The 121,985-nt window shown below is 38.6% G+C and overlaps 18 protein-coding genes and 1 pseudogene across 23 annotated transcripts; 10 read left to right on the forward strand and 9 right to left on the reverse strand.

Moving 5' to 3' along the window:
* The first annotated feature begins 8,035 nt into the window (after positions 1-8,035).
* Positions 8,036-17,692, forward strand: CPH31 (cuticular protein hypothetical 31). Its single transcript, XM_028320230.1, has 2 exons — positions 8,036-8,189; positions 16,690-17,692. The coding sequence occupies exons 1-2, from the start codon at positions 8,178-8,180 to the stop codon at positions 17,389-17,391; spliced, it is 714 nt and encodes a 237-aa protein (XP_028176031.1). The 5' UTR covers positions 8,036-8,177; the 3' UTR covers positions 17,392-17,692.
* Positions 17,693-18,153: 461 nt separating this feature from the next.
* LOC114364190 (pickpocket protein 28) lies at positions 18,154-24,882 on the forward strand. Of its 2 annotated transcripts, XM_028320211.1 has the most exons (16): positions 18,154-18,279; positions 18,615-18,856; positions 18,930-19,019; positions 19,169-19,302; positions 19,577-19,783; positions 20,411-20,531; positions 20,780-20,928; positions 21,294-21,406; positions 21,534-21,622; positions 22,072-22,256; positions 22,894-22,979; positions 23,213-23,287; positions 23,468-23,603; positions 23,678-23,769; positions 24,202-24,337; positions 24,847-24,882. In XM_028320211.1, exons 1-15 carry the CDS (start codon positions 18,228-18,230, stop codon positions 24,333-24,335), a joined length of 1,905 nt encoding a protein of 634 aa, XP_028176012.1. In that variant the 5' UTR covers positions 18,154-18,227; the 3' UTR covers positions 24,336-24,337; positions 24,847-24,882. The 2 variants fall into 2 exon arrangements, with proteins under 2 accessions (XP_028176012.1, XP_028176011.1); XM_028320210.1 differs by lacking the exon at positions 24,847-24,882 and having other exon boundaries at positions 24,202-24,424.
* A 2,015-nt stretch (positions 24,883-26,897) lies between these two features.
* MED31 (mediator complex subunit 31) lies at positions 26,898-28,141 on the reverse strand. The gene is made up of 5 exons (XM_028320214.1): positions 27,980-28,141; positions 27,769-27,858; positions 27,473-27,642; positions 26,978-27,158; positions 26,898-26,940 (listed from the first exon to the last, which is right to left on the reverse strand). Exons 1-4 carry the CDS (start codon positions 27,993-27,995, stop codon positions 27,015-27,017), a joined length of 420 nt encoding a protein of 139 aa, XP_028176015.1. The 5' UTR covers positions 27,996-28,141; the 3' UTR covers positions 26,898-26,940; positions 26,978-27,014.
* Positions 28,142-28,411: 270 nt separating this feature from the next.
* Snap29 (Synaptosomal-associated protein 29kDa) lies at positions 28,412-29,813 on the forward strand. Its single transcript, XM_028320213.1, has one exon. The coding sequence runs from the start codon at positions 28,588-28,590 to the stop codon at positions 29,410-29,412; it is 825 nt and encodes a 274-aa protein (XP_028176014.1). The 5' UTR covers positions 28,412-28,587; the 3' UTR covers positions 29,413-29,813.
* A 5-nt stretch (positions 29,814-29,818) lies between these two features.
* Positions 29,819-31,844, reverse strand: LOC114364191 (zinc finger protein 502). The gene is made up of 2 exons (XM_028320212.1): positions 31,537-31,844; positions 29,819-31,452 (listed from the first exon to the last, which is right to left on the reverse strand). Exons 1-2 carry the CDS (start codon positions 31,696-31,698, stop codon positions 30,370-30,372), a joined length of 1,245 nt encoding a protein of 414 aa, XP_028176013.1. The 5' UTR covers positions 31,699-31,844; the 3' UTR covers positions 29,819-30,369.
* Positions 31,845-32,055: 211 nt separating this feature from the next.
* Positions 32,056-37,439, forward strand: eIF3c (Eukaryotic translation initiation factor 3 subunit C). 2 transcript variants are annotated; one of them, XM_028320216.1, is made up of 8 exons: positions 32,056-32,211; positions 32,355-32,471; positions 33,093-33,510; positions 33,616-33,998; positions 34,133-35,416; positions 36,282-36,575; positions 37,030-37,230; positions 37,401-37,439. In XM_028320216.1, the coding sequence occupies exons 2-7, from the start codon at positions 32,379-32,381 to the stop codon at positions 37,204-37,206; spliced, it is 2,649 nt and encodes an 882-aa protein (XP_028176017.1). In that variant the 5' UTR covers positions 32,056-32,211; positions 32,355-32,378; the 3' UTR covers positions 37,207-37,230; positions 37,401-37,439. The 2 variants fall into 2 exon arrangements, with proteins under 2 accessions (XP_028176017.1, XP_028176016.1); XM_028320215.1 differs by lacking the exon at positions 37,401-37,439 and having other exon boundaries at positions 37,030-37,296.
* Positions 37,440-39,076: 1,637 nt separating this feature from the next.
* On the forward strand, positions 39,077-41,129 carry Ubc10 (ubiquitin conjugating enzyme 10). The gene is made up of 4 exons (XM_028320227.1): positions 39,077-39,279; positions 39,692-39,787; positions 40,018-40,204; positions 40,307-41,129. Exons 1-4 carry the CDS (start codon positions 39,253-39,255, stop codon positions 40,471-40,473), a joined length of 477 nt encoding a protein of 158 aa, XP_028176028.1. The 5' UTR covers positions 39,077-39,252; the 3' UTR covers positions 40,474-41,129.
* LOC114364201 (histone deacetylase 8) lies at positions 40,943-44,962 on the reverse strand. Of its 2 annotated transcripts, none has more exons than XM_028320224.1 (8): positions 44,866-44,962; positions 44,574-44,763; positions 44,302-44,443; positions 44,094-44,200; positions 43,678-43,870; positions 42,698-42,870; positions 41,773-41,973; positions 40,943-41,573 (listed from the first exon to the last, which is right to left on the reverse strand). In XM_028320224.1, exons 1-8 carry the CDS (start codon positions 44,929-44,931, stop codon positions 41,371-41,373), a joined length of 1,275 nt encoding a protein of 424 aa, XP_028176025.1. In that variant the 5' UTR covers positions 44,932-44,962; the 3' UTR covers positions 40,943-41,370. The 2 variants fall into 2 exon arrangements, with proteins under 2 accessions (XP_028176025.1, XP_028176024.1); XM_028320223.1 differs by having other exon boundaries at positions 44,854-44,962.
* Positions 44,963-45,285: 323 nt separating this feature from the next.
* Positions 45,286-51,030, forward strand: Set8 (SET domain containing 8). Its single transcript, XM_028320225.1, has 6 exons — positions 45,286-45,707; positions 46,167-46,269; positions 46,834-47,257; positions 47,743-47,933; positions 48,789-49,001; positions 49,880-51,030. Exons 1-5 carry the CDS (start codon positions 45,698-45,700, stop codon positions 48,994-48,996), a joined length of 936 nt encoding a protein of 311 aa, XP_028176026.1. The 5' UTR covers positions 45,286-45,697; the 3' UTR covers positions 48,997-49,001; positions 49,880-51,030.
* A 233-nt stretch (positions 51,031-51,263) lies between these two features.
* Positions 51,264-61,397, reverse strand: LOC114364199 (ATP-dependent RNA helicase Ddx1-like). The gene is made up of 13 exons (XM_028320222.1): positions 60,838-61,397; positions 60,569-60,686; positions 60,061-60,227; positions 59,737-59,868; positions 58,841-59,030; positions 58,127-58,314; positions 57,657-57,781; positions 57,073-57,210; positions 56,396-56,610; positions 55,840-55,955; positions 54,900-55,007; positions 54,400-54,534; positions 51,264-54,211 (listed from the first exon to the last, which is right to left on the reverse strand). Exons 1-13 carry the CDS (start codon positions 61,285-61,287, stop codon positions 54,107-54,109), a joined length of 2,187 nt encoding a protein of 728 aa, XP_028176023.1. The 5' UTR covers positions 61,288-61,397; the 3' UTR covers positions 51,264-54,106.
* A 459-nt stretch (positions 61,398-61,856) lies between these two features.
* LOC114364204 (protein N-lysine methyltransferase FAM173B-like) lies at positions 61,857-62,840 on the forward strand. Its single transcript, XM_028320226.1, has one exon. It carries the CDS (start codon positions 61,964-61,966, stop codon positions 62,570-62,572), a length of 609 nt encoding a protein of 202 aa, XP_028176027.1. The 5' UTR covers positions 61,857-61,963; the 3' UTR covers positions 62,573-62,840.
* On the reverse strand, positions 62,634-69,336 carry LOC114364217 (ATP-dependent RNA helicase Ddx1-like). Its single transcript, XM_028320240.1, has 7 exons — positions 69,331-69,336; positions 68,799-68,988; positions 68,061-68,248; positions 67,843-67,967; positions 66,541-66,678; positions 65,369-65,583; positions 62,634-62,824 (listed from the first exon to the last, which is right to left on the reverse strand). Exons 1-7 carry the CDS (start codon positions 69,334-69,336, stop codon positions 62,634-62,636), a joined length of 1,053 nt encoding a protein of 350 aa, XP_028176041.1.
* A 362-nt stretch (positions 69,337-69,698) lies between these two features.
* LOC114364203 (ATP-dependent RNA helicase Ddx1-like) lies at positions 69,699-71,946 on the reverse strand (annotated as a pseudogene).
* Positions 71,947-72,433: 487 nt separating this feature from the next.
* LOC114364208 (protein N-lysine methyltransferase FAM173B-like) lies at positions 72,434-73,176 on the forward strand. Its single transcript, XM_028320229.1, has one exon. The coding sequence runs from the start codon at positions 72,551-72,553 to the stop codon at positions 73,157-73,159; it is 609 nt and encodes a 202-aa protein (XP_028176030.1). The 5' UTR covers positions 72,434-72,550; the 3' UTR covers positions 73,160-73,176.
* Positions 73,157-74,570, reverse strand: LOC114364206 (probable 18S rRNA (guanine-N(7))-methyltransferase). Its single transcript, XM_028320228.1, has 6 exons — positions 74,459-74,570; positions 74,339-74,376; positions 74,071-74,249; positions 73,768-73,961; positions 73,505-73,694; positions 73,157-73,411 (listed from the first exon to the last, which is right to left on the reverse strand). Exons 1-6 carry the CDS (start codon positions 74,495-74,497, stop codon positions 73,221-73,223), a joined length of 831 nt encoding a protein of 276 aa, XP_028176029.1. The 5' UTR covers positions 74,498-74,570; the 3' UTR covers positions 73,157-73,220.
* Positions 74,571-74,896: 326 nt separating this feature from the next.
* Positions 74,897-90,907, forward strand: Dna2 (DNA replication helicase/nuclease 2). The gene is made up of 26 exons (XM_028320221.1): positions 74,897-75,056; positions 75,145-75,613; positions 75,702-75,956; positions 76,048-76,335; positions 76,483-76,634; positions 76,740-76,876; positions 77,064-77,274; positions 77,417-77,650; positions 77,791-77,923; positions 78,018-78,177; positions 78,691-78,806; positions 79,307-79,427; positions 79,873-80,061; positions 83,110-83,204; positions 83,292-83,433; positions 83,525-83,659; positions 83,918-84,084; positions 85,504-85,609; positions 85,958-86,093; positions 86,201-86,290; positions 86,392-86,495; positions 86,791-86,935; positions 88,744-88,797; positions 89,387-89,557; positions 89,696-89,884; positions 90,030-90,907. The coding sequence occupies exons 1-26, from the start codon at positions 75,030-75,032 to the stop codon at positions 90,222-90,224; spliced, it is 4,221 nt and encodes a 1,406-aa protein (XP_028176022.1). The 5' UTR covers positions 74,897-75,029; the 3' UTR covers positions 90,225-90,907.
* A 219-nt stretch (positions 90,908-91,126) lies between these two features.
* cin (Molybdenum cofactor synthesis protein cinnamon) lies at positions 91,127-99,903 on the forward strand. 3 transcript variants are annotated; one of them, XM_028320218.1, is made up of 10 exons: positions 91,129-91,314; positions 91,530-92,297; positions 93,291-93,445; positions 94,844-94,985; positions 95,054-95,133; positions 95,394-95,500; positions 95,974-96,133; positions 98,322-98,433; positions 98,959-99,164; positions 99,481-99,903. In XM_028320218.1, exons 2-10 carry the CDS (start codon positions 91,550-91,552, stop codon positions 99,619-99,621), a joined length of 1,851 nt encoding a protein of 616 aa, XP_028176019.1. In that variant the 5' UTR covers positions 91,129-91,314; positions 91,530-91,549; the 3' UTR covers positions 99,622-99,903. The 3 variants fall into 3 exon arrangements, with proteins under 3 accessions (XP_028176021.1, XP_028176020.1, XP_028176019.1); XM_028320220.1 differs by lacking the exons at positions 98,959-99,164; positions 99,481-99,903 and adding an exon at positions 96,643-97,006 and having other exon boundaries at positions 91,127-91,314; positions 95,974-96,028; positions 98,322-98,395; XM_028320219.1 differs by lacking the exons at positions 98,959-99,164; positions 99,481-99,903 and adding an exon at positions 96,748-97,006 and having other exon boundaries at positions 91,128-91,314; positions 98,322-98,395.
* A 777-nt stretch (positions 99,904-100,680) lies between these two features.
* On the reverse strand, positions 100,681-102,588 carry CHOp24 (transmembrane p24 trafficking protein CHOp24). The gene is made up of 4 exons (XM_028320233.1): positions 102,338-102,588; positions 102,034-102,215; positions 101,589-101,732; positions 100,681-101,240 (listed from the first exon to the last, which is right to left on the reverse strand). Exons 1-4 carry the CDS (start codon positions 102,477-102,479, stop codon positions 101,091-101,093), a joined length of 618 nt encoding a protein of 205 aa, XP_028176034.1. The 5' UTR covers positions 102,480-102,588; the 3' UTR covers positions 100,681-101,090.
* A 9,977-nt stretch (positions 102,589-112,565) lies between these two features.
* LOC114364213 (retinol-binding protein pinta) lies at positions 112,566-120,870 on the reverse strand. The gene is made up of 5 exons (XM_028320234.1): positions 120,654-120,870; positions 114,405-114,564; positions 113,935-114,115; positions 113,652-113,843; positions 112,566-113,371 (listed from the first exon to the last, which is right to left on the reverse strand). The coding sequence occupies exons 1-5, from the start codon at positions 120,799-120,801 to the stop codon at positions 113,129-113,131; spliced, it is 924 nt and encodes a 307-aa protein (XP_028176035.1). The 5' UTR covers positions 120,802-120,870; the 3' UTR covers positions 112,566-113,128.
* Positions 120,871-121,985: the final 1,115 nt, after the last annotated feature.

Below are 121,985 nucleotides of genomic sequence, written 5' to 3' on the forward strand. Positions count from 1 at the left end.
TGTGATGAGAACTACATATTTTGTATCAAAAATGTATAGTGTGATCTGCTGTAGACTGTATAATAATAGTTATTTTAAAGCGAGTGCGATAAAGGGCATACAAATATTAAATACGAGTATGTATTAGCAGTAAAAACAGTGACCAACTAAAGAATTAATGATTCTGTCAAAAATTGCGAGTAAATAATTATAGGAAATGAAGAATAAGCGCCACAGTAATAAAGCTCGGTATACACAAAAGTATTGCCTACCAATAATTACATTGTAATAATTGAATGTGGTAAGTTAATGCAATAAAACTAAATGAGTATTTTTAGATCAACTAAAATCAAGAAAAAATATTTTGCTTTAAACTAACTAATCCTCAACTCATCACAACCTAAGTCGAAAATTGAGCTATACTACTTACCTTAAACTATTCATAGTGAGTAAACTTATAGATAGGAATCATCATAACTTATAAATAAGCTAACCACCCATTAAACCATTAAACTGCTAAGTCACTGTGAATGCAGCTTACAAGTTGTCATTGAGAGTCCGATAAGATCTATTGGGCTTACTTTGGTACGCGCTCGCCGACGTATCAAGTTACTAACACAACTTACTTAAATGAAATTATGTGTGTACGCCTTTATCGGGCAGCAGGGTTGTCGCCTCAGTGGGGCGTCTCGTAATAATCAGTAACAGTTCCAGGGTTGACACCTTTTGACTGCTGTAAATTTTACAAAATGCCATGAATTTATTTAAAAAAATAAAACGAAATTTTATGCCTTTAAAGATATGTTTTGAGACTCCAATTTTGTTTTAAAGACCACAAAGAATGGATCATATGAATGGGAAATTATATTTTCAATTAATTTATTAATATTAAGTCATGTTTATCGTGATTTATTTTGCTATTATAGTTGAATTCAATGTATTCTGAAGTACATTTTTAAATGATGTGCTTCGAAAAGAAGGAGATATTTAACTTGAACTTCGCATAATGGGTGCATAATGTTAAGTTACTACTATAAGCATTTATACTCGTAATTTACCAAAGGTTGTGAAGACCCTGGTTGACTGTGAATTATTGCAGTTTCCGAACATCTCCTTGACAAACAATTTGTTGTCTTTTCTTTTAAACTGTCGCCAAATTACTATTATTTACCAATATAAAACCTTATTTCACTCCATTCTTTTCTTTATCGGACTCCAAAAAAATATTTCAAGGTTTGAGTCATCCTTTTCCGTGATCGATAAAGTGATCCTATTTGGGAAGCTTTATTTGTCACATTAATACAAAATAAAGTTATAAATAATTCGATTCATGATATCTCCCATTTCGTAAATTGGAATAAATAAATATTGACAGTATAATAACGAGCGAGCGATCATACGATTGAAACTCGGGACATTAAATGGCGACGAAACAATGAAAGCATAACCCAGATGAAAATATTAGGAACTTCAGGACTTTTAGAGTATTTTGAATTGAAAAATTACAACAATCAAGAAAATCCAATGTTTGTTTGATGTCAATAGATCTTGTTTATACGAGACTGCTCTCTACGTTTTACAGCATCTTCAGATGTTGCCAATCTATAGATTCAATCGAAGAAGATAGAGTAAGTAGCCTACTAGGCAAGTCACAGAATTATATGTACCTACCTTTACTTTTCCCAACATTTTGATTTGCTTTATATTGCGATGCGGTGCGGTGTGAGTGACTGTAGTGACAAATTCAATATTCATAAAATCCAACGACACTGTATAATACGTTAATAAAAAAAGATTACACTTTTAAAAAACATGCTCTTTAATGATCTTTTTAATATTATTCAGTGCTAAGGATTTAAATGCGAAATATGACACATCTGGCCAAAAACAAAGGTCAAAACGTGCACATTTACGTAGAAGATACGCCTCAGCTTAAGGTAATACACGTATTGTGTTGTAAACAAAGATCATTACGATTGTAAATGGTGATCCTGCGCAGGGCTGCGAGAGATAAGCGGTAGCGATTATGAAATTAGATCTTATCGTGTTAGTGCACAAAGATGATAAGTCTTTAAACCTCTGAGGACTTAAATTTGAGCGAAACCATTTTTGTTAAAATAGACGCTAGATAAATTGAACAATAAAACTTTTCCTGACATTCTGAACGTACATATACTATTGCTACCCGGTATTACAACTACCGTAGGTAGAGTAAGTACAATGCATGTTACTCCGTGTATTTTGAATTATTTAGTTTATTTATGAACTTGAAAATATAAACAGAACGAGCATGACAATAACTGGTTATTGTAATGTACGTATTTATACAATACCTACCTCACTATGCAAATTGTATGTTTTTGAAATACGCATTGCTATCACCATCTAATGGCATAATGGCACCATTGTTCATGAGTGTAACATGTACTCTAATAAACCATAATATGATTACTTAATTTACGTGATTCACTACTTAATTACTATCTTCCCAATTAAATTGTGTCCAACGACCAGCGGGTACTTACCAGGTTACAGGCTAACTCAAGACAGCCCTAAGAAAAATATTTATAAAAAAGATTGGCCACAGGTGTCCATGATTTTAACATTTTTATGAAACCCTGTAATGGCATTATTAATTAAAATTCAATTAAAAAAAATCGTTCATTCATTGTTTAATTATACTGTAAAAATACCTTACTTTTCTTCTGCCCTTCAATCAACACTTAAGATAATGGTCAAGGGTACTTAACGTAATTAATTTATTGCGTCATTATCAAGATCGCTTCAGCCTACAGCCAGGGCACGGCACCCGCGGTGATAGCCAAAAACGGATTAACAATAACAGTTAATTTAAAATCCCATTCAGTAATTGGAGACAATAAATTATACCACATTAAAGCTTCAAGAAAAAAATATATGTCAGAAACCGAGATAAAATGAACGAGATGGCCGATGGACAGGATTGAAATGTGTTAATAATCGAAGGTGAATTGAAGAATACAAGTTGTTTTATCGATTGTTGACCAAAAGAATACTCGTACATGACCGCATTGATTAACTGAAACACTTTTTATGAAGTATGAAGCTACTGTATCTCATCAGATTCTGTATCGAAATATCAAGTTATTATTGCGTCAGTCTTCCGAAGTCCACAAGTAATCATCAGTCCTCTACCAAAAGGTCGCCTAGCCTGGTGGTTCGCTTACCAGACTACTATGCTGGAGGTCGTGGGTGCGATTCCCGTACAATGAAAACATTTGGGTGCACAAAATATTTTTGTTTGAATGTGTCTGACTTAGTGCTGCTCTAACGTTTTCAGTGTTCCATATACACTTTTGGTATTTTTTATTCCATAAAACTATAGTGGTACAAATAAAGTATCTACTTTTCTTCTAACTGAAGTAAACTGACTAAATTGTAGCCAATAATAATAATGTGTCCAATCGGTTACGCAGAAGCTCCGAGCAAATGTAACTGAGCGTTGATGTCTTTTGTACTGCGAACGTTGATACGCATAAAAACTATCATTTTTTAAAACGTTGTTTCTTTTTATGAGCGTGATTCCATTCTCAAAACTGCAGTTACTCACCAAACAACACAAATACTAAGGCTGGGTTGCACCATCTTACTTTGACTTTAAGAAACGTCAAAAACCTGTCAAACTCCATGCAAAATACGCCGGTTATCGTTATAGTTACAGTCAAAGTTAGGTGGCGCAACTCAGCCTAATAGATATAAATTATTGATCTTACTTATGTACTAAAACAGTATTTGTAAATGTAACCACGCTTTACTTATTGATATTTTTAAACAGCAAATTGAAATAGAGTTGTTAATAATAACTCAATTTCCTTGTTAATTGTTACGTTGTTACCAAAATGATGGGTTGTGTTCATATCATTACATCAGTAACCCGATTTTAATGATGTAGCCCATAGCCCGGTGGGTCAATTTGAAAATCTATTTATGTTGTTACTCTTTTAATGAAAACTCGTTTATTTAATCATTTATTCGAATTCATTAAGCAAGAACAACTAGGTAAACTATTTTGCACAGGCAGCCTAGCGCCAGAAACAAGCTTGGACTGGGTCACTATTTATTTACTTAGTCAGGTTGTCTTCCTAAAGTAATGTGGTTTATTATATTACCACTGCTGAATCTTAAGGCACTGACTGACTGTAGATTTGCAATCGAGGGACCTAGGTTCATATTATTTAGAAATGTATAGGTAGGTACTACATGTTAGTTATTACCGATAAGGTTACTATTACGCATTATGATCACCCATTTACAAGCAACCAACTGAGTTAATTGTCAATTAGCTTCCTAATTAGAGCATTATTATTAGTTACGGCAATAAAAACGAGTCGGTTTGGTTCCGATAGCGAGCAATTTGCCCCCAGTACACGCTTTTGATTTGAGACAACGCTGTAAAAACTGGCTGGACCACTATGCACCCATGATACTAGGAATACAGACTATAGGCTAGCGTGTGATAGCAATATTACAATTAATTACGTAAACGGTAAGGGGTAGTTTATTAAATCTGTATAACTTAAAGGTGACTAACTGACTGACATATTGATCTATCAACGCACAACCCAAACCACTGGACGGATCGGGCTGAAATTTGGCATGCAGGTAGATGTTATGACGTAGGCATCCGCTAAGAAAGGATTTTACGAAACTCCACCCCTAAGAAGGTAAAACGGGATCCACGCATACGAAGTCGCGGGCGGCCGCTATTCTCTATTAGTAAAGTGTTTTGTTTTTAATCAATACATGGCAGCTACCTGCTGGTATTTCGTTCTCCTTTGTAACTTAGATGGATCAAAACTTTAGGTTATGTGTATAATCTTCAAAAGGTATGATCGCTATAAGTGTCAAACTTAGCTTTTTGCCTTGCCACATAGCTTCATAGCATTTTGTAGCTCAGTAAGGATATCTTACCAAGTAATAGAAATTGCATCTTAATACCCAGTAAAAATTTTCAATGAAGATATAGAAAAATCTGAAGAGTAGGTGAGGTTATTTGGGATATTCCCTTTTCGTCAAAATTGTTGAGATTATGTTTCTATATCCAATAGTGATCATAGCGATAGTGTTGTGATTTATCATTACAAATTATGCAGAAGGAAATCATTAAGTTGAAAATAAAACAGAGGACGTTTGTTCAATATTAATATATTTAATGAAAATATAAATCCATAAACATACAATACAAAATATAGATAAGTCATTTCATTGGTAAATTATTCAATAAATCATACCAAAAAGCAGTATTACAGTAACTGTTACAGATATTTCTGTAAAATGTCTTAGCCACTATATTAAAACAGTCAGAATAAACCATATAGGTTGCATAAATGACCAGCTGGATCTAACGCGTACTACCGATATACGAGTATCAATGGCGTGGACCCCTGCAGAGATTTGAACGCATAAACTTAGCGTACAACTGCGTTTGTATGTCGAGTCCAATATAAATACGCATAAATTAACTATACAGTATATTGAGGAAGTTATCTAGGTACTTATATTGTGATGGTATGAATGCTAAGAATAAATCTTGTGCCCTATTAATAGGCAGGAAGGTCAGTAGCAAGTGTGAAATAGGTCACAATGTCATCACTTATAATGGAATCACTTTAAAGACGACAAAAATCGATTCAGTTTTTAATATCCATAAAATCAATCCAGTGCGCAATATATTGTTTATTTTCAACAGAGTGCCTGAAAAACATGAAAGTCATGAAACCATACCATAGATTTAGAAAATAATGTATTTGTGAATATGTGTGTTGTTTGCTATAACGTCCGTATTATTTACTCCAAGATTAACGTTATACAACTCACTGTACCACCAAGTATGTATTTATATTTCTATAAAAATAATTATACATTATCATGAAAATAAACACATACAGTAATAAAATCATTATATCGAATCATTATCAAAATAATTTGCTTATTAGTTACTGGTAACTAACTAATCATTGCCAATTTAATGCACAATTGTTTCAAACAAAATATTAATTAGGAAACTATTTCAACATAATTAGTTAGTGAAAGTATTTTTATAATACTTTATAGTTAGAAATAACAGCGTAAGAATAAGTTAACAATTATTTTGACAGGGTTTTTAGACTATTTCTCAGTTGAAAATCTAAGATAGTTTTCTGAGGTAATCCCACTCTATTAACGAAACAATTTCCCTACATTATTTATTATTTATACAGCTATCCTTGAAGGGTAACATCTCCATTGTTAGATGACAAAGTGGACTGAATTAAAAAGCATGAACCCAACCCTTTGCGCATCTGGGACTTCTAGTACATCTCCATAGTGACTGACCTGACCCTTAACCCCTAGAAGCATTTTGCTGATTAGTAGATACTAAATTCTACCCCGACTTCAATCGTGATGTGATCTAACTACCATCATATTTACAACTTAAATATATACAGGATGGAATTTTGTAACGCCACCTGGAGGGAAAGTACTCTTAATACTGTAGATAGAAAATTTTACTGAAAGAAAACATTCCTTTATTTTTTAAATGAAAGAGAACTACATTCAAAGAGTTTCGAATTTTTTTCGAAAATTCACTACCATACCATACAATTTTCTGTACATAATTAAAATAATTTAAGATTTCATGGTTTTCCTTTCATTTGATTTATCAAGTTTGTTTGAGAGATTTCATCCTTATACCTAACCCTAACGATCGATGTAATAAAAATACAGAATTTTTAACAGATTTCACTTGGTTCGATACCCGGGTGTGACAAGCAAATTTTTGGAAATCTTTGAATGTAGTTCTATTTCTTTTCAAAAATAGAGGAATGTTTTCTTTGAGAAAAAATTTCTATCTACAATATTAAGAGTACTTTCCCTCCAGGTGGCTTTACAAAATTCCACCCTGTATATAACAAATACAACTTAATATAGGCTGAAGATCATTGTAACCACTTAAATTTCACCCTTTATGCAAAAAACGGATTGGTACAAAGCTATAGAGATTTTCGCAAACAGATAATATTCAGCAACTCCTCATTGTTCCCCGACCACACACATTGCACATTAAAACTACTGTAGAAAGTCAGACGTTTTCCTTCAGAACGGAACAAGTGATATTTTATTGTTTAACTCCCAAAAACTCACGTCAGCCCGGCACCGAACCCGCGACCTTTACAATCGGACCGAGGTTGATCTCAAATGAACTAAATGTGCATGCTCAATACTTATCTACGGAATTAAATGATATTATAAATAAATAAATATTAAAAACTACCTTTTCCTATGTCTACCTTCCGATTCCATCATCAGACCAGCTCCATGACATCATTATATTGCATAAATTGCATTGTCTAGATTTGCATGTGTATGCGTTTCAACTCAATCGGTTGTCAGGAAGTGGGTCTAATTCAGCTTGCAAGATATGACCCAAACATATATTACTTAACATTAATTGCAATTTAAAGCTTGTAAAATGACAATTACGTAGGAATGTAAAGTTTTCACAATTTCTCACAAATAGGTACAAATCTAAGCATACTTAGTATGTTATTAATAATTAAAATACAACTTATGTATGCTTCGAATATGAATATTAATGTACTAAATAAGTATAAGATTTATTATCATCTAAATATAATGTAGTAGTTTATAATTTAACGTAACAAAATTAATGGGATCAGCACCGGGCGATTTGCATAAATCGTGTCACTATTATCAATTTTATCGGAGTCACCGAACTCTACACTGAAACTTTACAGATATTGAAATCACTAAGACATATTTTTGTACGTTCACATCACTAAAAGCATTTACGTGTCCTTTGCGGCGAATATCTAACAAAATATTCGTTTGAACTTGAAAATGTTGAGTTATAGAATTGCACTGAACAGGTAGGTACCATGTGAAGAGAGCACGAGGCGTGCTCACCGACGATCGCCATTGAAATGTATGATATTCGGCTATTATCAATGGCGTGTCCCAACACTTTCACGCGCCGCCCCGCGCCACCGCGCGCGTATATAAGCCTGCTCCCGCCCTCATTTCGACCAGACGCAAGTTGCACCTCAACATAGCGATTCCTGGAAGATACTAGTCTTCCAGCAGCGCTATTAATCAAACACAAAAACCTTTACAACTATCCTTCTCCCTTTCTTCTGTGCTTTAACTTCTTTACAAAAATGAAATCCATGGTAAGTACACATTTTCAAATCATCATCTACTTTTCTATTTTCTTTATATTTTCTATTGTATTTAAATAATAAATTAGTAGACGAAACAGTAACATACGCAAATTAATCAAATCAGATTCCAAATATTCGATTAACTGATCAAATAGAGTGTAGTAACAGATTTAGTATTGATCTATATCGATCTAATGATATGTCGTAGATCACTTATGCAAATGTTACTGTTCCGTTTGCGTGATTAACGTTGTGCGGGTTACGATAACTTAATTTATTGTTAAATCTGATATTGGCCCCGGCTTGCCCAACCACCGAGCACCGCGGTGGCCACCAGAGGGCTACACCTCAATAATTAGTCCAATCAANTCTCCTCGTTGATTGGACTAAATGTATAACAACAACGACCTAATTCCGCTACAATAGAACAAGGTGGTTCTTTCGCAATGCGACAATATAAACATTTGATTCAAAACCATAACGCAGATCCGCTCGGTTGATATAAATGTCTCGATTGAAACAGTGTTTTGTTGTGACCTTATCATATTGATTTGTTATCTGCTGATTTTGTGTTAGACTAAATATAATTAATTACTTACTTCAATCTTACATAGCACATTTTTCAGTCTAGATAAAGTTGAACGTTAAATTATGTAATCTGCTTAAAAACATTAAATTTCATATTCAAAGTGCAATATTTAAAAAAAGTTAAACGATTACATCGATCGAAAAATTCAATTACAAATACCGGTCGATAAGTAAACATCTTTTTTAAGTCTAAATAGCAATTATAGCTATCAGAAAACATGATAAATTGGTGTGGCTAACAAGTGTATTAAGCAGAGTAGCGATCCGTGAACTTATTCGTTTCCAAATGTCCGATAATGGCCCCTGGAGCAACTCGTAATTAGCGAGGTATCTGGCATGTTAACTAGACTAGTGTTGAAAATATTATTAAGTGATGTACCGTGTAACGGCTTTTTTGCTAAAATTTTCCTTCTTTGCACACTAAATTGATTTGCTGAAAGTTTTCACATTGCTATATTTTTGTAAATTTTTTTTGCTTTCTTATTATCTATCATAAATTGTCACGCACTTATATAAAAAAACAAAGTCTAGTTCTACAAAGATTGATACTATCGCGAACTTAAAATGTGTCACTCGTTCGTAGCGAGACACGCGTAGCAAGATACTACGACGTGCTACGAACACGGCACGCGCTTACTACGTGACGCAATACGCAACTTGCGCGTGTTTTTTTAATTACAGTGTAATTTTTCGTAGATTTTTTAACTCGATATTGTACTGCCCATCGCTGACTGGAATTTACGATGCGCTCACCGCGGTCATTGTCAGCAGCGCATAGTTTTGCGCTCTATTTCGTTAATCACGTGCGAAGCCCGATTTTTTTCATTGTAATTGATTAATTTCTGAACGTTACATATTAAAAATTGCTTTAACTTTTGTAAGATTTTTTGCATAATGTGTATTTTTAATTGCTTACTTGATAAATGGTAGTATCTATATATATAAAAGAAAGTCGTGTTAGTTACACCACTTATAACTCAAGAAAGGCTGAACCGATTTAGCTGAAAATTGTCACGGAGGTAGTTTAGAGCCAGGAGAAGGACATAGGATACTTTTTATCCCGTTCGAAATTAAAAAAAAAGTCTGCTTATTTATTGCCATTAAGGCGGAACAAAATTCGCCGGGTCAGCTAGTTTTTACTAAGTAGTAGAAAGATTTTCACCTTGGCATTGTTGTTGGTAATAGAAATCTTTTCCTCCTTCCTTTTCCGTAGTTTTCCAATTACCATTTTTATGTATCCGTTGTGAGCATAATTTATACAGTTTTTTGTTTTCATGTTATTTTTGTAATCCTGCGCTTATTGGTAAATTAAAACAATAATGCATTTGCAACAATCTCGTAAACGCAATAGGCTTTGTTTATGGATGCATTTACATGAAATTTTCCCATAAACTTGTCTGTAACGTAACCGCGAACAATTAACGTTGCGTGACAATGACCTCACACGCGTGGTAATCGTCTATGTGTAAAATTAATAGAATCGTAGAAATGCGAACGCATTGTTCTGCAACGGTTGTAGACCAACGCGGTTAAGGTTCCGGCCTGCAATCAGAGCACGACCCGCGGTTCCGTACGCCAATGTCACTGAAAGTTGACCAGCGTGTGTCCTGTCCTTGACCCTCAGTTCCATTTTTAAATGATCACATTTAAATGCTGATTCATTTGTTTAAAGTGTAAGCAAACCCATCAATAAATGTCAAAAAATTAACTCCATCATCATAAAAAGAGATTATTGCGACTTCATGTTTTACTATATTCGTAGTACCTAACTCTTATTTAGTCAGTTCTTACGTTTTAAAAAATAAAATCAGATCAATGGGTTTATCAATGTCAACTTTAGTACCATCATTTAGAAAATCGTAGTTAAAGATGCAATGCTTATGATTCATTATTATCATTTAAATATCTGTACTAACTAAACCGGGCCAGGTAGCAAGGTTTGGAAACATTTCATTAGACTACTAATTGTCCCTAGTTCGTTAATGTTTGTTTGTTTAAGCGGTTAATTATCAATTTGCATTAATCACTCCAAAAAATCTATGTGCGGTCTGACGTAACGTAAACTCGTTGTAACTATGAGTAGTGTTAGTTAATTGTTTTAATTAAATTAGGTTAGGTTAGGTTAGGTTATATTGTATTTTTTTGGTATTTTGTAAGTCTTTATCGAAATTGCTAATCATATTTTATTTGTAATATTGTAACTGACCTACTACGGGGCATAGAGTTATACTCGTAGTCATCACTGCACTTGTTGAACCGCTTTAGTACTTCCTTTACAACCTTTAATCTTATAACTTTGAATTTAAATATTCTAATATAATCTGAATCAGATTTCGATAAATTTAGTTGCAAATTATTCCGAGTTGCTTCACGCTGGGCCGAGTCGAAAATCAGGACTCTCAACTGCAATTATGTGATAATAAATCTATGAATCGTAAATTGCCACGAATTTGCTACAACGTGGGAAATATCCTTATCTACCCATAAAATCTGTAATATTAAGCATTAAACTATATTTAGTATTTATCTAGACCGTTGACGCTAATTTGAAATACGCGATGATAACTAGCCTTTATCGAGCTAACGATAAAATGCTACCATAATATTGGAATATTGATCTCAATATCTGAAATTATTGACATGTTTATAAACTCTACCACGATCAGCCGATATCCAAAAAGGTGACTTCAAAATCTGTTTCAATTGATAGTTTCTTTTGTTATAATTATTACATCAGCCATCAAGCTGTCAAAACACACCGATACTCGTTCTAGTTTAATCACATGCGAGATCAATATCAAGTGTTTTGAATGCAAGTTGTAGTTACAAAGAGCCTATAAGTGCACTGAGCCTTACCAGAGCAGCTGTCACTAAACGCTGTTAATACTACACATACTATAGTTACTATATTTCTGAATGACATTATGATTGGTCCTATTCATACTCACAATGCCAACCAGCTTATGATTTTGACAAATTAATATTAGCTCTATTCCCTTGGCATAGAGTCTAAATAGGAAAAGCTCTACGGTCTCGTTACAGTTTCCCTTTTTAGTAAAGACGTCAGCGCAACCTGTCGATGCAAATAAATGTTTACACCTTCACTAATTTGCCTCAAGTATTGCTGTTTGCTAAACATAGTGATACATCATTAGTAAATAACTCATGCTTTAATAAGTATAGTGATGCCTCGTTAGCTATATCGATATCGATAGCGACGCGCCTATGTCTTTGTCACCAAGGCGCACCGTGTCCGGTGTCGCTCGCCTCGCCGCTCACTAAGGTTTTTGTCTGCATTCCTTCGCGCACCAATTTAGAAGGGCAAGCCCACGCACAGCCCGAGGCAATTTTAATCGATATCCTAATTATAATTATATAACTCCCACCACTAGCGGTCACTTGATAATTGAGATAATGCTGGGGTATTGTAGAGTGTGGCTTTTATGTCCTTGTAGTGGATATACGAGAATAATCAATCCACAGTTACGCCGTGGAAGTTTATATACCTTCAATTTCTGACTGGCTAGAACCAGTGATATTATATCTCAATAGAGGAAATAAAACACATGCGTGGGAGCTGCACTACCTGTAACTTTAATAAAACAACTTCGGCAAAGGTCAGCTGTGCAGTACTAAAAACAAGCACCATTTAAATGTCGTTCGAATGAATTTGTCACCGCATGCCATTACTTTAACAACCATCGTAATTGCGGACAAATACCCTTTGATTACTGTCGATGGTGTTTACAAAGTTAGGGTAATTTTCCGATTCGAGTAATATCTGCATTTATAGCTTTTGTTTTCAAAGCAAGGGGGATAGAAGAAACTACAACCGCCTAATTTTATAGGAGAGACTAAACACGCGTGCAAATAACACACGAAAAATACTACAAAAGACTTGACAAAATGCAATTTTTTTTTAGTTTTAAGATGCATATTCCATCGATACCCTGTACATGTTCGCTAGTAATTAATGTTATACAAAAGTAATTTATAACAAACAATATACATATTTAGGGCAAGATATGTTTTATTTAATCGCATAAATTATCGAGGTGCGGCCGCGTCAGCCATGACGGCGATTATCGCCCCGCGCGCGAAGCTTATTGATTGAAGAAATATGGAAACTCGTCCAAGAATATGCGCGTACGCATGCCGCTTTGTGTGAAAAATTTAGAGTTTTTTTTTGTATTTGGAACGTGATATTGTTGGACTTCTTAAGAACTGTTCAGCAAAAAAAGCTTCGTCGTCAAAATACGAAAAGGGATCATATTTCTGCTACTCTGTTCAATCTATGTAGTTAACTATGATTATAATCCTTGTCACAAAAAGTTACAAAAATTCTTAATCCAAATGTAATATCGTAGACTACTTCAAATTATCTCCATGACGAAGCAGTAAAATTTCAAGCGTGACGTTTGTATCTATCAATAGATCACCGGCGCAAGCGCTTGGTTCCTTTGTACAAGGGCAGACGGATTTGCTTAGACAATAAGAAAACCGTTTAGTAAGAATCAAGAGCTAGACAAGCACGTGTCTAGGCTACTAGTAAAAGCGTAAAAAAGGTGGTAAACACAAGAATGTTTGACGGGCGAGGGTAACGAGTCTGGCTCCGGAAGGCTCGCTTCCTGCTCCGCGACCTTCGGCTGGCCTTCGCGCCGCCATTCACCGCTTTGTTTGGACCAATTTATCAGCGAAAGCCTACACTGATACGGCCAATCGCATAATTAAAAAATACCTATATGGCCTAATGGCCGCATAACGGCTAGAAAAAAGCGCTACTGTAATGCAAAGCGAGCGATGATTGATTTTTACTCGATCGAACACTACTGTAACATGTGTCAATAGATAGCAAACTAAATAAAACTATGATCATCAATCTCAATTAGAAATAGTAATAAATCTTTTTCAAACGAGCTAATTGCGTTACAACTCATTTATATTCGTGACACATAAAATTACCAACCAAAAACCTGCGTTACCAATTAATTACGTTCCTAATTGATTGAGTTTTAAATAGCATTATTGTGTAGACGAAATTTGTCGCATGTAAACCAAGATAATCTGGAGTTAACAAATCTGCATACTCTACTTTCAGTTGTTTAACATAGCCCGATGCAAAAGTCACGGAAAATATTATTATTGGCCATATTGCGGTTTCAATATTTGTAAAGCGAGGCATGCAAATAAGCCCACGATTGTGTAACTCACAAGCGTTGCCCACGATACGCCTAGCAAAGCAGTTTACACCGACACTATTTCTTCTTATGACCCTTAACTATTTCAACACACTACTCGACTGTCAAGGGCGTCTAACAAAATATTTTAGCAAAAAGATTTAATCTAATCTTTTGTAATTCTATGCACAACAGGTAAGTTTATTACCGACTTTTACGAACACAAACATAATTAATCGCAGCAATTATCACGTTATAAAACGAATTTGCATGTGGTTCAATGTTAGCTTAATTGAATCATTAGGTATTTACAAAGTTGTAAAAGTAGTAGACAGACATGTTAATCAACATACTAAGTTTTTGCAGCGTTGAAGAACCTTAAAGTTAACTTGTAATTTCTATTGCAATTAAATCGCTGCGTAATTTTATGTCATCCTGTGCCACACTCTGTATAGTATCGGATTACATTAAGTGAACTAGATCTAGAGTTTCTCATAGGCCCTGACACCATTGGCCTGAACTTCGGACCACCGCAAATTCCTTTCATCTAAATTATGGATTTTACGAGCACTAAATATTATTGAGTACCCAAAACATCTGATTCTGGACTTACAACACTTGCTAATAAGTCTTCATTTTGTCAATGTTAATCTATGTTTATCTGATTTTATCTAAGGATACGATCGATATTACTTAGTCCATAAAATGTCTTTCATTTTCTCTATGCGGGTTTTCAGGAGCTAACATTGTTTTTTTTTTAATATTCTACTCTCAAGAGTTTCTTCTTCAAAGAAGAAACTATTATTAGAGTTTTTACAAATTGCTGTCCTATCAACCAACAGCAAACATTATAGCGCCAAGTATACAATTAATTTTCTTAATGCAGTGTCAAGCGGACATTAGTAATGGATTTAAAATGTAAACAATATGCTCAACGGCTATAATGCATAAAGTTAATTTAACTTACAGACATTTACGACATTGTTATGGGATCTGCGAGCTGAATTTATTCCTCGTTTATTTAGTTAAATAAAACAATTATCGGTCTTACCGCTTAGCAATTAAGCGTTCTACACAACAACACGATTAAAAACTAAATTGTAGCAAATGCACGGACAAAGTAGAATATCGAATCGACATAAATTGCCTCAAACGACTGTAAAACTGGTCGATAAACAATACCAACAGCGTCGGTTCTGTATTTACATTGATTTGAATTAACTTTTCTGGATATTCAATAGTAGTTTTATATTATTTATCAATCGTATAGCAAAACCTTTCGTTCAATCATACAGAACGAGAACGACGTCATCCAATTAAGTACATGTGCAGTAAAAAGTTGCAGTGCCAGTTTGATTGGTCGTAAGTGATAATCTCCTTCATCACCTTATTCGGTGGTGATTTTAAAATAAGGTCTCTGCTTCCGATGACAATGAATTTTAACTGGAACGCAATCGCGACGGCATTCTTCAACCGTGCTGTCATACTTGCCCCAGCGCAATTTATAATTGACCTTTACATAGGGACAGATTAATTCATAGAAAATATGCCGTAATTCCATTCGCATTAATTCTCCCATCTTTTTTTAGTATTGACAAAGTCCACTCCAATTAATATAAGCTTTGAAATGCCTGCCGTAATTAAATTACTCGAGCCGTTTAATAACTGTATCACTGATACGTGACATTTGTAACAAAGTGGAATTTTATTCATTCGCATTTTTCTACTATAACTTTATGGTATGGACTATGGATTTATCGTTTCACGTTTAAGGTTCTATAGTAATCAAATCGACCTTATTCAATTCCAAATTTAGCATGAAATCAATTTCATAGATCCGTATTTGTTGCACAGATACGAGTATTTCACACGTTCACACGCGTAAAAATACCACAATAGGGTTGGGCAAGAATTTAATCATAATCGTTTGTACCTCGTACTTATTAATACAAGGTAGAACCGATCGACTCGGTGCGTGCGCCGGCGTCAATAAACAACGCAGATATTGCCAGACAAAGCCGCCCACCGCGTCACCAAGCCTCCTCACGACTATTTTGCCCACCAAATGAGGTTACCACATTCTCAGCCCCAGTGACAAGCCCAGATTAAACCTATTGCACTTTGCCTAATCCGCTAAACATATTTTGATTACATTACACAATGACTGCAAATAAGCTGCAAATCCTTTATCTTTGTCATATCGAAGCTTAAACGAGCATGAAGGTCCTAAATATGCCTCAGATATCCATAATAGCTGACAGATTACAACCAACTCGAGGCCATTCCTCATAAATGGTATTTATCTGTGAAATGCATCGGAGCGCACGTCGAGTCGAGATGAATGATTAAACCTGAATAAGACAAAATCCGTCTCATTCGAAATGTCGGTCAATGTTTCGCGTGCGCGCGCGCCGGCGACACCTGACGAGGGCAGCAGCGACACTGGAATTATACAGATCAAGCGACATGTCCGAGCCGTAATGAGCGGCCCGGGAACGCGCCGCCGCTCTACAATTATCAGCAGGCAGTACCTGCAGCGGCAATAACTCTGAATATTATCTCGTTAATAAAGGATATTCTGAACCGAATAGCACGACCGGTAGCAATAATTTGTGATCAGATAGAAAAGCGGACAATAAGTACTAGTTAACAATCTTAGGTACGACATAAACCGATTAACCGTACGAAAACGGTTTACTTAACCAAATGACAGTGTATTAAAACTTCCCTTTCGTTCTTTTCAGATCGTTGTAGCTTGCTTGGCGTTGGCGTGCGGCGCTCACGCGTCCCAGGGCTGGGCCGGCCCTCCCGCCAACATCGCGCTGTCCCAGGACGGCCGCAACATCCTCGACACCCCCGAGGTAGCGCAGGCGCGCGCCGCCCACCTCGCCGCCCTCCAGCAGGCCGCCCAGAACAACCCCAACCCCCAGGACGACGGCTCCTACAACCCCCAGTGGGACAACGAGGAGTACTGGCAACGCGCTGAGCAGCCGAAATGGAACGCCGCCCCCGCCAACCAGTGGAACGCCGCCCCCGCCCCGTCCTGGAACGCCGCCCCCGCCAACCACTGGAACGCCGCCCCCGCCGCCCCCGCCTGGAACGCCGCTGGCCCCGCGCCCGCCCCCGTCGCCGAGACCCCTGAGGTAGCGCAGGCCCGCGCCGCTCACCTCGCCGCGCTGTCCGCCGCCAAGTCCGCCGCCCCTGCCCAGCAGCAGTGGAACGCTCCCGCCCAGCAGCAGTGGAACGCCCCCGCTCCCCAGTGGAACGGTGCCCCCTCCTGGCAGGGCGCCCCCGCTCACCAGCCCGCCAACATCAGGCTAGCCCACGACGGCTCCGGCATCCTGGACACCCCCGAGGTGGCGGCGGCGCGCGCTGCGCACTTGGCCGCCCACCAGCAGGTGGCGCACGCGGCGCCCGCGCACCACGCTCCCCAGCAGCACTGGTGAACTCCTCCTCCCCTTCCCTCTTCTCTCCTTCCCTCTTCTCTTGGGTCTGAACCCAACTCTAGCGTGTAGCTCCGGTCCTGGTGACCATTCATATGCCATTACGCCCTAGGGCTGCGTTGAGGCGTTTTCCTCCTTCGATCTCTTTACTTTTTAGAAATTTTCAAAGTGCAAGTGCGTCAGCCTGTTCTTTCTCTCTGGCTTTTTGTTACTTTTATAAGAAATTTCTATAAAACGAACATTTTGTACATAATAATTATTATATGTATGCGTAATAAACGAATTTATATGGAACGGAAAATTACTCAGTTGTTTCAATCGCTTTCAATCCTACAATATTGCTGGTACAACCTTTAGAAGTCTAATCTGACTAATGACAGTTTAAAAGTCCATAATGAAAAATTGCGAAATGGTGTTAGTGCGGCGTGTCAGCCGGTGTACATAAATTAAGTTGAACAAACACGAACACCACTGCACCGCATGGAATGGAATATTTTGCTCCGTAGGCAGTCGGTATCGGTTCCCTGATACGAGTAATTTCATAATCACCTGTGACATTAGCACCAAACTGGCAACTGTCAATTATTTCAGTCCGTGATTTCCGCATTAGTCCAATTAACAGTGTGGTGCATGTCTGATAGTTATAATAATTACAATGAATGTAGTTAAATGCATTGCGGCCGGTAGCGTGAGCGGCCCGTGATAGCCGATCTCTGCGCAGATACGCGCCTCGAACTAATTCCTACATTAACTATTTCATTTTTTAACTAACTGTTAAAGGATATTGACGAACATTCGGAGGAAATCATTAGTTTTGTCTATTTTAAATACCAGCAGTTATGGCTCCTTCTTTTATGTGGAAAGAACAACAACACACATATTTTAAAATATGTACGTATTTTAGAAATATCTAACAAACTTTTTAACTTCCCTTTTCTATCAATTTGTTACCTAAATCAATTAGTTTCACTGTAATTCATTTTGAAGTCAGGCCACCCATTAACGAAATAGATCCTTTCCAAATCGTCGTAAATTATAAATCTAGTGCCCATTGAAACAACAGGATTACTCACCAAACGTGTTATCAAAAGTCAAATACAAATTAAATTAAAGAGATTTACTTGGCCTGAAATTAGAGGTTTCGTGTCAAATTTACGATCCAAAACTGGGTTCGTAATAGATAGAAGGACAAGTTACTTGTAAATGTATAATTTTGCTATCGCAAGCTGGCAGCGGAGGCGGTGCAGGGTCGATTCGTCACTCGATGGGCGCAATCAAACGATTAGAGCGCAAACACAGCTATGGGAAATTAGTTTACAAGTACGTGCGGCGCTGCCGCGGCGAGGTCCAGCTGGCCACTCCACCGTCGGTCACCAGGAACGCCGGACCAGACCTGCTCGAGGACATGATGGTCCAACCTCGAAGGGATTTTGGAATACGACCACAAAAGTCAGATTTAGACAAAAAGGTACAATTCAAAGGTCCTACGAGTAGTTATTTATTTAAACCACAGTAAGACTAATTTATGATTTGTAATTCAGCAAAACCTGTGGATAAATGAACATAACAAAGAACTGACTCCGTGGTATGTATGGAACCACAAAATACCGATCACTAGGAGCCGAAGTGAGGTAAGATTATTACAGAAACTCGTAACATGATATGAAAATTATTTCTCCTCCTCCCCTTGAACCATCATAATGTAAAGACTTAGTACGTACCTACCATATTATAATAAACACATGGATATAAAAATTATGACTATAATAACTTCAAACAGGAGAGACCATCTGTGGCTACCTCTACTAAGGCAGCAGTCAGAGCTTTCAGCAGAGACCTCAGAGAGTACCTGCTAACTTCCACATTGCACGGTCTGCGGTACATCGGCGAGAAGAAGCTTACTTGGTTCGAAAGGTAATGAAACGAGCTTAAATTACAAAATGACATCTGAAAATGAAAATCATTTTAGGGAATATCCCAAAGAAACGCTGGACTTTAGAGAAGTAGACGTTAAGAGGCATAGACATAGAAATAGGATAAGATTTATTATATCCCTTTGCCAATCTCTTACTGAATGCTGGTGGGGTGAGAAAAAAAAAAGAAATAAAAAATGTTTAGTACCAAGTAAAATGTGCATTAGATCAAGCTTGCATCTACAGAGCCAGACATAACGCAAACATTTACGCAGGTTCTTCTGGCTAGCAGCCTTCCTATGCTCCCTTATATGCGCGGGCTTCTTCATCCTAAACGTGTACGCCAAGTGGCGCCTGTCGCCGATGATCGTGAGCATCAACCCTGAGAACCTGGTGCTCGAAGACCTGCCCTTCCCGGCCCTCACCATCTGCAACGTCAACCAGGCCAAGAAGTCTGTGGCGCAGCACTACCTGAAGTTTGGGCAAGTCTTTCTTTTAACTATCGCTAATATACCGCACCTACGCACGTTTGGTATCAGAAGACTGGCTATTTCGTGGCCGTTTCTACCACGACGCTCTTGTCTTTTTCTATTGTCATACCTAATATGAAATAGATACCTAACTGAGGATAAAGCATGAATTTGCTTCTTACAGGACTCTAATCACGCACAACCAAATAAAGACGTCATATTTATGCTATTGTCATATTTTTAGTTAAATCCTAAATGTGGTTCCAATTATAATTATTGTTTCCCTTTGCTAGTACTAGGACTGTACGACACACTATCATTACCCACAGTAAAAGTTGATTACCTATCGACATCAAGTGCTCTATTAAACTAGAACTGATTTATTAATTGATATAAAAAACTGTAAAGTATGACGTTCTCGGATTTTATTACTTTAATTTGAAGTAGGTACGAGAGTATTTATTATTTTGTGGTACGAGTAGGTATTAGTAAGGGCGCAACGTTAACTAGGATACCTAAGCTTTCACGAGTTATCCTGAAAGTTACATAATTTTTATAGTGTTCTAAGTATAAAAGTGCCATGTCATGCGCACATAGCTATGAGCATTGTAATTAATCAATCTCTTTAATTTTCCTAAGGACATCGGTGGACAAAAAGCTGTTGGAGAGTCTGTGTTCCACCCAAAACGACGCAGAAATATTTGAAGACGGAATCGCAGAAAGCGCTGACTGGGACTACACACGCTCGTTTCTTATAAATGTTCGTATCTTACTAATAGAACAAACAAAGTACCTACATATTTATTATTATGAATTTCTTGATCAATTTAATACTGTTAAACTAGATAGGTATCGCATTATTTCTTTAGCCGTCTAAACTTACCATCAGGTGAGATACAGGCCAAGAGCTTCCTCGTTTTGGTTAAAAAAAAGTCAGTTAAGTGTAAGATTTTTTTTAATGCATAACGAGGCAGATATTTGACCGCAAGTATTTATTTTATAATCAAGGTAACACAGCCATGCAGTGAAATGTTGACATCATGCACGTGGAACTCGAAGAACACGAGCTGCACGGATCTATTCAACGCACAGCTCACCGACGAGGGTCTCTGCTGCACTTTCAACGTCGTGCACCGCAAGATGATGTTCAGAAATCCGTAAGAAACATATTAGGTAGATTTGCACTAGCGTCACACTACTACACTACGTGAAGCTACTCGTATCTAGGCCTAACTAGACAAAAAAAAGCTGATTTCCACCATCATCACACATAGAGGCTTCTAACTTTATAGACACACGTCAAGTCATACTACTTGGAAAATGGGCTGGTAGCTAGGAAAAGCAACCGAGGCGACAGAAATAACCGTGAAAGTAGCCGATAGATAGGGCAGCCTGCAGAGAATTGATAACCTATGAATGAAGCCTAAGTCTAAGCCTGATAGATTTATTATTGATAACATTTCTCAATGAGATGAGGGCGAAAGAGAACCAAGGAATTTACATAAACAATTACCTTTTACAGGAAATCTTTGAATGATTTAAATTTGACGTTCCCGTCTCCTGCAGTGGACTGGACACCAGAAAAGGGATACCCGCCTGACGCACCTGTGGACGGCTTTCCGTGGAGACCCAAAGGTGAATTTTATTTTTAATTGCTTTTCAAATACTCGTGTTCTTTGAGGAAGTAAGTAGGTAATTTACTCTCGTTTAAATCTCTTTTCTAACATCAATCATAAACACTCAATAAAATAAAATGTTTTAGGTATCGGCACCAGTCATGGTCTCAGTTTGGTATTGAATGCTAACATTGCAGAGTATTACTGCGCGTCCACTAAAAGTGCTGGTTTTAAGGTAAGATTGTCAGAGATGGAGAAACAATCAATTTCTTTTTATGGTGCCAAAAACTTGTCATGGTTTGGCTGGTAGAATTATTATTAATCGCTACTAACTACAGGCGACCTTCTCTAGATGTAGCGAAGTGGGAAATAATAGCAATAATAGCGAGTCGAGTAGCAAGATTGTATTGACGTAGGTATTGGGTAAACCACTTACGGTAGGTAAGTGTATAAATCTGTGTGATTGATGATGAATGTAGGTATTTTATTGGCCGCTATGGCGGACTGATTGTTAATGTTTGTCTCGAAGCTCTGGTGAAGCCCAAAGGTAAGGGGGCATGACCTTTCTTTACATTAGGTTTATAAGTTAGCCTTTTGGCTACCTTTCGTTTGTTGACCTTCATAAGTGCCAAATTTTTGTCCAAATCGTAACGATATCTTTCATAACAAAATAACCAATTCTAGATCCTCCTCCACAACCCGACTGAGACGCCCAAGATAGCTAACCTGGGAGAGATCTACGGGCCGGGCATCGAGGCGCGGGTGACGGTGCTGCCGCGCGTCCTGGACGCTCAGCCTGACCTGCAGTACATAGATGTCTCCAAGCGCCTCTGCCTGTTCTCTGCCGAAAAAGAACTTGTGTTCTTTAGGTAAATCTGATTTTCAAATAACGCGAGCATGTATCTCAGTTTGTCAGTAATGGTACTGATGGTACGGGGTTCAAGCACCTATGCCTGTTCTCCGCCGAAAAGGAGCTTGTTTTCTTCAGGTACTAATGACAGGTTATTTTAAATCATGATAGGTTCGGGTAAGAATACGCCGGTGACTATTATCGCGGCAAGATTTACCATACGTTGAGGCAAAACGCCAATAGTGATGTCCCGCGTTCCCGACTCATATGGCTACCGAGGGCAACGTCAGGGTTTTAGTGGGTAGGCCCTGCCCTTCTGGCAGGGAGAACCCTACATAACCCACTAACTTCCCCCGCGGCTGGTGGGTATACAAATTAATGTATTTTCCTGACGCAAAAAAAAAAGATTTACCATACGTCTGGTAAAGCGAAGGGTGACTGACTAATAAAGTTTGGGAGGACTGAGAGGTTTGTGTCGTCTGAAAAAAATAGGGGAAACCTTGGTGTATCGTGGATATTCGGAGACTAAGAATGCATAGCTTCTACTTTTGTTGCTCCCGCTAATATCTTATATAGTTAGTTTTGCCAATAGTTTACATTTGATTGACAGGTGAGAATCATATTATTCATTCCTATTTTCATTTTAATTGTTTTAGAACGTACACACTAAAGAATTGCGAAATGGAATGCGAAGCTAAGGCAATGCTGGATTTGTGCAATTGTGTTTACTATTATATGCCGAGTAAGTTGTGAATAACTATTTTAGTTATCTTATAATATTATGTATTTGTGCAATTCCTAAAATAAATAATTAATAAATATCCTTGAACATTTTTACACTGCGCTTCTAGTCCCAAACTAAGCAAAGCTGGTACTATGGGTACTAGACAACGGATAAAACATACTTAAATACTTTTTTTTTTGTAAATACATACTTATTATACATAGAAAAAATGTAAATCGACTTTTTTGTAGAGAATAAAACGACACGCATTTGCGGAAAGGCTGACGCAAAATGCTACTCAAACACATCGGAATTAAAACCTACAAGTGAGTATGTATCCTTAAATAAATAAATAAATAAATAAATAAATACCTTCATACAGACGAGAGCACATAAATCTAAACACTGTGGTATCTTGTGTCTGATGTGCTACTCGTATTACTGTTGTTGTAATTTAAGTAGCAAACGTTTTTTATACCTACTAACTAATGACTCTACTGTTTTAGAAAAAGAATGCGAGGAGTGCTTGCCTGCATGCACTGAGATCGCATATTTTGAGCGCGTGAGCACAGCGCCGCTCCACAAATCGCTGGTGCGCCACCTAGCGAAGACTCACGGCAACATCACTCCGGAATATTTCACGTAAATGCGCCAACTATGTATATTATCAGCGTTATTTTATATGGTTTACCTAAGTAATAATTTGTCATTTTCAGTGAAAACATGCTGATAATACACTTTTACTTCGAAGATGACACATTCATGCGGTTTACAAAAGGAGAGATATTTGGACTCACTGAATTCCTATGTAAGTTTCGTTCATGTTTATCATCTTGTTTTTTGGAATGCGTTTTGCAAACTGAACAATATGTCCAATGCAATGATATTATAATAATGCCTAATTAGGGATCAAGTAACTAAAATGTGCTATTCCATCGCCACAAAAAAGAGGGTAGGAAGGCCTCAAACCACCTGAACAAAGACTACCATTGAATACTGGAGACACCTGGATGACGAATGTCCAAAAGGTCATTAAGTATAGGACTCCACGAACAAGACGTTCATGATAGAAATAAATGGCGGCGCATGATTGGGAAAGCCGACCCCGCGTAACGGAATAAGACGAGACAAGAAGTACCTACTTCAAAAACATTTTTTTTTTTTTTCAAAATTTACGATGTCGTCTATGATCATATTTTTTAAAATATAATATTATGTTTAAGTTTAATTCTTTCTGCAGCCAACACCGGCGGTCTACTAGGCCTGTGCATGGGCTTCAGCATGATGAGCGCGGTGGAGCTGCTCTACTACCTGACTCTTCGCGCGCTCTGCATGGCTCGCCACCGTCGCCCCCAGCACCCCTTCACTAAATAAACTACACTCAACATCAAATAAATCGCACCTTCCGTGACGATTTTCTTCTGACACAATCATGGTGCCCCAACAATATTGGTGTTATTTGAAAGCCCAAAAAATATCCTTTAAGAAAAACACATTTAATTTCTTAATAAATGATTAACATATACCATAAATGTGACTTGAAAAAAGACCTCACTTTGGGCTCACTTCTGGGATCAATAAGACCAATTTTTATGGTTATAAAACCAAATAATGATCTGACGTGTCCTCTTTAACAGATGGATAGCGATTAATCCCAACTTAACAGTTTTATAGCTACAAAAGTTAGCTCATGCGTAACTACCTATTTTTTGAAGAAGTGACTCTGGATCCTTCTAAAGACACATTTTTGGGGTAAAAACCTTTCTTTTAATGAAATGAAGTTTAGAACTAGGTTTTCAAATGGTACCAATGTTGGTGAGAAGTGGGGATGCATACGTTTGAAAGGTGCTTCTTGCGGGAGGTGCGATTTATTTGATGCCGAGTGTATATTATAGATCGTTTTATCCACGAAGACGCGCCCCAAAATTCTTCCGCTAATGTTTGAGTGTTATTGGTTTGGTACACGCTAAATTATCCATGAGTGCACACGCACACTACAATAAGGACGCTCGGATTGCTCGGATCAAACTCGCCGCACTTCCTTCGACCAAAAATTGGTGGGGCGTCTTCTTAGATTGAACCCCTTCACTAAATTCGCGGTCGCATGGGGCCGCGGTAACGATTGATTTCTATTGTATCTCGATTAGCGGGCTCTAGACTCGATTACTACGAGTATTATAAGTATTTCACTGTTCATTTCATTATATTTTTCCCTGTCGTAAGTTCTTGTAAAGAGAACGTTAGCGTTATATGCACAACCGAATTTTCTTGATAGGAAACTAGCTCATAAATAAAGCTTTTTACTCTTTAGGAATCGCATGAAAACCGATGTGTGGTATGTGGCGGATTCAGTAGTAAAATGAAAACAAAAGTACAATAAACATTAATTTAATATAAAAAAACTATCTCATCTTAACTTATAATCTACAATTTGCTTTTACAACCTCAGTCTCTTTAAAACAGATTCTACACATTGTTAACAGTCGATCAACACTAACACTTTGCAAAATGTACAATTTTACATCCACAATAGCATGCTATCTAGCACAGTTAGTTCTTGTACCGTTCATCGTACATACAAAAAAAAAATAGTTTGTGCCAGTGTTTTAATGGTCTCAGTGGGTAATCGTTGAGTTCCAGCAACNTACGTTTGAAAGGTGCTTCTTGCGGGAGGTGCGATTTATTTGATGCCGAGTGTATATTATAGATCGTTTTATCCACGAAGACGCGCCCCAAAATTCTTCCGCTAATGTTTGAGTGTTATTGGTTTGGTACACGCTAAATTATCCATGAGTGCACACGCACACTACAATAAGGACGCTCGGATTGCTCGGATCAAACTCGCCGCACTTCCTTCGACCAAAAATTGGTGGGGCGTCTTCTTAGATTGAACCCCTTCACTAAATTCGCGGTCGCATGGGGCCGCGGTAACGATTGATTTCTATTGTATCTCGATTAGCGGGCTCTAGACTCGATTACTACGAGTATTATAAGTATTTCACTGTTCATTTCATTATATTTTTCCCTGTCGTAAGTTCTTGTAAAGAGAACGTTAGCGTTATATGCACAACCGAATTTTCTTGATAGGAAACTAGCTCATAAATAAAGCTTTTTACTCTTTAGGAATCGCATGAAAACCGATGTGTGGTATGTGGCGGATTCAGTAGTAAAATGAAAACAAAAGTACAATAAACATTAATTTAATATAAAAAAACTATCTCATCTTAACTTATAATCTACAATTTGCTTTTACAACCTCAGTCTCTTTAAAACAGATTCTACACATTGTTAACAGTCGATCAACACTAACACTTTGCAAAATGTACAATTTTACATCCACAATAGCATGCTATCTAGCACAGTTAGTTCTTGTACCGTTCATCGTACATACAAAAAAAAAATAGTTTGTGCCAGTGTTTTAATGGTCTCAGTGGGTAATCGTTGAGTTCCAGCAACTGATTACATAATTCTTCTAAAATCTTATGACTGAACCTGGCATAATCATCTTCAAACATGGCCACTAACATAGATCTCTGCCCAATGTGTCTTAGTTTTGACTGTCCTGGCCTGGCATATATCAAACGTTGGCCACCAACCTCAGTACAAGGTCTAGGACTGCTGGCACCAGGGGTTGCCAGTGGGCCCAGAGAGTGGCACTGCAACCTATTAATTGTAGTATGATTATGCTCAATCGAGTGACCTATAAGTCACCATAAATAAGAGTCACCGTCCAATGTGTCTTGTTTTTTCTTGGTCTTTTGGCTAAGATCAGTGATTGCTGGCACATATCAAACGTTGGCCACCAACTACAGCGTACTAAATGTAGGACTGATCGGTCACCGAGCTCATCGTACTAGATCTAGGACTGATTGGTCACCGAGCTCATCGTTCTAGATCTAGGACTGATTGGTCACNTTGGTCATCGAGCTCATAGTTCTAGATCTAGGACTGATTGGTCACCGAGCTCATCGTACTAGATCTAGGACTGATCGGTCACCGAGCTCATGGTACTAGATCTAGGACTGATTGGTCACCGAGCTCATCGTACTAGATCTAGGACTGCTGGCGCGGGGCCCCGGAGAGGGCGGCGGGGGGCGCGGGCGGCGGCGGCGCGTCGGGCGGCTGCAGCGTGCGCGTGCGACGCCGCGTGTAGTGCTGCCACAGCAGGATCGCTTGGTCGTCCATGAACTTGCACACCTGGGAAGGTAAACGAGTTCGTATGTACCACTGATCATCTGGTGTTCTGGTCATTTAATTCTTCACTGCAGGAACACAAGCATATTATTGTTCACATAAAGTATAAATTATGTGGAAGCAGAGAAAGTTATTATTATCCTAGTGAAAAAAAGAGTTTTGATAACTCCTCAGTTATTGTGTAAGTATTAGAAAAATAAAGAATTGATTAATATTTATTTTGTAGGCAGGCACTATCTAGTTGATTAAATTACAAATGGGTCCTGTTTTAAGAAAAAATCAAATGCCTTGTCAGACTTCTGTCAATAAGTAAATACCTGCGCTGAAACACATTCTCTTCTGAATGCTTCATGCTGAAGCAGTTCCAAGAAATGAAGACACATTGGATACTTGAGGTACTTGGCGTACTCCGGCTCGCGCCAGTACTGAAGGTACCGCAGGTAGTTCACAAACGTCTGCTCTTTCAGATATCCTCGCTGAGCTAGAACTGGGAAGATAACATAAAATTGTATAGGGAGAAACATATAAAATATTTAGAATTTTTCGTAGTACATAAAAGTTGCTACAGGAAGTATTTAATGATCAATTTTGAACATAAATTCACTGCACTTACAATGAATGTAATTTGGGTTCGCCAGACACTGCACAAATTCCAGTTCTATCTGAAATCGTATTCTATTCTGTTCCTCTGTTTCTGGGAGTACTGTAATGATAAATGTTTGGACACGGTTATAGGATAAACTAATCTGCTAAAATAAAACATAAATGTTTTATTAATCTAAGCATAAATGTATATAAAATGAACGTGTTTTAAGTTTAAATACCTTTTCCAGCCATCATCTTGAAAAGTGATAATGAGTCTATTTGCAACAAGGTGCCTTTGCTGGATTTTACATCAATTTAATTCTTGAATCAACAACTAAATTGCAAATACATTTTACAATAGCAATAGGAAATCCAATCCAATACTGCAACTGCATCCAAATTTTGACGTGTTTGACCGTTTGACGTTGACAGACACTGACTGGACCAAAGACAAAACAGAAGAATAGGGCTTGCGAGATTTCTTTCTATCGTTATTTTCTTAATCATAATGTATTCTTCTTTAAGCCAACGCATAAATTATCTTCGTTTGTAACTTTTCGGCGTAAATACCTGGAGATGAATCTTCTTTTCCTTCTTTCCTTCTTATTTTCAGGAATTATGACGGGAAAATAAAGATACATTCATTGGCAACACAGATCTTATGTCAATATGACTGATGTCTTGTGTGTGTGTGTGTGTACTGTGGACTTGTCAGGGGCGTACGTAAAAAAAAACTAGGGAAAAGGAAATTGAATTAACAAAGAACATTTCTGTCTTTGTGTTTTCTACGCTGTAAAATTTAACGACTCTTTCATTGCTAGTGTTGTGTGTGAATCAGTGATAAGAAATGTCTGGACACAAATACATCGGTAATACTAACAACTTGTTCGAAGATGACGACGTCGACGACGAAACTTTTGTTAACAGTTACCGTCCAAGGATCCCAGCTTCTCAACCTAAACCAGCTCCAACATCGTATGGCGGGGGCCACATAGCAGAACTAGAACGACAAAGACAAGCTATGATGGAGAGGCAACGCGAGATTGAACAACGTACTCTAGATTCCTCGTCTCGCAGTGTAGGCCTCTTGCGTGAATCAGAGCAAATTGGGATAGCGACAGCAGAGGAACTCGCCCGTCAGCGCGAGCAACTTCAAACCACCAACAAACGACTCGACGAGATTAACACGAACCTCACATACAGTCAGAAACACCTAAATGGTATTAAATCTGTATTCTATGGCCTAAAGAACTACATTTCCGGTAAATCGGACTCGACTCCTCCCCGAAGTCAAGCCTCTCCTGATGCGAGGGTCTCTGAAACAAGAGGCTCTTCAATAAGTGGTCTAGAGAGCACTCTAAATAATTTATCTAGTACTATAACTAGTGAAGATAGGTTCAATGCACACCCGTCAGCTCGACTGCGTGGCTTGGACGAAGGTAGCTCCTCTGCTGGGCAAGTGACTGATAGTAAACGGATCAACGATATGTTGGATGCTAACTTAGATGAAATGCTCCACTCCATATCCAGGCTCAAAGGCCTCGGTGTTGCCCTCGGTGATGAAATTGAACAGCAGAATGAGCTTATAGACACTATCCAAGACAAAGTAGAGGGAGCAGATATAAAAATTGGAAGTCAAAACAAACAGATGAATAAACTGCTTGGAAAATAGCTAAGAATATATTTTATGTATTGTGCATAAACATATAGGGTGTCAGAATAGCAACATGTTGGTTTATTGTGTGGTTGTTTGCTTGTTAAGACATTCCCAAGCAATATTTTATAACATTTTCTATAATAATTGTATAATATGTATTGAAAATATTTTTATTTTAGAGAAAATTTATTTTCTGGCTATGTTTAGTTTACAAGTTATTTTGGTGGTTTTGTTATACTGTTAGTTTTTAAGAAATATAAATTTAATTGTTCTAAACTGTATTGTAATGAAATTTAGTTCTACTCAAGCACCTTAATAACTATGTTTTAAAAGTACATACTCATCATTATTGCATGCATAGTATCCCTTCAACATAATATTCTTTACATATTTTAGTATTAAATGTATAAAAGAAACAAGGGTTATTTCATTATGTTCACTTTACTAGTACCTACCACTTTGTTTATGTAAAGTTCTGAAGAGAGAGATGGTTGACCTTAATTATAGGGAATTATTATTAAAATATAGGCTACATAGTTTGATCAACATGGTTTTTAAATGTTAGTGTAACAAACAAACAACATTCAACCATACTTAAATAGTGATTTGCAGCATACTATTAATTACTCTCCCTATCTGATCCTCAACCCAATTTTAATGTTTGACTGTTTGAGCACTAAAGTTGTTACATCAGATCATTAAAACTTTACTCATTATTATCCAAATAGAGTTGGCCTTGTTAGTCTGATAACACTGTAACATTTACTAAATATTTAATTTTTGAACTAAATTCTTGTAAATGTGTATTATAAATTAAAACAACTATTGTTTATTCTAATCAATTCATTTTTAATTACATTTATTAACATGGTGGGATGGGATACTGACTGAATATTGAATAAGTTTTTCAACATAGTTGTGATTGAACAATACAAGTTGAAGATATCACACATTAATCATTGTTATGCCTACCTAATCAAAGAAAACATTATCAACTACAGTCTCTAGGATCATGTCTGTAGCTTCCACATCGTGCACCCTGGTGTGCTTTTGCAGAACCCTCTTGTTAGTGAATTTTTTATTACAAATGTTACAGCTCATTTCCTTACTGTAATGACATTCTCTGTGGACCTTCATGCCATGTGGAGTAGCAAAGCCTTTAAAGCATATATCACATTTATGAGGTCTCTCAGTGTTATGTGTGTGCGCAATATGCACCACTAAGGAATGTTTTGTGGCAAAATTTCTTTCACAGTCTGTGTAATCACATTTAAACCGTTTAGGTCTTTCATGTCCTGAATGGACCACACTGTGAGCTCTCAGATATGATGCTCTTGTGTAGGTCTTTGGACAGTTTGGGCACGCAAACCGGTTCTCTCCGTTATGACCCCTCATATGTTCCATCAGAGTAGACTTTGCTGTAAAGCTTTTCCCACAAGTCACACAGACAAACTGTTTACGGTTACTTGAATGTGCAATTCGAAAATGCTTTTTCAATGATTGACGAGCCTTATAAGTTTTATTACAAAATCCACATTTAAACTGAGCAACATCTCTATGTGAAACTGCATGTTGTGCCAGACCGCTTGCAGCGTGAAACCTTTTTCCACACTTAGGACAAAGATATTTACGGACACCTGTATGAATATTCATGTGGTATCTCAATGAAAATATTCGGGTAAACGATTTTGAGCAGACAGAGCAGGCATATCTTTTGTCTCCCTCCTTCCTAGGTGGTTGCTCAGTAGCAGTAATCTCAGTGACCGGTGGCAAAGGTGTTAATTCCTTATTATTGTTGGCAGTCATTGATTGATCATAATCCAGCACCGGAGGATTGCTGAAGAGTGGAACGTCATACTCATGGTCCTGATAAACTACATTGATATCAATAGAATCTATGTCTGACCTCTGCAAATTGTTTGGTGATTGTATAGTAAGAATTTGAGACAGTGTGGTGTTGGCTTTCAAGCAGTTAAGTTTAAAGTTATAAGCCACCAAAGCAGTGGATACACATGATGTACACATTCCCTGAGGCCAGTTGTCTTCATCATTATTCTGGAAAAGAAAGTATAATATAGAATTAACATCTGAACCATAAGGAGAAAAAACAAAGCATTCGTATAACAGACGCATTTTTACCTCCAAACAATTGAGAAATACCAGAATATCGATAAGTTTCACTTTGTGCATTTCATGTTCAATAAGATCTTGGATATTCATAAACATTGTAGCATCGGATTCTAGTAGGCACGTACGGCAAATATTTTTCGTGAGAGGTAATATCAAACTACTGAACTCCATTCCTTGTTGACTAATGGGAATTCTCACTGATAAATATCACTGTACGCATCAAATAATTAGGAAAAACCATCATAAATTAGTTTTTGCCACATTTTAGCTGAAACGCAGAAAAAGATTTTATGGATTCAATAGACAAATAGAATCTTCTTCGATGATCATGTCATCTGTCAAGAAGGTACTTAAGTCATAGACTGATAGAGTCTTCTTTAAAGATTAAATTAAATAACGCCATTGATTTCGTAAGATAGATAGGGATTAATCATTACCATTAAATTCTTATTAGGTCTTAGAATTTTCAAAATAATCTGTGGACACATTTGACATTTGGCATGTAATTTTTAGCTGTGGTCAAAACGTTAAAAAAAAACTTCTTTCACTTTTGTTGAAGTGTGGAGTGTGTCGTTGGCAAACTGGATTTTATCCAGTTTAACAGAATTTATACCTGGTTTTCATGAGTTTCAGTGATATAAACGTTTTATCAAGAATCCTTACAAGTGTTATTTTTAACTGGAGGTAATCAAACAACTTTAGCACTTGCAATTAGTACCTAACCTCAAAGGCATGAAACTATGCTTGTGATCCTGTAATTTTGCCATCAACATTGAATTTCTCTACGTGGGAATGCTTAAATGATAAGAATATTTTATTTTGTTCAGGTAAAGAAGGATTAGGAAACAACCATGAGTCGTTTTTTCGCCACCGGCACGGATTCCGAGTCCGAGAGTGTCACCGATGAGGAGCCAGTAGTCCGCGCACCAGCGCCTGTGTACACGGTAAATACTCACTGCTTTGATATCGTGTTCAACTGTAGTATATCGCCATGATGCAGATTGGGCACAGTAACTTATTTTGCTTTTTACAAAAACATTGGGTGTCTTGTATTGTCGTGTAAGATCGAACACAATTAAAATTTGTCCTACATCCCATATGCTGACAAAAACCCGAAAACCTTTGCATCAAAATTCCTCATAAACTGAATCAAAATTGATACATAAAATAAGCTATAAAGTATCAATCTATTTATTAAACATCTTTCATAAAAAGTTGTGTTTACATTATTCTACATATAAAGTAAGCTGCCATGTTCCATTTATTAAAATAATCTTGATATAGGCAAAGATCTTTTTACATGTTTCATTAACTAAGGCTTTCTTCTATTATAAAAAACATACCTAACAAACAATACAAACATGTTTTATAAATTGATTAATGGAAAATAATTATTATTATAGTGTTTTTTAAACAACTTCAACAAAAGGAGGAGGTTCTCAATGAGGTTTTGACCTTATGATATAGTAAAACATTTTGTAGTTGTGCATTATGAATGTAAAACACATAATGGCATCATGTTTGATTTTTATTGTCAATAATAATTTTGAGTCTACTACCCACAGTTCAGTGATGATGAGGAAGAAACTAAGCGTGTGGTGCGCTCCATGAAAGAGAAGAGGTATGAAGAGTTGGAAGGAATCATCCACTCGTTACGTAACCACAAAAAGATCAAGGACTTCTCGTCGGCGCTGGCCTCATTTGAAGAACTCCAGAGAGCTTACACCCGAGCAGCTCCTGTGGTACAAAAGGAAGAAAATGGAATCGCTCCACGATTCTTTATTAGAGCTTTAGTCGAACTCGATGACTGGGTCGCCGGGGCCTGGGCTGACCGTGACGCCAGGAAGGCCTTGTCTAAAGGGAACAGCAAAGCTCTGACATCATTGAGACAGAAATTGAGGAAGTACACTAAAGACTTTGAGGCTGAAATATCTAAGTTCAGGGAAGACCCTGACTTGCCTGATGATGATGATGAGAGGAAAGGTAATCCATTGAATTATTTATTATTCCATAGATACTTGAATTTCTATTTGTGCTGACTTTTCAGTTTGCCTTTTCTATTTTCTAAAATCTCTTATCCCTCCTTAGATACGTCATCATCTGACGATTCTGATGATGATGAGAAGCCGAAAGAGAAACCACGAGCCCGCCGGTCACCCGAGCCACGGCGCGCGCCTCCCGAAGACGACGACTCCTCAGACACCATGGACTGGGGCTCCAGCTCCTCCGAGTCCAGCTCCGAGTCCGACTTCGAGGACGGTGGCGCCGCCGCCATCCGCAATCGGTTCCTCAAGAAGAACACCGAGAAAGAGGAAGATGAGGAGAGAGACAAACGGAGGATTAAGCGGCGCGAGGAGAGAGTCCGAACCGGAAAAGTCAGCAAGAAGGATCAAGCTGACGATGGAGGTGAATGGGAGACTGTCAGAACTAAAGGCGCGGCTGCCTCTGACAAGCCTAAGATGTTTGCTAAGGTGAGACAAATCCACAAAAAAAAAATTGTGACATCCACAATTTTTAGCTTTGTTTTTGTTATTATCAACATCAACATTATATGTCAGTCCTGTCTTGCTTATTGTTAATCCTCGCATTATTGTTTTTGAAACAGGACAGCGACATCGACGCAGCTCTCGTGGTAAAGAAGTTGGGAGAGATCAGCGCGGCCCGCGGGCGCAAGCGCACCGACCGGCGCGCGCAGCTGGAGCTGCTGCACGAGCTGCGCACCGTGGCCGCGGCGCACAACCTGGGCGACGCGCTCCAGCTCAAGCTGCGCGCCGCCACCGTCGCCGCCCTCTTCGACTACAACCCCAAGGTCTCCGACGCCATGAAGCCCGAGTACTGGTCCCGGCTCGTCGAGAACGTCGACCACATGGTCACCCTCCTGCTCGCCCACGAGGACATGCTCCTCAGCGAGACCGTCACCGAGGAGAGCGAGCAGCTCGTCGCGCCGCCCTTCAAGGTCCGCGGCTGCCTGCTCACCGCGCTCGAGCGCCTCGACGACGAGTTCACCAAGCTGCTCAAGGAGTGCGACCCGCACTCCAACGAGTACGTCGAGCGCCTCAAGGACGAGGTCCGCGTGTCGGCGCTCATCGACCGCGTGTGCCAGGTCGTCGAGCGCGACGGCACCCCGCAGGAGATCTGCCGCGCCTACCTGCGCAAGATCGACCACCTGTACTACAAGTTCGACCCGCGCGCGGTCAAGAAGGACCCGCCGCCGGGCGAGGAGACCACCATCAAGAAGATGGAGCGCCTCTGCAAGTACATCTACGCCAACGACGACACCGACCGCCTGCGCACGCGCGCCATCCTCTCGCACATCTACCACCACGCGCTGCACGACAACTGGTTCCAGGCGCGCGACCTGCTGCTCATGTCCCACCTGCAGGAGAACGTCCAGCACTCGGACCCGAGCACTCAGATCCTGTACAACCGCACGATGGCCAACCTCGGCCTGTGCGCGTTCCGGCGGGGCAACGTGAAGGAGGCGCACGGCTGCCTGGCCGAGCTGATGATGACGGGCAAGCCGAAGGAGCTGCTCGCGCAGGGCCTGCTGCCGCAGCGGCAGCACGAGCGGTCGAAGGAGCAGGAGAAGATCGAGAAGCAGCGGCAGATGCCGTTCCACATGCACATCAACCTGGAGCTGCTGGAGTGCGTGTACCTGGTGTCGGCGATGCTGATCGAGATCCCGTACATGGCGGCGCACGAGTTCGACGCGCGGCGGCGCATGATCAGCAAGACGTTCTACCAGAACCTGCGCGCCAGCGAGCGGCAGGCGCTGGTGGGCCCGCCCGAGTCCATGCGCGAGCACGCGGTGGCGGCGGCGCGCGCCATGCGCCGCGGCGACTGGCGCGCCTGCCTCAACTTCGTCGTCAACGAGAAGATGAACGCCAAGGTATAATACACTNGATACACTTGATTATACTCGTAATACATACAGCTTTGAAAAGTTTCCAATTCTCTAGATGATTTTCGTTCGTTCGTTTCAGCCAAATGACGTCCACTGCTGGACAAAGGCCTCCCCCAAGGTTTTCCACAATGAACGGTCCTGCGCTGCCCGCATCCAGGCTCTTCCCGCGACTCAGATGATTTTCACTCAATATTTAATTCTTTACTGAAATAGCACATCCAAAAAGGCGTTGTCTCATCTCATCCGGGGATACATTACTCAATAGATTGAATAGTCGCGGATCCCTCCCTACACATTGAAGTCGCGGGCTATTTCGAAGTAAAATAGAAACAAATAGTCGACATTCACGACCATGTTATTATGTAAAATAGTGTTAAATAACTACCTTTTAAAACTCTTGTTCTCTTATTTCATTCCATATAAATATTTTAACTTGAAATGTGACAATTTCTTTTTATAAGCCGTGACTACATAATGTAACTCATTAATAGGGTATTTGACACCACCAATCAATTGACGTACTTTTTAAAACTGTCAAAACGACACTCTCCCATAGATTTTGTACGGCGATACTAGCATGTGACGTCACAATTTTATCAACTCAATGAAAATCCTTTTTTCAATTATAATGCAACCAAAAATCGTAATTTACAGGTAATTAAAAATTAATTAAGTTTTTAAGACCAGAAAGAAGTGTATTTTAAAAAAAGTTGTTCTTTAGAATTATTGGGAAATGGTGTCAAATACCCAATTAACATCGCGTTAAGACCCGTGTCTTACTATTTTAGTTGACAATTTCTTTCTTTGACAATTTTGTTTCAAATATGATAAGTTCTATCTGTCATTTCAGGTCTGGGACCTAATGGTGGGGGCAGACAACGTGCGAGCGATGCTAGGCCGCCTGATCCGCGAGGAGTCTCTGCGCACGTATCTCTTCACGTACGCACACGTTTACGCCTCTCTGTCGCTCAAGTCGCTCGCCGACATGTTCGAGATGCCGCGACAGAGAGTCCACTCGCTGGTCTCCAAGATGATCATAAATGAGGAGCTGCTGGCGTCACTGGATGATCCCAGCGAGTGCGCCATCTTGCACAGATCGGAGCCCACTCGCATGCAAGCGCTGGCGCTGCAGTTGGCCGATAAGGTGAGCGAATTTTACTACATTTGGATTAAACTTGAGCAGAACCTGGCCATGTTTATAAAAATTATTGATATTTTATTGAGTGACCTAATTACTCGGTCCAAACATCTGAAAGTCCTTTCTGCTAAGATTGTTTACTATCAATCCTAGTGCATGACTGCATGTAATTTCTGTTTACTTCTACTTATTTTCGTATTTCGGATCGATCTATTCCTCTCATACAGAGTTAGACATAGATATTAATTAGGTATCAGAAATATCTATGCTGAACAGAGTCAAGAGATGAATCAATCTTGTGAATCCAATGATTCATAGGATGTCTGATTCATTACTTCTCAAGTAATGTCTTGTTCATATCTAAACAGGTTACAGGGGCCTATGTTCAGCAGTGAACGTCCTATGGCTGAGATGATGATCATCTAAACAGGTTAACTGACATCATAACTCTATTCTTCAGGTCGGCAACCTAGTGGACTCCAACGAGCGGATATTCGAGAAGCAAGGCTCGTTCTTCCAGCGCGGCGGCGCCGGGCGCGGCGAGGGCCGGCAGCGGGAACCTCGGCGCGAGGGTGGCGGATGGAACCGGCGCACGCGCAACCGCCGCCGGGACGACGAGCGTGGACACGACGACTAAACGGACAGTCAGGCCCAGACCAGAGCCCCGATTACGGTAACTTTTAACGTCTACAATCCAGACGCGCTTCATCGATTCTGCGATACGATTGGTCAAAACAGCTGACGTACGCTGTTGAACGACCAATCGTATCGCAGAATCGAGAAGCGTGTCTGGATTGGAGACGTTAAAAGTTACCGTAATCGGGGCTCAGACGGTGAAACGCAACTGCAACGAAACTGCAACTTTCTGATAAATGAAACTGAAAATGAAAGTTTCAAACTGGTCGCGTCATGTGTGGTCTCTCAACGGATACTATGGCAGAAACTTAGATGCAACTCAAAAGTAACTAGCAGTTGCAGTTTCGTTGCAGTTGCGTTTCACCGGCTGTTCTGGGCCTCAATCTAGCTGACTTTGCCGATCAGTGTAACGTTGTCTCAAAATATAATTGCGACTTTAGTACTTTCTCGCTTTGATTTTTTATGTCAAAAAAGTTTTGTGGATAAGTCAAACGCCCGTATTCACAAACATTACTATGGGTTCTCACAGTGCCCATGAACGCACAGGGTGAACCAATCACAGAGCTCTATTCAATGCTGTGCGTTCGATTTGCTGCTTCACTTATGCAAGCATCGTTTGTGAATACGGGCGATAGATACAATGGTTATTTGAAATAAAAAATCAAAATGAGAAAAANGAGAAAAAAATTAACCTAAATTCGCAACTATATTTTGAGCTAATGTTGTTGTGATGGCCAAAGTTGCCCAGATTGACTGTACCGTTGAGATGCGTACAACTTATGCTGTATGGAAATAAAGAAAACAGTCTCATAGATTTACTTTTTGTAGTTTATGGGAATCAATAAACGCTCAGATATGTAATAACTACTGGGCAGCTCTTATTTCAATCCAGCTCGTATTACTGTCTAAAATTAGAAGGTTTACAATCTTTTAATTTTATACGTACGTCTCTTAATTGTATACATAGAAAATTAGGTTTTATTGTATTCGACTTTATACCACAAAATGTAACATCAGTTTATCTATCTTGCAGAAAACTACATCTATCAATATACTACATTCTACCCAATGTAATGCATCTATAATATTTAGTCTTGTCCTCAATAGCCCACATCCAACTAAACCTGCAGTAAACATTTAAAATTGGTCACAATATATTTTTTATTCTATCCCATTTGTCCTCTCTCCTAAATCCATCTTCTCTAAACAGTCGGTCTGCCAGTGGGGTCAGTCGCAGTCTCAAGCTTGTGTTTGTCGAAATTAGGTAAGAAAAAAACTAAATAAACTACGATAGTAGAATCGCTAAAGTATATGGATGGGGAAGGCGCATACAGATAAGCAGGGATACAGGAGCAGGTATAAGTTTTAGTATTAAGTACCTCGAAGCCAACAAAACGTTGACCTTATAACATAAGTGTCACACTAGCTTTTGCCCGCGGCTTCACCCGCGTGAAATTTATTTTGTCACAGATCGTCATAAATTATAGCCTATTATGTTATTCTGGGTTATAAACATTATTACCGTAAAGCTTCATCAAAATCCGTTCAGTAGCTTTTGCGTGAAAGATATGCGTGACGTGATAGTTTTTAGTATTTCTATCAAACGCTAGATGGCATTGAACAAATTGCGTTTTGTTTAGCGATGGTTGTTGATCATCACTATATTTATTCCCCTGAACACTAGTATTATATTATCTGTGCCTGAACCTTAAAAGTGTTATAGTATCAAGAATTAACTATCTAACTCCAAATTATTGACTGAAATGTTAAAACTCAACAAAATGTATTGCTAAAATAATTTCAATAATAAAAAAATTCAATTTTAAATCATGAGTCATGTTTTGACGTTTGTTTAAAGCACTCAGGAAACTAAACGCAGTTCTTAATGGTTGCCGATTTGCAGTGGACCTTTCCACTGACGTTTTACAACTAAATCCTATTAATTTCTTACTGTGCTGTATAATTATGTTGTTAGTTTGGACGATTAAACAACAAGTTTGATTTCCAAAGATTTAATCAGAATCCTGAAGTTTACAGTTATACAACAATGGCTGCAACAAGGAGACTACAAAAGGTGAGACATCGTTTTTGCAATTGGAAAAACCTATTCCCGTTATTAATATCCATTCTACGTAGATTTCAAGAATGGTGTAACACGGTTCCATTTAAACGAATACGTTTTGCATAAAACATAGGCATTTTTTTATGAAAAATAAAATTTGTGAAATTATCCCAATGTATTGTTACACACTGCTAAAAATTGTATGGGACAACCCCTAAAATTCTCATGAAGCTATATTTTAAACCAAACTTTAGTCAAGATAGGTATCATTTGCATTTTGAAGTAGTGATACAATAATTTAGATCATTATTTTTAGAGTAGAAAAACAGTCTCATTTTACAATTCAAATAGCACATTTTCATGGAAGTCTTACATTATTTATGATGTATTAGATTGCATTATAATTGTGTATCTGTGTTTATAGGAGTTAAATGACATCCGGCAGTCTGGTTTGAAGTCGTTCAGGGACATTCAGGTGGATGAGTCAAACATTTTAACTTGGCAAGGACTTATTGTTCCAGTAAGTGTTGATGTTTCACTTTAGTATTTTCTTGCTGTTTCTTTCTACAATCACTTGTCTGAGTTGGTGAATAAAAAGAGAAGTTTTGTAATAAAAAAGTGCTTTGCGCGCAGTCATGGTCTACTTATTACCTAATTACACAGATAAAATTACTTTAGGATGAATCAACTTTTTAAGCAATTAAGATTGTTTGGAAACTACACTCTTTAAAAATTGCAAAATGTTTTCAGGACAACCCACCTTACAATAAAGGAGCATTTAGGATCGAGATCAACTTCCCAGCAGAATACCCATTCAAACCTCCCAAGATTAGTTTCAAAACGAAAATTTATCACCCAAATATTGATGAGAAAGGGCAAGTGTGCCTGCCCATCATCAGTGCTGAGAATTGGAAGCCAGCCACCAAGACTGATCAAGGTAATCATCAAAAATTATCCTTACAGTTCAACATTACTCATATTTTCAGTGAACAGCATCATGAAAGGTATTGTGATGTTTAATTTCTCAACTTTTTTACAGTTATCCAAGCATTAGTGGCCCTTGTTAATGATCCTGAGCCCGAACACCCTCTGCGTGCGGAACTAGCTGAAGAATTCCTGAAAGACAGGAAGAAGTTCACTAAGAATGCTGAAGAATTCACTAAAAAGCACAGTGAAAAACGGCCCACAGACACTGACACTAAATAACCAATTGTATGGATCATACATAATTGCTTGGATCTACAGCAATAATGTTCAGTTTATTTAACCATAAGGCTTGACAGTTCATCTATTTAGGATTAATATAAACCTGACATTGTTATTTCACTGTGCATTTATTGTAAATTAGCTAGCTAAAAAGTATTTGCAGATTGTTTTACCAACCAACTCCAAATTAGACATTGCTGTACATCCAGGGTATTTTCGACTTCACAGATTCCTGCTATTGCTTGTTGGTCACTGTATTGCTTGCAAAAATAAGCACTGTTAAGACTAAATAAAGTTAGTGAATAGCAATTGGCAGTTTGATGAACAAGGCTTTGAATTTATTGCTTGTTTAAATTAGATTTCGGAATTGTATCAATGAGTTGGGTATAATAAACTTAATTAGGGTTTTTATTGGTCCTTATTATATTTTTCACTTAATTTTTTCTAATTTAATGTCACTACCTTACTATAGATTTTTTCTAATTGTCTTCAGAGCTATTGATAATTTTGGGTTCACATGTACTCAAAACTATGTAAATAATCATGCACATGGTAATTTTACTATCAAGCAGGTGTCAATATTTGATTTAAATTGAGCTTGTAGGAAAAGATCATAGGAAGAATACAAAGTTGATTGTTAATAACATGGCTCTACCTGCAGAGCATGAAGTTACTGATCTGATGATGCCCGAGTATTATAATTTTAATGCCCCCTTTAATAAGTCAATGTGTTACTTGGTAACTTACTGTGTGTGCTGAACAATTCAGTGAGAAAACTTTAAAATATATATTTTTTTCGAATTACTATACTGTTTTTATTTAAAAATCTAATAAGGTAATAAATGACTAATTCAATAGATAACAAATGAAACATATAATTAAATTCCTATAACTACATCAGTCTATAAAATCGTACACATCAGAGGAAACAGTTTTTGGTAATTTAGCACTATCTTTATCTTTGCTTATCGATTTACTATTCAGATTAACATTATTACAACTCTTTTTGTCATTCTGTTCATGATGAGCGCCAGTGTCGATCTTTCTCTTCAGCATCCGTTCTTGGAATTTACTTGGTTGTACATATTTTTGCAAATTATCTGTAACAAATATACATCTGATAAATACCTAGGTACTTTTATTATAAGTAGGTACCTAACCTAATGTATGTTGTTACCTATGCGCGGTTTGAAAGCTAAATAGATAAGTTTATTAGATAAAATTGCCAAAGATAACATGCGTGGGTTTAAATGCCAAATTAGGCAGTCCTAAACAATCATGTTCCATACTAATAATTACCTTTTATTTCAGCAATGCACTTATCAAGATGATTTTTTTTGTTTGTATCTCTAGCTAACATGGGTTCCACTGCCAACATATAGTCCGGTCCGTATTTGGTCCAATGGCTGTGTTCAGGAATGTTTTCATCTAACGTCTCTCCAACTACGAGGGCGGTGATCGATGTCCAGACACGCGCAGCGTTTGCATAATTGTATCCCCCTGTAACATAAAAAGTAGTAAAGTACTTCGTCATAAACTACCTTGCTTCAGATCGCGATTTCGCAGTTTATACAGGGTGTGGTGGCAGAAATGAACTACGTAAGTATGAATTATATAAGGATTTATACGTATTACCAAATAAGTATGTGTTATTAATTTACGATTTCTAGGTATCCATGGTTATGTAGCTACAATCAGGTACTTAGGCGATAAGATTACTTGGGCTTAAAGAATTAAAATAGGTGAAAACTGATTGATAACATTAAATCATTTAAATCCAACTCGCGACATAATAGTGACCAGTATAAACATGGGATGTGGCGCGAATTATTAATTATTAAAAACTGCTTATTTCACGAAGAAACATCTAAATCAATAAAATGGTTGCGCACGGCTTGCCGCATAGCGTCAGCATTCAGTAGTAATCTCTCTTATCCTCCATTATTTTCGCCCAAATAAAGTTCTCCACAATAGACCTCGAACGAAACCCTAGTGTTTGAAGTAGAATACGCGAGTACGTAAGGGCGTAGGGGCGCTTCACTTGTCCAATACAGCAGCAGCAGTCTTTATGTCAATTTCTTTCTTGCGACCACTAAATCTGCATTTTGTCTGTGAACATTTACTTACCTCCAAACAAAGTTTTCTCGTGTCCAGTAACAGCAGTGAAGCTTGGATGCTACTTCTACTACACCTGCATTTTGTAGGTACATGAAAATGTGCTTACCTCCACCTAACAATAGAGTCGGTTTTCGCTTGTCCAGCACAGCAGTGACGCACGCGCAGTACCCGCGCGCGGTCAGATTGCCGCCGCCCTGCGGGTCGCGCGCCAGTGCGTCCGCGCCGCACTGCACCACCACCGCGTCGGGCAAAAACTTGTCAAACACTGATGAGAACACACTGAAAATTTGCCAAAATTATGTAGATCAGAGCCCCGATTACGGTAATTTTTAACGTCAACAATCCAGACACGCTTCTCGATTCTGCGATACGATTGGTCGTTCAACAGCGTACGTCAGCTGTTTTGACCAATCGTATTGTAGAATCAGAAACGCGTCTGGATTGTAGACGTTAAAAGTTACCGTAATCGGGGCTCAGAAAGGTATGTGTTCCACTAAGGTGCATCTGATAAGCGCAGTAGTACCCGCGCGAAGTCAAATTGCGCGTGACCATTGTGCAGTCTTGTCCAACACTGATGAGAACACACTAAGTGCCAACATTTTAGAGGACAAGCAAAAACCACTGTTCCATCAACCTGGCAACTCATGCAACTGGATTTGGTGTGGTGATGGTGATGTTTTGCTGGTGACTGTTACAACATACTATGGTAGATCCTGCTACTCCTGCTAGGTATATTAACTTTATCAGTAGGTCAGAAAGATTCAAAGCAGCAAAAATGGTCATTTTATTAAAGGTAAATCTATATACATATATAAAAATGAAACCCGTTTTCCGTTGTCACGACATCGACATAACATGAAAACGGCTTGACCGATTTGGCTGATTTTTTTTTTGTAGTTTTCTAATACTCTGTACAAGGTTTTTACGGAAAAAAATAAAAAGAAAATCTCTACGCTAAGGCGGTACGAAGTTCGCCGGGTCAGCTATCTTATAATAAAAATAATATTTTTCACACATTACCTAATGCTCAACCCTCTGCAATGTTTAATATTATTTTGTTATGTGATATTACAATAAAAATCTTACTTTTGGAAAACATATTCAATGGTGTCATTGGAGTACCAAGCACTGAAGGGGAAATTGCATGAGTATCCCTTGCCAGTCAAAGAGCCAATGTCATTAATGTTCCCAGTCCCTGGGTAAAATCCTGGCTCCAACTTGTGGAATGAGAGAGTTAGCACATTCTTATTTAGACAATATGCATCTTGTACACCATTACCTAGAACAAAAACCAGTTTTAAATATGAAATATTATTTTCTGATATTTGTTTCAAGTGGTAAAAGCAATAGCTATTGGCAGCAGTACACATAACAAAACTTTGATTTTATGTTAGTTACAACTGTTGCAAAACAAACTTTGGAAATAGATATCGATGCCAAAATCACAAAGCATTCAGGTGATATGTAGTTATATGAAAAAGACAATGCAATAAATTAATTACCATGATGTACATCAAGATCAATATACAACACCTTAGGATATTTAGATTTCAAAGTTTCAATAGCTAATACAATATCATTGACATAACAAAAACCATCAGCAGCAGATCTGAAAAATTTACACATTGTTTTGTTACTAGGAATATTAAAAATACATACTTTAGGAATACTTTCTTTGGAATCAAGCATGCAAAGAGTTATACTTTTTACCGTTGAGCATGGTGCCATCCGCCACACCAGTTAATGGCAACCTCGGCAGCCCCAATTACTAGGCTTTTTGCTGCAGTTACAGAGCCTCCAGCAATCACTGATACTAAATCATACATATTAGACACAGGGGGACAATCATATCCTGAAAATATATCATAATGAAATTAATAAAATATTAGCACTGTGTCTGAGATACGGAGCAAATAACAAGAAATAATAATTATATTGAGAGTAAAATATGATGAATTAACAAAAAATGTTAAACTGCTTACCTATTCCATATTCCTCATCAACTGCATTAGGCATATAATCTTCATCAATATCAACGAGTGATTTTAAATAGTCAATGTACAACTCAGAGTGAAACTTTTTCAGATCTTCATAAGTGGCAGCAGATGAACGAATAACTTTCATATGCTTATTGAGATCATAAGATACAATGAGATCATGTACCATACTTGCCTGAAAAAGAAGTAAGTACTCTTCATTACGAAAACCGAAAATCTTAACAGGAGTTTTTTCCTCCCATAAAACTCAATTATTTTTACATACTCTTCCACATACAGCAGGCAAGCGATTACACTGATCAATTAAATCTTCATCCCAAATGTAACACACTTTTTCTTTCATTTTTTATTAAAATTAAAACGGTAAGGTTTTAAAAATTAATACAGCGAAGTTTGTTGACGAAGAGAGAGAAACTTTTGAATGTAATGTCATTTATGTCATAACTGTCAAACAAATAAAAAAACGTTCAGAAATAATTATAGCTTATTGTAAAAAAAAACATGTACTTACTTTGAGCTCACACTATTGTGCTCTGTGGAGCTCACAGTCATAGTTTGAAAGTAGTGGTGTACGTGTACACCAGTGTACACTGCACTTTAAAAGATAAAGATGTCTATGGCTAGAGTATTTATTATTCATTCACTCATTCGTTCATACTGGTTTTTACCATGCAGCATTTTTATTGGTTGAGGTGCATTAGAATTTAATTTTATTGGCTGAAGTTACGCGTGGGGGACCAATTAGATCAAAGTTCAAAAAGAAAAACAAGCGTCCATTTTCTAATGAAGTCTCCTTCAATCAATCTGACATTTACGGAATAATGCTAATTTAACGTCGATTTTAGGATAATTCTAGTAATTGTTAAATGTAATAGTGAATGTTGGTTCAATATTCTTAATTACTAAATTGTAATAAATACATTATGTTATGTTTGTGACATTGCGCGGGATACATCACATGATAAATTTCATGCGATCCTAATATGACAAGGTCTGTTACAAAACATTGGTAACACGAGCCCAGTCTGTCCAGTTTTGTTTGTATCAGGTTAGACCACTTCGATGGTGCTCCGTGATCATCTTTCAGCGCTTATCAAGTTCAAGTTGAAATGGTTCGAGGTTAGTAAATTTTACATAAGCATCACTACAGTGATACAGTAATAGAGCCTTTGTTTGGGATGTACCTTCATGAGTAGTTCAGTACTACACGTCTAATAGGATTTTTAAAAATGCACCAGTTCATCACATAAAATATTTTTAATGAGAGCTATAGGAAATTCCTACATCTATTTAAATTAATTATTGGAGGTATTCCTGACATCATGCCGTATTTTAAAATAATTATGTGTTATATGGTGAAGGTTATGTAGGTACNCACGTGACTGGAGCGATGCGCTTACGCTAAAATTTCTACAAAGTGGTCAGGCGGAAGAGTCCCCGATAGTACCTATTTGTATGTCTATCTCACCTTTCTTATGAGCACATGTTATTCCACATTGCATCACATAAAAAAGTTTCTAAAATTCTTGAAGCTGTTTTCTTACTATACCTGATTATTTATGCAAGGTTGGTTTTCAGCCAATACCTTGATGGCGGGCCAGGAGGGAGTGAAGACCCCGCACCGCATTGAGCTATGCGAGGAGCAGCCTGACAGACCTACGCGAAATTATAGAAAGCGCAGGTAACTGAGGCATTGCATTTCAATTACTATTTAAAATCTGCATACAATGTGCCTTAATTTGTGTCAAAGTACACCACTAGACCATCATTATTGTTTCATTTTCTTTTACTTTTATAATCCTACTACTCTTACCAAGCCTATATTTTATTTTATTCTTTTCCTTCTGTTTCATACTATACTTATTATTACTTATACTATATTAAACTTATAATTTTGTTATTATGGGATTTTGTTCCATATTTTACTATTCCACTGCTTGAAACTAATTTGCTTCTGGATGTCATTCTATCCTACTTTATTGTTTATTCAACTTTAATTTTTTTTTAGTAGCAAACTAGCCAAATGTTAAACATTTTAACACATTTAACTTTAATACCATTATCTGTAACCAGTTGTTTAATTGTTTTCTCATTAGCTAATGACCATGAGTAGTTTTTCAAGTATTTTTGTATCAACAAATACAAAGTAGTTATTACAACACCATGTAATATAATCATGGTAAAAATCACTAATAGGCACTTAACTAATGGTCATAATGTGCTAATTACATTGTATTTCATAAAGGATCATAGCTACCACACAGTCAAAGACTGAGAATGCTGTAGTGAAGACTGAGCCGCCATCGAAGAAGGTCGAGCACAAGTCCAAGCCCCTGAAGACTAGCAACGGTATTAGCAACATGACTAACGGCCACTCGGTGCGGTCAAGAGCGGCCCGCGCCGCCGCGCGCGCTGCCGAAAGCCACAAACTGACTGAATACTTCAAGGAGGAGCTCAAGAGCCCCAAAGTTGAGCCTCCACCGTCACCGCCACGCTTAGATAAGACTGTGAACATAGAACCTAAAGTTGTCAACGGCACTGCCAACCATAAGCTAACAGAATACTTCCCCGTGAGAAGAAGCGTCAGAAAGACCTCGAAATGCGTGATGGCCGAGAAAATGCGCGATCTTGAGAGGGCTGTGAGAGAACAGAGAGAAGATGGACTGCAGGTATGGTTTTGACTTGTGTTTCTCATTTAACAGTCACATCAGTTATATTAACCACTAGCTTTTGCCCGCGGCTTCACCCGCGTGAAATTTAGTTTGTCCCATAAATTATAGCCTATAGATATGTTATTCCGGGTTATAAACAATAATACTGTAGTTTCGTCAATATCTGTTCAGTAGTTTTTGCGTGAAAGAGTAACATACATACAGACATTCATACAAATTTTCGCATTTATAATATTAGTAGGATGAAGTAGAAGCTAAAAATTATAAAGATTTATTTTTTAATAAAAATACAATTTATTTTATGTTTTTATCTTTTTGTAAGTGTTATAAAAATAATTACGAAATTCATTCAACCAATACAGCATGTCAAAGTATTTCCTTGATATAGAACACCATAATGAAGCTTTTAGGGGAAATCTTAACAAACTACCACAAAATCTCATTTCAAAGTCAAAGGTTTAACCTTCATCATCGTCTTACAGGTAGCATACTTCGAAGGCAAAGGGCGCGGCGTGATCGCGACGCGAGCATTCGGCCGCGGGCAGTTCGTCGTCGAATACGCCGGCGAACTGGTGGGCGTGGCCGAGGCGCGCGAACGCGAGGCGCTGTACGCGCAGGATCCCAGCGCTGGATGCTATATGTACTACTTCAGACATGGCGACCAGCAGTACTGGTGAGTAGTCAAATTCAATTCAAATTATTTATTAGTATGTAGTGCTGCGTGTCGATAGACGAGGCGTCGTGGTGTAGTCGCGGCGCGAGCATTCGTCGTGAAGCGCGCGGGCAGAGTAAATACAAATGAGTAGGTCATCTTCATAGAAACGCACCGAGCGCGGTTTGTATGTGAGCGCGCCAATATACGTATGCGGCGCGCACGTACACACTGACAAAATTCGGCGCAACCACGACTGTCTCCCCGCTAATCCCCGCCAAATTTTGTCAGTGTGTGCGTGCGCGTTTCAACGCGAGCTCTCGGCCGCAGACAGTTGTCGTGGATTTTCGGGCGAGCTCGTGGCTCTTTTATCTTAACTAAGACGAACTAGGCTTAGGAAGTAATGATGCCACCATTTTTTGGCTTGGTAGAAGTATACGAGCGTAAAGTTCGTTCCTCAGGGAGAAGCCACACAGTGCGGTGCGGCGCCGTACTGCAAACATTTTGCCGCATCACTGTACACAGGGTTGTATGTGGCGCCGCGCCGCGACCGCACCGCACCGTGTGGCCTTTCCCTTAGGCTGTTTCCTGACTTGTCGGTGCGGTAGCGGCGCGGCATCGGTATGCTCTGTATACGCTGTACAGAAAACGATACTATATTTCAAAGGAGCGTTCCTGATTGGCGCGGCAGCGGCGCGGCACAGACTCAGGAACGCTCCATTGAAATATAGGCGCTCGGTAAGCTTTCGGTACCGCGTATGCCGCGCGTGCTGATGTCGAGCCGCTGCCGCACCGACAAGTCAGAAAACGGCATTAATTACTTTATTTGCGACTTTACAAAAAAAAAAAAAAATATAACAACACCATCCATTGCAGCATCGACGCGACAGCCGAGTCGGGCCGCCTGGGCCGGCTGCTCAACCACTCGCGCAACGGCAACCTGGTGACCAAGGCGCTGTGGGTGGACGGGCCGCGGCTGGTGCTGCTGGCGGCGCACGACATCGCGCCGGGCGAGGAGCTCACGTACGACTACGGAGACCGCTCGAAGGAGTCGCTGCAGCACCACCCCTGGCTCGCGCTCTGACCTGGGTGAGTTCGATGACCGATTGTTAGAAAAAAAATATTTTGTTGGCATTATTTATAGTTTTGAAATTCATAATTTGTGCCAAATAAACGCTTTTCTTCTTCAAAAAGTATATTGGCCACAACTTGGCAGTCGACAGGACATTAGACTACATTTTAGTTGTAAATTACATACTACTATTACAACTTCTTACGATTGTGTCTAGCTTGATGTAATGTCTTTTGTTTATGTAAAAGTGTCACGTATTTTTTTAAAGATTCCCGTCATTGAGTATAATAATTAGACTGTGTCACAATGTTTTTAATACATCCAAAAAAACCTTTCATTTTATAAATATTCAGCACTTTATCGACATCTTATATGGAACGACACTAGTCTCATTCACTTGGTAAATCAGATTTCATAAAAACATCCAAATACCTATTTCCGGCCCGGAAATTCAAATTCGTCATTGTGATGGATGACTGACACATTATTTATCGATATGGAATCCAATCATTAGTCTTTAACTAAAGCTAACAAATCTATTGCATTGGATTGTAACAAAATGTATGTTGTATAGAAATTGTTTTACACATATTATTATAATAGAAGCCCGCAGATGTCCCGCGCCTAGACAGTCGCAACCTTTTTTTTACTAGAGGATTTTGCAATTTCTACCTAACGAAGCGTAGTACCATTCATGGCGCGACCTATGTGAGGTCGTTCACCTCATTTTGTCTGGCCGCTAGACTATCTATTGCGCAAAACCCTGATGTAATGAAGCCATTGTTGACATGATCAAACAACAGTTTCAGCTATAAAATTATGTTATGTTGTTTAATTATGTAATTATTAGAGAAAAAAATGCAATATTAATTTATTGTTATTTTTTTGTCCACAGGCATGTCTCCAAAAATCTCAGTTGGACTACTAAACATTATTTATTAATTTAGTTTTAGTTATTATGAAGTTTGTTAACAAAGTTTCTGTTTAAGGTTGGACAACTGTGTATTGTTAAGTATTGAGACAAGTGGCCTAACTCTAGTTTTGATATGTGACCGGGTGTATGGTTAAATGATGGAAAATACTGCCTTATGCCACTCGTGTTAAGAGCGACAGTCGTACGTCTAAGTTGTTAGTATAAGTGAAGGAGATGTTCCAAGGTATATTCTATGGGACTGTTTTATATCAAAGATGTTTAGAGCTGTTGTAATATCTGAGGCCTTTTATGGGAAACTGTTAGATTTGATCTTTGAAAGACAGTATGAATAACGTATATGGAGGTGAAGTTGTGATGTGACACTATGTTGTCACTGCATTAGACTCGCCAAATATTGGAGCCAATTATGTGTATAAACTTGCATGGAGTCACTACGCCACGCCACGGCCAAGTTCGGCAAAGACTTGAGAGGGAAGGAATGTCTAAAGTATTATGGTATTGCTACCTGATCGCACTGAGAATGACTAGTCTCGCGAGCACCAACTAGCACAACGTCAAGCCACAAAATCGAAGGCTAAGCCAGAGACACTGATCACATGGTACAAAGGAAATCACAATCTTGCGAATGTATTACTTATTATGACAACAATAAGACGTGTTTTTGAACAACAAAACTATTGTTGATAACACAATACTGGTCGCGACACCAACTCGAATAATCTTTATAATTATTGTTAGAATACTTTTAATGTTATTTAAATGACAGATAGACGCCAGGTTGTAAGTGTTGCTCATTTGTGTATGATCCTACTCAAATTTCTCGAAATTCATTTTCTTGTTATTTGCTGTCACCAATAAAGATTGAGATAAGAAATTCGTGCCGTATATTATATTAATTCTTAGAACTGCCCACCGAAATCGAATCGGTCACCACATTTCATAAATCATTTTAGTTTAATGAGGAGGAATTGTCTTAGCTATAGCTGCCACTGAACAAAAATATTTTATAGTTATAAAAAACTAACGTAAGCCTGCGGCTTCGTTCGCGCATTGTCATGATGTAACAAGTAATAGGCAGAATAAAAAAGGAACATTAAAATTCTCAATTCAGAGCCCCGATTACGGTAATTTTTAACGTCAACAATCCAGACACGCTTCTCGATTCTGCGATACGATTGGTCGTTCAACAGCGTACGTCAGCTGTTTTGACCAATCGTATCGCAGAATCAGAAACGCGTCTGGATTGTAGACGTTAAAAGTTACCGTAATCGGGGCTCAGATCATCAGATCGTTATTAGTTTCAAAGATTGCTTCTAAAACACATTTCTTAGGTAACTTTTTCATAATATTTGCTTTCATTTATTGGTTACCAAAAACTATGATTTATTACTTGATTCTCAAATAAAATTTTCAATTAATCATAGTGGGCATGAACCGGTGACTTCGAATATAATTAACGTCCAATTTGAAACGTTATGAGAATATATTTACGAAAAATTATGGCGAGGAAGCCCTTGTTATAGATCTCCTTGCATTTCCTTATTAATGTACAAGTCCATTCAGACTTATATAGAAAATATAAGCGTATGTGTGATAGACTGTATTCCCGGATTGGAATGGAGAGGTATTGATATGTTGTAGGAGATATAATTATGTTGAATGCGTCGTCGAGTTGTGATTGGATCATCCGTAGGTGGCGACGATGTCTCATAGCAATAATAAAGTGTTCTAAAGTTGTTTTTGATTAACAATATTATGTCACAATGCAGAGACCGCGTCAAAACCAAGCATTGATCTGATTCTAAAACTAGACAATACTATAATGATCTAATATACAACCCGATAACGCACATACAAAAACTAATTTGATACATTCAAAATAGTATGAATTTAATGCTAAGAAATTTTTATATGTATCTTAGAATAATTTAAATGTAAGCAAATACAGCTGGTGGAATTAGCCGTGATCACCAAAAGATTAATTATTAATTTCCTAGAAGTTGTTACTTCTGTTAATTATGAAGGTGCAGTCATTGAAATTTTAATGAATCATCATATCGGTATTTGTAACTGATATCGTAAAACCAAACCTGACAAATAAGATATATTTTTGTTAAAATATTTTTTTTCTTTTGTCACTATTTCAACGAGCAATAATACTGTTTATTTAAGTACTTATAAGGCCACTGATTCTAATGTCTGCCGACCTTCGTAACGGATAGTGTTTAGTACCAATGTGCACTTGATTTTTATAAATATAAACTACGTAATGTGTATGTAGCTTAATGTGGCTGGATTTAGAAGTAAAAAAGAAAAGATATACTTGATCATTAACTTATTTAATATATTCTAATAAAAATAAAAAGTAATAATTATATTATAATCTTTAAAATATGTAATTTTAATGGTAGAAATGATGCGTCTTTGTGATTATTGTCGTACCTAATTTTAGAGAGCCCACGTTTAATGGGCGTAAGTTAGAGTAATGCGTTGGTTTTGAACTTGATTCTAAAGTAATAAGTAATGTGGTTCCATAATATTAGAAAAGTAACTATTTAGTTTCATTAATATTTTTGTATTTCCTGCAATTTTCTCCTTTCCTAAATAGCAATATAGTAATAATTAAATACTTAAAATATAAAAATCCAGCAACATTAGGTGATTAAAATGAATAGTATTGCTTTAGTAGTTCCTATTCCCCTTTATATGTATACTAACGCCTTGTACGGATTCCTATCCTACCTTTAACGAAACCTTTATCTATCGGCATTGCTGTTAAGAAGGCTTGTAATATTTTGTACTAAACTAACAATTAATGTCTAGGGTTACTGTAAAATTCTTATTAGTTACAATTTAAATAATATCCTACCCTACTCCATGAAATACTAGGTTAAAATAATATATTTGTGATGCATTTTGTTATGTAAACTAAATCGAACTGGAATGATATTGATAGTTATTTGTAGTTAATGGAGTTTATTTTCTACTCATTGATCTAATTATTTTGAAGCACTGCATGATTAGAAATCAACTAAAGTCGAATGGAACGAATGCTTCGTGACCTTTCATATAATGGAGTGTTGCGGAAAACTGTGCCCTTTGACTTTACTTTAATCTTATTTTCCAATACATTAAGATATATTTGTGTCTCAAATACAATATAGATAATTGACATACAAAATTGACTGCAATAATTTCCTCATAAGTTTTTATTTCTTTACGCACTGCTGATGAGATTCATATCATAGATATAGTCATAAAACTAGATTGAATTAATTTGGTACCTCGCATCTGCGCGTGGTCGTTGACTTGACTGTGTATGTATGTATGCGCATGGGCACGATACTTGCTTCTACTTGGCGTCAAATTAATACAATCAAGTGGTAGTGTCTATTGCACTATTTCTTTTGTTTAACTGATAATGTAGATCTTAGATAAGTTAATCATTTGAATTTATTCACTGCCGATGTTAAGCTTGTTAATATTGTTCGTTTATCATTAATTATCATTTTCCGATTGTCAATTTTCGCTATCGGCGTAATTAGATTAATTCTTCCAGTATCATTCACTTGTTATAACGTTCATTTACTATTAGCATTGAGTTGTATTACCATATATGGAATTTACAAGTGTGTTGTTCATTAGCTACTGTTATTGGTCGCTTATGTTCTAGCCAAGTGAGCAGCGTGGTGTTGATGCATGTTCCGTGATACGCAGCAATACGTCAACCGTTGTTGCTTCCACTCATTTTCCTAGAGGATACGCGGCGATAGTACAATAATGATTGTTTCAGTAAAACGTAGATCAAAGTACTATTTTTGTAAGTCAGCGTTAATTTCCCAACAGTTTTATAAGATTTGTACTGAGATGTTCATGTTGATAATGTTGCGGTCGAATTACAGTTGTAACTACAGTATTTTAACGGCTATTTTCCTACATAGCGGGGTGTTATGAGACTTAATAATTTATTTTGAAACGCGGGCTGCAACCCACTGCCCTAGATAATCCGTAGTGATTGAGTGAAATATAAAAATTGAACTTTGATCTGTAAGTTTTATTTAATCCTCTAATTATAATTCATAGACAAATTTCTGGCGCCAAAGTGTTAAATGAAACAAATAAACTTATTAATTTAGCATACACTCGTTTATTTACTTAATATTGATACAAGATATATTTGACCACTGTTTATGCAATAGTTACGTTGTGGTGCATCTTGAGATAGTAAAGCTGCGTCTGCGACTCTAGTTCTTGCAGAGATCGCACTACTGGCGCCATTTGGCTTACGTGATCCTGGAGACAAAATAAACATTTATTAGAAAATAGGATAAGACACAGAATACGAAACATTCTAAGCTAGAGAGAGTAACAAAAACGCTGCAACCGCATTCTGGTTTGGTTTGGAACAATTTTCTTTAGTTGAGGGTTCTTTCGTGAGCATTATTTAGTTGGTGATTGAAGACGTACGAAAAGAAACGTACCTGGTATCCTGTACCCATTTGCTTTCTCTTCTGTCCGTACACGACTTTGCCGTCGAACTCGTTGGACGGAACCTTCATGTCAGGCTCCACTTGTTGGATGGTGATGTTCAAATGGTCTTCGATGTCTGCCAAATACTAGAACAGAAGGGCGGCAATTTACTATTTTGGGCATTATGAGTTTTATAAAGATTTATTTGATAATAGCTCTTCCCTATAATATTTAAAGACGCGCCCCACCATTCTTCCGCTAATGTTTGAGTGTTATGGGTAGACGCTAAATTATCCATGAGTGCACACGCGTCACGCACACTACAATAATGATTCGCTCGGATTGCTCGGATCATACTCCCCGCACCCCGCGCTTTCCTCGACCAAATGTTGGTGGGGCTGGTTTTCTTGGATGAAACGATATAAGATGATTTTATTAAAAAAAGAAATAGTCGCTAAAGTAGTAAAGGGACTTTCTAAACAGGCAATATTTAGACTATCAAGATATTTACCTGAGGTTCGTTATACCACATACAGCAGCCCTTTGGTCGGTCGTCGATGAGATTCGTGTTCCAGCAGTTTCGGCCGCGAGACGAGCACCACTCGCCGTGGTACCACACCTGAATAAATACAAAGAATTTACTTTTCTCAATTCATTTTTAACTATAGGCATAGTATATTCCAGCGGTAGTGGAGTGGAGCAAAATTTCTGACGTTTTAGGCCCAGAACCACACACGACGCGACCAGTTTGAAATGGTTGCGTCATGTGTGGTCTCACAACGGAATCTATGGCAGAAACTTAAATGCAATTCAAAAGTAACTAGAAGTTGCAGTTTTGTTGACGCGAGGTCCAAATGCTGCATGATTGGTTATTTTTGACATGACATTGACAGATATGTCAAAATCCACCAATCATGCAGCATTTGGACCTCGCGTCTACATATTGCCATCTGGCGGATTTTTCAATCGCGAAAACCCTCATTGCGTTTCATCGTGTGTTCTGGGCCTTAGGTTTATGTATGTACCTATACCGTGACAGCTCTTTTGTAATTGATACCCCTCCCGCAATTGCAGAAACCTTTGAGTGGGTTCCACAAAGGTTCTTGCAATGAGGGCTATCGTTTTAGCGCTCACCAGTTTGCGCCACTGTAGAGTAAGGTCCTGTCACTTGCTAGTAGCGAAGACAGTGGCACCATCTGGTGAGTGCTAAAGTAGTAGGAGGACTATCGCATTTGCACTCATCAAGATGGCGCCACTGTAGAGTAAGGTCCTGTCAATCGCCAGGGGTGCCAACTGTTAAGTATAAAAACGATAGCCCTCATTGGTTAAGGTTTAGGGTTTCTCGAGTCGAAGCTGCGCAAGTGCTGGCAAGACGACGACTCGAAAACACAGTGTGAAGCACTAAGCCTGTACTTACAATGGTTCTAAAGAAAGTATACAAAGCAACTGACCTTCTCAGGAACAGTGGACACGAGGCTGATGGCGAGCCCCATGCGTTCGGCGCGCCCTACTCGCCCGATGCGGTGCACGTAGTTCGACTTCTCGTCAGGGAGAGTGATGTTGATCACTGTGCAGAAAATATGCGTTATGTAGGGCTATTGTAGTGGCGACAACAGGTAGGTTCTTTCGTTTCAGCCAAATGACGTCCACTGCTGGACAAAGGCTTTCCATAATGAGCGGTCCTGCCCTGCATCCAGGTTCCTTCCGCGACCTTTACCAGATCGTCGGTCCACCTAGTAGGAGGCCTGCCCACGCTACGTCTTTCAGTCCGTGGTCGCCACTCGAACAGGTGTAACAAACAAACTATGTTTGTGCTCATCAGTTGGCGCCACTGACATAACCACTTTCTATCTTTTACTAAACCTTCACTGATTGAGTTTTATTGGAGGCTAAGCTGTATAGACTAGCTGTAAAGGAGTTGCACTGGTGGGAAAGTGCATTTTTGCGTTGCGAAAAATTTTACCACTTGACCAGCTCGCGGTCACGATATCAGCATAAAGTACTTACTGAAAGGCAGTCCAGAGATGTCAATGCCTCTAGCGGCGACATCGGTACAGATCAGGAACTTGACCTGAGACTGTTTGAACATCTCCAGGTTCCCTTTGCGCTCGGCCGGCTTGCGGTCGCCGTGGAGACACACGCAGGAAAACTCCTTGCCGAATGTCTTGAAGTATCGCTCGAGGTTGTCGCAGTCTAGCTTGGTACGGCAGAAGATGATGGCCCTGTTTCAGGAATATTAAGTTAAGGTTGTGTATGATGCACATTGTAAGTCCTACTAATAATATTATAAATGCAAAAGTTTGGATGTCTGGATGTTTGTTACTCTTTCACGCAAAAACTACAGAACGGATTTTGATAAAACTTTACAGTTTTATTGTTTATAACCCAGAATAACATACGATCTGTGAGAAACTGAATTTCACGCGGGTGAAGCCGCGGGCAACAGCTAGTCATTACTAAATAGTGAAGTATCAGTGTCTAGTAGCTTTCTGGGCTGTGGTGTGGAAGAGAAAACTTTTAATCAGGGGCGGTAAATATTTTACCAGTTAGCGAATCTTGGGTGTTTCCTGGGTGGGGTGGGGTTTTTGTGTGGTTCACTTAAATATTTTATTTGCTACTACTTCATTGTCGAACCGATCTAGTATTCTAGTGATGGTTTTCAGGTTCAGAAAGAAAAAACTTACCTGTCCATCTTATGTTCCCTGATGGCACGGACGCAGTACTCTCCCTTGAGTAACTTGATGGCTTCGGACAGCGTTTCCGGTGTCGTGTTGCCGCTACGGATGTTGTCTTTTGCGTGAACACCGTCAGTTTGGACATGTCTGGATGAGAAAGAAAAATTATAATTAAAATAGGCTGAGCTTCATGCCAATAAAAAATGTTTTTTTTTAATATCCTAGGACATTTTTACACTGCGCTTCTAGTCCCAAACTAAGCAAAGCTTGTACTATGGGTACTAGACAACGGATATAAACATACTTAAATACTTTTTTTTGTAAATACATACAACTTATTATACACAGAAAACACCCAGTCCAATACAAACAAATATGTTCATGCACACAAATGTTTGTAATGTGCGGGAATCGAACCCGCTACCTCCGGAATAGTAGTCCGTTTCGAACCACTACACCAAACGAACGAAATATGGACTTGGTTTAGGCACTTGACCATAAATAAATAAACTAGAAACTTAATTATTCCATATTATTATGTGGGCGCTACTGCCAACAAATAATATGTTCGTGACGTAATAAGCAAAACATACTTGCGCAAGGTTTCCCACAAGCGGTCCTTTTGTGGGTCTACCATGACGACCACGTGATGCACTGTCTCGGGCACGGCGTCTTCTCCTTTCAAGTCCACCCAGGTTGGGAAGTGCATGAGTTTCTCCTGAAAAGAAACAGTAACAATTGTTTTTAGCGACTGTCTGATGACGCAACCAGTTTTACCAGTTAGCGAGTGAGCATGTAACGTTTGACTTCTTCACAGAGATTCACCTACATTCTTTGAGGTTTAGTTACAGAGGTAAATTCATATTGCGGTAGTGCATATTTTTAAAGATATTCACACTATTCTGTCGGGAGATATGCGACCGCGAACGTAGCACGAACGAGATTTGCGTATACCACTAATCAATATGTAATCACTAATCATACACAACATGCATTTTTTTGTTCCTTTTCGGAATCAAGTTCAATAATATAAATCCAATAGAATAATTCACGATCAACATACCGCCATCTTCTTAACTTCAAAGGCGTGGAGCGTCGCGGAACACACCACCATTTGCAGCCTTCGCCCGTCCGAGGTGATCTTTGGGATCTGACGATGGAGGCGCTCGATCAGTTCTCCATAACCCGCCTTGAGAAGCCCGTCCGCCTCGTCGAGCACGAAGAAACGGCAGTGAGTCAGCGCGAGGTATCCTGGTACACAAGTTGCAAGAATTAAAAACTAAAAGGGAAGATTTGTGATTTTGTAATAAATCAAATCTAGGCCCTGCTACAATAAGTGGTTCGATCCGGTAAGCGAGATAGGGCAAAGAGCTTCATGACAATGTATAGTCAGAGTCGGAAAATAAAATTGACGCGCCGAAGCGAAATTGTGTGCATGCACCTAATTTAGACAGCTCAGCATAACAAGGGGGTAATTTTATTTTTATTATGTTATCCTCATATAGTATAAAAGATTTTGGGCAATGAGGGCTATCGTTTTAGCGCTCACCAGTTAGCGCCACTGTAGAGTAAGGTCCTGTCACTTGCTAGTAGCGAAGAGAGTGGCGCCAACTTGTGAGCACTAAAGTGGTAGGAGGACTATCGCATTTGCACTCATCAAGATGGCGCCACTGTAGAGTAAGGTCCTGTCAATCGCCAGGGGTGCCAACTGTTAAGTATAAAAACGATAGCCCTCATATGTTTATGTATCTTTCATTTACTAGACAAAAATACAAACCTCCTTGAATGAGATCCTCAAGACGGCCTGGTGTGCCAACCACTATGTCCACCCCAGCATTGAGCTGGTTGATCTGGTCCTTGACGTTGATTCCGCCCACCACGAGCAATTCCCGCACTTTCGGGTTCTCGAGGTACTTCTTGAATTTGGTTATCTGTGTGCAAGTCTGTTCAGCCAGCTCACGAGATGGCTACGAGAGAAGGACTTATTGATGACTTGTTATCCCAACTAATATTATAAATGCGAAAGTAACTCTGTCTGTCTGTCTGTCTGTCTGTCTGTTACGCTTTCCCGCTTAAACCTCGCAACCGATTTTGATGAAATTTGGCATAGAGATAGTTTGAGTCCCGGGAAAGAACATAGGATAGTTTTTATCCCGGTTTTTGAAACATGGACGCGCGCGATAAAGTTTTTCTGTGACAGACAAAATTCCACGCGGGCGAAGCCGCGGGCGGAAAGCTAGTCATAAATAAAATAGTCTTATCAGGCAACTGTCTCTGCCCCTCTTCATGAAGGTCAGTGTTCTACAGGCATTAACCTGTAGCCTGTAGGCTAGGACTAAGATTCGCGCCGTGATAACTTTTATCGACGTCAAAATTTATGGGCAAAATCGATAAAATGGCGTGATAACCGCTTATCGCGGCGCGCATCTTAGGCCTACTGAACAAGGAAGCTTATCATAAGTTCTTTAATTACACAGGTTTAGAAATAATGTATAGGGCCAAAAACGCGGAAAACATCCGGCGTTCACGCGGCAATCTAACAGCATTATTATAAAACACCCTAATGGCTGCTTGCTGTTAAAAAATAATCGCCGCGAGATCGTCTTTTCGTAAAAACGCCGGATACATAGCATATTTTAACAAATAAGTCACAAATTAAAGTAATAAACATACCTCTATGATGATAGCCTGAGGAGCATTGTTCACTGGCTTGCTGTCCACAGCTGCGCCTGCCACTACGATGTTATGCTTCACACACTCCTTGGGAGCTTGGCAAATAGCAATATAGTCCTTTGGAATAGGATACTGAAACAAAAAACTGATAATGTACAGAAGCAGTTAGTTGCAAAAGGAAACCTGTGATGTTTTAAGTTACATCTAAGAGTGTTGGCCTAGCTAAGACAACAAATAAATTGCTTAAACATAATGTACAGTACATAATGTCTTATGATCTGAGTTTTATGTGCATAAAAGTTTTACATAAATTAATAATATTACCTTGAAAGGAGTAGAACCAAAGTTGAAGCTCATCTCTGCATTTTTAAGCACTACAGCAGGGAAATAACAATCTGACCGTCTGGACTGATCCAGTTTGAAAGCCACACCAAGATCTTCTCCATTCTTGGTATACCTGATTTCACCATTGGTCAAACTCAGAAGACAACCTATAAAAATGATAACAATGATCTAACTAAAAAAGAGTTTTATTTAACACATTAATTCTAATTAGAATAAGAAACAACCATAATAATGTAAATAAAACAAACAAAATACAAAAAGAGGAAGGAAAATGGAAATCTTTCAGTTCTTACTGAACTATTTTTAGCATGTGTATTCTTTCTTCTTCTATTATACTCGTGACTTTTAAGTGTAAAACAATAACTTGTTCAGATATAAGTTGAACATGCATTTTATTAATTACATTCTTTGAATAATGCATTTTAATAATACCTCTCAATGTGTGAGACTATTATGACTTTTATATTGATAAAATAATAATACATACCAATGACATCATTCTTCCCATAAGCGGTACCATAATCATCAAACTGCTTGGCATTAGACTTTTTGCCTGTGCCACCAAATCCATAGCCCAGCCTGTCAGTGCCAAGGTCCAGTTTAGCCTAGAAATTGAAATTAGAAAATTAAATGATACTTATTTTTCTGAATTTTAGAATACTAGGAAACACTAAATATTTTTTTAGTAAAATGCAATCAAATGACTGCTTTACCTCTACCATCAGACAATTTATTTGTCGTAAAATTCAAACTTACAGCTTGGGTAGACCACCCAACACGGCACAGGCCTTCATCAGTCACTGTTGCTTCATAATAATAATTCCCCTTAGTGTGGACACCCTTGGTGGCCCGGCAGCCGTGCCAGGCCTGCTGGTCTCGCGACTGGCAGCGCGTGCCCTCTGGAGTCACTGCCAAAGCATCTGTTCGATCAAAAAACGACATAGTCCATTCCGACGACGTTTGCGTCAGCACTTTACTCGTCTTCCCTTCTTGTAAATCTTTCAATGTTTCCCAAACTATCTGCAAAATAGGCAAGCAGAAGGCACCCGTCTTTCCACTGCCTGTTTCGGCTGCCATTAACACATCTCCACCTCCAAGAATGAGGGGAATAGCTTCAGCTTGAACATCTGTAGGCAGAGTCCAATCCATCTCTTCAATAGCCTTCCCCAGTTCGGGCAGGACCCCGAACTCTTCAAAAGCGGTCATAATTGAAGAATTTAGAGCCGAATAAGTTTTTTACAAGCTTTCCTTTTCAATTTCACAACAAAATCACAATTTTCACACAATCCACACAGCCGGCGATGTTTTTTGACAGGAATGAAAAAAATAATACTGTCAAATATAATGTTGCCAAGTTTTAGGTTTTACCTTGAAAATAGGGAAATAAAGTTAGAATTAAACCACAATGTGAATCTCTTTAAAAGAATAAAACAAAACAGCAATTTTTTTAATCTACTTAATCTAAACATACATATTCCTAAAAATAAAAACTACCAACTATAAATAAATCCTGCAGCCAACTGCTGCATGATTAAACTGCTATAAATAAAGCTCTTCAAACATTGATATTCTAGTTAGCGGGGAAATTATTTTTATTCTACTGGCAGCCCTCAGTTGACATTTTGTTTTTTAATAATTATTTCATTGTTTACTCAAACGTATCTAGTTTGTAATGCCAAAAAATTGACTAGTAAAATGTTTTTAAGGCTGAATAATATTGTTTCCGTGATCAGCCATAATAAAAAACATCAAACAGCTGTTTTTGACATAAATCTACATAACCTAAAAACCATATCAAAAACAACACTGAGTGAGAAGGGTTATAATGTTATTTGAAGCTATAAAATTGTATAATTAATTTGTAAACTTCTTATAAGACATAATGGAATTAGAAATACTTCAAAATTCTAAAGCCGAACCACTAAAAAAGACAACAAAGCTATCAACTGTTGGAAAGACTTTAATTTATACCACTGGGGGTCTTGCACTAGGCGTTAGTATTGTTTGTATACCCTTCGTTTCGCCAGCCTTGAGGAAGGTTTGTTTGCCTTATGTGCCAGCTACAACGGAACAGCTTGCTGGAGTAACCAAAGCATTAGCTAACAGAAGTGGAAGATTACTCGATGTGGGTTCTGGCGATGGCAGGATTGTATTCACAGCTGCGAAACTAGGATTCAAAGCTGAAGGAGTAGAACTTAACCCGTGGTTAGTGTATTATTCAAGACTAGCAGCCTTGCTAAACCCTGCCCATCGTGGCACCAAGTTTTACAGGCGGAATCTATGGACATTTGACTTAAAACCTTATAACAATATTGTGATCTTTGGTGTCGAGCAAATGATGGATGAATTTGAAAAGAAATTGTTGCAAGAAGCTAACAATGGAACAGTTATAGTCGCCTGTAGATTTCCACTTCCTAGTATGACACCAACAGAAACTATTGGACATGGAGTAGACACAGTTTGGAAATATGTAATTAAAAGCACAAAATAACGTAAGGCAATATAATTTACTTAGATAGTAATAAAAATATGTACAGTTATGTATTTTTGATTTAAAATCTACCACTTCTTTTCCTTCCAGTGTATTTTGTGTCAGGTTTGGTCTCTTTCCCTTGTTTCCTACGTCTCTCTTTCTTTTCTAATAACCATGCTCTAGTATTCTTTAGAGGTTTACCTCTAGCCCCTCTGGTAGCTTCCCGCCTTGCATATTTAACTTGTAGACTATTATCAGTTTCATCTGTACCTGAATATAAAAACATTGATAATAAGTATTTGTTATTTATGATGGAAAGTTATATTATTATTATATTAATTTTCTTATAGTTATATTATTATTATATTATTGTTATATTATTATTATAGTTATATTATTATTATTTTAATCGCCGTGTGGTGNAGCTGTCCATAATTGGGTTCTTTGTTTTGTCATAGATGGCACCAATACAAAATTACACCCCCAAACAAATGGGGAGAGCATTGGATGCTGTAAATGCTGGGGGAAAAGATAAGCACGGCTGCCCTCCAGTTTGATGTTCCTCGAATAACCTGGGTTACCTCCGCCATATCGAATAACAAATGATCGAAAGTAAAAATATCAAACACGTTTCATCGAAAACTCAAAACACCGAACGATTAAAATATAGAATTTACAAAATGATCGAAATAATCTTCAAAAGATCTAACGATTAAACTATCGAAAATCGATGTTATTGCATAGTTTAATAGGAAGATGGAGGTAAGGGTTCCTTGTTAACTATGGTACCCTAGAAATAAAAAAAAGTTTTATTTATATTCATCATAATTATGACATTTAGTTTAAACTTCTTTAATGATTTTCGATATTTTAATCATTCGATATTTTGAACATTTGATCATTTGTAAATTCGATATTTTGATCGTTCGAAGTCGAGGGATGACGTTACCGAAGAAGGCATTCAAAAGAAGAAGAAGGCAAATGGTTCGATGAAATAACGAGATACATAGAAGTTATAGGTTTAAAAGATGTTTTAGATGAACCCAGTTGGACATTTAATACCGACGGAAGCGCATTTTGTCACCAGATGGTTGATTGAAAATCTGATACTTGAAAATCGAAGACTGATCATGTTGAAAGTTCAAATAGCAATAATAAAAGTTGATTTGTGACATCATTTGTTTCATTCATGTGTTCAATACAAAAGTGTCCATTATTGGATGTTCATAATTGGGTCCATGTCCATGACTGGGTGTCCATTACTGAATTTTTGATGTCCATCAATGGTGATTTCGTAAATTTCAATTTATATATTTTTTATTAATTATCTATTAAACATACAGGATTTTTGGTTTTGTTTAAATGTTCCTCATGTATTTGAGTGCCGAAAAAAAAATCACCACTTTTGTATTGTCAAAAAACATCTCCTTTTTAAACGAAATTCGAATTTAGTCCGCTTAACATGTCCATGATTGGTTCCGTCACCCTACTTGTAAGTAATAACACCTACTCTAGACACTGGAAATATAATTGATATCCTAAATATAATGTATAATTACGTTCATTCGTTGTGCTCTACATTATTTTCGTGCATACAGGGTGACAGGTAAAGCGATACATTCCTTGAAAGGGGTTAAAGTAGAGCTTATTTGCAGTCATTTAAGTCATATGACACCATGTCCGAAACTTGTTCATTTCCAAGTTATTCAAGATTTAAGTATTTTTTAAAAAATCTCCAGTTTTTATGTTAAAATGTACCCTTGTAATGAAGAATACGGAATAATGTTAACTTTTTTGTTGTATTCGTATAGCTAAATAATAAGATTGACATTTTAAATTAAAATTTGCAAGAAAGAATCGTCATTACTCAAGTAAAAGCTAAAAAACCATGTATTATTTTGCAAAAAAAATATGTTTTAGGTAATTAAACGAAGAATTTCCAAGAAAAAATGTAAGGAATGTTGTGTACAAATTACAGAATTTAGTTCCTTGATTCATTAGCTATTCAAAAAGGTACAGCAGGGTTCGAAAATATCCGATATTTATTATAAATATCAAAATATCGGATATTTATGATATATATCCGATATATATCAACTTTGATATATATCAATTTTGTATGAAAGCCATATTATTATTTTATTGTATTATTCATGAATACTATTGCATATGTGCTACATAAACATGTTTTTAATGTTTTTAAACCTTAAAATCAGACAAATAAAGCAAAAACATAAAATATTCTTTTAAATACGGCAAAATCAACTAAAAAAATAAAAATCTTATGTCAAAAAGTACAAATACAGTAACAAATTTTAAAAGTTGATATATATCATCAAAACCGGCTTGATATATATCGGATATATATATATATCAAGGGATATATATCAAGATATATATCGGATATCCGATATATATCTTGATATAATATCCCTTGATATATATCCTCGAACCCTGCTGCTGGACAAAGGTTTTCCATAATGAGCGATCCTGCGCTGCCCGCATCCAGGTTCCTTCCGCAACCTTTACCAGATCGTCGGTCCACCTAGTAGGAGGCCTGCCCACGCTACGTCTTTCAGTCCGTGGTCGCCACTCGAACAGGTGTAACAAACAAACTATGTTTGTGCTCATCAGTTGGCGCCACTGACAAAACCACTTTCAATCTTTTACTAAACCTTCACTTTTTGGGTTTTATAGAGGCCAAGCTGTATATCCTAGCTGTAAAGGAGTTGCACTGGTGGGAAAGTGCATTTTTGCGTTGCGAAAAATTTTACCACTTGACCAGCTCGCGGTCACCATATCAGCATTACTTACTGAAGGGCAGTCCAGAGATGTCAATGCCTCTAGCGGCGACATCGGTACAGATCAGGAACTTGACCTGAGACTGTTTGAACATCTCCAGGTTTCCTTTGCGCTCGGCCGGCTTGCGGTCGCCGTGGAGACACACGCAGGAAAACTCCTTGCCGAATGTCTTGAAGTATCGCTCGAGGTTGTCGCAGTCTAGCTTGGTACGGCAGAAGATGATGGCCCTGTATCAGGAATATTAAGTTAAGGTTATGATGCACATTGTAAGTAGAATGTAAATTGAATTATCATCATCATCATCATCAACAGCCCTTTACAGTCCACTGCTGGACTATGAGCCTCCTCCACTATAGTGGAGGGTGAGTTGAAATTGAATTATAATCATGACTAAATAATAAAGTATTAGTGTCTCGTAGTAGAGTAAGAGCTAGTGAACGCCAAACCTACGTCATTTTATAAAAGCTGAAAGTTTGTCCGCGTATGCTCCCAATATAGGATATATGAAGTTTGGGTCATCGTGGCTTGGTTAACGTTATACCATTAAATCTGTTTTTTTCTGAACTGTGGTGTGGAAGAGAAAACTTTTATAATATTATATCCGGGGCGGTAAATATTTGACCAGCTAGCGAATCTTGGGTGTTTCCTGGACGGGGTTTATATGTGGTTCAGTAAATATTTTATTTGCTACTAGCTTTCCGCCCGCGGCTTCGCCCGCGTGGAATTTTGTCTGTCACAGAAAAACAATATCGCGCGCGTATTTGCTCACCGTTTAGACCTACCCTGGACTACGACAAACATTTTAAAACCAAAATCAGCTCAATCGGCCCAGCCGTTCTCGAGTTATAATCAGACTAACGAACATCAATTCATTTTTATTTATATAGATAGACTAGCTTTCCGCCCGCGGCTTCGCCCGCGTGGAATTTTGTCTGTCACAGAAAAACTTTATCGCGCGCGTCCCTGTTTCAAAAACCGGGATAAAAACCATCCTATGTTCTTTCCCGGGACTCAAACTATCTCCATGCCAAATTTCATCAAAATCGGTTGCCAGGTTTAAGCGGGAAAGCGTAACAGACAGACAGACAGACAGAGTTACTTTCGCATTTATAATATTAGTTGGGAAGTTGGGATAGACTAGGTACTTCATTGACGAACCGATAGTGATGGTTTTCAGGACTTACCTGTCCATCTTATGTTCCCTGATGGCACGGACGCAGTACTCTCCCTTGAGTAACTTGATGGCTTCGGACAGCGTCTCGGGTGTCGTGTTGCCGCTACGGATGTTGTCTTTTGCGTGAACACCGTCAGTTTGCACATGTCTGGATGAGAAAGAAATATTAGAATTAAAATTTTAGGTTTACTTCATACAACCCAGTCGAGTTAAATGCGCACCTGGCGGCCGTGACGTCACATCGACACGGGTACGAAAGGGGCGAAGGCGGAGAGATGTGCGGGTGAATTCGAGAGAGAGTCGCATTCCAGCGGGGAGCGCAGTTAACTCGGCCGGGTTGTACTAATAAAAAAAAGGCTTAGGAACTTGGCCTAGTACAAGGTGTCTCAAAATAAAGTTTATATTTAGTGGATCGATTAAAAAAAAAGTAAGCCGTGTATCGAAAAAATGTTTAGTAACTATTAATGTACACATTCTGGGAATTTATTTGTTAAAAATAATATTGTCCAAATGTAGACCGCGTTCGTAGCACTCATTTAATCGAACCGTAAAATCACTGCTGACGGCTCAGGCAGGTAAACTCAGTGATGGCTGCCATTTCTTGACGGATATTTACGCCAGGGAAGTTAGTTTAGTGGCTTAAACTTTAGATTTAAGTTAATTCCATAGGATAAAGTCCATAGTGGGTAAATTAGGACTGTGTGGAGGCCTATTGATGTCATCTCTCCTGGAGATCAATTTTCCAAAGAAAATTTCACATGACCAGCCTCTGATTGGCTTCTTGGGGCTTTAACTCTTGCATCAATTGGATTTTGTAGGAGTGTAGCTTAAGGTCATTGTGAAAAATGCGGTGCGCTTCCGAATTGAAAGATTCGGATCGTCACGAGCGGACTGATTAACACTCTCCACGTTTTCTGCCGTTTTTGATGACTATAGTCGCCCGGATTTTTACTATTCCAGCGTTGTACGGGTCTCTTAAAACTTTTTGGCCCATTTCTTAATAAGAAGAATGCTTGGGGCATCATTTAAGTGGCGAAATCTACGCGCTACAGTTGCAGAATAACCATTTTTGAAAAATTCTCGCAAGGACAACGCGCGGTCTGCTCCCGAGAAATACTCCATAGCACCTAAATTCCCAAGAGCCAGGCTACTGATTGACATAACCCCCGCACACCTCGGATTTGTTGCGTTCACGCAGTAAGCTAATCAAATGTAAACTTTCTTTTGAGACACCTTGTATTCAAACGGATTTAAACTAGAAACTCGATTATTCATTATGTATAATGAATATGTACGTAATAATAAACCATACTTGCGCAAGGTTTCCCACAAGCGGTCCTTTTGTGGGTCTACCATGACGACCACGTGATGCACTGTCTCGGGCACGGCGTCTTCTCCTTTTAAGTCCACCCAAGTCGGGAAGTGCATGAGTTTCTCCTAAAAAGGAAATATTATCGTTTTTTTAGAATCAAGTCATAGCAATACTCATCGAGTATCATACTCAATAAGAGAATTTGATGCACAACATACCGCCATCTTCTTAACTTCAAAGGCGTGGAGCGTCGCGGAACACACCACCATTTGCAGCCTTCGCCCGTCCGAGGTGATCTTTGGGATCTGACGATGGAGGCGTTCTATCAGTTCTCCGTAACCCGCCTTGAGAAGCCCGTCCGCCTCGTCGAGCACGAAGAAACGGCAGTGAGTCAGCGCGAGGTATCCTGGTACACAAGTTGCAAGAATTAAAAACTAAAAGGGAAGATTTGTGATTTTGTTATAAATCAAATCTAAGCCCTGCTACAATAAGTGGTTCGATCCGGTAAGCGAGATAGGGCAAAGAGCTTCATGACAATGTATAGTCAGAGACGGAAAATAAAATTGACGCGCCGAAGCGAAATTGTGTGCATGCACCTAATTTAGACAGCTCAGCATAACAAGGGGGTAATTTTATTTTTATTATGTTATCCTCATATAGTATAAAAGATTTTGGGCAATGAGGGCTATCGTTTTAGCGCTCACCAGTTAGCGCCACTGTAGAGTAAGGTCCTGTCACTTGCTAGTAGCGAAGACAGTGGCGCCAACTTGTGAGCGCTACAGTGGTAGGAGGACTATCGCATTTGCACTCATCAAGATGGCGCCACTGTAGAGTAAGGTCCTGTCAATCGCCAGGGGTGCCAACTGTTAAGTATAAAAACGATATCCCTCATTGGTAAATAACTCTTTGAAATGAAATGTTTATGTATCTTTCATTTACTGGAAAAAAATACAAACCTCCTTGAATGAGATCCTCGAGACGGCCTGGTGTGCCAACCACTATGTCCACTCCAGCATTGAGCTGGTTGATCTGGTCCTTCACGTTGATTCCGCCCACCACGAGCAATTCTCGCACTTTCGGGTTCTCGAGGTACTTCTTGAATTTGGTTATCTGTGTGCAAGTCTGTTCAGCTAGCTCACGAGATGGCTACGAGAGAAGGACTTATTGATGACTTGTTATCCCAACTAATATTATAAATGCGAAAGTAACTCTGTCTGTCTGTCTGTCTGTCTGTCTGTCTGTTACGCTTTCCCGCTTAAACCTCGCAACCGATTTTGATGAAATTTGGCATAGAGATAGTTTGAGTCTCGGGAAAGAACATAGGATAGTTTTTATCCTGGTTTTTGAAACATGGACGCGCGCGATAAAGTTTTTCTGTGACAGACAAAATTCCACGCGGGCGAAGCCGCGGGCGGAAAGCTAGTCATAAATAAAATAGTCTTATCAGGCAACTGTCTCTGCCCCTCTTCATGAAGGTCAGTGTTCTACAGGCATTAACCTGTAGCCTGTAGGCTAGGACTAAGATTCGCGCCGTGATAACTTTTATCGACGTCAAAATTTATGGGCAAAATCGATAAAATGGCGTGATAACCACTTATCGCGGCGCGCATCTTAGGCCTACTGAACAAGGAAGCTTATCATAAGTTCTTTAATTAGACAGGTTTAGAAATAATGTATAGGGCCAAAAACGCGGAAAACATCCGGCGTTAACGCGGCAGGCTAACAACATTATTATAAAACACCCTAATAGCTACTTGTGGTTGAAAAATAATCGCCGCGAGATCGCGTTTCCGGGAAAACGCCGGATACATAGCATTTTTGACAAACAAGTCACAAATTAAAGTAATCAACATACCTCAATGATGATAGCCTGAGGAGCATTGTTCACTGGCTTGCTGTCCACAGCTGCGCCCGCCACTACAATGTTATGCTTCACACACTCTTTGGGAGCTTGGCAAATAGCAATATAGTCCTTTGGAATAGGATACTGAAACAAAAATCTGATAATGTACAGATGCAGTCAGTTGCAAAAGGAAACCTGTGAAGTTTTAAGTTACATCTAAGAGTTTTGGCTTAGCTAGAAGAACAAACAAATTGCTTAAACATAATGTACAGTACATAATGTCTTATGATCTAAGTTTTATGTGCATAAAAGTTTTACATAAATTAATAATATTACCTTGAAAGGAGTAGAACCAAAGTTGAAGCTCATCTCGGCATTTTTGAGCACTACAGCTGGGAAATAACAATCTGATCGTCTGGACTGATCCAGTTTGAAAGCCACACCAAGATCTTCTCCATTCTTGGTATACCTGATTTCACCATTGGTCAAACTGAGGAGACAACCTATAAAAAATTTACAACATAAAACCTCCTCTTTTTGAAGTCAGTTAAATTCTAATTAGAATAAGTAGCAGCCATATAAATAAAACAAACAAAATATAAGAAGAGTTAAAAAATGGATATAAACACATTTTGAACAAAATTGATCTGAAGTCAATTAAGTTTAAGGTATTGTTATTGTCTCCCTACATTCAGTTCTTACTGAATTATTTTCAGCATGTGTATGTGCTTTGTTCTTCTGTTAAACTTCTGAATAATAAGTTATAAGTGTAAAACAATAACTTGTTCAGATGGAAGTTGGACATGCATCACATGCATGTTATTAATTACCTTCTTTGAATAACACCACTTAATATGTGAGACTATTATGTCCTATACAGGGTGTCCCGTAATGTAACGTCAAGCCGGAACTGGGTGTTGAGGCAAGTTATGCTGGTTATCAGAAAAATATAAAAAAAATCTATGTGGCATATTTTCAAAATAAAGGGCATTTAAAAAAAATCAAAATTTCTACTCCAGGTGACGGTCTTTTTACTCGTGTTGCCACAAATCTTCACTTTTTCCAAATTTTTTTTTGTTATGTAACCCTGAATAATGCTTCTCTAAATTGTTATCAAAATTACAAAACCAGCTGCTCCAACTTGGATGAAAAAAATACATTATNAGAGAAGCATTATTCAGGGTTACATAAAAAAAAAAAAATTTGGAAAAAGTGAAGATTTGTGGCAACACGAGTTAAAAGACCGTCACCTGGAGTAGAAATTTTTGATTTTTTTTAAATGCCCATTATTTTGAAAATATGCCACATAGATTTTTTTTTATATTTTTCTGATAACCAGCATAACTTGCCTCAACACCCAGTTCCGGCTTGACGTTACATTACGGGACACCCTGTATATGTATTGATAAAATAATAATACATACCAATGACATCATTTTTCCCATAAGCTGTGCCATAATCATCAAACTGCTTGGCATTAGACTTTTTGCCTGTGCCACCAAATCCATAGCCCAGCCTGTCAGTGCCAAGGTCCAGTTTAGCCTAGGAAATGAAATTAGAAAATTAAATGACACATATTTTTCTGAATTTTGAAAAACTAGGAACCACTAAATTATTTTTAGTAAAATCCAATCAAATGACTGCTTTACCTCTACCATCAGACTATTTATTTGTGAATATAGTCATAAAATTCAAACTTACAGCTTGGGTAGACCACCCAACACGGCACAGGCCTTCGTCAGTCACTGTTGCTTCATAATAATAATTTCCCTTAGTGTGGACACCCTTGGTGGCCCGGCAGCCGTGCCAGGCCTGCTGGTCTCGCGACTGGCAGCGCGTGCCCTCTGGAGTCACTGCCAAAGCATCTGTTCGATCAAAAAACGACATAGTCCATTCCGACGACGTTTGCGTCAGCACTTTACTTGTCTTCCCTTCTTGTAAATCTTTCAAAGTTTCCCAAACTATCTGCAAAATAGGCAAGCAGAAGGCACCCGTCTTTCCACTGCCTGTTTCGGCTGCCATTAACACATCTCCACCTCCAAGAATGAGAGGAATAGCTTCAGCTTGAACATCTGTAGGCAGAGTCCAATCCATCTCTTCAATAGCCTTCCCCAGTTCGGGCAGGACCCCGAACTCTTCGAAAGCGGTCATATTTGAAGAATTTAGAGCCCAATAGGTTTTTTACAAGCTTTCCTTTTCAGTTTCACAACAAAATCACAATTTTCACACAATCCCACACAGCCACACACAGCCGGCGATGTTTTTTGACAGGATCAATGAAAAAATAATACTGTCAAATATAATGTTGCCGAGTTTTAGGTTTTACCTTGAAAATAGGGAAATAAAGTTATGTTAGAATAAAACCACAAGGTGAAATCTCTTTAAAAGATTAAAAGAAAATATAGCATTTTTTTTTATCTACTTTATCTATACATACATATTCCTAAAAATAAAAACTACTAACAATAAATCCTGCAGCCAACTGCTGCATGATTAAACTGCTGTAAATAAAGCTCTTTAAACAAATTGATATTTATATTCTAGTTAGTGGGGACATTATTTTTATTCTACTGGCAGCCCTCAATTGACATTTTGTTTTTTAGTAATTATTTCATTGTTTACTCAAACGTATCTAGTTGGTAATGCCAAAAAATTTACTAGTAAAATGTGACTAATGTTTTGAAGGCTGAATAATATTGTTTCCGTGATTAGCCATAATAAAAAAAACATCAAACAGATGTTTTTGACATAAATCTACATAACCTAAAAACCATATCAAAAACATAACACTGAGTGAGAAGGGTTAAAATGTTATTTGAAGCTATAAAATTGTATAATTAATTTGTAAGCTTCTAACAAGACATAATGGAATTAGAAATACTTCAAAATTCTAAAGCCGAACCACTAAAAAAGACGACAAAGCTATCAACTGTTGGAAAGACTTTAATTTATACCACAGGAGGTCTTGCACTAGGCGTTAGTATTGTTTGTATACCCTTCGTTTCGCCAGCCTTGAGGAAGGTTTGTTTGCCTTATGTGCCAGCTACAACGGAACAGCTTGCTGGAGTAACCAAAGCATTAGCTAACAGAAGTGGAAGATTACTTGATGTGGGTTCTGGCGATGGCAGGATTGTATTCACAGCTGCGAAACTAGGATTCAAAGCTGAAGGAGTAGAACTTAACCCGTGGTTAGTGTATTATTCAAGACTAGCAGCCTTGCTAAACCCTGCCCATCGTGGCACCAAGTTTTACAGACGGAATCTATGGACATTCGACTTAAAACCTTATAACAATATTGTGATCTTTGGTGTTGAGCAAATGATGGAAGAATTTGAAAAGAAATTGCTACAAGAAGCTAATAATGAAACAGTTATAGTCGCCTGTAGATTTCCACTTCCTAATATGACACCGACAGAAACTATTGGACATGGAGTAGACACAGTTTGGAAATATGTAATTAAAAGCACAAAATAACGTAAGGCAATATAATTTACTTAGATAGTAATAAAAATATGTACAGTTATGTATTTTTGATTTAAAATCTACCGCTTCTTTTCCTCCCAGTGTATTTTGTGTCAGGTTTGGTCTCTTTTCCTTGTTTCCTACGTCTCTCTTTCTTTTCTAATAACCATGCTCTAGTGTTCTTCAGAGGTTTACCTCTAGCCCCTCTGGTAGCTTCCCTCCTTGCATATTTCACTTGTAGACTATTATCAGTTTCATCTGTACCTGAATGACAATCATTGATAATAAGTTCTTGTTATTTAAGATAGAAAGTAACATTAATTAGGTATAATTAAATATTTAAGTAAAATAAATTACCTAAAGCTGTTGGTAAAGGTGCTGAGCCACCAGTCATAAGCACTAAAAAGAATTTCTTGGCTTTTGCCGAGTTGGGATAGTCTATGACCACTCCTCCATAGAAACCTGCTTTCATTGCTTGAGATGTGAGCAATTCTAACTGGCTCTCATTCTCTGGGTAGAACTGAAACACTGCACGGGCTGATCTGGACTGAAATAATAAAATCTATTGTTATTTACAAATGTCAAATTAAATAAAAGTATTTGTATTGTGTCTTAATTACCAGAGATGCGTATAGAGAACTGAAGAATGTATAAAGCCTTTTGACAGGTTTGTGGGACTTTTTGTCTGCATTAAAGAGCCACTGTAAGGCTGACACAGATATGGCGCCATCAAAGCAACCAGCTCTGAAAGGCACACCTTCACCCATGTCTGCTAGAACTAGATCACCTTCTGTCTCTCTTTCAATGGCAACATCTGGAAAAACAGATTAAATAAAGTTGTCTTCAGATACTACAGATTATGTATGGAGTTTTTATCATTAAAAATGAGTTTTCACCACAAAGTGAACTTTATAGTGCCTTACCTAACATGTCAGGGGAGATATCCATACCAACCCACATGTGGCCATTTTCTTCAAGCACAGACCCTGATAGCCCGGACCCACAGCCAATGTCCAGTAACAAACAAGGCGAGTCCTCAGGGAGAAGGAGAAGCTCCAGGCATCTTTCTGTCATTTGAGCCTGAATATCAATAATACGGGAGCTGCAAACAATAACAAAACAGATTTCATAAAAAATACTAGTTAGTCAGCTGTACACAGTATCGGCTAATCGTAGGTAGTTACCACATACTTTTGTGTGTATTTTCTTGCCTCATCAGCATTGTAAAACTAAAACAAAAATTAATAAATTAAAGTTATTGTAAAGTTAATAATAACAGTAATGTTATGTATATAATAAACGGTATCTTACGACTTCAGGTGGGGCTAAATGTTCTGGTCGTTTAGACATTTTTATGCGTTAGCAAAAGCAATGTATTAGAATTAAATAAAATCTTTGTTTATTTTGAACAAACACCACGAGACATAACCTAACTTATAACTGTCATCATTGACAGATACGGTCAAAACTTTTTTTATAAGCTTGCTTGAGCATAGTTATTTGGCCATGAAAGAAAAAATCCGATTATCTAGGATTTCCTGCGTCGTTTTTGATATAGATCGCTCAAAGCCAGTTGAGGCGAACGACCTAATATTTGAATACAGAATACAAACAACACAATCTGCCAGCTGCGCCACACGTCGCGCTCTTGATAAGTCTGCAAGCCTGCTTATTCCAAGACCGTGAAAAATGCAAAAAAAAGAAGTTGGATGACAGCTGTAAGCTGTCATTAATGTCATGTGTCAGGGTTACGCGAGCGGGAATTTTTGTTGTGTTTTGCATTTTTTGTAGTTAGTATTTAAAATCTATTTTATTAATCCAAGATAAAATGCGTTAATTTTAATCGATAATTATTAATCCTTGGTTCACACCCGATATTAAAATGCCCAAAGCTCTAAGTCTTAAAAAGGTAATGATAAGTTAAACCACTACATTGGAATTATCTAAGGAATGATTCCTTGATTAATTTATATTACTATTCCAATGCAATTTTTCAGACAAAACAAGGCAACTTACCAAAAAATCAAAACTGTATTACTCAGTTTTTTAAAAATACTTCTAATGGTTCAAGTCAAGCTAATGGAAATCATGAAGTTTTATCGCAAAAGGCTCTTCCACAACAGGAGGACAATAGTAAGAATTTACCGAAAAAACGAAAAGCTCCATCACCTGTGCAAATAGATCTATGTGACACAGAAGATAAATTATCTGATATACCTGTTCATTATGAAAACAATGATGATGATAAAATACATAAAAAGGCTAAGATCCAGGTATCTCATATACAGAAAACTCCACCAAAGAGGCACACAGGTAAGATTTCCTCACCTGAGAAGGAAAATAGTGTTAAAATACAAAGGTCTTTTAACATTGAAGAGGCTAAACAACAATCCATAGATTTTGGCAAAAACAATGTTACAAGACAAGCTGCTAGAAATGATATACTAAAGGAGAGTCCTTTATCAGGTAAGATTTAACATTTATTAACTAATTTGTGTTTCAGTCAAACACACTTTAGTCTTCAGTTTACTAACTTTCCATGTAAACTTTTCAGATTTTGAATGCTCACCGAAAAAGACATTGTCTCTTGTGAGTTCAAGAGAAAATACACCTAACTCACCAATTGTAGATAGTTCAACAAATAATATAGAAAGAAAAGTTGTTAAATCAATTTTTAAGAATCATGGAGAAAATGTATTTGATAAATCCCCAGGAAAAAATGGTACCCCACCAGATAATAATATTTGTTGTGGTGCAAAAAATGATGCTAAATTGAATATTACACCCAAGAAGAGTCCTATTACAACAGGTATAATTTTGAAGTAATTTTTCATATTACCAACTTAAGATTGGATTTTTTTCTTACCTCTGTTTTAAACATATTTTTAATATGCTTCTAGAACTTCGAAGATCACCCAGAATAGCTAAACTGCTTACCCCCGAAAAGATATTGAAGGAAGCATCTCCTATCAAAAAAGCACTAGACTTTGGTTACCAAGATGATTTTGGTAACTTACCAAGTTTAGATAGTTCAACAAATAATATAGCAAGAAAAGATGTCAAATCAATTTTTAAGAATCATGAAGAAACTGTATTTGATAAATCACCAGTAAAAAATGGTACCCCACCAGCTAATAATATTTGTACCAAAAGGAATATTACACCTAAGAAGAGTCCAATCACAACAGGTATGGTTTGGAAACCTTATTTGTATATTGTTTTTCATACTAGGTTTAATTTATTACAATTCAATTTGAATATCAAATTACCAGTTCCACATTTTGAATTCATCAGGTCCTGATAATAATTTTAATCATACTTTATTTTTCTCATAGAACTTCGAAGATCACCCAAAATAGCCAAACTGCTTACCCCTGAGAAGATATTGAAGGAAGCATCTCCTATCAAAAAGGCACTAGACTTTGGTCACCATGATGATTTTGGTGATGATTTTATGGATGAATGGGACTTAAATGAAATTGAAGAGGTGAGAATAGCTACTTTATTGTTATGACACTTTTATTTTAAAGGGACAAGGTAATTGCTGACTATATCAGTTTCTGCTTACTACAGACAATATTGTATGTTTCAGGAAACAGTTGAAGATCTTGATTTGACATCAATGCAAAGATGTGAGGTCATAAGTGTGACCCGACAGCCAACATCACTGAAACTTTTACTAAAGAATGACAGAAATAACAAGGGCACTTGTTACATTGAAGGATTCTGGTTAGTCTTATTTAGCTTAATTTGGGACTAGAGGCGCCGTGTAAAATGTCCAAGGATTATTATTTAGCAGAACAGTGCATGCTCACAGACAAATGTATGATGGCCACTATTAAATCTTCGGTGCAGATAGACTTATTTTACAAGTTTATTGGTTAACCAAATTACACTTTTATTGGTTATATTTCAGGCTAGACACACCAATATCGGAGGGCGAGATCCTAAGCATCCTAGCTTCCCGTGATTCTTCTGGAAAGTTCTCTGTAACCAATACTTCTGGGCTGATGGTGTTACGGCCAGACCACCTGGTTTCCTCCACGAGTGTCGTCGCCGGCGTGTTTTGTAAGCGCAAGGCAGTGTTGCAGGAACGATGGAGGGGCATAGATTCGGCTAATAGTGCTGTAAGTACCTATAGCACTTAAAATGTCATATTTTATTCCTTATTGTCTATTACCTGTACTGTATCTCATTCATCTCATACCTGTAAATTTGCTTATTATTATTTATTCTATTCTACTCTATAACTTGAAATTTGCTTTTCAGATGACTATAGGAACACTAATACATGAACTGGTACAGAAAGCTCTAACAAAAAATATTTATGATGTAAAACAGTTGAATATTGAAGTAGATAAAATTATAAAGGAATCTATCCAGTTACTTTACGATGCAGGGTTGTCGGAAAATGAGTGTCGGACTGATATGCAGGCATATGTTTTACCACTTGCGGAGTTTATGCAGACTTACTTAGCTAAAAACCCGCAACCATCAGTAACGGTGGGTATATTAATAATGTGTGTTTTAAAACATGAGTCAGTTAAGAATTAATTCGCGCCACTAAATGTGTCCGGCTCGAAGGACCAAAATTAATTATTTTTTTCGTTACTGTATATAAGTAATATTTCATTTGGTTATAGCAAAATAAAAAGGGCAAATGGAATGGACATGTAAACAAAGTTTTGGACATTGAAGAAAACTTGTGTTGCCCAGAACTTGGCTTGAAGGGGAAAATTGATGCCACTCTAGAAGTTGCCATACATGAGAGAAAAGGTTTATATTTATTAATAAGTGACATAATGAATGTGTTGATTGATTAAAACTAATTATCTGGATGGTAATACTACGGTGAATGTAATATTTTTAGGAAATAAGCTGGAGACAGTGCCATTAGAGCTGAAAAGTGGTAAGGCGAGCGAGTCGGCAGAGCACAGAGGGCAACTGGTGCTTTATGGCATGATGCTGGCGCTGCAGCGAGGCGACAGCCCGGCGGTGGCGGAGCAGCGAGGATTACTGCTGTATTTGAAGTAAGTTGAAACAAATAAATAAGTGTAATTTTCATTATCATCGCTTAACTGGCTTCATCAATACTTGCATCAAACTTGCTTTACTCACTGCTGCCTGTTGCCACTGAATACATTATTTAATAATACAAAAAGAAAGCATGAAAATAAGTTTTCATATCAATAACTTGAGATAGAATGGGTTCGCCATTACTGACACTTTTAAGATTTATTTTGATCGCCAAGAAATCCACAGCACAATCCTAGCTAGAGACTAAACCTATGTCTATAGTCTGGTCTGCGAGCACGTAGAATTTTGTCCAATGACCCCAAGCTACCCATCCTTATCGCTCGCGCGTAATTATGTTATCGCACACTCACTGCGGGCGCCGCACAGCAATTTAATTATGCGCGAGCGATAAGGATGGGTAGCTTGGGGTAATTGCACAAAATTCTACGTGCTCACAGACCAGGCTTTATCACCAAAACTCATCAAAATCAGTTCAGCTGGTTAATATATTTTTATATTGATCGTAGGAACAGCGTGGAACTCCGCGAGGTGTCGTGTGGGTACCCCGAGCGACGCGATCTGATTCTGCTGAGGAATAATCTTGTCAAGAACCTCGCAGCCGGGCCGGAGGACGTTGACCCTGGTAAGGATTCGTAATAATAATAATCAAATTGGGGAAACCCTTTTTCATGCAATACTGAAAAAGGTGTGAATAGACTGTCACCCGTATTCAAAATCAAAAATCAAAATCAAAAATATTTATTCAGTTTAGACCACAAGTGGCACTTATGAACGTCAATAGAAAATAATAAAAAAAGAAAAAGGTAGCCCTTATGGGGCACTTTACATGTCTCCTTATCTTTTGGGCCCTACCAGCGATGCTTACTTGAGTCACAGCTTGAGTGAAGCATTAACGCTATACGAAGTCGAACGCACAGCGTTGAAAGCTCTGTGATTGGTTCGTGTGTGTCACTTCGTCACTCAAGTGTTATCTATGAATAGGTTTTTGGGACCCTGTGCGTCCATGCGCACTGTAAAGTTTGTGAATACGGGTATTTGTTTCCATAATACCTTACCATATTTAATCTTGCTGTGAGATGTTGTTATTAAATAAAAGAGGTATTGTTATCAATAATTTTACAGAACAGCTTGTGGACATAGAAGACGCGTCAGTGCTACTTCAGCAGAAGCTCCCAGGTCCTATACACCGCGAGAGCGTATGCTCCAAGTGCCCGTATCTTACGTTATGTTCTTTACACTTATGGTAAGTGTTATCATCGAGCGACGAAACCAAACATTTTTTAAACAAAAATTGACTACACCTGCATTTGTTTTATGATGTCGATTCTTTCAAAAAAAGTCCGACACTCCAATCTCAATGAAGCTAAACATCTGTCGAGTTTTTTCTTTTGAATGTATTGAAGAATACCTAATCTAATTCCAAATACCCGTACCCGAGGTAGATCTTTTCTTTCAATCATATCTATATAAATAAAAATGAATTGATGTTCGTTAGTCTGATTAAAACTCGAGAACGGCTGGGCCGATTGAGCTGATTTTGGTTTTAAAATGTTTGTCGTAGTCCAGGGTAGGTCTAAACGGTGAGCAAATACGCGCGCGATATTGTTTTTTGTGACAGACAAAATTCCACGCGGGCGAAGCCGCGGGCGGAAAGCTAGTTATAAATGAAAATATTTCTATATTTATAGGCACACAGACTGTCGATCCGTATCCGAGAGCCACCCGTTAAGCAAACTGCGCGAGTCAGCACTAGGCCACCTCACACCCGAGCACATCAAATACTTCTTACACTGGACAGCCCTACTGAAGATAGAAGAGAGAGGGCAGCTGGCTACCGCGCCCTTGCACGCGCTGTGGACTGACAGTGTGGAGAAGAGGTATGTGTTTGTATTAAAATACTTGACTCTACTTTTCAAATTGAGTACTCGCTAAGCAGCCTCAAAGGATCCGCGAGTCGGCTTTGGGCCACCTCACTCTTGCGCACATCAAGTACTTCTTACATTGATCAGTGCTACTGAAGACAGAAGCCCTTGCACGCGTTGTGGACTGACAGTGTCGAGAAGAGGCATGTGGTAATGTTATTAGTATAGTTGGAACTAATCCAAGAATTAGACATACTTGGGTCTAATTTAAGTAAGTTTAAAAAACAAATCCGGGATTTGTCTTGTGGCAACTAAATTGCGAGCGTCAGGTGATGTTTGCAGTTCGCTCCTTTATTAATTAGGTAGTTGATAATTTTTCTTTTGTCACTTTGTTTACTTTTTTTTATTTAAGTTTATATTTTTTACAACAAAATTTTATTCATAATGGTTTGCCCAACTTTATGTGTATAACGGGTGTAAAAAAACCTATCCCGAAGCCGAAGACTACTTATTCTCCACATCATGGGGATCATTTTTTTCTTTGTGACCATACCTGGGAAACTTGTGGTTTAGGAGATATTGAGGGTCAAAGTCAGAATATTTTTTTCAAGATTTTTACATTATCAATTTCAATTCGTTGTTTAAAATTTTTTTTTCTAAGAAACCTTATTAAAATTTTGAGTATTTTCGTCACAATAAGGCTTTTTTCTTTACAATAAGAAATGGACNTTAACATTAACCGTAGTTCGAGCTTTTACAGTAACATCAATAACTTGAGATAGAATGGGTTCGCCATTACTGACACTTTTAAGATTTATTTTGATCGCCAAGAAATCCACAGCACAATTCTAGCTAGAGACTAAACCTATGTCTATAGTCTGATCTGCGAGCACGTAGAATTTTGTCCAATGACCCCAAGCTACCCATCCTTATCGCTCGCGCGTAATTATGTTATCGCACACTCACTGCGGGCGCCGCACAGCAATTTAATTACGCGCGAGCGATAAGGATGGGTAGCTTGGGGTCATTGGACAAAATTCTACGTGCTCACAGACCAGGCTTTATCACCAAAACTCATCAAAATCAGTTCAGCTGGTTAATATATTTTTATATTGATCGTAGGAACAGCGTGGAACTCCGCGAGGTGTCGTGTGGGTACCCCGAGCGACGCGATCTAATTCTGCTGAGGAATAATCTTGTTAAAAACCTCGCAGCCGGGCCGGAGGACGTTGACCCTGGTAAGGATTCGTAATAATAATAATCAAATTGGGGAAACCCTTTTTCATGCAATACTGAAAAAGGTGTGAATAGACTGTCACCCGTATTTACAAACGATGCTTACTTGAGTGAAGCATTAACGCTATACGAAGTCGAACGCACAGCGTTGAATAGAGCTCTGTGATTGGTTGGATAGGTTTTGGGACCCTGTGCATCCACGCGCACTGTGAGACCTCATAGTAATGTTTGTGAATTCGTGTTTGTGTTTCATTCATAATCCTTACCTTACCATATTAATTTAGTCTAAAGGAAATGATTTCAATAATCTTACAGAACAGCTTGTGGATATAGAAGACGCGTCGGTTCTCCTTCAGCAGAAGCTCCCCGGTCCGATACATCGCGAGAGCGTATGCTCCAAGTGCCCGTATCTTACGTTATGTTCGTTACACTTATGGTAAGTTTTACAAAAGCAGACGTCGATTTTGAGAATCCCACATTCCTGTATTAGCACGGCTAATAGACTTCTGTCACAGAACAACGAAACCAAACATTTTAGAAACAAAAAATATGTTTATAAAGAAGCATCTCATTCCGTTGATCGTACAGTCTACCCAAAAAAGTCCGACGCTCCAATCTCAATTAAGCCAAGCATCAGTCGAGTTTTTTCTTTGAAATGTGTTAAAGATAGCTAATCTACCTACTTCCATATATGTATGTATACCTACTACACTCCACTATAGTGGAGGAGGCTCACAGTCCAGCAGTGGACTGTAAAGATCTGTTGATGATCATAATGGTATTTGTAGATCTTTTCTTTCAATCGTAATTAAATTAATAGGTATACTTTCATTTTTAAAGGCACACAGACTGCCGGTCCGTATCTGAGAGCCACCCGTTAAGCAAACTGCGCGAGTCAGCACTAGGCCACCTCACACCCGAGCACATCAAATACTTCTTACACTGGACAGCCCTACTGAAGATAGAAGAGAGAGGGCAGCTAGCTACCGCGCCCTTGCACGTGCTGTGGACTGACAGTGTGGAGAAGAGGTATGTGTTTGTATTAAAATACTTGACTCTACTTTTCAAATTGAGTACTCGGTAAGCAGCCTCAAAGGATCCGCGAGTCTGCTTTGGGCCACCTCACTCTTGCGCACATCAAGTATTTCTTACATTGGTCAGTGCTACTGAAGATAGAGGCCCTTGCACGCGCTGTGGACTGACAGTGTCGAGAAGAGGCATGTGGTAATGTTATTAGTATAGTTGGAACTAATCCAAGAATTAGACATACTTGGGTCTAATTTAAGTAAGTTTAAAAAACAAATCCGGGATTTGTCTTGTGGCAACTAAATTGCGAGCGTCAGGTGATGTTTGCAGTTCGCTCCTTTATTAATTAGGTAGTTGATAATTTTTCTTTTGTCACTTTGTTTACTTTTTTTTATTTAAGTTTATATTTTTTACAACAAAATTTTATTCATAATGGTTTGCCCAACTTTATGTGTATATTTAACTGTGGAAACTTAATTGGTTTATGTGTTTTCTTACTGCACCTAAGTTAAATTATATTGTAACTGTATGTTTCCCAAAAATAAATAAATAATTCTTTGACATAATACTACAACCCGGTAGAGTTAACTGCGCAACTGGCGGCCGTGACGTCATATCGACGCTCTGGTACGAACGCGAATGGGGCGAACGCGGGGGTGTGCGGGTAAGTGGGAGGGAGAGTCGCATTCCAACGAGGTGTGCAGTAAGCTCGATCGGATTGTATTTATAAACCTTTAAGAACCAAATTCCCTCGTAGAACTTATGTCGTCATTGTTTGCCAATCACATTGACTATTTTTAGGGAAAAACGAGGTACCTGTACATCCAATTTGTTTCTGAAGTCTGTACAAGAATCTGGCGATAGATATCTCCATGTGTTCCTAAGGAAAATGGAAAGTAAGTGTTTGAAATAAAACGTAATAATGCCTGTCTGTTTAATAAATTATGTGTCATATTTTTTACTTTTTTTATAAAATGTTGTAGATTCACAAAGTGTAAAAAGTATAGAATCCAAAGGACCCCAAGAAGGTGAATTTTCCATAGTGAGCATAGAAAAAAGACCGTGGATTGCTGCTGGAGTAATCTCGCTCTTAAAAGACAACGAAATCCACATGCTTCTAGAAAGGTAATCACGAATAATTCCTATACTTTTTGTGTGGGGAACTTAGGTTTGTGTTTACGTAACTGTTACCATATAATAAGGATGTTTTTTCCAGAGACCTAAGCCGTAGAATGCCTAAAAGCACTAAATTCCACATAGACACATACGAATCGTACGCAACTACTGTACAGAATTTGACCAACTTAGGTGTTTTAATGGATGACAGCGAAAGAGCACAAAGGCTAAGGAGGTGAGAGGTTTTATATCATCTTTTTTAACTTTATGTTGAATGAGTCAAGATTTTCAGTACAGCACCTTGCGTCAAGTTGTAAGCGTGACTGTAACATATTCTGTCGCATTAAAACCCTAACTGCATCGAAGTCAGAGATAAAATAAGGCGGGACTAGCCACTCGGTTACAAATCCGTCAATATAACTTTTTCAGAAGGTTTTCTGACGTGGCCTTAAGGCGCACAAGACATCCTTTGATGTATTTAATTTGTTTTCAGTTTGATAATAGACAAGGACGTCCCGTTATACGAGACCAAACAGCCTCGCGAGGTGGGCCGGCTGGGCAGCAAACTAATGCGCGGCCTCAACATCGAGCAGCAGCGCGCCGTGCTGCGGGCGCTGGCGGCGCGCCACTACGCGCTGCTGCGGGGCCTGCCGGGCACCGGTGAGTGTGTAGCGACGCGGGCGCGGGCTGGGACGCGAGGAGCCGCGAGTGGGCCGGCTGGCAGCCAGCTGATGCGCGGCCTCAACATCGAGCAGCAGCGCGCCGTGCTGCGGGCGCTGGCGGCGCGCCACTACGCGCTGCTGCGGGGCCTGCCGGGCACCGGTGAGTGTGTAGCGACGCGGGCGCGGGCTGGGACGCGAGGAGCCGCGAGTGGGCCGGCTGGCAGCCAGCTGATGCGCGGCCTCAACATCGAGCAGCAGCGCGCCGTGCTGCGGGCGCTGGCGGCGCGCCACTACGCGCTGCTGCGGGGCCTGCCGGGCACCGGTGAGTGTGTAGCGACGCGGGCGCGGGCTGGGACGCGAGGAGCCGCGAGTGGGCCGGCTGGCAGCCAGCTGATGCGCGGCCTCAACATCGAGCAGCAGCGCGCCGTGCTGCGGGCGCTGGCGGCGCGCCACTACGCGCTGCTGCGGGGCCTGCCGGGCACCGGTGAGTGGTGCACTGTTCTATGACATAGGTGAAGTCAAATCTCTCAGTCAATTGTTTTCTTTTTTTTGTAATTTAATTATGTTGGTTGGAGAGTCAACCGCTGAAAACCAGCGTCGGGGCACGCGTGGCTCGATTAATGCTGAGCGGGCGCCTTTTTGGCACAAAATATACGTGTATAGTTTTAAGTCCCTTTGTTCTGTTTTTTGTTTTCTTTTTGTGACAAATAAAGTTTTTCTTATTCTAAATCTTACAAATCAAAACTTGTGCGAGTACAAGGAGCAGATGCCCGACCGACGCGAGTCTGCTCCAGCGACGACCACCCGCCTTTTAATGTAGTTTCAGGACCGTGGCTTACGCATGCCGAGTGCATCGTGGAATTCCGTTGCACGCGTCCGCGCCACACTGCTCATACTATTCCGATGGGCGCATGCGCAAGTTTTAGCATACACCCTAAGGCCCGGTTTCCAATGAGGCGGAGCGGAACAGAGAAGTGTTTTGAATAACCAATCAGATTCCTTGGTTTTCTAAATAATGAAATCTGATTGGTTATTCAAAACACTTATCCGCTCTGCCTTGGTGGAAACCGGGCCTTAATCTGCATTTTTTCAAAGAACTGTAGATTTTTTGTAGATCCACACGTGCTATCAATAATGGCACCACAAGCTTTATGTCTATTATGATGTAGCGTCAGCGTATACTGCATTTGTTTATTAGACAAAACACAGTAGGTCGCGCGTCACGACTGACGCACATCTTATTAGTATATAAGCAGTTAATAATTAATAAACTACGCTCTTGATTATCGCACACGCATCCAGCTGTTTCATTTGTCGTCTCCCTGCTCAGGAGCCAAATTGGTGACCCCGACGTGATGTGTTTTGTCTAATAAACAAATGCAGTATACGCTGACGCTACAATGTTGTGTGGTCGTAGGTAAAACGCAGACGTTGAGCGTGCTGATACAAATGGCGGTGGCGCTGAAGATGCGGGTGCTTGTGACGGCGCACACGCACTCGGCCGTCGACAACTTGCTTGCCAGGTAGTTAATCAAAGATGAGGCAAATATTACAGCACCTTATGTAGTTGAAATTAGGTTCTATTTTGCATTAAAAATGTAGTCTGATTTGCTAGCGACTGTACTTCATAAAACAAAAGTGTAATGCCCGTTTCACATCAATCCTTAATTTTTAAGTGACCCCTATGAAAACAAAATGCCTGTTATGTCTTACCATAGGGGTCACTTAAAAATTATTAAATTGATGGTGTAAACGGACATAAATCGATTAAATAACTAAATTGCATCGTATATCAACTGCATTTGGACATTATTCGCTCGAAATTCTTTGGTGTTGCGTCACCTGAAGCATAAAGTTGTATAATTTTGCAGGCTGCCGAAAACCATCCGTATAATGAGACTGGGCCCCAAGTCACGAGTGGCGGCGAACTTATCGCACTGCTGCGAGCAGGAACTAGCCGTCAAGTGTGAGACGCCCGAAGACCTTGAGAAACTCTACGACTCTATGGTAAGCAAATTATTTTCTTTATTTTTTTGTTTTATTCTGCATTTTGCAATCGGTTTTAAAATGCAATTTTTTTTTCTGATGCTGCCACTAATCTATTTTTATTACAGGAGGTAGTTGGAGTGACGTGCTTAGGAGCATCTCACACCATGCTGTCGCGAACGACCTTCGATATGTGCATTGTTGATGAAGCGACTCAGGTGATAATGAGAGCTAACTTCTTGTTTTATAAAATAAATGATATTGGACCTTATTTCTATCTCTATAAGAGCCAATGTGTGTTAATCTGTATTATTTTCAGGTCCTCCAAAGTACAGTTCTGAGGCCCTTGTTTGCTGCGAAGCGTTTCGTTCTGGTGGGAGACCCGGACCAACTGCCCCCAGTCGTACGGAGCAGAGCTGCCAGGTATTATATTTTCACTAAGTCTTATACTTAGCTCAAAGCTTAATAGTATAGCAGACCTCAAATATTCATTTTTAGTATTTTTCTGATTCAACGATTGTGGTAGCAATATTTCTTTGCAAAACTGGTTTTTTGGCGGTCTCTAGGTCTACTGCAGTGGATTAATCAAAATAGGCATGCTTTTCAATTTGTCGACCATATATTTACATCAATAGGATTATGCATGGTCAGCAACATGTCATTAAAGCTTATTGATAAGCATTTAGTTTTTATTTATGGTGGAAATTGGTTGTTTTAGGCGACTGGGCATGGAAGAGAGTTTATTCCACCGTCTCATGAGCGATGCAGCCACGTCGACTTTGGCATTACAGTACCGCATGAACGCGCCGCTGGCCGCGCTCGCCAACACCGTCGCTTATGGCGGCAAGCTGCTCTGNTGCACTGTTGTATGACATAGGTGAAGTCAATTGGTTTCTCTTTTTTGTAATTTAAAATGTTGGTTGGAGAGTCAACCGCTGAAAACCAGCGTCGGGGCACGCGTGCATGCACGCGTGGCTCGATTAATGCTGAGCGGGCCCCTTTTTGGCACAAAATATACGTGTATACTTTTAAGTCCCTTTGTTCTGTTTTTTGTTTTATTTTTGTGGCAAATAAAGTTTTTCTTATTCTTATTCTAAATCTTACAAATCAAAACTTGTGCGAGTACAAGGAGCAGATGCCCGTCCGATGCGAATCTGCTCCAGCGACGACCACCCGCCTTTTAATGTAGTTTCAGGACCGTGGCTCACGCATGCCGAGTACATCGTGGAATTCCGTTGCACGCGTCCGCGCCACACTGCTCATACTATTTTTCGATCCGCGTCCGGGCGCACGCGCAATTTTTAGCGTACACCCTAAGGCCCGGTTTCCAATGAGGCGGAGCGGAACAGAGAAGTGTATTGAATAACCAATCAGATTCATTGGTTTCCTGAATAATGGAATCTGATTGGTTATGCAAAACACTTATCCGCTCTGCCTTAGTGGAAACCGGACCTTAATCTCCTTTCAAAGAACTGTAGATTTTTTTGTAGATCCACACGTGCTATCAATAATAGCACCACAAGCTTTATGTTTATTATGTTGTGTGGTCGTAGGTAAAACGCAGACTTTGAGCGTGCTGATACAAATGGCGGTGGCGCTGAAAATGCGGGTCCTTGTGACGGCACACACGCACTCGGCCGTCGACAACTTGCTGGCCAGGTAGTTAATGAAACTCAAAGTTCTTTTATTTGCATGGACTATTACTGTAAATGACTCTTAAGTGTTTATAAAACATATATTTTGTCTTATTTTCATAGATAAATAGCAATAACATAATATAAATTAAATAGGTACCTACTTAAATACAAGATAAAATTTTACCGATTACGTCACCTATTAAGTTACAAGATTCTACGCAATTGGTTTTAAGGGTGATACTGGTGGCATTCTGAAATGCTAAAGAAGCAAAAAACGGATTATCAGTACCTCAATAAAAAGAACTCTAACTGATTATCAGTCCCTCAACAAAAATATTCTTTTTTTATTTTGGCCAGAGGACCTCGTATTTTTGTTGTACAATTTTTAACTCAAACTTCAGATTAAATTTATCTTACAAACAGATACACAGTCACATATACAGACATACATACAGTCATACAGACAGATAACAAAAATACCCTTATTTATTTATTGATGTACTGATCTCTACTTACCACGTATAATTTATTAGTTATTAGGGTGGTTTCATGCGAATTTGAAGAAAATATTTCACCCCCAAGGGTGGAAAATTGGGGATGAACTTTTTTATATGCAATATCTCCGCCGATTATGAACCAATTTTTTTTGGTCTCAGTGTACTGCCTACCTTCAGTGGTAACATCAAGGTAATAATTAGTTAACTAAAAAGCAAGAAATAAGTAAAATTTTATAAAAAAAAATAAAACCGACTCCAAAAAACCTATACTAAAACGTAGAAAAATAATTACTAATTACCTACTTATTTATTAGGACGAATTATTAATATTTATGTAGGTATACCATGATTGATACTTCGCCAACGACGCGGTCGCTCGAGCCCGCCTGGACGTCGACTTGCAGGCAAGTATATGACGTCACACCTGCAGGCGATAGAAGAGAGTCTATAGCGACTGGTTACGTCACGCTAGCGCTGCAGTACCGAATGAACGCGCCACTAGCCGCGCTTGCTAACACCGTCGCGTATGACGGCAAGCTGCTCTGCGCCAACGACGCGGTCGCTCGAGCCCGCCTGGACGTCGACTTGCAGGCAAGTATATGACGTCACACCTGCAGGCGATAGAAGAGAGTCTATAGCGACTGGTTACGTCACGCTAGCGCTGCAGTACCGAATGAACGCGCCACTAGCCGCGCTTGCTAACACCGTCGCGTATGACGGCAAGCTGCTCTGTGCCAACGACGCGGTCGCTCGAGCCCGTCTGGACGTCGACTTGCAGGCAAGTAGGTATATGACGTCACACCTGCAGGCGATAGGAGAGAGCCAATAACGACCCGGCCTGCAGTACCGCATGAACGTACTACTGGCCGCGCACACACCTGTTATTTAAATAAAATAGTTTTTATAGACTACTAGCTGACCCGGCGAACTTTGTTCCGCCTTAATGGCAATAAATAAGCAGACTTTTTTTTTTAATTTCGAACGGGATAAAAAGTATCCTATGTCCTTCTCCTGGCTCTAAACTACCTCCCTGACAATTTTCAGCTAAATCGGTTCAGCCGTTCTTGAGTTATAAGCGAAGTAACTAACACGACTTTCTTTTATATATATAGATACCAAGCCACACAATGGAATAAAATTACTCTGCTTTGTTTATACCTATTTTTAATTTTGTTTGCAGAAAATATCCGAGGTAGCCACTTATCCCTGGCTATCGCAAGCTTGCAGTCCAGAGGCGGATGACGCGGCTGTCTTCTTAGACATACAAGTCAACGCGCCCACGCATTCAAGGAGCTGCGCGAATGGCGACGAGGCGAGCGTGGTGCTGGCTTTGGTCAATGCACTTGTCAAGGTATTTTGATTCTTTTGTGTACTTTATTTATGAAACCGGGACTTAAAATCTCGGAGGTGGCCACTTGACCCTGGCTATGAGTCTTCTATAGCTTGTAGCCCAGTGTCATTGTTTTCTTTAATTATTTTTAACCCCTAGGGCGGCGTGAAACCGACTAACATCGGCGTAATAGCACCGTACAGAGACCAAGTGTCCCTTCTCCGGCGAACTGTGGGACCTCTCGGCGTGGAAGCCAGCACTGTGGACCAGTTCCAAGGACGGGACAAGGACGTCATCGTGTACTCGTGCACGAGGCAATACCAGCCGGACGGCGATAGGGAGGTTAAGGTTAGTAAGTAATTAGGTAATCAGTAATATGCATTATCTATACTAAGGATTGTATTTTGAAAAGACGGTAAAACCAGATTTTGATTCAAACAAAAATTCAAATCTGTGATTGGTTTCATAGGGTTCAATTTCCTTTGTCCTCCAGGAAGGCGAGGTCCTGAACGACAAGCGGCGCCTAGCCGTGAGCGTGACGCGCGCGCGACACAAGTTCATCGTCGTGGGCGACTCCCGCGCACTTCGCCGCTACGAGTCTCTACACCGCATGCTTCAAGCCTGTAAACCTGTGTGCATACCACCCGCTGACCTGAGACAAGTCGTAGATCGATACAGGACGGTGTGAGAAAAGAAAGGCGAGGTCAAATGACAAGCGGCGCTTAGCCGTGAGCGTGACGCGCGCGACACAAGTTCATCGTCGTGGGTGACTCCCGCGCGCTTCGCCGCTACGAATCTCTACACCACATGCTCCAGGCCTGCAAGCCCATGTCCATACCGCCCGCTGACCTCAAGCTTGTCATAGATCAATACAGGGTGGTTTCGTGAGGTTAAGAAGATGAGGTCTAATGACAAGCGGCGCGTAGCCGTGGGCGGGACAAGCTAAGATCATGGGCGAGTCTATCAACGTCAATAAGACTGAAACTGGTTGTATTCGAATTTAAACTCGCTTGAACCTATCCTCGAGTATCCTGAAATATTAAGAACTTTCAATTATGTATCTCCTACACGTTGTCAATTATATTATTATGTAGTTCATTTTTTAATATTTTGTTGATCATGATTTTGGAGTAGACTATGTTTATTTAATTTTTAATAATAGCATAATGTATATTTTATGTAAGTAGCTATAATCATTTCAAGTACAATTTACACGTGCCTTATACATATACATGTGTTTTAGTATGAAGTGTATGTATATTTGCTAAGTATGTGTTCTTGAGTCAATTGATATGCTCTTAAGTTTCAGACTGTTATTGTAAATGAAATGTATGGTATGGAAAAGTAAATTGTATCAATAAGTAGGTGTTTTCTTTATTCTAGCGACGATAATCCATATTGTACCGTATATCGAAGATAATAAGTACATTTTACATGTATCTTCTAGTGTTGACCTAGAGGAAATAACTTTCAAACTGCACGCGGTATTCAAAACCTTGAGATTCTTTGGCACATGTGGCCGCATTGCTATACCATTTAATTTTGTTAGGTTGCCTTTCTGAGATCTGTCAGGCAATTTTGACAGTTCACAGATAATAAATATTTACATACGACCCCGAACTGCGGGTGTTTATTTTCATTATCTAAAAAATATTTTATTCTCCTAACGAATGTTATCAGTGTGATGTAATTAAGTTCTCGCGTAATTAACGATTCAAGAAGTAAATTGTTTATCGTGTTTGTCACATTTTTCCGGCCTTAGCGGCATTGCGACGTCGGTAAGTGGTGCCAGAACTATTTTAGTTGCTAAAACTTTTACTTTTGTGTTCTAAATTAAAACAATTGAATTAAAAAACTATCTATTGCTTACCCTACTTATTTATTTAAAGTACTGGCCTCGTGGCATTGTGTAGAACCAAGAAAACCAATCTTGTTTTAACCTATTTTTATAATTTAAAGATTATGTTTTAATTATTTGTTTAAATACTTTCAGGGTTTGTAGAATATTCAAAAATGGTTAAAGCGGTGGCAGTGATAACTGTCAGTGATACTTGCTTTAAAGATCACTCAAAAGATACCTCGGGGCCCACCCTCGCAAATCTTGCAAGAAAATCATTTCCTGAAGCGAACATACACACACTCATCATCCCTGATGAGAAGGAGCTTATTGAACGGGAGCTAAAGTACTACTGTGATTCAAATGTTGAGCTAGTACTGACCACCGGAGGCACCGGCCTTGCCCACAGAGATGTCACCCCAGAAGCTACGAAGGCTGTCATTCAAAAAGATGTCCCAGCGATTACTGCAGCCATTACAATCGAAAGTCTTAAAAAAACACCAATGGCAATGCTATCTCGGTCCGTAGCAGGGATAAGAGACAAGACCCTCATAATAAATTTTCCGGGCAGTAAGAAAGCTGTAACAGAATGTTTCGAAGTGGTACATCCTGTATTATCTCATGCTATATCGCTGCTCCAAAATGATCTGAGTGAAGTGAGGACTATTCACGATTCCATGCAATTTGGCAACACCTGTCCCCATCACAGTAATGTGGATATTAGTAAAGTGGCATTAAGACCCCGGGAGTCACCGTTCCCCATGTTGGAAATGTCCGAAGCATGGGAACTAGTAAACAGCATAATGGAGCAGTGGCCTGAACACTTTGAAATGGTTTCTCTAGAGGAGGGACTGGGAAGAGTGGTAGCACAACCATTACGTGCTATGGAACCTATGCCGCCTTTTGAAGCTTCAGTAAAAGATGGTATGTAAATATGGCATTTTGTTTACAACAACAAACATTTCGTAACTTTTAAGTAATGTAGCTGTGGTAATACCTATTTATCAACAGCAAACAGTAATTTGTTCCGCTAGCTAAGCAATTTTAGTTTACACATGTGACAATAGCACACTCATTTGTATTGTATGACTGTGAATCTAGTAGGTAGTTAGTTAGGCTTATTTTCCTTTTATTTGTTTTTTATGAATACACTGTTAGCAAGATAAAAAAATTCTCATACTGATAGTAAAAATAATTGTGCATTTACTTCATTTGTAGCTGTACTATACTAAAAAATTAATATTCTCTTAATTAAGTATACAAATAGGTAATGCTTAAATACTGATAGGATGTTGTTAATCGTTTTCTTATATTCACCTACCAAACCTATCATCACAAACTACCTACGCTTATTACTGTAGGTAGATTATAGCTAGTTCATACAGGGCATTACCAAATGAATAGTTCATTTGGTAGGCTAATATTGAATTTTTTTATGAGGATTAGAGGAATAGTTATTCTCTCTTAAGACATACACTTTTTTTTCATGTCGCTAATGATACTGAACTGCCACTACTACCTACACAAATCTATTCTACAATATTATAAATGTGTAAGTAACTCGGTCTGTCTTACTTTCACGCGTATAACGCTGAACCGATTTTGATGAAATTTGGCATAGAAATAGTTTGACTCCCGGAAAAGGACATAGGATAGATTTTATCCCGGTTTTTGAATCAGGGACGCGCGCGAGAAAGTTTTTCTGTGACAAACAAAAACTACAACTACTACTAAAACGTTTGTTTTTATTTGTAAGAGAACAATAGTGTCTAGACAAACCTAAAGAGGATTTAGGACGCTATTTGGATAAAATATGTAATTTGCTCATTAATGAATAATAAATAAATAAATAAATAAAAATCTACGCGGGCGAAGCCGCGGGCGGAAAGCTAGTGTTAAATAGTTTTTTCACTGCAGGCTACGCATGTATCAGCTCAGACGGGGCGGGCGTGCGGCGCGTGCGCGCGGCGCTGACGGCGGGCGAGGCGCCGACGACGCCGCTGCTGGCCGGCGAGTGCGCGCGGATCAACACCGGCGCCGCGCTGCCCTCGGGCGCCGACTGCGTGGTTCAGGTCCGATCATCATCATCATCATCATCATTTCAGCCATAGGACGTCCACTGCTGAACATAGGCCTCCCCCAATGCTTTCCACGTTAATCGTTTGGTAGCGGCCTGCGTCCAGCGCTTCCCTGCTACCTTTATGATGTCGTCGGTCCACCTTGTAGGTGGACGTCTCACGCTGCGTTTTCCGGTACGCGGCCCCATTACAAAACCTTGCTGCCCCATCGGCCGTCAGTTCGGCGTACTATGTGCCCTGCCCATGCCCATCAGGTTCGATACTTGGATTTCTTTTTTTTTCATTCTTTCTCTGAATTAAAATAAATTACTAAAATGTCACCTAAAATTAAAACTTGCGGTGGATGCTTTAGGAAGATATAGAATAAGCGGAGGTCTTTGATGTGTACGTGTCAAAAACACTATGACTTGAATAATGCCGGTCTCATTGAACAGCGGTTCCGTAGCACATTGTTTCGCAAGCTTAGGGACAGGTGATGCGTCGCCTGGAGCACGTTAGCTCAAGCGACACACCAACAAGGGGCGCCTCTGCCGCGAGCTCCTTCAGCCTGGACGCTTCGATTCTGGAGCAGCTTAGACACTTGGCGCTGTCCAGTACTCCTGACGCTGGATCTGTCGGCCTTCCAGATCCCTATCATCGGGCTGCGGAAGCTTCGCAACGAGATGCGGCAGTTCCGCATTGAGATGCGGGAGAGTATGAGGACTATATGCGCTGAGCTCGATGCTATGCGGCGCGAGATGCGGAAGCCGACGGGACGAGTGGCGTGCTGCGAGGACAAGGTCTGATCCTTTGAGAAGCGTCTGCATAATGTCGACCAGGCATTGATACGGGTCGTGTCTGACCCTGAGCTCAACGAGTGGGACCTGGAGGCACTGCTTGCGGTCCTAGAGATCGGTCATCTCCCGGAGAATAAGCGGGATAGCGTCCCAGCAGGGCATGGCGCTAGACTAGCAGGACTTCGTATTAGCCAAGCGTGTGGACGTTCATCGCGTTGCGCACGCGTCTTCATAATGAGAGGCTGACTGGTCTTAACTGTCAGCTCTTCCACCGTATGCACGAAGGGTGCCGCAGGTTGCAGTAGCGGTACCTCTTGGACGAGGAGGGGTAGAATATTCGCTCCATACGATGGCATATTAGCTCTGATCGATGGGGGATCTTGAAAGAGTGTCTTCCGCCGAGTTGATTGTCGATCTGCAATGCATCATTACTCTTTATTTATTTTATACTTTACTAATTTTATCAATGCTGCAATATCACGCTATTTCACCTGCAGCTAGTCATAAAATCTAACGACTGTTTCTCAATGGCAGGGTGACATTTCAGGTCCGGCTCGAAGGATCACACAAATCGTGTAATCTGCCGTTACCGATTGTTTTTTCTACTTTTCTCCAGGTGGAAGATACAAAGCTAGTATCAGCTACTGAAGATGGCAGTACCGAGTTGGAGGTGGAAATAATGGTAGCGCCGTCAGCACAGCAAGACGTCCGCCCCATCGGTTCCGATGTGCCCATGGGAACTGTTTTGGTTTCTAAAGGTGATTATTTTTATTAGTTTTCTTTGTAATAGTGTTGAGGAAAGTTGAATAACCATGTTTTTTTGTAGGTGACGTATTGGATGCAGCTCAAATCGGTGTACTGGCTGGAGCAGGCTACCAGAATGTCACTGTACGAGGATATCCAAAGGTATCGTAATAAAAATCGCATCTATTACATCATACCAAGAACCATATTTATTGCTAACAAGAACAACATACAAAACTTCTGTAATATCTTTTTACCTCTAGGTATTTTTCCATAGCTCGTTAAAATAAAAAGAAAAAGTAGATAAGGGTTTATCAGCTAGTAGGCCAAGGTGGCAAAACCTCGACGAAGGTTATTGATTGTTTAGGTACTGACATGTTTTTATGACCTTGGTTGATATTAGTTGATACAAATTGTTATAGGTGGCGCTAATGTCGACGGGTAACGAACTGCAGGAGCCGTCGGAGACGAAATTGAGACCGGCGCATATCAGGGACTCCAACAGAACCATGCTCAAAACTTTGCTGAGGTACACTACGAGCTGACACATTTTTTACGGGAACTGTTACCATTAGAGTACATAGTAACATAATAGAAATACATAATCCATTTACTCACTTTAAGGCCATTATTATTCTATCACACTGCTCCGCGCTTGGCCGTGACATGGGCGGCCGCAAAGTATTTTTTTAAATTTTGTACATAGGCCTTTCCAGTTCGCTTATACATGTCCCAAATATAACTTACCCTACTACTACTACGGGGCAACATATACGCTCGTATTCACAAACGATGCTTGCTTAAGTGACGCAGCAAATGAAATGCACAGCGTTGAATAGAGCTCTGTGATTAGTTCGTGTGTCACCCTGTGCGTCCACGCGCACCGTGAGACCTCATAGTAATGTTTGTGAATACGGGCGATATGGGCTGGTGCTAAGAAGAACGGAAGAAACTCAGTCATCATCAAATAAGGGTGTAGCTTAAAGTTGTCGATGTTTACAGAGAGCACGGCTACGAGAGCATAGACTGCGGCATCGTCCGCGACTCGCCGGAACAGTTAGCGGGCGCGTTAGCCGCAGCCCTGCGCGCCGCCGACGTGCTCGTGTGCTCCGGCGGCGTGTCCATGGGCGAGCGGGACCTGCTCAAGCCCGTGCTGCTTAAGGTACTGGACCAGCGTTGCCAGTTTTTTTTTTCGCCAAGTCGGGACTTTGGTACTTTTTGAAAATAGCGGGATTCTTCCGTCAAAAGCGGGACATAGTAAAAAAACGTATATACTCGTAATCAAAGGTTTTCAAATATTTCTCTTTTTATTTGACTTAAAATTACGTTTACGTGACAATAGATAGCAAAAGTAGCCATAGAAAATGTATTTTAACAAAAAAATAATATTTAAAATCAGATTTACTGTATCGTTAAATTCGTCTTTAGAATAAAAAAAGAAAAAATTAAAAAAGTTTTATTCTTTAGAATAATATGGCGTTTCAAACAATAGTCTGGTGAAGTGAGTGTCTCTCTCCGAAAAGCGGGACCGAGCCTGTCCCGCGCGGGACATTTAAATTTGATCAAAAAATCGGGACGTCCCGCCAAAATCGGAACGTCTGGCAACGCTGTACTGGACATAAGGCCGGGTTTACTTTGGACTGCGGCATCGTCCGCGACTCGCCGGAACAGTTAGCGGGAGCGTTAGCCGCAGCCCTGCGCGCCGCCGACGTGCTCGTGTGCTCCGGCGGCGTGTCCATGGGCGAGCGCGACCTGCTCAAGCCCGTGCTGCTTAAGGTACTGGACATAAGGCCGGGTTTACTTTGGACTGCGGCATCGTCCGCGACTCGCCCGAGCAGCTGGGACCTGCTCAAGCCCGTGCTGCTTAAGGTACTGGACATAAGGTTGGTTTTACTTTGGACTGCGGCGTCGTCCGGACTCGCCGGAACAGCTAGCGGGCGCGTTAGCCGCAGCCCTGCGCGCCGCCGACGTGCTCGTGTGCTCCGGCGGCGTGTCCATGGGCGAGCGGGACCTGCTCAAGCCCGTGCTGCTTAAGGTACAGGACATAAGGCCGGGTTTACTTTGCTAACTTAATATAGTAATAATAATTGACAGCACTAGTCAATGAGGGCTATCTAGCGCTCACCAGTTGGTACTACAGTAGAGTAAGGTCACTGACTTACTTGTGGCGAAGACAGTGACACTAATGAGGGCCATCGTTTTAGCGCTCACCAGTTGGCGCCATTGTAGAGTAAGGTCCTGTCACTTGCTAGTAGCGAAGACAGTGGCGCCGGCTGGTGAGCGCTAAAGTGGTAGGAGGACTATCGCATTTGCACTCATCAAGATGGCGCCACTGTAGAGTAAGGTCCTGTCAATCGCCAGGGGTGCCAACTGTTAAGTATAAAAACGATAGCCCTCATTGGCGAGTGCTGAAGTGGTGGGAGAACTATCGAATTTGCACTCCAGGATGGCGCCACTGTAGAGCAGGCTCATATTCGCCAGTGGTGCCATCTGTTAAGCATAAAACCGAGAGCATAGACTGCGGCATCGTGTCCATGGGCGAGCGGGACCTGCTCAAGCCCGTGCTGCTTAAGGTACTGGACATAAGGCCGGGTTTACTGTGATAACTTAATATAGTAATAATTATAATAATTGACAGCACTAGTCAAAGAGGGCTATCTAGCGCTCACCAGTTGGTACTACAGTAGAGTAAGGTCACTGACTTACTTGTGGCGAAGACAGTGACGCTAATGAGGGCTATCGTTTTAGCGCTCACCAGTTGGCGCCACTGTAGAGTAAGGTCCTGTCACTTGCTAGTAGCGAAGACGGTGGCGCCAGCTGGTGAGCGCGAAAGTGGTAGGAGGACTATCGCATTTGCACTCATCAAGATGGCGCCACTGTAAAGTAAGGTCCTGTCAATCGCCAGGGGTGCCAACTGTTAGGTAAAAAAACCGAGAGCATAGACTGCGGCATCGTGTCCATGGGCGAGCGGGTCCTGCTCAAGCCCGTGCTGCTTAAGGTATTGGACATAAGGCCGGGTTTACTTTGCTGACTTATAGTAATAGTGGTGAAGACAGTGGCGCCAATGGTAAGCGCTGAAGTGGTAAGAGAATTTTATTATCGCATTTGCACTCACCAAGCAGGATGGCGTCATTGTAGAGTAGGTTCATATTCGACAGTGGTGTTAACTGTTGAGTATAAAAACGATAAAACGTTGAAATGGAACGCGAAAGTTTATAATCTTATAAAACGATAGCCCTCGAGTTAGACATTATGAGCTTTCAAAAAGCGCCCCTACAATTTTTGCATGTCAATGAGCAACGCAAAAAGTTAGTTTACAGTTCTGTTACTTTGATTCATATTGTTTTCAGGACTTCAATGCGACCATTCATTTCGGTAGAGTGCGGATGAAGCCTGGCAAGCCCACAACGTTTGCTACGTGTGAATTCGAAGGAAAAACCAAATACATATTCGCATTGCCAGGTGAGTTACACATCAAAATATTCCTTGTTAAATCACCAATCAAAAATAGTATAAAGTAGTTTAGTAAAGAAGACAAAGGCCCAGTTTTTTGATTCACAGTTAATAAAATAACTAATTGTTAAATTTTACTACTAATGGTTAAAAGTTAACAAAATGTAAACTAATAGTTAAAAAATGTACTAAAACTCCAGTTATAGTTCCAAAATACTGAACTGTCCTATCCATGACATTGACAGTGGGGCGCCACCGTCAATACCGGATCGCTGGTTCCGATTTTTGCCATGTTGGAAACCATATAGTTGAACGATGGTAGTGCCCCTCTGTCATTGAGTTTGGTGGGACAGTTCAGCGTGGGTCATCTATAACCATTGCTCGAAAAACATATTTTTTTGTTATTTAACCACTTGTCATTTGACATCTGTCAAATTTGACTATTGACTCTGGGCCTAAGTTGTGCATAATTTCTGTCCCTATACAGGCATGAAAACATGACTGGGGATTAAAATGAAAATGTTTTTCTCCCAGGTAACCCCGTATCAGCCTACGTATGCTGCCTGCTATTCGTGATTCGCGCGTTACGCGTGTGCTGCGGCCGGCCCGCGCCCTCGCCGCGTATGCGCGTGCGCCTCGCACACGCGGTCACGCTCGACCCGCGTCCTGAATACGCGCGCGCTACGCTTAAGTTCCCGGAGAGCGACGACTTGCCTATGGCCTCGCTGCTGGGCAGCCAGGTAAGATAAATGATATTGAACACGTGGAGATAACTAAGTTTCTTTAATTAACTAGACTACGACTATGGCATGGCATCCAACACAATATTAGATTGACATTCTTAATCATAGAGTTCGAGGTCTCTATGAACCTGTGAAAAGGTATCGAAACGGTTTCTTTAGAACCATTAGGTAGATACGAACGTCCTAATATGTCTTGGTCATGTTTCGCGCATTTCCTACACAGTGTCTCTACACTGCAGCAAGCTTATACCCGTGCGCTCATTAATCTCAAGTGTTCAGTCACCAAGTCCTCACTGCTATATTCCGCCCACAGTGCAGCAGCCGGCTTCTAAGCGCGTGCGGCGCGAGCGTACTAGTCCAGTTGCCGGGCGCTTCCGACGCGACCCGCGCGCTGCCCGCCGGCGCCACCCTCTCGGCTCTTATCACCGGCCGCCTGGATGTACTGTCTTCTTAGCTCTAACGGTCTACGAAATAACGCTCTGGACCTCCGCTAAAACTAGCCCGGGCGAAAAATAGGTATATTCCTCTTTGATCACCCACATTGGCGTATCTAGGCTTCTTTTTTAGGGGTCGCCATCATCCTTCACCAAGCCATTCCGAGGGGGAGATAAACGCGCGAGTTTTAGCGGAGGCCCTCAAAGATCTAATAGTTTCCACTCAATGGCGGCTTTGAAATTAGTTAGCATCTATTACTTTAACTTTTCGTGAAGCGTTAGAAATAAGTGATACCAAAGTTTTATGTAATGAATGATATTCGAGAAGCAAAAATAGTTTCCTGATACTTCCTAATGAAAATTCTCTGAACTCCATATGACTTCCAATTCAACTAAATAAATATGATGATTGATGATAATGGCTAGTCACAAAGTGAATTTCTCCAGCTCCTATACTACACAACCTTTCTCTAAACTGGGACTGGTTGTGGAATGTTATAGCAAAAAATTAAATATTAGAATTATGATATTATTATTGTTACTTGTTTGTTTCTGTTGTACAAACAATGTGATATGCGTTATGAATGTTATGATGAATCTTATAAATTTTATTAAAGTTGAATCTTATTTGAAATCTCACAAAATTTTGAAGAATAAGTTATTCTCTGATCTGTATTAATTATAAGGTTGAAAACCACGTGAACAAAGTGATTCTAATTACTCTTCCTAATTACATAAAATATATTTTTCGGTGCTGGTTCCTGTTACCCATATCTCAATAAAGTGATTTGTTTGTTAAATAAATATGTATTTTTAATAGTTGACCTAGTAAGCATTTCTCATCACATTCACATACTTTATCAACCTGCCATTGTATAAAGTTTCATTCTGTTCTCTTCTGTTATCGGTTAGGTCAGAAGAAATATAGTAAATAAAACATGAATTATAAACATAGTTAATTTATTTATCGAAACAAAACCACACGCAACGAGCACGCCTCACGCACACATCAGATCAGGAAGTCCGTGCGCCTCGCCCCTTTCTCAAGCTCTAGTCTAGCCTTAATTGTATAACTTGTGTGGTTATTTACATAGAATCTATATCATTATTGTGTGCGTGGCTTTGGAACAAATAAATATGGCGACAAAATAAACAGAATACTTCATAATCAAATGTTCAATGGTATATTTATACAGATGTTTTATGAATATTATTGAAAACCGTACATTCATGGAGACATGAACAGTGATGCAATATGGGAGCGAGGTGTACCTACACATTTTCTCTTATAGCAGGTTGTATTTCTTGATAGCTATGAGCAAAATATATACTTCATTACAAAAATACAAATAAATAATTGTGTAGAAAATATAAGTCAATAAACCGAAAGATTCATCAAGAAATACAAACGGCTCATTTTACTATACTGAACAGTTGTATAACAACAAAGTTAATATAGTACATTGCAGAACAACCGGGCAGGACACGTTTAGACCACTCGCTGCACTTCAAAGAATCTCTTGAGGTAATAGACCTGTCCGAGGGTCATGATTAGGAGAACTGAGGCCTCAAATATCGACCACATGACGACACGAGAGTTGGTGCTCTCATTAATTGCTCGGTGAATGCGATCTCTGACCTGGTGGAAAGAATCTATATATATAAAAATGAAACCCGTTTCGCGTTGTCACGGCATCACGTGTGAACGGCTGAACCGATTTCGATAATTCTTTTTTTTAAATGTTTGTGGAAGTCCAAGGATGGTTCTTACGGAAAAAAATATTAAGAAAATCTCTACGCTAAGGCGGTACGAAGTTCGCCGGGTCAGCTAGTACAAAGATAAAATTTAGATTTCAAGATAAGAAAAAGAATTATAAACATCAAGCAATGTAATTCTAATTATTAACTGTAAGTTGACAACATTTAGTCCTGATTTACTTATCCTTTCTCTTCATTGTAGTGGATTTTAATAATTTATCCTATTTACCTGCATGTATTCCTGTTCATTCTTGACTGTTTTGAGCGTGGCGGCCAGCTCTTTGATCATGTCCTCCAATTTGTTGTGGTCCACCTCATCATCCTTGCCGGCCTTGCTAGGGGCTTCACCAACATTCAAGTTGAACATCACCACCTGAAATAACAATGCAAGATTAATATCAAACTCGTTGGGCTCTTTCTTTGGATTAATATGGATTCTTTGGATTTTGACTTGTTTCATCCTGTAGCAACAACACTATCTTACATTATTATTATTCTGTCTAATGGCTTCAATGGTGCGAATTTAAAGCACACTGGTTTTGCCAAATTGGTTGGGTTATTCAATAATAAACAATAATTTGTCAACTCATAAGGTGACTAAGATTATTTCTAAAAGGTTAGCACAGGAATAACTGGAATATAAAAAAATACTTAGGAGTATACAAATTACAAACCTTAGGAGTCATAGTAGACATTTTATTACTAAAACAGTAAGTGTATTTTCCTGATGTGGGGGCAGAGAATGTGTATATTCCGGAAGACTCTCTTTCTCCTCGCGTGATTACTGCACCATCAGGGCCAGTGATAGTGACGTCTATGTCTAAGAAACCACCTTCTGCTATTTCGAATTTCAAACCTAAAAAGAAGATCAACAATAAAAACACCAAACACCAGTGAGGTTATGTTGAGATTATAACTTAAAAATTAATAGCTGCTCATAATATAGAGCCATGCCCTTATTATTTGCACAGTACTTACCCATTTTTGTATCAGCTTCAACATTTTCAAAAAAACATTCTTCGGCGTGAGCGTCTACAGTGATAGTGTAACTTTTTGCTGTGCTAAATAAAGCCACCAATAATGTTGCGGTAATCCATAAAGATTTCCAAGTACACTTCATTGTGTTGGTATTTTATTAGATAAATTTCTAAATGTATAATAACACTAATAAAATTGAAATAAATATTTTTTTCGAAGATATCGCTGCAATACCGCTGGGCCACGTATAGATGACCCACGCTGAACTGTCCCGCCAAACTCAATGACAGGGGGGCGCTACCATCGTTCAACTATATGGTTTCCAACATGGCAAAAATCTGAACCAGCGATCCGGTATTGACGGTGGCGCCCCACTGTCGATGTCATCGACAGGACAGTCCAGTATTTTGGAACTATATTGACACTCTTGACTTTGTTGACAGATGAGTTGTCACATTTAGACAGTAACATTTTTTTTGGTAAAGTTAATCAAATGCAACGTTAACTAAAAATAGTTTTTTTTTGTTAAATGTACGATAACTATAGTTTTTTTTGTTAATTATTAATTAAATGGGTAATTTTCTGTTGCTCCAAGAGTACCTTTTCATAGAACAAATGATTTAGTTTAAATAGATCAAAACTTCAAGTCTATCTTCCATTAGGGCAAAATGAGAATAGATTCAGCGCTATGACCTAATGGATATACGTCATAGCAAAATTCTTCGTGATAAAGTTCTACTACTCACCGCTAGATGGCAGTAGCATAATAAATGTAGTACCTGTGGTAGATAGTACCTCTGCGGGATTCAAACTCACGACCTCTAGCCGTTTTTAAACCACTGCGCCAAATCTGCCTGTGCCTGGACTTATTCAGTAATTCATTGCATTTAACTATCGCAGTAATTCGTTGCATTTACTAATATATTAGTTATGTTTAGTAATTATTTTCAAAATAAAATTGGAAAAACGGTTAAAGAACCGATTTCCTTAGGTACTTACTTCCGAAAATTTTCATGAACGCAATTGTTCTAATTTTATTAACTCTATTATTATACCAACTGTCAAGAATTATATTCGAGGACAGCTTGTCGGCCGATGCGGAAGTTATATTCGGCACTGAAGCTACTTTTCGGAGTTTGGACAGTAAGTAACCGGTTACTTACTCATGACGTGAACAACACTACAAACAAAAATAAAGCGTCCATAATATTTGCAAAAAATATGTAGATTACTCTAATTTTATATTTGGAACACGTCGTAAAGCTAATTTTAATTTTATTGACGTGAACTTATGAACTTTACACTTTTAATTAAAATTAAAATAAGATTGATTCATTCAATACGTAAAATCCTACGTCATGGAAAGGGTCAAAATCGTCAACCAAACAAATGATAACGTAAATATTAGGATAACGAAATAGACGTAATATTTTTTCTGAGTGAGTAGGTAGGTACCTAGGTAAGTAAGTATTGTAGGTGTACCTATTTTATTAAACATATATACGAATATTGCCGATTTCCGAAATAGGTAGTATTTTAATACAAAGAACAATAATGTGGTATTGCAACAGTTTGGCATTGATTCCAATCCATGAAAACAAACAATGAACAAAAAGATGGGGCGGCTTTTCCCTAGATCTTCATATTCTGTACTATACTATCGTACTAAGTATCATTAAAGGGGAACCTTTTAGATAGAGCAAAGGTTCCTAGTTTGAGGAACCTAGTGCATCTCACTAAAATCGATGGGTGATGTGTATGGGATGTAATTAACATTTTTAAAAAACGTATCCTATATTAATCGAAAACGTATATTATTTAATAACTAGAACTACTTACCTACCTCCAATTCACTTTACCGGCGTCTATTTTATTTATATTTAATTAGCTTAAAGGAATTGTATATGTAGGTATAGCAAAAAGCTTGTATTTTTCCGATACAAAGCATGTTTATAATAAAGTCGATTACTTATGATTGATCTTACGTCTTCATAAAATATAATTATATATTACAATACAATTTATGCACCTACTCTTATAAACTTTTACTTCCACTTTCTAATTACTGTGGTGTACCTGGCCAGTAGAATTAAACACAAAAATGAATTAAATCGGAAATAATTCCTACAAAAGATTTTATTGCTTTAATGGCTTCATTGGTTGTCCATTAAGACTCTCCTAGGTTTTCGACTTTGACAGAGTTGTGCTTAAGTGGTGGGGGCCCCCGAAAGGGGCACTTTTTAGGTTTTCCGGTTATACCGCCTAAAGGACTTACCCTATCGAAAAGTGGTCTTCCTGACGGTCGAAGGGCATTTAATCCTGCATTAAATAATACCAAATTCATATGTTTTGGACAAACCGTTCTCGTGCAAATTTGCGGCAAAGTAGAAAATATGTGTATAATTAATGACCCTCTTCACGTCCAATGGCTCGTTACCCGCAGGCTTCCAAGTCTTGAAAAGGAGCGCCTCAACCAGTGTAACCCTATCAAGGCTTACGAGCTGGATGCGCCTATCCTTGTTCGTCCCAGCCGTTCCTAAACTGCGGTTGCTGCACCTCTTCCTGGCACTCACCTGAACGACTCTGTGTTACCTGCTGTGGCTGCCCCTCTTCCTTGTATCCTCCTTCCTTGTATTTTGTGGCGTCGAACCTTAGACCAGGCATATGGCTAAGCAATGCAATCGTACAGGAGGGTACAAGGAAGAGGGGCAGCCACATTAGGTAACACGAGAGTCGTTCAGGAGAGTGCCAGGAAGAGGTGCAGCAACCGCAGTTAAGGAATGACTGGGACGAACAAGGATAAGCGAATCCAACTCGTGAGCCTTGACAGGGATACGCTGGTTAAGGCGACTCTTTGCAAGGCTTGGGAGCCTACGGGTGACGAGCTATTGGACGTGGAGAGGGGCATTAATTATACACATATTTTCTACTTTGCCGAACATTTGCACGAGAACGGTTTGTCCAAAACATATGAATTTGGTCTTATTTAATGCAGGATTAAATGTCCTTCGACCGTCAGGAAGACCACTTTTCGATAGGGTAAGTCCTTTACGCGGTATAACCGGAAAACCTAAAAAGCGCCCCTTTCGGGGGCCCCCACCACTTACTTAAGCACAACTCCGTCGAAGTCGAAAACCTAGGAGAGTCTTAATGGGCAACCAATGAAGCCATTAAAGCAATAAAATCTTTTGTAGGAATTATTTCCGATTTAAAATCTAATTCTACTGGACTAACAGATGAATCATCTTTTTAAAACTTATGTAGGTATATGTATTCTTACGTAAAAGTTACGTTATCAATAAATCTAGTACCGTAAGTAAGTATAACGTTAAGTGCTTTATAATAATAAGGAAACAACAATTAGGTAGGTACAAGTTGTACAACGCGTTATTCTATCATACTTTAGAAACTCATGTTTGTCAAGTTATATTTATAAAACTATATCTTTACAAACATAACTAGGTAGTATAAGTACTTAGGTTAAATTAACAAAATCGGTGAGTAAAACCACAAAATATAAGTCTTAAAGCCTTCTTAAAACCCAAGTTTAAATACCTAGTGCTCTTATTTTACACCCTTTATTATTTTAACAGCTGCAAAAGTTGAAATATCCTACCTAAGACATGCATGCATTAGGTACATACCTACAAGTAGGTAATCGTAATATCTTATGATGCATTCGTCTCTATAACATTAAATAGGTACTAGGTATCTTAGAGAGTTTTGATTCTCCTTACGTTGCGTAGTTTTTAAATTAACGGCAACGAAAAATACCTATTAGGTACTTACTACGGGTGTTCTTTTGGATGGGGCCACCTGCGTGGATACGAGGACCTTCAAGGATAAAATCAAGAATTAGAAGTCATTAATAATCCTTATTTTATTATGAAGCCGGATATCGAGCTTAAATTAATGAATGCCGGTGTATTAATTTTATTGAGTAAAAAGCCCGTGATATATGCAAAACTGTTTCACCATTGGAACCAGTTTCGGGCATTGTCCGAGGTTTTGATGTATCTATGATCGTCTTGAAAGGTAGGTAGGTACATACTAGTGTCTGGTACCTACCTCATTCTTCATCACACCTGCCACCTGGCACCCAAACCTAGACCCGTCGCGACGGGGCCGACCAGTTTGCGAACCCGTCGCATCATAGACACAGTATATACAGGGTGTTTCTTGTAAGGNCACTGCCGTGCCCCCAGATATTCGAGGACAGCTTGTCGGCCGGTGCGGAAGTTATATTCGGCACTGAAGCTACTTTTCGGAGTTTGGACAGTAAGTAACCGGTTACTCATAACGTGAACAACACTACAAACAAAAATAAAGCGTCCATAATAATTGCAAAAAATATGTAGATTACTCTAATTTTATATTTGGAACACGTCATAAAGCTAATTTTAATTTTATTGACGTGAACTTATGAACTTTACACTTATAATTAAAATTAAAATAAGATTGATTCACATTCAATACGTAAAATCCTACGTCATGGAAAGGGTCAAAATCGTCACCAAACAAATGATGATAACGTAAATATTAGGATAACGTAACGTAACGAAATAGACGTAATATTTTTTCTGAAAAGGTACCTAATATCGAGAGATAGTACCTATCGACACAATTTTCCTATGGACACAGTTCAACGGTTTTGACATTAAAGGGGAACCTAAAGATAGAGCAAGGTTCCTAGGTTGAGGAACCTAGTGCATCTCACTAACGTCGATGGTTGATGAGTATGGGATGTAATTAACATCTTTAAAAAACGTATCCATATATTATTCGAAAACGTCTATTATTTAATAACTAGAACTACCTACCTCCAATTCACTTTACCGGCTTCTATTTTATTTATATTTAATTACTTAGCTTAAAGGAATTGTATAAGTAGGCATAGCAAAAAGCTTGTATTTTTCCGATACAAAGCATGTTTATAATAAAGTCGATTACTTATGATTGATTTTACGTCTTAATAAAATATAATTATTTATTACAATACAATTTATGCTTCTTGAACTCTTTTAAAATAAATCTAAGTTAAATAGGTACCTACTCTTATAAACTTTTACTTCCACTTTCTAATTACTGTGGTGTACCTACAGATGAATCATCTTTTTAAAACTTATGTATATTCTTACGTAACAGTTACGTTATCAATAAATCTAGTACCGTCAGTAAGTATAACGTTAAGTGCTTTATAATAATAAGGAAACAATTAGGTACACAACGCGTTATTCTATCATACTTTAGAAACTCATGTTTGTCAAGTTCTATGTATAAAACTTTATATCTTTACATAACTAGGTAAGTATAAGTACTTAGGGAAAGTAGTACGAGATGATCCCCTTAAGCGGGAATCGCTGTAAAATACATATTTTTCAAGGTAAACCAAAAATAAAGACGATTACTACTAGTATATTTATCTATCCAACTTTCCTTATACTCAAAACCAGAAATTAATTGAGGTTTCATTAAAATATTTCATTTTTTGCAAAACCTTACAAAGTGATCATCTTGTACACCCCTGTGGGTAAGATGATCCCCCAGGTAGGGGTAAGATGATCCCTATGATTCTGTTCTATGATCTATTCTTTTCTGGTTATATTCCTTTCGGAGTACCTAATTATGCGAACAAATCGTTAAAAAGTTAGAAAAGAAAAGCATTTACGAATTAAATAACGAAAATAACTGATTCTTTCTTAGTACCTGCTAAAAAGCATTTAAATAATTGAAACGCTTTTTGGCTGGAGCTGTGTTGAATATATCACAAATAAATTCACCTGCTTCATCACCCTCTACCCCAGCACATGCTTTATGGACCCATTTTCCACATGCATAACATTTTATCCATCCTTCACCCTTGGTATCGGTTGAAAACTTTTCTGTTCAGTACAGCCACTCAGTATCATCTCCTTCAGACTCAGGTGAGTTATATGAAGTTCTCTTTCTTTTATTTCACTTCCCTTTACCTACTCCATTGACTTTTTTGTTTTAATTCCCAGGGATCATCTCGTACATATACAAAGGGATCATCTTGACCCAAGTCCCAGTTTTTGTTTAAATATTTGCTAAAATAATCTACAAGTACGCGGCTACGTTTTTATGGCCAAAATATTAAAATTAAACATAATAGAAAGCCTAACGACAACAGTAATTACATTTACATTGTTTGAATAAAAGTAACATAAGCTCAAAGTCATGCCTATTTTAGATCAGAAGTACACAATTTTTCTTTTTTCTCGACAAATTCGATGTATCGCTCACGCCACCATTACGATTTGACTGAGGCGGGGATGTGTCTAGAGCTATGTTTTACCAGTGAAAGAAACTAAATGACGTTAGTGGTTTCAGCACAATCGCGAAAGATCATCTTACCCCAGGGGATCAACTCGTACTACTACCTACCTACCTAGGTTAAATTAACAAAATCAGTGAGTAAAACCACAAAATACAAGTCTTAAAGCCTTCTTAAAACCCAAGTTTAAATACCTAGTGCTCTTATTTTACACCCTTTATTGTTTTAACAGCTGCAAAAGTTGAAATGGCCTACCTAAGACATGCATGCATTAGGTACATACCTACAAGTAATCTTAATATCTTATGATGCATTCGTCTCTATAACATTAAATAGGTACTAGGTATCTTAGAGAGTTTAGATTCTCCTTACGTTGCGTAATTTTTAAATTAACGGTAACGAAAAATATTAGCTAAGTACTTACTCGTACTACGGGTCACTCTCATCTACGGGTGTTTTCTTGGATGGGGCCACCTGCGTGAACACGAGTACCTTCAAGGATAAAATCAAGAATTAGAAGTCATTAATAATCCTTATTTTATTATGAAGCCGGATATCGAGCTTAAATTAATGAATGCCGGTGTATTAATTTTATTGGGTAAAAAGCCCGTGATATATGCAAAACTGTTTCACCATTGGAACCAGTTTCGGGCATTGTCCGAGGTTTTGATGTATCTGTCATAGTCAAAGGTCGATATGCAGTCTCTTCGCGGAATGACTGGTCTATCCTAGGTTTGACCAAGGCTTTCGGGCCAACCCCGAAATAAATTTCAATTTCGGCCTTTGACTAAGTCAAACCTAGGAGTTCCTAAACTGTTCAGTCTAAGGTCGATATGAAAATNCACAAATAAGTCTAACATGTTAGGTTTTCAACGGCAAAGTTTCAATTAAATTGTTTAAATTTTAGAGGTAGAAAATATTGTTCAAGCAAACGACGGTATGTCTATGGATAATCACAAAAAGCTACGTATTTCTTTCGCAGAGCGACGATCGACCTATCTCACCTCCCCAATGGTCGAAGCGTTACTGACGTTAACCGAATAGAACGCTGTGATTGGTTGCTGGTGTTCGGTTTAACGGCAATCTTGTATTATTACTCAAAATTTTAGGTACCTAAAATCGTGTGACCAACGTATTTCGCTTTCTCAATTCAAAATAATTATAAGAAGATATTTTTTTGACTACTGTGTGGAAAGTATATTTAATTACGATGATTTTAGTATATGCTACACACAAATTGAATGAAAATTGTGAATGCAGTAGCCAAATGTTTCATTGCAACTAGGGTTTCTGATTTCTCGACCTATTTTTTTTCTCGAGTTTCGGGAATTCTCGAGGCCAAAATCTCGAGTTTTCTCGGGTCTCGAGTTTTTTAATTAAAACTGTTGAAATCGGTTGAAATTTAATAAAAATACAGGTTTTTTTAATCAAATATAAGTACTTTTGTTGCACAACAATCAATATTAGAATTTATTACCACTTATTCGGGTAAGGAAAGAAACAAAAATAAAATCTTCATAAATTAATATTAACTAATAAATCATAACTTAGTAATTAACTAATAGAAACAAAAGTCATAAAGTCGCGTGTACTTACTTTAAGGATAACTAACAATAAAAATCTGGAGCTACAATTGAATTACTTGTATTCCAAAGAACACAAATCCAAATAGCAAAATTACGATAAATAAACCTACATAAAAACGAAAAAAAAAACTATTTAATTAACTTTTAAATTATTAAAAGATAACGACTTGAATAAACGTATGTACGAGTAAGTACCTAACCTAACAAACAGTAAAAAAAAAATCATTTTTTTAAATCAGTCAGTTAAACGAACTTAATAATATAGCATAGGTGAACATATTAGTTTCGATTAAGATCATTACTTGAAATGCAAATCAAATCAGTTAAAAAGGAAAGACTAACCAGTCTAAAAGCAACTTTAACCTATTAAATAATTAATAACTTAGTTACTTTTATCTAAAAAAATAGGCTTTCAAGAATATTAAAGCTTCAAATTCGAGACTCGAGAATTCTCGAGCTCCGGTAATTTTTTTCTCGTCTCGAGAGAAGCCAAATTTCTCGAGTTTTCTCGAGTTCGAGAAAGCTCGAGCATAAACCCTAATTGCAACCGAAGGTGTGACACGATGAGAACGCGAAAAATGATCCCGTTTTTTATCGTTTCATGTGATTTTTTCGTATTATTTTTGCTTCTATTACGATAAAATTTATTTTGTATGTAACTAAATAGATATTTTATCATCTGATTTCAAAGGTATTGTTCTAACTTATACCGTTTATGAACTATTATTGTGTGACCATCAAATTTGGACATTGTCAGAAACCGCCTAAAAAACCGCCCAAAAACATTAACCCATCATAATTATTTTCTATTTTTTTTAATACATTAAGCACCCTTTCATTCTANAATGATCGAATACATAATCGAATAAATTGATTAAGTACTATTAGATGCCGGTAGAAAATCTATTCTCATCAATAAAATACCGGATACTTACTTTCACATACCTACTTATTGCCTCATTTTAAATACAGTTCATCACTTAGTACAAAAGCGTGCGGAGCAAATTACTTTATCAAATAGAACACATAAATTGTTAAAAAGCGTAATTACGTAATTTAAAAAGAACTACATATTACAAAATCAGATGTAAGCACTTTATTTCAAAAGTAATATTTAATCATTTTTACAATTCAGAATTATTACGAAGTTTAAAAAATGAAAGTTCTGGTTTTGAAGATGCCGAGTTCAAGTAGCCGTATACTACGCAATTTACTCGTGGCATGTTTTTAAAAATACAGCGGACAGTGCATGCAATAAAATTATTATTAAAAACACAACGCGCGCGACACTCGCGACGGATGGACTGCGAGGTTCGCTTAGAGCTCGTGTAAAGCGTGCGTCTGTGTGCGTGAGTCTGATTTCGAGCGTTTGTATGAAGCTTCCGTACTGTTTGATTTATCTACTGTGTCATAGATTTGCATTTTATTATTACGAATATTTGTGGTGCCTTAATTTAGGGTTCCGTATCTAAAAATCATTTAATTTTGTTGGTCAGTCTTTAATTATAGTAAGTAGGAGGTACCCTTATTTCAGAGGAACATGCGGAGTTATTAGAAGGTGAAATTAATCAAATATTCTGGTCTACAATATCTACCTAATAAAATAGATTGAAATTGAGATAAGCTTCTTTAAATTGCCGCATAATTATTTTGTGATTCATGATTAAATTTGGCAAAAAGCAATACAGGAACCTTAGGTGCTTCAGTCAAACTCGCACTTGACCGTTTTTTTCTCAAGTTATTTTTCTTGGTTTCTTTCTTTTTGAGGCTCTACTCGTACTTTATTGTAATTTGTAACAAGTAGCTTTTGACCGCGTCTTCGCGCGTGTGGAGTCCCTATTAGGAAGTTTATTTGTTTACCAAACAAAACTCGATAGAGAAGTTATAGTCGCACAAAGTTTAATCCGCTATATTTCTGTTCATATTTATTTTCTAAAATCAATTAGGCACTAATGTCCCAGATTCCATCCAACACTTTCTTGGTTTCTATAGAAATTCTAACGAATTTCGATCCTACGAGTAGGTCATACCTACTTATTCATCATAAGCTAACTTACCTACTTCTTGTTTTGTTAGGTACTTACTGTGAAGTTAGCACCTGGTCAACCACCTGGCGACCTTACATTCCTTTGTGTGATGTAAATTTTGAGTTTTTTTATTAACTAGTTTGCAACTTCCAGCGATAGCGGAACTTAAACGGAAGTAATGTAAGGTCATTTAGCTACTAAAATGACATTCACTATTAGCGACAAAATGCATTGATTGAGATGGCTTTAAGGTATGGGTACCTATAGTAAGCTTGAAAAATATAGTTTAAAAGAGAAACACAAGATATATTTTTACCATAGTAAATTATTTATTTAACAATAGGTGTACGTACACACACAGTCGATACACGCATATGACCAAACAATTTTACAACAAAATTAATATCCTATCAAAAACAGTATCACAATACAAATTACCCTACCTACCTACCTAAACTTAATTAGGCAAGTAGTGATTTAAATACTATAATAACGCTATTTCTTAAAAATAGAATGATAATAATATAATAAGACGTTAAGCTCAAAAATGGCTTTCTCTCAGTTGTAAGTTATTGCTGTTTTTGAGCATTTTTGCACATTCTTTGGTTTGTGCGAAGAACTCAAATCCTATAATGCTCCTTACCAACAATAAAACCGGCAAGTATCAACTCTTCTTTCTGATATAGTACAAAATCTCCTAAGGTACTCTCCTGTAGGCCTAGGATGCGCGCCGTGATAAGCTTTTATCACGCCGTTTTATCGATTTTACGCGATAGGCCCATACATTTGCCGTCTAAAATCGTCGATAAGATTTTATCACGGCGTGCATCCTAGCCCGGCTGGCGGGTGTAACGCGACCAGTGATGTCCGGGTACGGTTTTGGTTAATCGATATCGAGTTTTCTGAACGCACCAACTGTGCCGTACATATCGTTGTCCATAATAGGCGCTGGAGTCGTATTGCTTAAATCTTTCAGGTTTTTCACGTAATCACTGAGGTCGTCCACTCGGTTTCTCCACCGCCGAGCTAACGCGTCGATGGATTCTTCCTGGCCACCCCATTCCTCAGGCAGTACCCTGGCTGGAATGTGTTCCAAGAGCTCTTCGACTTTAGAATGGATGTAGTACTGTAACAATTTAAATAGCAATTTATTAGCATACCTACTTATTTAAGTAAACTAAATTACAATAATACGATATCGGACTAATATCAGGTGAGATAAGAATCTTAAGATCGTGTGTTTAATGAAAACAAGAGAATTCCAGTTTAATGAATGATTAATTAACATGCGTTAGTATTTCTTTGTTGACTCTTGAGTCATCAAAATAAATATATAGAAACAATGTGCAGCTGGGTATTGACTCGCAAATCGCAATTTTTTAAGTAAACGTGATTGCATCACTTACCCGTCGTCGGACCTTCTCGTTGACACAGGAGCGCATCAGCTGAAGTGAGGAAGCAAGGAAAGGGCGCGCTCCCACCACGTGGATCCTCTTCATCCGCTGAGGATACGCCGCTTGTGCCAGGTAGATACTCCGCCGCACTGCGCTTGCTGCTGCCATCACCTTTGCCGCGAGAGACGCGCGAACGTTTGATACCTAAATAACATTTAACCAATTTTAGAACTAAACTAGGTTTCACCTTAGTTATTTACTCTGTGGTTAAGCTAATTAAAATAGGAAAACTCACCTCCCAAATGAAGACGTCACCAGCAATCATCGTTTCATCATGCATTCGCACGTCACTGACGAGTAGAACTGCTCTAGTGGCGTCTGTGATGTCAGCTGAGCTATCCGAATACCCAGGACGAACTCGTGCGATCGTTATACGATAGCCCTCATCAGTCAACTTTGGTAACGGGACTACATCTCTGAAAAAAATTATTGCAGATTATTAATTAGTTAAGTAACCTGCCCCCCTAGACAAAACGCACTTTTTGATCGAATCGAAAATCGAATCCGTCAAAACTTCATACAAAAAAGGGGCTTTTCGACCACTTTTCGACTGGTTTGCGATTATAATTTGCACTTTGTCTAGACCCACTGAAATACTAAACTGTTTATGGGATTAAATAACCGGAACCTAAACTGGCCCTCCATTAATTCCCGAATGGAAGCAACTCAAAAGTAACCAATTAATTGGTAGGTAGAGGTACTCACATGAATTTGCAGACCTCGTTGAGTGGAGGAACGCTAAGGGAGGTGTATTCGTAGAGATCTCGGAAGCGCGACCGGGAGAGGAAGAAGGCTTTCAATTTGTTCCTTGCTCGTTCCAAATCCATGCGGCATCCTCGGACGAACATCTCGAGAACTTGTTTTTCTGAAAATAACAAGTGATACTTTTTATTTTACAGTCAATCGTGATTAAGCAAAATCACTTTAATTCTCTCGGAACAATATAATAAATATCATTCTGCGTTACGTCTCTATTGATTAATGGAGATAATTTTAATTTAGTAGATATTAATAGGAATTCTTGTTTATGATAATATTATGGCTTATGTTGGATATCAAGTTAAACAATATACTAACATGTACGTGACGTCAATTGTTACGTAATTAACATAACAAATAATTAAACTGTTACAGCGAGTGAACGATCGAGAACGTCGATGCGCGTGAGACAAGGCAGCTGGTTGTACGTTTAATTACATAATTTAGTCCAATAATTACAGTATCGTACCTACGACTTGTACTGGAACTTCCAATGTAAACATGTGAGATTGGTTAATTAAATTCATAGGAAACTATCGACAACTTTTCACCCGCCTCTATCGATCACGCGACGCAAGTGTCACATCATTATCTAACCAAGTAGATTGTGAACAATGGCGGAAAATACACAAAAGTTTGATAGACTAGTAGGTATTATAGGAAAAATTACTGTTCTTTCTAGTTGTAAAACTTGTAAACAAAGGAATAATTTAGCAACCTTCATACTGTAGTACGAATGACTTTGCAAGGTTTTACCGTTTGATTCATTTCTTAATGATAAAGTATCAATTAAGACTTGTCTTTGTTTTCTTTTGCTGAAATACCTATAGGTACATCACGTATTTCAGCAAAAGAAACAGTACTTCGCACACCCAGTTAAAAGGTGGTGCAACTCAAAATAACCCAAAATTGAGTAGTTCTACTATACCTTTCTATTTTGTGTTAGTGTCCCGAAACCTAATTTTTTTAAAATATAAGTAAACTTTGGATAAAGTAGGCAACATTTGTTTAAATGCTATAGAAGTTAACAGTCACAGAACTGTCCATTTATAGTATCTTGGTCAAGGTAGAGTGCGGTAATCCCTCAGCACAACCGTACAGCACAGCAATTAGAATTACGTACGTGCGTAAACATACATTACTGAACTTGTCACCACTGTGGCTGCATTGAAATTGCTTTGTCTACAAACAATACCGCTGGGGGCTCGACAGTAGGAAAAGGCTTTGATTAATGCAGAGGATGCCTAATTCGGAACTAGGGCATGAATATCGGAATCTCGGAATCTCGTAATATCGGAATCAGATAAAAGTTTCAATTGAGATTTTAAACAAAGCGTTTAAGCTCGCCACAACCTGCCACAAAGCCCAAATTACATGATTGGCAAAGACCAATGATTTTCTCATGTATCTCCACCATCNATACAAAGTGTTCTATTATGCCAATTTGATGTCTGTTCTTTGTGTGAAAACTTCCACGTTACTGACAAGACAACGGCCACTGCGTTTTACCTTTAGCATTTCAATGATAATATGTAGAGCAGTGACGTGAAGCAAGTCCTAATTTCATAAATTTATATGAAATCTAATATTATTCATTAATACTAGATTATAAGCAAAAAATGAATTTGTCCAGTAAAAAAATTGAAAAAAAAGAAAAAAAAGTTGACATTAATGAAAGTTTTGCCCAAGCGCTTTTTTCAATATGATCACAAAATAATCAGCTTTCTAAAAAGTATCAATTCAATGTTTTGGAGAATACGGAACCCTCTGTGATAAATTCCAATTCGCACTTTACCAGTTTTTAATAACATTCAAAATATTCGCAAAATGAGACCTGTTTCTACACACGCGGAAAATTCGCCGCGGCGCTTCATCAATTCCAGTCCAGGCCGAAAGGAACGTCACCGCATCACGTATCATATCAAATCAAAGGTCACCAAACTGGTACCACGGACTCCACCTGTTACCAACATAACTGCTGAATTATGTGATAGGTAAAAGATTATGTCCTGGTGGTTGTTGAGTAAGCAGACCGGTTTCATTGCCGGTTTGCACACATTCGACTGGCTAGGCTACATTAGACTGTTTACTAGGAAGCTGAAGGTGCAATGGGACTAGATCCACCAGTGAGATGATTGTTCATTGTTATGCTATTAGTTAAGTAAATTAGATAATCCAAATAGAACTCCTAACAGTAATCGCCATTTAAACAAAACGAGCACCAGACGCATAATGCGATCTACTATGACACTCCTGCCTGCTAAATTAAAATTAAACAATAGACAAAGGTGAAGGCTACTCAGGTCATTGCATACCTAATTTGGGTTGGTTAAGTACTTTCTGAGTTTTCTGACACACTCACTCGGACCACAAAGAGTATTTTCAAAACACCATTGCTTACATACAGACCTTCAGAAGGCCACAAAATACACCCTCTCTTCATCTGAATGTTGATGAGGTGATGCTTTTGTGATGAAGCTCCCCAGAATAACTAATTTTAATGACTTAATTGATCGACCACAAAGAGTGCGTTTTGCGAAAGTGTTGTTTGCTGTGAATTTAAACTTGCGGTCGTGCTCGAAATCACTAAAATGCAAGATTGGCACAGGCGGTGATGCAAGAAAACAGGAGCGGAATGGAAATTGTATCGCAACTGACTCCGTGGCTGCAGCTGCAGGCTCGAGACGTTGATTAGCCGGAAAATTAGTTAATTTAAGTAGGTACATTAAATTAAAAAGTGACTTAAAAGCACAAAATTATGCTTTAAGTGTCATAAATTAGGCATCTGTGCTATTACAGTACTACAGTCGGATATTAGAAAACCAGGAGCAAAGGTTTGTCTAAATTGCCTTAATAAAAATTATAATAAAAATTGTCAGCAAGTTTCTAAAGTCAGAAATTGAGCAAAATGAAATGAAATCAATTTTAGTTTTATTGTTACATGGGTTTTTTTAGACTACGCGTTCAAGTTTGCTTGGTGGACGCACTATTTTTGCACGTAACATGGTGGAAATTCGATCATCACATTAGCGAGTTTCATTTAGCACATGTCTGTGAGTTTACTTATTAGAGATGGGTATTAACGTCTCTTTTAAACAAATATTGCCCTGCAAGTTAGCATGTCCGTGTAAGGAATTTGTGAGTTTTGTGACGTGTGAGTTGTTAGCTACTGTTCCACTGAATTACAATACAGTAAATCAAGCGGAGCCTTCACATTGAACTTGCGTTATTTGCCTCGGTAATGGTCAAATACTTACAACAAGTTAATGTACGAGTTATTGTATGAGTGTTTATTATATCGTTTTGTATACGTAAGTAGTCTTGCATTGCATCTTTTTAGAGATCTTTGATCTCCCGTGTTCGGCTGACGCGCGCGCGCCTACACACGCGGCCGCGTGGTTCATAAACATTAGCAGTTTTTCGCATAAGTAATTTTGATTTTTAAAGATTACAAATGTTTTTATTATACATGTAAATTTTTTAATATGAAAAAATACTCATACATAAAAATTGCCAGTCAATACCAAACATTTTTAAAAGGTATTGAACATGGTACGGATCCCTAAATAAAATGTTACAATTTAGTGACATTACCGTAGGCTAATTCTGCGATGTCATAATTTGTAACTGGTTTCTTGTTTCCTCTTTGCACTTCCCGTTTATGATAAACAGGCAGTTAAGTTACTTCCGATGCCAGTATACCTACCTACCTACAGTAAAGACTTATTATTAACAAAGAGACCAAATAAATAAGCTTACTAAAATCGAAAATTAGTTTAATCACATACTTAGTGAGCTTCCCTGTTATTTCAGGACAGGACGCGATTTGCAACCAAGCATGAATAAAATTAGGTATGCAAATCCTCCTAGCCTAGACTACATCCATACAAAAAGCCAATATTAGGATTATTAGCTCTTTGATTGTTTATCTTTTTGTTTTAGATCGGGACTTTTTCTTATTTGTGTAGCAATATTATACCTACCGTGTGATGCCATTAAAACAGTGGACTGACCGGATAATTACTGATTTTAAAGCAAACATGCATAATTTGAATTTTATCGGTTCAATTGGGTACACAAAACTATTTAATTATTACTACACTTTAAAGGGTGTCTTAATTGAGGCTCATAGAAACAACAAACCAAAATCAAAGGGCAAATAAATCGCAGAGAGGCTCTCCCACACATTTTTGTATGAATCTTATTTTATCTAAATTCATATCAATTTGATACCGCCTACTTTATTCTCAGTTTGGCCCTAAGGTTGACTGGAGGAAAATACGGAAAGGCATTAAGTTCGCCTTATGTACACTGTTCTATGTGCATGTAAGTTTGAAATAAATAAATAGTATTGCTGAAAAACACCATTACAAATCAAATCAAAATAGAAGAAAGGACATAGAGAAGTTGACCTACATGCAACACAAACTAATTTTGTTGTTGGTCACGTAATGTTTTGTAAGGGTTAATGTATTGAACTAGTACCTCATTATTGCTAGTTTAAAAAAATAAGATCAAACGTATGATATTGGTATTAATATTAAGAAAATTATACTATGTTTATCAATTTAATTAAATTGGTTGGTAATGGTGATAGATGATTGTTAGCCAATGCCTGCACGCACTGTAAAGATGCAAAATGAGGCGAAGGCCCTCTAGCCAAGTGATGTTGTAGTTATGGTAACATTATAGTTAACGTGTGACACTAAAATTGTATGGTCATTAATTAGTCAGACATTTACACTAATATTAATAATTTGCATTGAGTCAGAGTTCCCGTAGAGTCGAGGGTTGCGTTTCTTTAGAATGGCTTTTATTACTTAGTTCATTCATACTTGCAAATTGGTTTCCATAAAGGATTACACATTATTGGTTTCCACAAGGAGGACAATTAGAATAAGTTCATAACCATAATGTGAACTTTAAAAAATTCCATCTAAGAGCTATTGATAAATAATTTATTCATTTGCTGTTCATCTGTTGTTTTTTGTTTGTCTGGCACCGACATTAAACTAATTTTATCGACCGATGTTTGAATTTAGTGTTAAGGAAAAAGGAGCCCATTTTTTTAAACAAAGCCTTATATAATTATGTTAATCTTGGGAACGTGTTTATAATTTTGAGAGACATTTACAAGTAAAATGTTAATAATATTGAACACTTTAATTTAGTAATTAACCCAGAACAGACAGTGAAACGCAACTGCAACGAAACTGCAACTTCCTGATGATTCTGATGAATGAAACTGAAACTGAAAGTTTCAAACTGGTCGCGTCATGTGTGGTCTCTCAACGGACGCTATGGCAGAAACTTAGATGCAACTGAAAAGTAACTAGGAGTTGCAGTTTCGTTGGAGTTGCGTTTCACCGTCTGTTTTGGGCCTAATTGGTGAAAAAGAGGACTAGTTATACAACTATGACTGGTTATTATGTTATAATATCTTTCTAAAGCTCTACGAATTCTACGATGCTGAGATTGCTGAGGTAGGGTAGGTATTATCAATCAAGGCTACACGATCAAAAAAAAAATTTGTTAAAAGACCATTAACTTATTCTGCAATAAATAAAATATGTATATTTATCACAACTTGCAAATTCGTTTATTCATAGCGATTCGACGTCACAGAAAACTATTTTTGTTGTTTACAATACACAAGAAAACCTGCAAGATATTTATGCGTAGTCATTCATTATGGTAATTATGTATTTAAATCAGTCTGTCTGATTAGCTTAATCTACCTATTCCTATTTATTTATTAATATATTAAGTAAAACAACAATACACACTGCTGATTATAAAAGTGCCATAAATAAATAAATAAATTCCTTTTAATTATAACAATACATATAAGGATCGCGACATCTACTTAATAGAGATTTTAATTAGGGATTTTTAAATGAGGTTTTGTTTTATAAAGTCGTAAAAATGTACGATTACTTGTACAATTGAATTGTGCGTAGAGTTTAAAAGCCGACTGCCAAAAATATGTAGAATTAATTCGCCCATTGGTTGACTGGGTGAGATTATTGAGAATGCCTCGTGTACATGCGTGTCGTGTAAAACATGTTATCAGTTTTTTACTTGTAGAAATTAATCACGTAACGTCACTTGCAGTATTGATTTATACAGCAAAGAAAAATTTCGCGACCTAATCAATTTGTTTGACCTTATTAAAATTAAATGAGTATTGCCTACCTACGCTGTCTGGCTCGGGCAAGTAGGGCGAGGCGGCGAGCATGCTTCGCAGGTCCCGGACCCCTCTCTCCAGGTCCCCGGGCCCTTCCCCAAGCTCCTGCTTGATCACCTCCGCCTGCTTCAACGACGGTCCTTCGAGAAACGCCATCACTGCACTGAAACTGAGCAAACTAGCGAATGCGCACGCGCTCTGACGCAGGTCAAAACTGCGAGCGTTTCGCGAACGACAGCTTTATAAACAAGCCTCGATTAGAAAAGGTAAGGACGATTAAAGCCGCGTTCATACAGGTGTCACTTTGAGCTAGGTTTTTAAATTAATTAAAGCAATAAAAGTTGTCTAATTTCAGATCTAAGGAAACTAGATTTTGAAGGTCAATTGGACTCCGAGCGACAATGGTGTCGTCCACTTTGATCACCAAGGTAATCTTGGAAATAGACCGTTTTGAAAAGTTTCTGGCCACGTTCAGCGTCATTTTAAAAATAGGTTCTTAAAAACAAAAAAATAAATTTAAACTTGCTTTTTTATAATTTATTCGCTCTATCTACATTAATATTATTTTTTTTTTCGTCTAGGTAGGTATACTAACTTTGTGTTATGTTTTATGTATCACTTTTAAGTGATTATTATTATAATAGAGACGATAAATTGTAATACTAGTTAACCTTTGTAGAGTCACGTAGAAGATCATGGGGCATGCTAAAATATGTGACATGTGTTAGCAGTTTAGCACCCAACAAAATTAATAATACCTTTGTAATAAATGCGCAATGCTTTCTTGTCAATAATTTAAAAACAGTTTATTATGGACTACGCTTATGGGCCGGAAGACCTAGCGTGGGCAGGCTTCCCACTAGGTGTACCGACGATCGTGTCGGTCGCGGGAAGAGCTTGGATGCGGGCAGCGCAGGTACTTATGGAAATCCTTGGGGGAGGCCTTTGTCCAGCAGTGGACGTCATTTGGCTGAAACAAACGAACAAACGAAGGACTAAGCTAGCCCAATGAAATACATTAATTTGTAAGATACCGGAACATGAGCCACGCAAGGTCCACGGAAACGCACTTAGCTAGTTATTTTGGATAATAAAACCACAGATAATATAATAAAACTTACTCATTAAAGAATGTTGAAAATAATCTTCTTGCATTCTGACCAAAACATTTTTATTGTAGTTATTTTTTTAAGAGAGACACGTTGAATAAAAGTGTGCACTGCACTTTATAAACTGAACAACTTCGTATTTAAAGACGAATGTATTAGCAATCGGCTGTAAATCAACTTTTTAGGATGGACTTAACAGTATTTTGTGATTATTTAAGTTTATTTAAGTAG

This window comes from Ostrinia furnacalis, unplaced genomic scaffold, assembly GCF_004193835.3.
Source record: "Ostrinia furnacalis isolate ACB-3 unplaced genomic scaffold, ASM419383v2 OfSCF7365, whole genome shotgun sequence".
Taxonomy (NCBI): domain Eukaryota; kingdom Metazoa; phylum Arthropoda; class Insecta; order Lepidoptera; family Crambidae; genus Ostrinia; species Ostrinia furnacalis.

Bases quoted from the DNA above. Each gene is read 5' to 3' on its own strand.
- LOC114364190 (XM_028320211.1), top strand. From the start codon at position 18,228: ATGGCTCCTTCTTTTATGTGGAAAGAACAACAACACACATATTTTAAA. The intron at 19,303-19,576 runs GTAATGAAACGA...ACATTTACGCAG, and splicing joins AAGCTTACTTGGTTCGAAAG to GTTCTTCTGGCTAGCAGCCT. The intron at 20,532-20,779 runs GTTCGTATCTTA...TTTATAATCAAG, and splicing joins CACGCTCGTTTCTTATAAAT to GTAACACAGCCATGCAGTGA.
- MED31 (XM_028320214.1), bottom strand. The intron at 27,643-27,768 runs GTAAGTGCAGTG...TTATCTTCCCAG, and splicing joins GAACCCAAATTACATTCATT to TTCTAGCTCAGCGAGGATAT. The intron at 27,159-27,472 runs GTATTTACTTAT...TTACCTTCCCAG, and splicing joins GAGAATGTGTTTCAGCGCAG to GTGTGCAAGTTCATGGACGA.
- Snap29 (XM_028320213.1), top strand. From the start codon at position 28,588: ATGTCTGGACACAAATACATCGGTAATACTAACAACTTGTTCGAAGAT.
- LOC114364191 (XM_028320212.1), bottom strand. From the start codon at position 31,698: ATGGAGTTCAGTAGTTTGATATTACCTCTCACGAAAAATATTTGCCGT. The intron at 31,453-31,536 runs GTAAAAATGCGT...TTTCTTTTCCAG, and splicing joins TATTTCTCAATTGTTTGGAG to AATAATGATGAAGACAACTG.
- eIF3c (XM_028320216.1), top strand. From the start codon at position 32,379: ATGAGTCGTTTTTTCGCCACCGGCACGGATTCCGAGTCCGAGAGTGTC. The intron at 32,472-33,092 runs GTAAATACTCAC...TACTACCCACAG, and splicing joins CACCAGCGCCTGTGTACACG to TTCAGTGATGATGAGGAAGA. The intron at 33,511-33,615 runs GTAATCCATTGA...ATCCCTCCTTAG, and splicing joins TGATGATGATGAGAGGAAAG to ATACGTCATCATCTGACGAT.
- Ubc10 (XM_028320227.1), top strand. From the start codon at position 39,253: ATGGCTGCAACAAGGAGACTACAAAAG. The intron at 39,788-40,017 runs GTAAGTGTTGAT...AAATGTTTTCAG, and splicing joins GGCAAGGACTTATTGTTCCA to GACAACCCACCTTACAATAA. The intron at 40,205-40,306 runs GTAATCATCAAA...ACTTTTTTACAG, and splicing joins AGCCACCAAGACTGATCAAG to TTATCCAAGCATTAGTGGCC.
- LOC114364201 (XM_028320223.1), bottom strand. From the start codon at position 44,931: ATGAAAGAAAAAGTGTGTTACATTTGGGATGAAGATTTAATTGATCAG. The intron at 44,764-44,853 runs GTATGTAAAAAT...CTTCTTTTTCAG, and splicing joins TGCCTGCTGTATGTGGAAGA to GCAAGTATGGTACATGATCT. The intron at 43,871-44,093 runs GTAATTAATTTA...TTTTTGTTCTAG, and splicing joins TGATCTTGATGTACATCATG to GTAATGGTGTACAAGATGCA.
- Set8 (XM_028320225.1), top strand. The intron at 47,258-47,742 runs GTATGGTTTTGA...ATCGTCTTACAG, and splicing joins AGAGAGAAGATGGACTGCAG to GTAGCATACTTCGAAGGCAA. The intron at 47,934-48,788 runs GTGAGTAGTCAA...CATCCATTGCAG, and splicing joins CATGGCGACCAGCAGTACTG to CATCGACGCGACAGCCGAGT.
- LOC114364199 (XM_028320222.1), bottom strand. From the start codon at position 61,287: ATGACCGCTTTTGAAGAGTTCGGGGTCCTGCCCGAACTGGGGAAGGCT. The intron at 58,315-58,840 runs GTTTGTATTTTT...CTTGTGTACCAG, and splicing joins TGAGGATCTCATTCAAGGAG to GATACCTCGCGCTGACTCAC. The intron at 57,211-57,656 runs GTATGTTTTGCT...TTTCTCATCCAG, and splicing joins TTGTGGGAAACCTTGCGCAA to ACATGTCCAAACTGACGGTG.
- LOC114364204 (XM_028320226.1), top strand. From the start codon at position 61,964: ATGGAATTAGAAATACTTCAAAATTCTAAAGCCGAACCACTAAAAAAG.
- LOC114364217 (XM_028320240.1), bottom strand. The intron at 68,249-68,798 runs GTTTGTATTTTT...CTTGTGTACCAG, and splicing joins CGAGGATCTCATTCAAGGAG to GATACCTCGCGCTGACTCAC. The intron at 65,584-66,540 runs GTAAGTCCTGAA...TTCCTGATACAG, and splicing joins AGGGAACATAAGATGGACAG to GGCCATCATCTTCTGCCGTA.
- LOC114364208 (XM_028320229.1), top strand. From the start codon at position 72,551: ATGGAATTAGAAATACTTCAAAATTCTAAAGCCGAACCACTAAAAAAG.
- LOC114364206 (XM_028320228.1), bottom strand. From the start codon at position 74,497: ATGTCTAAACGACCAGAACATTTAGCCCCACCTGAAGTC. The intron at 74,377-74,458 runs GTAAGATACCGT...TTTTTGTTTTAG, and splicing joins ATTTAGCCCCACCTGAAGTC to TTTTACAATGCTGATGAGGC. The intron at 73,412-73,504 runs GTAATTTATTTT...ATTGTCATTCAG, and splicing joins ACCTTTACCAACAGCTTTAG to GTACAGATGAAACTGATAAT.
- cin (XM_028320218.1), top strand. From the start codon at position 91,550: ATGGTTAAAGCGGTGGCAGTGATAACTGTCAGTGATACTTGCTTTAAA. The intron at 93,446-94,843 runs GTCCGATCATCA...ACTTTTCTCCAG, and splicing joins GCGCCGACTGCGTGGTTCAG to GTGGAAGATACAAAGCTAGT. The intron at 99,165-99,480 runs GTAAGATAAATG...TTCCGCCCACAG, and splicing joins CCTCGCTGCTGGGCAGCCAG to TGCAGCAGCCGGCTTCTAAG.
- CHOp24 (XM_028320233.1), bottom strand. From the start codon at position 102,479: ATGAAGTGTACTTGGAAATCTTTATGGATTACCGCAACATTATTGGTG. The intron at 102,216-102,337 runs GTAAGTACTGTG...TCTTCTTTTTAG, and splicing joins TGAAGCTGATACAAAAATGG to GTTTGAAATTCGAAATAGCA. The intron at 101,241-101,588 runs GTAAATAGGATA...TCTTTCCACCAG, and splicing joins ATGAACAGGAATACATGCAG to GTCAGAGATCGCATTCACCG.
- LOC114364213 (XM_028320234.1), bottom strand. From the start codon at position 120,801: ATGGCGTTTCTCGAAGGACCGTCGTTGAAGCAGGCGGAGGTGATCAAG. The intron at 114,565-120,653 runs GTAGGCAATACT...TGTTATTTTCAG, and splicing joins GCCCGAGCCAGACAGCGTAG to AAAAACAAGTTCTCGAGATG. The intron at 114,116-114,404 runs GTGAGTACCTCT...AATTTTTTTCAG, and splicing joins AACGAGGTCTGCAAATTCAT to AGATGTAGTCCCGTTACCAA.